Source organism: Hyla sarda, chromosome 9 (assembly GCF_029499605.1).
Source record: "Hyla sarda isolate aHylSar1 chromosome 9, aHylSar1.hap1, whole genome shotgun sequence".
In the NCBI taxonomy this organism is placed as follows: Eukaryota; Metazoa; Chordata; class Amphibia; order Anura; family Hylidae; genus Hyla; species Hyla sarda.
This window is the reverse complement of record NC_079197.1, coordinates 98,402,393-98,546,571: the sequence shown is the minus strand read 5'-3', so window position 1 is coordinate 98,546,571 and position 144,179 is coordinate 98,402,393. Positions and strand designations below refer to the sequence as shown.

The following is a 144,179-nucleotide window of genomic DNA, read 5'->3' as shown; positions in this document are numbered from 1 at the left end:
TCCGTCGGTTAGCTAACCGACCAATCGCAGGGGGGGGGGGGGGGGGCGGTTGCTTCCTCCCGCCCTGCCCGGCCCCTGGAAGTCCGGAGAGGACGGGAAGAAGACCGCAGGACGCAACGGGGGCACAGGGGAGTGCTGGGGACCGGCCCCGGTACTTACCTCGTCCCTGAAAATCCGCATCCCAGCGATGATGACGGCGGCGGCGGCGACAGGTGAGGTCCTCTTCAGTTGCGGTCGGGCCCTTTACAGCAATGCACGTCGCCATAAAGCGACATGCATTGCTGTATTGGGACCCTGTATACTACAACTCCCAGCATGCCAAGACAGCGCTTGGCGTCTGAGCATGCTGGGAGTTGCAGTTTTGCAACATCTGGAGGTCCACAGTTTTGGGACCACTGTGCCCTTCCAGATGTTGCAAAACTACAACTCTCAGCTTGCCAAGACTTCCAGGCATGCTGGGAGTTGTAGTTCTGTAACATCTGGCCTTTCAGATGTTGCAAAACTACAACTCCCAGCTTGTCTGGACAGTCTTGGCTTGCTGGGAGTTGTAGTTTTGCAAAAGCTGAAGCACACTGGTTGCAAAACAGTTAAGTAACAAACTCTCAGTGTTTTGCAACCAGTGGAGATCCAGCTTATGCATCACTACAACCCCCAGCATGCACGGACAGCCAAAGGGCATGCTGGAAGTTGTAGTTTTGCAACAAGGTACATTCACATGGGCAGGGGTTACAGTCACAGTATCCTGCTGCAAGTTTGAGTTGCAGCAAATTTTGTGCGGCAGCTCAAACTCCAGTGGGAAACTCGCTGTGATCCCCCGCCCGTGTGACTGTACCCTAAAAACACTACACTACACTAACACAAAATAAAATAAAAAGTAAAAAACACTACATATACACATACCCCTACACAGCCCCCCTCCCCTCCCCAGTAAAAATGAAAAACGTCTGGTATGCCACTGTTTCCAAAACGGAGCCTCCAGCTGTTACAAAACAACAACTCCCAGTATTATCGGACAGCCGTTGACTGTCCAGGCATGCTGGGAGTCTTGCAACAGCTAGAGGCACCCTGTTTGGGAATCACTGGCGTAGAAAATCCCTATGTCCACCCCTATGCAAATCCCTAATTTAGGCCTCAAATGCGCATGGCGCTCTCACTTCGGAGCCCTGTCGTATTTCAAGGCAACAGTTTAGGGCCACATATGGGGTATCGCTGTACTCAGAAGAGATGGGGTTACACATTTTGGGGGGTCTTTTCTTCTATTAACCCTTACAAAATGTGAAATTTGGGGGGAAACACACATTTTAGTGAAAAAAAATAAAAACATTTTTACATATGCAAAAGTCGTGAAACCCCTGTGGGGTATTAAGGCTCGCTTAATAATAATAATAATAATTTTATTTATGTAGCGCCTACAGATTCCGCAGCGCTTCCAATTATGGGGTACAAACAAAGACAAGTATCAGACATAATATTACACAATAACTATTCAAACAAGAGGTGTGGGGATATATTGAAGATATGTTGAGGCCAATTAGCGAATGTTATAGACTTGTCTGAAGAGATGTGTTTTCAGGCCACGTTTGAAATTATGGATGTTGTTGTTGAGTCTGAGGGATTGAGGGATAGCATTCCAGAGAACCGGTGCAGCACGAGTGAAGTCTTGGAGACGGGAGTGAGAAGTTCGGATTATAGAAGATGTTAGTGTGAGATCATTAGCAGATCGGAGAGAACGTGTAGGATGGTAGACAGAGAGGAGAGAGGAGATGTAGGGAGGTGCAGCATTGGGGAGAGCTTTGTGTGTGAGACTGAGGATTTTTTACTGTATTCTGGACTGAATTGGTAACCAGTGTAGTGACTGGCACAGGGAGGAGGCGTCGGTGTAGCGGCTGTAGAGGAAGATGAGTCTGGCTGCGGCATTAAGGATGGACTGGAGAGGAGAGAGTTTGGAGAAAGGAAGGCCTATTAGTAAAGAGTTACAGTAGTCGAGGCGGGAGTGAATCAAAGCAATAATGAGAGTTTTAGCAGTTTCAGTAGTGAGAAACGGGCGGATTCTGGAAATGTTTTTGAGATGCAGGTGACAAGAACGTGAAAGGGACTGAATTTGGGGAGTGAAAGACAGACCAGGGTCAAGTATAACTCCAAGACAGCGAGCCTGCTGCCTGGGAGTTATGGTAGTACCACATACGGAGATGGAAATGTCAGGGTTAGGTACAGTATCAGTTGATGAAAAAACAAGAAGTTCTGTTTTCAAAAGATTTAGTTTTAGATATAAAGAGGACATGATGTCTGAGACAGCAGAGAGACAGTCACTAGTATTCTGTAGGAGTGCAGGGGTGATGTTGGAGGAAGAGGTATAGAGTTGGGTGTCATCTGCATAGAGGTGGTACTGGAAACCAAATCTACTGATTGTTTTTCCAATGGGGGATGTGTAGAGTGAAAAGAGTAGAGGACCCAGGACCGATCCCTGGGGAACCCCGACAGCAAGGGGAAGAGGAGAAGAAGTAGAGCCAGAAAACGCTAAAGGAGCGGCCAGAGAGATAGGAGGAAAACCAGGCGAGAGCAGAGTCCTTGAGACTGATGGAGCGGAGACTACTGAGGAGGAGTTGATGTTCCACGGTGTCAAAAGCCGCAGACAGGTCCAAGAGAATCAGTAAAGAGAAATTGCCATTTGATTTGGCCGTCAGAAGATTGTTAGTGACTTTGGTTAGGGCCGTTTCAGTGGAGTGAAGGGAGCGGAAACCAGACTGTAAGGGGTCAAGGAGAGAGTTCTCGGAGAGATAGCGGATAAGGCGGGAGTAGACCAAGCGTTCCAGAAGTTTGAAGATAAAGGGGAGATTTGACACGAGTCAATAGTTGGCTGCACAGGACGGGTCCAGAGATGGTTTTTTCTATAGTGGGGTTATGATAGAGTGTTTGAAAGAGGAGGAAAGACCCCAGAAGAGAGGGAGAGGTTAAAGATTTTAGTTAGGTGACAGCTGATAGCAGGAGAGAGAGACTGGATGAGGTGTGAAGGCATGGGGTCAATAGAGCAGGTAGTGGGGCGGGCGGAGGAGAGGAGCCTTGAAACCTCATCCTCCGTTACAGGCTCAAAAACTGAGAGTGATGAAGAGGAGACGTGGCTGGGACTTGGATCAGAACTTTTAAGGGACTGGGAGAGGATTTAATCACGAATGTCATCGATTTTAGCTTAATTCCTTGTTACGTTCCTCAAGGGGTCTAGTTTCCAAAATCGTATGCCATGTGTTTATTTTTATTTTTTTGCTGTCCTGGCACCATAGGGGCTTCTTAAATGCGACATGCCCCCACAGCAAAATTTTCTCTCAAAAAGCCAAATATTACTCCTTCTCTTCTGAGCATTGTAGTTCGCACCCAGTGCATTTCAGGTCAACTTATGGCATTACAAATTTTGTGGGGACTTTTCTGCTATTAACCCTTGCAAAAATGGGAAATTTGGGGGGAAACACACATTTTAGTGGGAATTTTTTTTTTTTTTTTTACATATGCAAAAGTTGTGAAACACCTGTGGGGTATTAAGGCTCACTTAATTCCTTGTTACGTTCCTCAAGGGGTCTAGTTTCCAAAATAGTATGCCATTTGTTTTTCTGTTTTTTTGGTGTTCTGGCACCATAGGGGCTTCCTAAATGCAACATGCCCCCCAAAAAGCATTTCCCAAAAACGTACTCTCCAAAATCCCCTTGTCGCTCCTTCCCTTCTGAGCCCTCTACTGCGCCCGCCGAACACTTTACATAGACATATGAGGTATGTGCTTACTCGAGAGAAATTGGGCTACAAATCTAAGTATAAATTTTCTCCTTTTACCCCTTGTAAAAATTCAAAAATTGGGTCTACAAGAACATGTGAGTGTAAAAAATGAAGATTGTGAATTTTCTCCTTCACTTTGCTGCTATTCCTGTGAAACACCTAAAGGGTTAAAATGCTGACTGAATGTCATTTTGAATACTTTGAGGGGTGCAGTTTTTATAATGTTGTCATTTGTGGGGTATTTCTAATATGAAGACCCTTCAAATCAACTTCAAACCTGAACTGGTCCCTGAAAAAAAGCGAGTTTCAAAATGTTGTGAAAAATTGGAAAATTGCTGTTGAACTTTGAAGCCCTCTGGTGTCTTCCAAAAGTAAAAACTCGTCGATTTTATGATGCAGTCATAAAGTAGATATATTTTATATGTAAATAAAAAAAAAAATATTTGGTGTATCCATTTTCCTTACAAGCAGAAAGCTTCAAAGTTAGAAAAATGCAAAATTTTCAAATGTTTCATCAAATTTTGGGATTTTTCACCAAGAAAGGATGCAAGTTACCACAAAATGTTACCACTATGTTAAAGTAGAATATGTCACGAAAAAACTCTCTCGAAATCAGAATGATAAGTAAAAGCATTTCAGAGTTGTTAATGTTTAAAGTGACAGTGGTCAGAATTGCAAAAAACGCTCTGATCCTAAGGTGTAAAATGGCCTGGTCCTTAAGGGGTTAAAGGCCACAAAATGCCCTCAGGGCTCAATATTGAATGGCTTCTCAAACACATGCTTCCTTCAACAAACCAAAGTGATGCCTGGGCCCTACCAGACAGATCAAGAGGATGCCTGAGTCTTACTATCTGTACCACTTTCAACCACTTTTTATTTGTCTTCTTAACTCTGTATTAAAAGTACAAAATAAGTCATTAATTTTGCTAAATCAGAGACCATTGCTGCCAGGAAAAGGTGTGTTCAGAAAATAGTCACTTATGTAAAAACTGCCACCCCAGCTTTGCCTCACCAACAACTAGGGGGCACATTTATTCTAAGGCCGGCTTCAGAGTTTAAAAAGCACTGTCCTATAAAAATTACCTAGGAGACATATCATCCCATTGGGCCATGTCAAATACCTGTCTCACAAGCAGCCAGCACCTGGCTCTGTACAGATGAGGGGAAAGAACTGAAATAACTGTTTACATATGGGCAACTCTGCCTTTTGGAAACCATTCTAGCTTGACTGATAACAATTAGTCATGTTAACAACAATGAAGCCATATTTACAAAAGTACTTTTTGTTATACTCAAACATGTTTTTAGACTCTAAAGGCACAAAGTCCAAAAACAATAAATGGGTCCTTGCATCATTGTAAAACAGATCAATAAACATTATGAAATATCCTGTCAGTGAAGACCCTAATCCCAAGAGAATGTCTTTTTAAAGTACTAAATATGGAGCAATGGCATGCAGTGGGAAAACAAGGGTATGCATTTATAATGTTTTCCCAACATGGCCTGAACGGTAGTTCCATTGCCAGAAGTATCAGAATGTTCTTTACTACTAAAGGAGTCAACATTGATGGCCTAAATTTGCATATTCCACCAATGTATGGTCAGGGGGGGGGGGGTGTTGAAGCCCCAGGAACCCCACTTATCAGAAGAAGACAGACACCTTACTACCCTAATTTCTCCTACCAATCACATATTGATGGCCTATCCTATGCCTATGTTGTGTTGTACAGTCCTAAAGTCCCCTCAGGTAGAGTCCCTCAAGTCCACAGGGCTCTCCTGCAGGGTCCCCCTTGGTCACTATTATGGTATTCTAGTGTATATTAATTATGTACATTTATTATAAGTATTGTACAGTGAATATAAGCTATGTACTAAGGTTATTAGGATGTTTAGACTGTATAGGATCTTCCTAAGGTCCTGGGATATGTCATGTGATATGTGATCACCTGATACCCAGAGTTCCAGGGGAACAGGTAACCCCAGGCAACCAGCTACCAATGGGCTTTAGTCCAGCCCCCTGATATATATGGGGCTGTAGTCTCCACACTAGTTTTCTTTACTTCCTGCTCTATTCCTGGACACTAAAGCAAGTACAAGTCCTTAACAAGTTCAGTCCTGTACAGCTAGGCCAAAGCCTACAAGTCTGCAGTCACATCTAATCTGTAAGTCTTCTATGTTTACAAGTCTCTACTGTCCCTACCAAAGTCATAACAGTAGCACAGTGGCCTGCATCATCATTATTATCATTACAAGTCCAAGCAAGCCTGAGAGGTTCCATGTGTACCGGTCACCTCTGTGGAAGTTGGCTCTCTGTAAAGACTGTTATATTGCCTTCTTTAGTAAAGTTCCAGTTGCATCAAAACCTGCTTTGGACTAATCTATGCCGTTTTGGGTTGTTTGTCAGCAGTGCCCCACACCATACAACCACATCCTGGCGTCACGAACACTATGGGTTAACAACATCTTGCCCCAGGGGTTAATACCATCTGATCCCACCACTCAGTCTGCTACACCCGTGGACTCGCCATACACCGGTGGTTTACCACACCTACAACTGGAGATGAGCACATTTTTAAAAAAATTCTATTTGGCCAGTTCGAAGAATTTTCCCAAAATATTTGTTTTGGTCCGAATTTATTTTTGGTCACTTTGTATACCATAAACAAATATGTAAGAAGCAATCAAAAAGTCCCATCAAAACAAAAATGGTACCAATCACGACGCAATAAATGAGCCCTCGTTTCCGTGTATATCCCCGTACACGGAAAAATTAAAAGGTTTTAGGGGTCAGAATGTGACAATAGTTATCCATTTTTTTTGCTGGTTTTCACGTAAATTTTGTGGTGAAATGATTGATGTAATTAAAAAGTACAAATGGTGGTGCAAAAAAGTAAGCCCTTATATGGGTCTGTAAGCGTAAAATTGAAAGTGTTATGATTTTTAGAAGGTGATGAGGAAAAAATGAAAATGCAAAAATGGAAAAAACCTGCATCCTTATCCCCTTAACCCCTTAAGGACCAGGGGTTTTTCCGTTTTGCATTTTCATTTTTTAGCTTAAAAAATCATGACTCGCTTTTTGTTCATTTTTTCATGATATAAAATTTGACCAAAAATACACTATTTTGGACAGCGCGTACGCCATTGACTGTGCGGTTTAATTAACGATTATAATTTGGACATTTCTGCACACGGCGATACTACATATGATTATTTTTCTTTACACTGGTTTTTTTTTTATGGGAAAAGGGGGCTGATTCAAACTTTTGTTAGGGAAGGGGTTATTCACTTTTTTTCACTTTTTTTTTTTTGCAATCTTATAGCTCCCTTAGGGGGGCTATAACACTGCACACACTGATCTTTTACATTGATCAAGGGTTTCTCATAGGAATCCATTGATCAATGATTATGCCGCTTGACTGTTCATGCCTGGATCTCAGGCAGTGACCAGTCATTCGGCGATTAGACACCAGGAGGCAAGGTAAGGGACCCTCCTGCTGTTTCTCAGCATTTTGGGATGCCACAATTTTGCCGCGGGCATCCCGAACAGCCCCCTGAGCTAACCGGCAATGATTTACTTTCCCTTTAGATGTGGCGTTCAACTTTGAACTTGGAATGAAGGAAAACGAATAAAATCCAAAATTTTTATTCAAGCCATTAAAAGGTAAGTGAACAAAAGAGGGGGAATAAAATCATAGCAGAAACGCCGACGCGTTTCGGACTATATAGTCCTTAATCATGGCATGTCACAGTGGGCTACTGTTACGTCGAGCGCTCCGGGTCCCCGCTCCTCCCCGAAGTGCTCGCAACATCCTCGCATTTTCAGCGCCCGGTCAGACCTGCTGACCGGGTGCGCTGCAATACCTCTCTCAGCCGGGATGCGATTCGCGATGCGGGAGGCGCCCGCTCGCGATGCGCATCCCGGTTCCCGTACCTGACTCGCTCTCCGTCGGTCTTGTCCCGGCGCGCGCGGCCCCGCTCCTTAGGGCGCGCGCGCCGGGTCTCTGCAATTTAAAGGGCCACTGTGCCACTGATTGGCGCAACTGGCTTAATTAGTGTGTTCACCTGTGCACTCCCTATTTATACTTCACTTCCCCTGCACTCCCTCGCCGGATCTTGTTGCCATTGTGCCAGTGAAAGCGTTTCCTTGTGTGTTCCTAGCCTGTGTTCCAGACCTCCTGCCCCTGACTACGATCCTTGCTGCCTGCCCTGACCTTCTGCTACGTCCGACCTTGCTCTTGTCTACTCCCTTGTACTGCGCCTATCTTCAGCAGTCAGAGAGGTTGAGCCGTTGCTGGTGGATACAACCTGGTTGCTACCGCCGCTGCAAGACCATCCCGCTTTGCGGCGGGCTCTGGTGAATACCAGTAGCAACTTAGAACCGGTCCACCAGCACGGTCCACGCCAATCCCTCTCTGGCACAGAGGATCCACCTCCAGCCAGCCGAATCGTCACAGCTACATGCCTCCTATATATACCATGGGTAAATACCCACTGGATTAAACAGTTAGTTGAGGAATGCCTACTCGTGCTGGAGGTTTCGGAAGTGGGATCGTGACGTAATTTATTGGGTACACCTGTGGGAAGGCTGGAAAGAATTAACCAGCTCAGTGCTACACAGTGGAATATCGCATAGCAACCGTCACATCTCTATCATATAATGAAACACTCGTCACGATATGTGTGCATCTGACCTGCGGCACATCCACCTGTACCAGAAAAGAGAAAAAATCTACATAAAAAGATTAGCGGTATAAGTGTAAGTAATAAGTGGAACGGCTGGTGAATGAAAAAACCGCAAGGTCTGAATGTAGCCATGACCTATATGACAGCAACAGGGTATATGGGAGAAAAACGGATATATGAGACAAAATAAATGGGAAAAATCACAATAATGATAATAATGAAGAACTGAAATGAGGGTTTAGACAAAAAATATATAAAGTAAATGCGTAAAACCAAAGAATGCAAAGAATAATGCAAAAAATGAATAACCACAACGTGAAAAGTATATGCTAGATATATGTATATATATATATATCTCCAATATAAATTTAGCATGTCTATATATAGTTTGAGGAATAGAAAAAGCGCAAAAAAACGCATGAAAAACGTATGAACCAAAACATGCCTAAAATTGTAAACTGACTAGTAAAAATAATATAGGTCCTGACGATAATTAAGACTTAATAATAATCTCAAGATCCAAAATGCTTCACGCATTAAAACTTTATGATACCAATCTCCACCTCGCTTAGGACGTGACACTTTTTCTATGCCCATAATGGATATGCATGTGCTGTCCCCTTGATGGACTTCCATAATATGTCTAGATAGACCTGACATGCCTCTTCCTATAGTGGTGGTTGCATGGAGATGTTCGTATATACGGCATTTCAGTTTTCTGGTAGTACAACCAATGTACTGGAGGTTACAAATTGTACATATAGCTGAATAGATGATATGTGTTGAATTGCAGTTTATGAATGAGGATATATGGTAGGATTGTTTGGTTGCTGTGGATATGAAAGTATCTGATTTGTGCATAAGAGGGCATAGACTACTATTTTACTATTCTACTTCTATTCTATCTATTTTGGGAACATTTATAATTTCCTATTAAATGGAGCCATGTGTGACTTTCAGTACATCGTATTGTGGAATAATCACTGGGACATAATCTATTAGAAAAGGTACAACCTCTTTTTGCTACACATTTGACACCTTTTTGTAGAATTTGAGACAAGATTTGATTTTCATGAAGAACAGGAAGGTGTTTAAAAATAATATTTTTGATATCATTGAATTCTGTGGAGTATGCTGTAGAAAAAACAGAAAAATTGTGTTTTATAGAAGGGTTTTCCTTCTGTTGTAAAGAATTCTGAGATGATAAATAATTGGCTCTTGGTCGTGCAGTGACTATACTTTCTGCTCTATTCAGGATACGAGGAGGATAACCTCTTCTAAATAATCTTTGTTTTATGTCAGTACATGAGTGTGAAAAAGAATCCTCGTTAGATGGTGCACGTCTTGCCCTTACAAATTCTCCCACCGGGAGATTATTAACCACATGTTTGGGGTGCCGTGCGCTATTAGCCATGGGTCTCGGCCATTGTTAGAGGCCAGGCCCGAACCGCTATGACGCGGGGCCATGCCGTGGCCCCACATTATAGAACGGGAACGTACTCATGACATATGTTTTTAATATATCACTCAGTACCTAATCCTGACCATGTAGATCAAATTTTTATGTGTCTAGCACCTTTATTTAATTTTTAATTACACTTTTAATTTAGCTCACTAGTCTGAATTCCTTTCAAAGGGAGGGGCGTGGCCTCACTGCGCATGTCTCCGCCCCCTCCCTCCGTATGCTGTCTGCTCACATCTCCCCTAGCATTAGCAAAACTACAACTCTGAGCTTGTCCTCACTGATAGTAGCGGGACACAAGATGACAGTAGGAGGTTTTTTCCTCCAGCTGTGAGCCCTGCCCAGCTGTCAATCAAGGAAGTGTGTCCATGACGCATAGACACTGCAGGACTAGTATGTGTCCAAGCAGGCCAGTGGCAGTTGTTTGACTGGCTTTTTCAGTATGAAATACTGAAAATTTTCTGATGAAAGCAATTGCAAAGCCTATTGGTTATACATGCTTTACAACATATCAACAGTTTTTGTATCTGACAGTGCCCATTTATGGACCAGAGCTTTTTTTGCACATCTGACCACTGTCACTTTAAGCATTAGTAACTCTGGGATGCTTTAACTTTTCAGTCTGATTCCAAGATAATTTTTTCATGACATATTCTACTTTATGTTAGTGGTACATTTTAGTCGATACTTCCATAATTTCTTGGTGAAAAATTCCAAAATGTGATGAAAAAATTAAAAATTTTACATTTTTCTAACTCTGAAGCTCTCTGCTTGTAAGGAAAATAGACATTCCAAATAAATTATATATTGATTCACATATACAATGATACAATGTGTCTACTTTATGTTTGCATAATAAAGTTGACATGTTTTGTCATTTGGAAGACATCAGTGGGCTTCAAAGTTCAGCAGCAATTTCACATTTTTCACAAAATTTTCAAAATTGGACGATTTTTGTGGGCCAATTTTAGCGAAATTTTAGAATAAAATTTTTAAGATTCATTTATAAATGTTTAGATATTGCAAAAAAAAATTTGAAAAACTTCTTGAAAAATGAATGCATACATTTTTTATACAATCTTTTAGCAATTTTGGTGAAATATTCAATTGCCATAAAAACTATTCAATTTCCATAATAATATAAATCAATATAAATCATCATTCAGATATACACAGTATTTATATACATATGCACTTCATAGCTACTTTTATATAAATATCTGAATTTTTTCTCATTTACACCTTGTTCTTGTACCATTGAATGTAGTTTACCAACTTTTATATATATATATATATATATATATATATATATATATATATATATATATATATATATATATATATAGTAGCAAATAGGCAGCAGCAACTCCATAAAGTGCAAAAAAAGTGGATTTTATTCACACAACGTGAGGCGACATTTCGGTTTGCTCACCAAACCATTTTCAAGCAACAAATGACATAGCCAGTGGGTTTTTATGGTCATGCAGGACCAATACAATCATTAAATAATTAAGTGCAAAAACATTATTATAAAACATCAGCTTAAATATTATGTGCAGAAAAGTGCCTAGTGCTATAGAGTAAGGAATATACATGTATATCCAGTGCACGTATATATTAAAATATTAGGTTTATGTCTATAAAAAGTATATTCCTATTAATTATATGACAAGTGCAATTGTGACATCATACATGTGTTTTCAGATGGGCGGGGGGATAGATACACTCACCATTGTTGCTATGTTCACTGTATTCCATGCGGACGCCGGAGTTCGGCGTTTCAGGTACGGGGCAGCCGAGACCGGAAATGACATCACACTGGGAAGTCATGTGAACTAGTTGCTAAGTTACGCGTATACAATATTTTGCGCATGCGTGTTGTGCAAAACAGAAGCTCGGGCGCCATCTAGCAGAAGGGCAACTGCAATTTGTAGCCATACAGCAATCTCCTACGTACTTGCAATCAGCACAGGGCTATTCAGTGGTGGGGCAAATGAATGACGCACACACTGTAGCCACTCCAGGCAAATTCGGGGTGTTGCCATAGGCAACCACACCCGAATGCATACGGTGCCATGCAGTACTACTTGGAGAAGTATAGCTAATATATATGAGGCACCATGAATTCTACTACAGTACACGCAACTAGAATATTAAATGACATGCAATAGATAGAACTGCAGGAAACAGTGTTATTGAATAGGTGAGCGATCTTCCCATCCGCATATCCATCTGTAATAATGAAAAAAAGAAAAGAAAGTTGTTAAAAATATAAAGATATAAAAAAATAATAAGAAAAAATCAAACATATACAGAGACCCATGTCACAGAATTTTTTATGCATTATAGATTTCATGAGTGATTTTAAAATCTACGTTCAAGCCATTGGGTTTAATCGTATTCAATTCATAAATCCACCACAGCTCTCGTTTTTTGAGAGCTGCAGTGCGATTGCCACCCCTCTTCAGTGGAGGAACATGGTCAATAATGCAAAAAGTTAAGTCTTTTTCACAGTGCCCTGCCTCAATAAAGTGGCTGGGTACAGGTAAATCTGTTCTCCTCTTTCTTATAGAGTACCGGTGTTGGTTTAATCTAGTTTTTACACTTAGGGTCGTTTCGCCTACATATAGCAGGTTGCAGAGACATTTCAATATATAGATCACAAAATCCGTATCACAAGTTAGATAGAAGTTAATTTTATATTTTTTGGTAGTGTCAGGGTATCTAAATTCCGTCATTTTCGTCATGTAAGAACAATTAACTGTCACGATGCCGGCTGGCAGGTAGTGGATCCTCTGTGCCAGAGAGGGATTGGCGTGGACCGTGCTAGTGGATCGGTTCTAAGTCACTACTGGTTTTCACCAGAGCCCGCCGCAAAGCGGGATGGTCTTGCTGCGGCGGTAGTGACCAGGTCGTATCCACTAGCAACGGCTCAACCTCTCTGACTGCTGAAGATAGGCGCGGTACAAGGGAGTAGACAGAAGCAAGGTCGGACGTAGCAGAAGGTCGGGGCAGGCAGCAAGGATCGTAGTCGGGGGCAACGGCAGGAGGTCTGGAACACAGGCTAGGAACACACAAGGAAACGCTTTCACTGGCACAATGGCAACAAGATCCGGCGAGGGAGTGAAGGGGAAGTGAGGTATAAATAGGGAGTGCACAGGTGAACATACTAATTGGAACCACTGCGCCAATCAGCGGCGCAGTGGCCCTTTAAATCGCAGAGACCCGGCGCGCGCGCGCCCTAGGGAGCGGGGCCGCGCGCGCCGGGACAGGACAGACGGAGAGCGAGTCAGGTACGGGAGCCGGGATGCGCATCGCGAGCGGGCGCTACCCGCATCGCGAATCGCATCCCGGCTGGAGACGGTATCGCAGCGCACCGGGTCAGTGGAGCTGCCCGGAGCGCTGCGGTAGCGAGAGAGAAGCGAGCGCTCCGGGGAGGAGCGGGGACCCGGAGCGCTCGGCGTAACAGTACCCCCCCCCTTGGGTCTCCCCCTCTTCTTAGAGCCTGAGAACCTGAGGAGCAGACTTTTGTCTAGGATGTTGTCCTCAGGTTCCCAGGATCTCTCTTCAGGTCCACAGCCCTCCCAATCCACCAAAAAGAACCTTTTTCCTCTGACCGTCTTGGAGGCCAGTATCTCTTTCACTGAGAAGACGTCAGAAGAACCGGAGACAGGAGTGGGAGAAACTATCTTGGGAGAGAAACGGTTGATGATGAGTGGTTTAAGAAGAGAGACATGAAAGGCATTAGGAATACGGAGAGAAGGAGGAAGAAGAAGTTTGTAAGAGACAGGATTAATTTGGCACAAGACTTTGAAAGGACCAAGATAGCGTGGACCCAGTTTGTAACTGGGGACACGAAAGCGGACATATTTAGCGGAGAGCCATACCTTGTCTCCGGGAGCAAAAATGGGGGGAGCTCTTCTTTTCTTATCGGCAAACTTTTTCATGCGAGATGAAGCCTGTAAAAGAGAATCTTGGGTCTCTTTCCATATGGTGGAAAGATCACGAGTCACTTCATCTACAGCGGGCAAACCAGAGGGCAAGGGAGTAGGGAGGGGGGGAAGAGGGTGACGGCCGTACACCACAAAAAATGGGGATTTGGAGGAAGATTCAGAGACTCTAAAGTTATACGAGAATTCGGCCCATGGTAGAAGATCTGCCCAATCATCCTGGCGGGAGGAAACAAAATGTCGTAAATAATCACCCAAGACCTGGTTAATTCTTTCTACTTGTCCATTGGATTGAGGATGATATGCAGAAGAAAAGTTTAATTTAATCTTGAGTTGTTTACAGAGAGCCCTCCAGAATTTTGACACGAATTGGACGCCTCTATCCGAGACTATCTGTGTGGGCAACCCGTGAAGACGAAAAATGTGTACAAAAAATTGTTTAGCCAACTGAGGCGCTGAAGGAAGACCAGGAAGAGGGATGAAATGTGCCATCTTGGAGAATCGATCAACGACCACCCAAACAACAGTGTTGCCACGGGATGGGGGTAGGTCTGTAATAAAATCCATACCAATCAGAGACCAAGGCTGTTCGGGGACAGGCAGAGGATGAAGAAAACCAGCGGGCTTCTGGCGAGGAATCTTATCCCGGGCACAGACAGTGCAGGCTCGCACAAAGTCCACGACATCCGTCTCCAGAGTCGGCCACCAATAGAAGCGAGAGATGAGTTGCACAGATTTCTTGATGCCTGCATGACCTGCGAGATGGGAGGAGTGACCCCATTTGAGGATTCCGAGGCGTTGGCGTGGAGAGACGAAGGTCTTTCCTGGAGGAGTTTGCCTGATGGAGGCTGGAGAAGTGGAAATCAGGCAGTCAGGAGGAATGATGTGTTGCGGAGAGAGTTCAACTTCCGAGGCATCCGAGGAACGAGAGAGAGCATCGGCCCTAATGTTCTTATCGGCAGGCCGAAAGTGAATTTCAAAATTAAATCGGGCAAAGAACAGAGACCACCTGGCCTGGCGAGGATTCAGCCGTTGGGCAGACTGGAGATAGGAGAGGTTCTTGTGATCGGTGTAAATAATAACTGGAAATCTTGATCCCTCCAGCAGATGCCTCCATTCCTCAAGTGCTAATTTAATGGCTAGAAGCTCTCGATCCCCGATGGAGTAGTTCCTCTCCGCCGGAGAGAAGGTCCTAGAAAAAAAACCACAAGTAACAGCATGCCCGGAAGAATTTTTTTGTAGAAGGACCGCTCCAGCTCCTACAGAGGAGGCATCAACCTCCAATAGGAAGGGTTTAGATGGGTCAGGTCTGGAGAGCACGGGAGCCGAAGAAAAGGCAGACTTGAGCCGTTTAAAGGCGTCTTCTGCTTGAGGAGGCCAAGACTTGGGATTGGCATTTTTTTTGGTTAAAGCCACGATAGGGGCCACAACGGTAGAAAAATGTGGAATAAATTGCCTGTAATAATTGGCGAACCCCAAAAAACGTTGGATAGCACGGAGTCCGGAGGGGCGTGGCCAATCTAAGACGGCAGAGAGTTTGTCTGGATCCATTTGTAGTCCCTGGCCAGAGACCAAGTATCCTAGGAAAGGAAGAGATTGGCATTCAAACAGACATTTCTCTATCTTGGCATAAAGTTGATTGTCACGAAGTCTCTGAAGAACCATACGGACATGCTGGCGGTGTTCTTCTAGATTGGCAGAAAAAATCAGGATATCGTCCAGATATACAACAACACAGGAGTATAAGAGATCACGAAAAATTTCATTAACAAAGTCTTGGAAGACGGCAGGGGCGTTGCACAGGCCAAAGGGCATGACCAGATACTCAAAGTGTCCATCTCTAGTGTTAAATGCCGTTTTCCATTCATCCCCCTCTCTGATGCGGATGAGATTATAAGCACCTCTTAAGTCCAGTTTGGTAAAGATGTGGGCACCTTGGAGGCGATCAAAGAGTTCAGAGATGAGGGGTAGGGGGTAGCGGTTCTTTACCGTGATTTTATTAAGACCGCGGTAGTCAATGCAAGGACGTAGAGAGCCATCTTTTTTGGACACAAAGAAAAATCCGGCTCCGGCAGGAGAGGAGGATTTACGGATAAAGCCTTTTTTTAAATTTTCCTGGATGTACTCCGACATAGCAAGAGTCTCTGGGGCGGACAGAGGATAGATTCTGCCCCGGGGTGGAGTAGTGCCCGGGAGGAGGTCAATAGGACAATCATAAGGCCTGTGAGGAGGTAGAGTCTCAGCTTGTTTTTTGCAAAAAACATCCGCAAAGTCCATATAGGCCTTAGGAAGACCGGTTACAGGGGGAACCACAGAGTCACGGCAAGGGGTACTGGGAACCGGTTTTAGGCAGTCCTTGAAACAAGAGGGCCCCCAACTCTTGATCTCCCCAGTGGACCAATCCAGGGTTGGGAAATGGAGTTGAAGCCAGGGTAGTCCAAGGAGGATTTCGGAAGTGCAATTGGGGAGGACCAAAAATTCAATCTTCTCGTGATGAGGTCCGATGCACATTAGAAGGGGCTCCGTGCGGAAACGTATGGTACAGTCCAATCTTTCATTGTTTACACAATTGATGTAGAGGGGTCTGGCGAGACTGGTCACTGGGATGTTGAACCTGTTGACGAGAGAGGCCAAAATAAAATTTCCTGCAGATCCGGAATCCAAGAAGGCCATAGTAGAGAAGGAGAAGGCAGAGGCAGATATCTGTACAGGCACAGTAAGACGTGGAGAAGCAGAGTAGACATCAAGGACTGTCTCACGTTTGTGCGGAGTCAGCGTACGTCTTTCCAGGCGGGGAGGACGGATAGGACAATCCTTCAGGAAGTGTTCGGTACTGGCACAGTACAGGCAGAGATTCTCCATGCGGCGTCGTGTCCTCTCTTGAGGTGTCAGGCGAGACCGGTCGACCTGCATAGCCTCCACGGCGGGAGGCACAGGAACGGATTGCAGGGGACCAGAGGAGAGAGGAGCCGGGGAGAAAAAACGCCTTGTGCGAACAAAGTCCATATCCTGGCGGAGCTCCTGACGCCTTTCGGAAAAACGCATGTCAATGCGAGTGGCAAGATGGATGAGTTCATGTAGGTTAGCAGGGATTTCTCGTGCGGCCAGAACATCTTTAATGTTGCTGGATAGGCCTTTTTTAAAGGTCGCGCAGAGGGCCTCATTATTCCAGGATAATTCTGAAGCAAGAGTGCGGAATTGTACGGCGTACTCGCCAACGGAAGAATTACCCTGGACCAGGTTCAACAGGGCAGTCTCAGCAGAAGAGGCTCGGGCAGGTTCCTCAAAGACACTTCGAATTTCCGAGAAGAAGGAGTGTATAGAGGCAGTGACGGGGTCATTGCGGTCCCAGAGCGGTGTGGCCCATGACAGAGCTTTTCCAGACAGAAGGCTGACTACGAAAGCCACCTTAGACCTTTCAGTAGGAAACTGGTCCGACATCATCTCCAAGTGCAGGGAACATTGGGAAAGAAAGCCACGGCAGAATTTAGAGTCCCCATCAAATTTATCCGGCAAGGATAGTCGTAGACCAGAAGCGGCCACTCGCTGCGGAGGAGGTGCAGGAGCTGGCGGAGGAGATGATTGCTGAAGCTGTGGTAGTAGCTGCTGTAGCATCACGGTCAGTTGAGACAGCTGTTGGCCTTGTTGCGCTATCTGTTGTGACTGCTGGGCGACCACCGTGGTGAGGTCGGCGACAACTGGCAGAGGAACTTCAGCGGGATCCATGGCCGGATCTACTGTCACGATGCCGGCTGGCAGGTAGTGGATCCTCTGTGCCAGAGAGGGATTGGCGTGGACCGTGCTAGTGGATCGGTTCTAAGTCACTACTGGTTTTCACCAGAGCCCGCCGCAAAGCGGGATGGTCTTGCTGCAGCGGTAGTGACCAGGTCGTATCCACTAGCAACGGCTCAACCTCTCTGACTGCTGAAGATAGGCGCGGTACAAGGGAGTAGACAGAAGCAAGGTCGGACGTAGCAGAAGGTCGGGGCAGGCAGCAAGGATCGTAGTCGGGGGCAACGGCAGGAGGTCTGGAACACAGGCTAGGAACACACAAGGAAACGCTTTCACTGGCACAATGGCAACAAGATCCGGCGAGGGAGTGAAGGGGAAGTGAGGTATAAATAGGGAGTGCACAGGTGAACATACTAATTGGAACCACTGCGCCAATCAGCGGCGCAGTGGCCCTTTAAATCGCAGAGACCCGGCGCGCGCGCGCCCTAGGGAGCGGGGCCGCGCGCGCCGGGACAGGACAGACGGAGAGCGAGTCAGGTACGGGAGCCGGGATGCGCATCGCGAGCGGGCGCTACCCGCATCGCGAATCGCATCCCGGCTGGAGACGGTATCGCAGCGCACCGGGTCAGTGGAGCTGCCCGGAGCGCTGCGGTAGCGAGAGAGAAGCGAGCGCTCCGGGGAGGAGCGGGGACCCGGAGCGCTCGGCGTAACATTAACGCAAGTGAGGCAAGGGAAAGATCCCCTTTTCACTGTTGTTAATGATCTCTGTGTGGATTTTTTTAAAGAGACATCGGCTTTTACAATTTTATCTCGTAGATTAGGTGTCCTTCTAAAAGACATTAAGAGGGGGTTATTAAATTCAGGAATGTTCTGATGACAATTCCTAAGGACATGCCAGTGTTTTCTCATTATAGCCGTGATTTTATTAGATGCCTCTAATAAAATCACGGCTATAATGAGAAAACACTGGCATGTCCTCAGGAATTGTCATCAGAACATTCCTGAATTTAATAACCCCCCCTTAATGTCTTTTAGAAGGACACTTAATCTACGAGATAAAATTGTAAAAGCCGATGTCTCTTTAAAAAAATCCACACAGAGATCATTAACAACAGTGAAAAGGGGATCTTTCCCTTGCCTCACTTGCGTTAATTGTTCTTACATGACGAAAATGACGGAATTTAGACACCCTGACACTACCAAAAAATATAAAATTAACTTCTATCTAACTTGTGATACGGATTTTGTGATCTATATATTGAAATGTCCCTGCAACCTGCTATATGTAGGCGAAACGACCCGAAGTGTAAAAACTAGATTAAACCAACACCGGTACTCTATAAGAAAGAGGAGAACAGATTTACCTGTACCCAGCCACTTTATTGAGGCAGGGCACTGTGAAAAAGACTTAACTTTTTGCATTATTGACCATGTTCCTCCACTGAAGAGGGGTGGCAATCGCACTGCAGCTCTCAAAAAACGAGAGCTGTGGTGGATTTATGAATTGAATACGATTAAACCCAATGGCTTGAACGTAGATTTTAAAATCACTCATGAAATCTATAATGCATAAAAAATTCTGTGACATGGGTCTCTGTATATGTTTGATTTTTTCTTATTATTTTTTTATATCTTTATATTTTTAACAACTTTCTTTTCTTTTTTTCATTATTACAGATGGATATGCGGATGGGAAGATCGCTCACCTATTCAATAACACTGTTTCCTGCAGTTCTATCTATTGCATGTCATTTAATATTCTAGTTGCGTGTACTGTAGTAGAATTCATGGTGCCTCATATATATTAGCTATACTTCTCCAAGTAGTACTGCATGGCACCGTATGCATTCGGGTGTGGTTGCCTATGGCAACACCCCGAATTTGTCTGGAGTGGCTACAGTGTGTGCGTCATTCATTTGCCCCACCACTGAATAGCCCTGTGCCGATTGCAAGTACGTAGGAGATTGCTGTATGGCTACAAATTGCAGTTGCCCTTCTGCTAGATGGCGCCCGAGCTTCTGTTTTGCACAACACGCATGCGCAAGATATTGTATATGCGTAACTTAGCAACTAGTTCACATGACTTCCCAGTGTGATGTCATTTCCGGTCTCGGCCGCCCCGTACCGGAAACGCCGAACTCCGGCGTCCGCATGGAATACAGTGAACATAGCAACAATGGTGAGTGTATCTATCCCCCCGCCCATCTGAAAACACATGTAAGATGTCACAATTACACTTGTCGTATAATTAATAGGAATATACTTTTTATAGACATAAACCTAATGTTTTAATATATACGTGCACTGGATATACATGTATATTCCTTACTCTATAGCACTAGGCACTTTTCTGCACATAATATTTAAGCTGATGTTTTATAATAATGTTTTTGCACTTAATTATTTAATGATTGTATTGGTCCTGCGTGACCATAAAAACCCACTGGCTATGTCATTTGTTGCTTGAAAATGGTTTGGTGAGCAAACCGAAACGTCGCCTCACGTTGTGTGAATAAAATCCACTTTTTTTGCACTTTATGGAGTTGCTGCTGCCTATTTGCTACTATTCTATGGATCCCTGAACCTGGGCCCTACGCTGACGGCAACCGTGCACCTTATATTGGGGATGTGCTGCTCTCCTTCTGCTTTTATATATATATATATATATATATATATATCCAACAAAAAATGGCGCAGCACTCCAACGAAATTTCCAAAAAAACTGTGAGTTTATTCACCACATGTTACCAACAGCAACGTTTCAGCTCAACACTAGAGCCTTTTTCAAGCATAGTGACAATCATCAAGTAAGGGGATTTTATACCCAATCACAAATCAATTCCAATATAATCAATAAACATCAATAAAGTGCAAAATATCAAAATTACATACATACAGTGTAATACAAAGTGCATATACAGTTTTTAATTTAAGAGTACTCATAAGTACATAAGGTGTATAGTGCTTATACAGACAAAATTTTAAAAACAGAGCTTGAAAATTCATATTGCAATATAATTGAGCTTCAATATTTATCAATATCACCTGTAAAAATATTCATTTGTGCCATGTGTGTGAGGAGAAGACTTACATGCTCCATAGCTGTCATGGCGCCGTCGGCTTGTGGCAAATCGCCGTGCGCATGCGCCAAATCCTGTGTTCACATGACACAGTCACGTCAGCATCTAGTCACATGACTCGTCTCTTAGGAAACCGCTGACGCCAACTGGCATCAGCGTCTTTCCCAAGATGTGTGAAGGAGACTTGTTTACATCATGTGACTTATTGTCTGGATACCAATGACGCTTGTAATTAGTTAGTGCTCAACTAGAGTTGCTATCACTACCTAAACCAAACAAAGATTTCAGTTCACTGGCTAGGCGCACAAGCTGACTGCAACATTTTATTTACACCAATGATTATTATATTAATCAACACTATATTTAATAAATCCCAAATTAACAACCATTAATAGGGGGTCTCCAAGTATGTGCACCACCGTCTCTCATTATACGGATATTATAATGAAATTAATCAAAATTAAATTTAAAAAAAAAAGAAAAATAAGAAAAAATATTTTATAAATAAACAAAAACATTTTTTTTATAAAAAAAAAAAAATTATTTTACAAACATTGAAAATAAAAATAAACATAAAAGTATGTATAAAAATAAAGAAAAAAAGAAAAAATAACAATGAAAAAATAAAAAAAATAAAAAATAAAAAAATATATAAATAAAGATAAAAATAATATAAATAATAAAAATAAAGCAAATTTTTTAAAAAAGAATATCAATAAAACCAAACAATTAATAAAGATTAAATTAAATATAAACATAAATATAGGGATCTTGCCTGTATCGTGGTACTGGTCTGGGCATATGTGTCTAAACCTCCCTGGTTTGTAGGACCATGTTTGCATCCCCCGTGTTTGAATACCACGTCTGATGTCACAAATGTACACCTCAGCAGGATTGCAACCAACTACAGCCTAAATGGGAGTACGCTCGCTTTCCAGCAGCGCCAGCAGACATTAGCATCACATACCCATCCCTATTATGTGCACACAGGATAGGCTTCATTTCCCAAAGCATAAAAAAACTCAAAAAAACGTTTTTAAATAAATGAACTTTCTCCATATTAAAGAGACGGTCATGGACCAATTAGTGACCTCCAAACTATTATAGCATTTGTAAAAAAAATATATATATATATATATATATATATATATATATATAATTACCACCCCCTATCAATAATCTTATAAGAAAAATATCCAAAATTAGCCTGTGCCCCCAATGCCAGTGACTCAAATCGTATTACATTAATACATTAATCTTTTATTAATTTCAGTGTTGTGTAAAATTACAGCCAAAATCCAGAAAAGCTTTGGAGCGTACAAGTCATCTCCCTTCTCAACCACTTGGCACACCAGACCAATCTGAAAAAATTAAAAATACAAAACAGAATCAAAAACTTAAAACAGACAATTGTCACATATTATGCATCCGTCAAGACAAATCTAAATACTCGGTCTCTATCTTTCGATAGAGACCGTTTTCGACCATTTGTTTTTGAGTCCAAGTCATATATTCGTGACACAAGTGATTTCTTGCTTAAAATACGCGGGGTGGCGGTATCTGAGGACACTATTTTAGTGTCCGTGGATATTGCCAGCCTCTATACATCTATCAGCCACGAGAGAGGTATGGCTGCTATTCAAAAGGTCTTATCCACCTCGACTTACTCCATGGCGGCCCAGGACTTTATGCTGCAACTTTTGTTACTTATTTTGACAAATAATTATTTTGTGTTTGAAGAAAAATTTTTCTTGCAGCGGGTCGGGACCGCCATGGGGTCTAATGTCGCGCCCATGTACGCTAATTTGTTTGTAGCCACCATGGAGGAGGACGTCATCTATCCCTCCCCCCATTATGAAAATTGTGGGGGTTGGTGGCGATTTATAGATGACGTCTTCCTCCTATGGAATGGCACAAACACAGAATTGGATGATTTTTTAGATTTTTTGAATAAAATTGATCCCAATATCCAATTTACTATGACACGGTCTGTGGAAAACATCAGCTTTTTAGACGTCATGGTCTATAAACGGGGAAACTCTTTAAGTACCCAGTTATATACCAAACCTACTGATAAGAATACTTTGGTACATTATCGTAGTTGCCACCCTAGGCGAATGATCGAATCCTTGCCCTACAGCCAAATGCTGAGGGTGAGGAGGGTGGTTGATGACGATAGTTGTTTGAAAACAACATTGGACAAAATGGCAGATGATTTCCGAATGCGTGGTTACCCGAATAACGTTATTGAAGGACATAGAGAGACGGTTGAGACCATTGATAGAGAGACTACACTTAAAACGAAACCTAGAAAGACAAATAAAAGGATTCCATTTACATCAGAATATTGCACACATAGTGGCTCCATTGCACACATATTGAATAAGTATTGGTATATCATGAAAAACAGTTACAATGACATTGAGGAATTTAAGGTTAATCCTTTAATGTCATATAAGAGAGGTCCAAGTTTGAGAGATAAATTGGTCAAGACGCAGGTACATACCACCATGGACACAGGTCAGACTTACCTTACTAGTAGGAGATTGGGATCCTTTCCCTGTCTGTCGTGTGTAAATTGCAGACAGATGGTGAAGGGTACCAATTTTGTTCATCCCAAGACTAAATATGAATATAAACTGAAATACTTTTTGACATGTGATTCTACATGGGTTATTTATGTGTTAATTTGCCCATGTGATTTTCTATATGTGGGACAAACAACATGGAGTCTAAAGACTAGAATCAACAACCACAGATACAGCATTAGACGCAAAAAAATTAGATCTGCCCGTTTCAAAGCATTTTAGTGACAAAGGTCATGGCGAGAAAGATCTCCGCTTTTTGGCTATTGACCATGTACCCATTCCTAAACGTGGGGGTGATAGATTATCTATATTATGCAAGAGAGAATTATGGTGGATTCATAGATTAAACTTCCTGCGGCCTAATGGCTTAAATGTAGAATTCAATGCTGTACAGGGTTGTTGATTCTCCCATTTGAACTGACCGAGTATTTAGATTTGTCTTGACGGATGCATAATATGTGACAATTGTCTGTTTTAAGTTTTTGATTCTGTTTTGTATATTTTTTTTTTCAGATTGGTCTGGTGTGCCAAGTGGTTGAGAAGGGAGATGACTTGTACGCTCCAAAGCTTTTCTGGATATTGGCTGTAATTTTACACAACACTGAATGAATAAAATGTATTAATGTAATACGATTTGAGTCACTGGCATTGGGGGCACAGGCTAATTTTGGATATTTTTCTTATAAGATTATTGATAGGAGGTGGTAATTATATATATATATTTTTTTACAAATGTTATAATAGTTTGGAGGTCACTAATTGGTCCATGACCGTCTCTTTAATATGGAGAAAGTTTATTTATTTAAAAAAGTTTTTTTGAGTTTTTTTATGCTTTGGGAAATGAAGCCTATCCTGTGTGCACATAATAGGGATGGGTATGTGATGCTAATGTCTGCTGGTGCTGCTGGAAAGCAAGCGTACTCCCATTTAGGCTGTAGTTGGTTGCAATTCTGCTGAGGTGTACATTTGTGACATCAGACGTGGTATTGCACCAGTGACGGTAGTGGGCACTCTCTTAACAGAGGGATGCAAACACGGTCCTACAAACCAGGGAGGTTTAGACACATATGCCCGGACCAGTACCACGATACAGGCAAGATCCCTATATTCATGTTTATATTTAATTTAATCTTTATTAATTGTTTGGTTTTATTGATATTCTTTTTTAAAAAAATTGCTTTATTTTTATTATTTATATTATTTTTATCTTTATTTATATATTTTTAAATTTTTTTTATTTTTTCATTGTTATTTTTACTTTTTTCTTTATTTTTATACATACTTTTTATGTTTATTTTTTTTTCAATGTTTGTAAAATAATTTTTTTAATTAAATATACTGTGTTGATTAATATAATAATCGTTGGTGTAAATAAAATGTTGTAGTCAGCTTGTGCGCCTAGCCAGTGAACTGAAATCTTTGTTTGGTTTAGGTAGTGATAGCAACTCTAGTTGAGCACTAACTAATTACAAGCGTCATTGGTATCCAGACAATAAGTCACATGATGTAAACAAGTCTCCTTCACACATCTTGGGAAAGACGCTGATGCCAGTTGGTGTCAGCGGTTTCCTAAGAGACGAGTCATGTGACTAGATGCTAACGTGACTATGTCATGTGAACACGGGATTTGGCGCATGCGCACGGCGATTTGCCACAAGCCGACGGCGCCATGACAGCTATGGAGCATGTAAGTCTTCTCACACACATGGCACAAATGAATATTTTTACAGGTGATATTGATAAATATTGAAGCTCAATTATATTGCAATATGAATTTTCAAGCGCTGTTTTTAAAATTTTGTCTGTATAAGCACTATACACCTTATGTACTTATGAGTACTCTTAAATTAAAAACTGTATATGCACTTTGTATTACACTGTATGTATGTAATTTTGATATTTTGCACTTTATTGATGTTTATTGATTATATTGGAATTGATTTGTGATTGGGTATAAAATCCCCTTACTTGATGATTGTCACTATGCTTGAAAAAGGCTCTAGTGTTGAGCTGAAACGTTGCTGTTGGTAACATGTGGTGAATAAACTCACAGTTTTTTTGGAAATTTCGTTGGAGTGCTGCGCCATTTTTTGTTGGATATCTTAAGGGGTCCCGATCAGACCTAGGACGCTTGGCACCTACATGCATTGTTTTGGAAGTGCTGCAACCACTCTGGTATTTATATATATATATATATATTTTTTTTTTTTTTTTTTTTACCTTTATTCTCATGTTGACAAATTGTTATTCCGTAAAACTTTATCACCTTTTTTTTCTACCTTTATTCTCTTACTGACAAATTTTTGTTCCATTGAACTTTATCAAACTGGATGTGACGCTTCCCTAAAGAGGAGGAGTTAAGGGTATAAATATCCTCGAAAATCACCCTTACACACAATATCTAGCTGCTGAAGAAAGGGCCTATGGGGAGTGCTATTGACACGCTCTACAATGTACCATCTACATGCCTGTATAACTGTTACCTACCAATACAGCTACCAACATTGGATAGAGATTTTGCATTATTCCATACTCCCAAACAGGAGACTCGTTACCTCACCTGGATATCCACAACACCAAGAACTTTATCTGACAGAGTGCAAAATACTTTATATTGCGCAGGAATTTGATCCAGGTTATTTTATATTTTATTCTATTCTTATTTTATTCATATTTAGTGTGTGGCCACATTTTTATCATCTACTACATGCAACTTTTATTATATGTTTTATTAATGTTTTATTAATTAGTGGGTAAATAGTTTGAAGGACTTATAAGGGATTACATACAGGAATACATAGGGGATAACTGTATTATAAGTGATAGCCAGCATGGGTTTACTAAGGAGAGAAGTTGTCAAACCAATCTAATTTGCTTTTATGAAGAGGTGAGTAGAAGCCTTGACAGAGGAATGGCTGTGGATATAGTGTTTCTGGATTTTGCTAAAGCATTTGATACTGTCCCTCATAGACGTCTGACAGGTAAGTTAAGGTCTTTGGGTTTGGAAATTTTAGTTTGTAACTTGATTGAACACTGGCTTATGGATCGTACCCAGAGAGTGGTGGTCAATGATTCGTACTCTGATTGGTCCCCGGTTATTAGTGGTGTACCCCAAGGTTCAGTACTGGAACTGCTGTTGTTTAATTTATTTATCAATGATATAGAAGATGGTATTAACAGCTCTGTTTCTATCTTTGCAGATGACACCAAGCTTTGTAGCACGGTACAGTCTATAGAGGATGTCCATAAGTTACAAGATGACTTGGATAGACTAAGTGTCTGGGCATCCACTTGGCAAATGAGGTTCAATGTGGATAAATGTAAAGTTATGCATCTGGGTACTAATAACCTGCATGCGTCGTATGTCTTAGGGGGGATTAAACTGTCAGAGTCACTGGTAGAGAAGGATCTGGGTGTACTTGTAGATCACAGACTACAGAATAGCATGCAATGTCAGGCTGCTGCTTCCAAAGCCGGCAGGATATTGTCATGTATAAAAAGAGGCATGGACTCAAGGGACAGGGACATAATACTCCCCCTTTATAAAGCATTGGTACGGCCTCACCTGGAATATGCTGTTCAGTTTTGGGCACCTGTCCATAAAAGGGACACTGCGGAGTTGGAAAGGGTGCAGAGACGCGCGACTAAACTAATATGGGGCATGGAACATCTTAGCTATGAGGAGCGATTAAAAGGAGTTACAATTGTTTAGTCTTGAGAAGAGACGTTTAAGGGGGGATATGATAAACGTATATAAGTATATTAATGGCCCATACAAAAAATATGGAGAAAAACTGTTCCAGGTTAAACCCCCCCAAAGGACGAGGGGGCACTCCCTCCGTCTGGAGAAGAAAAAGTTTAGTCTCAAGGGGCGACACGCCTTCTTTACCGTGTGGACTGTGAATTTATGGAACGGTCTACCTCAGGAACTGGTCACAGCTAGAACAATTTGCAGCTTTAAAACAGGATTAGATACATTCCTGGAACAAAATAACATTAATGCTTATGAAGAAATATAAAATCTCATCCCTTCCCCAATATCGCGCCACACCCCTACCCCTTAATTCCCTGGTTGAACTTGATGGACATATGTCTTTTTTCGACCGTACTAACTATGTAACTATGTAACTATGTAACTAATGTACAGCCTTTTTTTGCCGCCACATTGTATATTATTCATTTTCGCTATCTTGTGTCCATGTTGACTCACAAGGGGTAAAAGGAGAAAATTTATACTTATATTTGTAGCCCAATTTCTCTCGAGTAAGCACATACCTCATATGTCTATGTAAAGTGTTCGGCGGGCGCAGTAGAGGGCTCAGAAGGGAAGGAGCGACAATGTGATTTTGGAGAGTGAGTTTTTCTGAAATGGTTTTGGGGGGGCATGTCACATTTAGGAAGCCCCTATGGTGCCAGAACAGCAAAAAAAAATTAAAAAAAACACACGGCAAACAATTTTGGAAACTACACCCCTCAAGGAACGTAACAAGGGGTCCAGTGAGCCTTAACACCCCACAGGTGTAAAGTCAGATGTGTAAATGGAAAAACATTTTTTTTTTACTAAAGTGCAGTTTTCCCCCCAAATGTACCATTTTTACAAAGGATAATGGGAGAAAATGCCCCCAAAATTTGTAACCCCATCTCTTCTGAGTTTGGAAATATCCCATGTTAGGACGTAAAATGCTCTGCAGACGAACTACAATGCTCTGAAGAGAAGGAGTCACATTTGGCTTTTGGAAAGCAAATTATGCTGAAATGGTTTTTGGGAGGCATGTCGCATTTAGGAAGCCCCTATGGTGCTAGAACAGCAAAAGAAAACACATGGCCTACAATTTTGGAAACTACAACCCTCAAGGAAAGTAACAAGGGGTACAGTGAGCCTTATCACCTCACAGGTGTTTGACGACTTTTTATTAAAGTCGGATGTGTAAATTGAAAAAAAAAATTTTTCACTAAAATGCTTGTTTTCCCCCCAATTTTACATTTTCACAAGGGGTAATAGGAGAAAATGCCCCTCAAAATGTGTAACCCCATTTCTTCTGACTATTGAAATACCCCATATGTGGACGTCAAGTGCTCTGCTGGGGCACTACAATGCTCAGAAGAGGAGGAGCGCCATTGAGCTTTTGTAGGAGCCATGTGCATTTACAAAGCCCCCCATGGTGCCAGGACAGTGGACTCCCCCACATTATAACTCCATTTTGGAAATGACACCCCTCACAGAATTTAATAAGGGGTGCAGTGAGCATTTACACCCCATTGGCATTTGACAGATCTTTTGAACAGTGGGCTGTGCAAATTAAAAAAATGTTTTTTCATTTTCACGGACCACTGTTCCAAAATCTCTCAGACATTTGTGGGGTTTAAATGTTCACTGTACCCCTTATTACATTCCATGAGGGGTGTAGTTTCCAAAATGGGTCACATGTGGGGGGGTTCCACTATTCTGGCACTATGGGGGCTTTGTAAACCCACGTGGCCTTCAATTCTGGACAATGGCGCTCCTTCTCTTCTGAGCATTTTAGTTCGCCCGCAGAGCACTTTACATCCGCATATGGGGTATGTTCTTACTCAGAAGAAATGGGGTTACAAATTTTGGGTGGCTTTTTTCCTATTTTCCCTTGTGAAACGAAAAATTTAGGGTAACACCAGCATTTTTGTGAAAACATATATATTTTTTTCATTTTCCCATCCAACTTTAATGAAAATTCTTCAAGCACCAGTGGGGTGTTAAGGCTCACTATATCACTTGTTACATTCCGTGAGGGGTGTATTTTCCAAAATGGGGTCACATGTGGGTATTTATTGTTTTGCGTTTATGTCAGAACCGCTGTAAAATCAGGCTGTAGATGGCAGCTGTCAGGATCCGGGTACTGTGAGGATACTGGTGGTGGATCCTCTGTGTCAGTGGGGTGATGACATGGGCCGTACCAGGGGAACGGAGTCTAAGGGGTTACTGGTATTCACCAGAGCCCGCCGCAAATCAGGATGGACTTGCTGCGGCAGGTAACCCCCAAGTCGTTCCACCCGATAGCGACTCAACCCCGACTGACGGCTGAGATAGGCGGGGTACAAGGGATTAGGCAAAAGCAAGGTCGGACGTAGCACAAGGTCAGGGCAGGCAGCAAGGATCGTAGTCAGGGGCAACGGCAGAAGGTCTGGAACACTGGCTTGGGACATACAAGGAATGCTTTCACTGGCACAATGGCAACAAGATCCGGCAATACTGGGAAGGGGAAGTGAGGTAATATAGGCTAGGGCACAGGTGAAGTTACTAATTGGGCCAGGTGCCAATCAGCGGCGCACTGGCCCTTTAAATCGCAGAGAGCCGGTGCGCACGTGCCCTAGGGAGCGGGGCCGCGCGCGCCGGGACTGGTCAAACGGGGAACAGGTTGGGTAAGCAGACTGGGATGCGAACCGCGAGCGGGCGCGTCCCGCATCGCGGGTCGCATCCCCGCCAGAGACACTAGCGCAGCGCTCCCGGTCAGCGGGTCTGACCAGGACGCTGCGACAAGGTAAACGCTGCGAGCGCTCCGTGGAGGAGCGGGGACCCGGAGCGCTCGGCGTAACAGCAGCAGCAAGAGGAGACCATAACAGTGGCTGAATGACACAGCCTGAAGGTGGAGGAAGCATGAGTAGACCATTTAGTGGCTGAATGGCACAGCCTGGAGTTGGCGGCATCATGAGGAGACCATATAGTGGCTGAATGACACAGCCTGGAGTTGGGGGCAGCAAGAGGAGACCATATAGTGGCTGAATGACAATGGGACAATGGTACAATACACATGATTTGTCTCTAATTACAATATAACTACCAAGGCAATTTAGACAAAACCAAAGGACAGACAATATATGTAGAGCATCTTCCCTTTTGGGAGGGGGAAACACGCAGCTTATGGGGCAATGTCTCCAAAACAACAACTATACAAAAACAAATCTGGAACTCAGAGTGGACAAGACTATTCTTAGAGAGAAAATATATTAACTCTTTACTTTTTCTCTGGGGGAAGGTAGTGTTATAAATACACCTTGGCCTCTGTGTAACACATAGTGAAACATTGTTTAACTCTAAATATATAATGTTTCATCTGTATTACCATATTATAGGTGCCAATGCAACCATCAGCATGTAGCGACTGCGATGTAGGGAATTAAACTGCCGGAACTACACTTGCCTCTATTCCCTGCAGTTGCAGATTGGAGCCAATATTGACAGAGGGAGCCCTCTCTTTCTTTCATATGCTCTACATGGCATGGTCTCTATTGACTGCAGCATGTAAAGGGTTACATTTCTGGAAACTGACTCATCTCCATTCTCTGCAGTTGCAGCAGGGTCTCGGCTGTGCATTAAAGACAGGCTCCTGCTGCTTAATTGCTGTGTCACAGTGGTAGTGCCTCAAAAATCAAGCCTGAACTTTTCACTCTGGTTTGTTTAGTCACTATTAATGTAGGTGTCTTAGTAATATATAATATGCCAGCATTAGTGAACTGTCCTGTGAGATGGTATGTAATATTCTTTTTGCCAATCTCATACACTAACTATCCATAGAAGGTTTAATCCTATTCTAACATGTGTGGTTAACCTCTTCCCTCCCCAGGACGTATGGGTATGTCCTGGGAAGGGGGAGCAGCCACGGAGTGGGATTGTGACACCATCCCGCTCCGTACCACGTGGTCCCCGGCTGGAATCAACAGCCAGGGGCCGCAGCTAATAGTCTGCAGCACCGATCGTCACTGCGAGACTATTAACCCTTTACATTCTGTGATTAAAGCTGATTAAGGGCCATTGAGGCTGAAACGTGATAGAAACAACTTTTTTGGTATTCATATTTTTCATCTGAAAAATAATAAAGGAATATTGCTTTTACCAGTATACCTATGTGCTAGATTGTTCTTTTTGGTTTCTGTGACTTGTTCCCAGGTGGTTTTATCACCATGATTCCACATCACCATGACAATGGATGATAGTCCATTGTAATAATAGAGCCTGGCCCTGATTCAACCAGCCTGTGATTCGGGCAGCATGAAACGGATGACAGGTTGCCTTTAAAGGAAAACAGTCATCTGTTCACTCACACTAAACCCACGCTGGGTTATAGAATGGGTGAACAGGAGAGGGGTTAATGGGTTAAATACGTACCTGCAGCCTGGAGATCTGTCCCTATTAAGATCTTCTTCCATCTTCAGTGAATTGCGTGCTGGAGGCAGGCCCACCGGATCTATATGAATATTCATTGCCGCGGGTTATGTGAGCGTGTGCCGACTGAGCGCTCACGAGACCCGCGAATATTCAAATTGAGCTGGCGGGTCCACCTCCAGCACGCAATTCACTGAAGATGGAAGAAGATATTCGCAAGGACAGATCTCCGGGCTGCAGGTATGTATTTAACCCATTAACCCCTCATTGGTCTCCTGTTCACCCACATTGTAACCCTGTGTATTGGGTTTAGTGTGGGTGAACAGATGACCATTTTCCTTTAAAGGGGACAAAATACACAAATGTCATATACTCTATAGATACTCCTCTGAATTCGTGCTCTTTGAAATATTTATACATGCAGTTTACCAGGAATACAAACTAACATCATATCATGACATAATATTGTATACTTTGACTAGGTAAACCCTTTTGGCTTTGAAGATCCGGAGATTATGGCAATCATGAAAATATCAGATTTTCTCAAATTGCTCTCTATTCACAATGGGATAAAATTTGTCTCTAGACTGCAAGCTATAACCTGTTAGAGAATAGTCTGCAGACTGCTAGGAACCTGCAGGAGCTTCATGCTCTGGCATCAGATAGTTGTTATTCAGCTAGTGAGAATAAATTAGGAAACAACCTACTTTGGTTCATCATTGTACTTACAGTATTTGTATAACAGCTTTGTTTTGTTGTACTATCATAGGCTGCAAGTAGCAATCCCCTGAACACTTCTATTACGTCTCTTTACCTGTCTAAGGCAATAGCAGAGGATGAAGCTTTCCTGTTCTCTGCACTGTATCTATAACCATATACAAAAGATAAAAAACCTCATAAAACATTTTATCTGAGGAGACGTGTAAGATTTCCACTATGTGCAACATACTGATTCTCAGAGGTCTCTTAGAACATCTGCAGCCATAAGCTTTATGTATTCAGCAGGAGAAAGAGCAGCTAATGTCTACTTTATATCATTCATTTTAGTGACCACCATGAGGTACAATGTAACAATAGTTAACAAGTGAACAGCTGGATCTTAAGTAGAGATGAGCTAATCTTTAAAATTCCTCCTCTCCACTGACTTTTCTAAATCCGGTATGGTGCTTGGTTTTACTACCCAGGACAAAATAGACAGATTTTTGCTTTCCCCTCCAAGTCCATTTTATGAGACCTGGGCCTTTTTACCTTTTGACTTGTTAGTAGTACAATCCTTCAGAAACAGCTATGGTTGGGCCCTAACTGCTAAACAACAATGGACAGTCACATAAATGTAAGTCCTTGTGCCCAGGTACTTAACACACCAGGACATACATTTACGTCTTAAGTGGCATTCCAACTATCGAGTGCCAAAGGTACGCTCTCTTTATAGCCAGCAGGTCCCGACTATCAGGTGATGCCCGCCATTAACCCTTAAATGCCGTGATCAATGCAGATCATGGCATCTAAAGTAATTGGGGTACTTGGATACACTGACCAGGATCCGATAAGTAAAAATTGCAGCCGGAGATCTCCTCACTTGCTCTGTGCTGCTCCAGGGATCTTCTTGTATTATCTGCCCAAAGAGTCAGGCTATACAAGTAGATTACATATATTACTGATCAATGCTATGCTTATGCATATAAAAATTAAAAATATATAGTAAAAAAAAAACTTAAAAAAAATGTCCTTCCCCCAATAAAAATGTTAATTACCCACTTTATTATTTCATAATTAAAATTTTTTTATTTTTTTTATAAATAAACATATTTAGTATTGCTTCATGCATTAATGTCCAAACTCGCGCTGGTGGTCTGCAGCAAGGCCAGCTACCACCTGTCCCAGCACCCCCAATGCTCTGAGTGTCCACTTGAAAAGGGAGGGACTGCAGTATCAGCAACTTGGACAGGAGCACATTCAGATTCTGTGCCGCTGGATAAGTGGGCGCATAAAGCTATAAGTGGCTGCAGTGAAAAAGCTCGCACTTGGATCTTAAAATCAAGCTGGCAGTCCTCTGCAAGACGAGCTACCTCCTGTTACAGCCGCTGCCCCCCGACTGTGAAAGTGCGAATGTTTCATTTAATCACAAATGAATCAAAAAAGCACAAACCGGGCACTGCTTGCTGGCAGAAAAGTGGATATAAATGGAATGTTTTTGTGGCAGTGGGGGTGGGATGTGGTAATATATAAACTCCAACGTGGTGCTGCACGTACAGTAAAGATAAATGCGCAATCCAATAAAGAAGAAAGAAACAGAGCACACACCTGTATGACTTGTTGTGTAGATTTATTTTCATAAAAAAACGGTAGGCTTGAACATCCCGACACCCCTAGACCAAGCAGAGCTGGAACGGCATGAGCTTCACACCTGGACGACAACGGTATTTCACGCTTAGAGGCGTTTCCTCAGGGACCTGTTTGTTATTGTTCCAACCTGTTTCATTGGATTCTTGTGGTAATTTCACAGGTAATATATGACGTTGACGACCAAAGGGCCTCAGTCTTGAAAAGATTACATTGATTTTTTTTTTCTAATTTTGATTAGATTCCCAAGTTAAATGTCCCAGGTACTCGAAGCGTTTACTTTGAACTAATACTGTATTACCAGAAAACCCAATCTAACAAGGAGTCACATGGTGGCACAATGACAGAGCCTAGAAGTGGCAGCAGCCCAATGAGACCATAGGGCCTCACAATTGAAAAGATTAATGATATTTATTAAAATTTTAATTGAAGATTTAAAATAGATTACAATTATAAAAGTTTAATTTAAAGGGGTACTCCCCCCCTAGACATCTTAACCCCCTATCCAAAGGACCCCCGGGATCTCGGCTGCAGCACCCTGCTGTCATTACTGCACAGAGCTAACTCGCTCCGTGCGTAATGACGGGTGATACAGGAGCCGGAGCATTGTGACATCATGGCTCCGCTCCCTCGTGATGTCACGGCCTGCCCCCATAATGAAAGTCTAAGGGAGGGGGCGTGACAGCCTCCCATAGACTTGTATTGAGGGGGCGGGCCGTGACATCATGAGGGGTGGAGCCATGACATCATGATGCTCCACCCCCTGCAACAGGACCCCTTTGGATAGGGGATAAGATGTCTAGAGGCGGAGTACCCCTTTAAGGTGCCAACAGCATTAGGAGACCATGTGGTGGCACAATGACCCAGCCTGTAGGTGGCGGCAGCAAGAGGAGACCATATAGTGGCACAATGACCCATCCTGGAGGTGGCAGCCTGTGCTCCACTGTTCCCCTCCCCCTCCTCCTCCAGTTCAGCCCCCACAGGGTTCATGTGGCCTCGAGATGTAGGCGCCACGTCTCCCGTGCCCTGATCAGCCATCGTTTCCAACACGTGTTGTAGGATATGAAGCAGTGGAATGATGGCGTTCATCCCGTAATCCTGACAAATAATGTGGCGTCCTCAAAGGGCCTGAGCAAGCGGCAGGTGTAACGTATGAGCTGCCACTAGTTGACATTGAAGTTACACAGGGGAGTCCCCATATCCGCTTGGATTATCAACAAATCCGTGATGGCTTTTCTCTGTTCGTATAGTCGGTCCAACATATGGAGAGTGGAATTCCAATGTGTGGAAACATCGCAAATCAGACTATGTTGGGGGATGCCGTTCTGACGCTGTAGCTCAAGGAGGGTGTGCTTTGCGGTTTACGAGTGGCTGAAGTGCATGCAAAGTTTCCTTCCCATTGTTAGGATGTCTTGCAAATGGGGGGAACACTTCAATAATCACTTGACAGCGAGATTGAACATGTGTGCCATGCAGGGCACATGGCTCTGGCTTCCTTGACGCAGCGCAGACGAGATGTTCTTCCCATTGTCAGTCACCATGGTTCCCATTTCCAGTTTTTGTGGAGTAAGCCAAGATTCGATTTTTTGATGAATGATTTTAACAGTTCCTCCCATGTGTGACTCCATTCGCTCAGGCAAACCATGTGCAGAACAACCTGACACCGCTGTGCCCTGCACACATGGTATGCCGTAGGGGCACTGAGACTTGTTGGTGCAGTGGAGGCTGAGGACATGGTGGAGGATGAGGAGGTGGAGTCGCACACACTGCTGCTGGACCAACAGCCTGAGAGCGTGGAGGTGGAAGCGGTGTGACCTGTCCAAGTTGCTGTTGTGCCTCTGCAGGAACCACATTCCCCCAGTGGGCCATAAAGGACATGTATTGTCCATGACCATAGTTACAGCTCCACACATCAGCACTGCAATGCACTTTGGTACTCTTAGGTAGAATGGGGTGGTGGGTATTAATATCAGTACCCGGTGATGAAGGTGGGTGAAAGAAGGAGAACTTGACATCAGATGTGTAGCATCAGGCGGGTGACAGGATCAGAATAGTAGTTGAGACAGGTAGGCAGAAGAAAACGGTCTCTTTTGGCAAAGTGTTAGTGTGCACAAGTAAGTATTGAGGATATGCATCAGCTAAAACTTAAAGGGGTATTCCAGGCAAAAACTTTTTTTTATATATCAACTGGCTCGGGAAAGTTAAAAAGATTTGTAAATTACTTCTATTAAAAAATCTTAATCCTTCCAATAGTTATTAGCTTCTGAAGTTGAGTTGCTGTTTTCTGTCTAACTTCTTTCTGATGACTCACGTCCCGGGAGCTGTCCAGCTCCTATGGGGATATTCTCCCATCATGCAAGGGATATTCTCCCATCATGCACAGCTCCCATGATGTGACATCATCATTGAGCAGTTAGACAGAAAACATCAGAAGCTAATAACTATTGGAAGGATTAAGATTTTTTAATAGAAGAAATTTACAAATCTCTTTAACTTTCCGGAGCCAGTTGATATATAAAAAAAAGTTTTTGCCTGGAATACCCCTTTAACTTTTCTTAGGATAAAATATATAGACCCAAAAATGTTTTGAAATCTAACAAAAGGAAAGGTCTGCAAAAAACATCATGTGCCGCCTACACCACCAAGTATTGATGTGATGCAAAGACCTCTAAAAGATGGAAGGGAACAACGTCTGGTCCATTGTAACAGGTGGGGGTAAAAACTTCCCCTGTAATGACCTACTCTCACACTATTAATTCCCTTCATGGCAAGTGTTACTCGCCCTAAAAAAGGCAGTCCCACACAGGAACCTCTCCCTATTTCCCCCTAAAAACACTGCCATTTCCCAGGGTTTTTAGCTGGAAATAGGGAGAGGTTCCTGTATGGGGCCGCCCTTTTTAGGACGAGTAACACTTACCTCCAAAAGGTGGAAGGGAGCAACATATTGTCTATTGTAGCAGGTGGGAGGAAAAACCCCCAGTAAGGCCCTACTCTCACCCTATTAATTCCCTTTTTGGCAAGTGTTACTCGCCCTAAAAAGGGCAGCCCCACACAGGAACCTCTCCTTATTTCCAACTTAAAACCCTGGGAAATGGCAGTGTTTTTAGATGAAAATCGGCAAACTAGGCCAAAATTAGTTTTTCAGAAAAAATTAATAAAATAAGTACACCACGTAGGTGTACGTACTGTTTATACTTGAGTTTATGAGAGCTGGACAATACGCTCTGCATATGTACGCACCTATGTACGCACAGGTTACACTTATGAAAGGACAATAAGCTCCGCTACCTAACCTGTATTAGGCACTGTAATCAGGTGACTATGGCTTTTCTTGCTCACCCTAACTGGCCCCGGTTAGCTTTATAGTTGTTGTACAACCAGCTGCAGCAGTACAGAATCGCTGTGTAGTAGAACCGAGTACAGTTTTATTAGGCACTAATAGCAGGTGACAATGGCTTTTACTGCTCTGCCTAACTGGCTCCTTTAAGCTTTAGAGTTGCTGTACACCCCACTGCAGCAGTGGAGTCGATGTCTATTACACCCAAAAGTGTACTTTCTCTCACTCTCTGTCAGTGCTTTTATACAGTGATTTGGGCTTGTGGTGAATCGCTGCTGTGAAGCTGTTTTTCTGTGCAACGCACAAAATGCTCTCTCTCTCCCTACAGTGAAACACTCTCTTTGAAATAAAATGCTGATGTGACTGGCCGCAAGATGGCTGCCAATAATATAGGGCTGTGACATCACAGGAGTGACTGGCTGCTGATAGGCTGCATCCTGCATGTGATTCAGTGTCATCCTCCCTACCCGCCTTGCCGCCTTCCCAGAGTTCCTTGCCCCATGTCCTCACATGTGGATCTGCCATTTTAGATGCTCTGGAGTCTGCACTAAATGGAGTTTAATTAAGCGATTTGTGCGAATCGTGGCGATATTCGGATTAGTTGTGAAGCGAATTTTTCCTGAAATTATTAAAGTATTCGAATTTGTCAGATTCGATTTGCTCATCCCTAGCAGTAATAGAAAAAGCATGTAAACATGGGTATCATTTTAACCATATTAACCCACAGAATAAAAGGAATTGTCAGCTTTACCGGAAAGTTATTGCGTAAAAACTGAACCCTCCAAAAGTTGCAAAATTGCGGTTTACCTACAAAATAATATTTTTTGGTTGCACCATACATTTTAGGGTAAAAAGTTACAAAGTACTATTGGTAACACAAAAAAACAAGCTGTGGATGGTCTGTGGATGGAAAAATAAAAGAGTTATGGCTCTTAGAAGGTCAGGAGAAAAAAACGAAAATGCAAAAAATAAGCTGGCTGTGTCCTTAAGGGGTTAAAGTGTTGAATGTTTACTTTTTCATTGTATGCACAGATTACATTGTACATAGTAATATTCCTGCTATATGTACAGAAGAGCCGTATTACATACTTAACACATGGCATTTGTTATATCTTTACTTAACACAGCAGTATTCATAAGTTCTCAGAATTTAGCCAATGAATGACCATCCCAGGTCAATTTTAGAGCTTAAATTAGTTTTTACAACTGTTTCTGCAGCTCAGAAAACCTTCTGACAGTTTTGATTGTGTCATTCTCAGCTTGGTGGTCTCTACAGCTTTAAAGAAGACATTTATTATGCTGATATATTTTGTATGTAAGATTAAATATTAAAACTAGTTAATCTGTTCACTATGGTTAATTACCATAAGACCTCCCCTCCAGAAAACATGTGCTGCTGATGGGGCTACGAGAAAACATATAAACTATCTTCCTTTACGGCCACCAGCAGCACAGTAATGGGTATTTAGCAAGTACAATCCCCATTAATAAAATTCAAGACAAAGCTAGCAAAGGCTGTTTTAGTGGTCAACAAAGAATCAATTCTATAGTGTAAAAAAAAAAAAAACAGTTCTTGGAGTGGACCGAGTAGTAGATTGGTAGATCTGCTCCAAGCAAACTGAACTTCAGTCCGCCACTTACTATGGGCAGGGCCGGCGTTAGGGGGGGGGGGGGGGCACCCAGGCAATTGCCAGCTGCTCAGTAGGGGGGGGCAACTGTTTTAAAGTGTCCGCAGCGCCGGCTGCTTGTTAAAGATAAGCAGACCGGCCGCGCTCACTTTAAAACGGCGGGGTTGCGGGCTGTGTGAATAATATGACGAGTGACGTGTCCTGCTGGGTCCTCTATGCGGCGTCAGGGACATCACTCCTCATTTCCTGCAGCGTCGGTGTAGTGAAAAAAACTGTATCGTGAAGCGTTCTGTGTCCGGCTGCAGGAAATGAGGAGTGACGTCCCTGACGCAGCATAGAGGAACCGGCAGGAGACGTCACTTGTCATATTATCCCCACAGCCCACAAGACCCGCCACATTACCTGAGCCTGCGGAGCGCGGCCAGGTAAGGAATTGTGAAAAATAGAAAAAGTAAGGGGGGGGGGGGGGGAGAGGGGAACTATACTGCCAACCTAATGTGGGGGAACATACTGCCAACCTAATGGGGGGGAGGACTGCAACCTAATGTGGGTGGAACATACTGCCAACCTAATAGGGGGGGGAACTGCAACCTAATGGGGGGGGGGGAACATACTGCCAACCTAATGGGGGGGAACTATACTGCCAGCCTAATGTGGGTGAACATACTGCACCTAATGTGGGGAAACTATACTGCCTACCTAATGAGGGGGAACATGCTGCCAACCTAGTGGGGGGGGGGGGCCGCAACCTAATGTGGGGGAACATACTGCCTACCTAATGGGGGGGACTGCAACCTAATGTGGGGGAACATACTGCACCTAATGTGGGGAAACTATACTGCCTACCTAATGGGGGGGGAACATACTGCCAACCTAATGGGGGAGAACTGCAACCTAACATGGGGGAACATACTGCCTACCTAATGTGGGGGAACATACTGCCTACCTAATGTGGGGTAACACATTGCCAACCTAATGTGGGGGGAACTATACTGCCAACCTAATGTGGGGGGAACTATACTGCCAACTTAATGTGGGGAACTATACTGCCTATCTAATGTGGGGGGAACTATACTGCCAACCTAATGTGGGGGGAACTATACTGCCAACCTAATGTGGGGGAACTATACTGCCTATCTAATGTGGGGGAACTATACTGCCAACCTATTGTAGGGGAACTATACAAAAATATAAAATTGTACCATTCTGATCCCTATAACTCCTTTATGTTTCTGTATATGGGGATGCATGAGGGTCATTTTTTGCGCTGTGATTTGTAGTTTTTATTTGTACCCTTTTTGTTTTGGTGGGACTTTTCAATTTCTTTTTTAGATATTTTTATGGTATTTGAAGTGACCAAAAATGTGCAAATCTGGTTAGTGCACTATAACGACTTTCGGGGCCCCTCTTTTGATTTTGCCTAGGGCCACGCTAAGCCTAAAACCGGTCCTGACTATGGGGGTTATCACAGGTTGATGCACTCACAGCCATATTGGATTGTTTAGAAGCCTTTTTGCCCTTGCTCCTTTCCGTATAGAGCACTAGAATGTTATTTGACTCCCGAAGGACTCTTAGCAGGTAAATTGTTACATATCTGACAATGTCCAACTTGGCTACGCCTGATACCTCTTCTGAGTATAGATTGGAGGAAATAACAGGCAGGGTTGTCCCCTGGTTAAGGTTTAAAAGTGACATACTTTGGAGTAAATTAGGCAAGTAGTCTAAGAAGGACCGTATCTGGGAGTAAGTGTATGTATATCTCCCTAACTCACTTAGCAAAGGGAGATTCAACAAAACCTGTGCAGAGGAAAAGTTGACCAGTTGCCCCAAGCAACCAATCAGATTGCTTCTTTCATTTGTATAAGGGTCTCTGAAAAATAAAAGAAGCGATCTGATTGGTTGCTATCGTCAACTGATCAACTTCACCTTTGCACAGGATTTAATAAATCTCACCCATTGTCTTTATAACAAGGCATCTTAGTGGAACCTCCTCCAAATGTTTAGAAGAATTAAAGCATGGAAATTTCAGACCTAAGAAGAAGTCTAAGTAACTTTCAGGTATAGCTATCACGCCCCCTCCCGTCGGCTTGCATTGAGGGGCGGAGCGTGATGTCACATGGGGGCGGAGGCGTGACGTCACACGCCACCGGCCCTGTAGTCGCCCGTAATCAAACTCGGAGCGAACACGCTCCGGGGACTGATTACAAACGGGGTGCCGCGTGCATGATCTCGGGCCTCCCCAGCTGCGGGACTCCCGCGATCAGGCATCTTATCCCTTATCCTTTGGATAGAGGAGAAGATGTGTAAGCACCGGAGAACCCCTTTAACACTTTGTTGTTAGGAAATCCCTTCGCTTTTAAAGGGACTGGTTATCATCAATGCCATCAACTCAAATGATCCCAGATTGTGGTTAAGCTGAATGTTCTGGACCACCAGGTTCTGCATGAGTAGAAGCCACCAACATCTCCCTTGACCTATGAACTTGCATTTGGAGAACAAGAATCTTTCAGACCAAAAACCGTATGCAATTACCAAGGACTGATCCTGTTTGACCTTCATCAATACTCTTGGTTTCGTGGAGTCAGTGAAAATATGTAGGCCAGTTGTAATCTCTACCCACCGTGCATGATGTAAGGGTACGTAATGGTGTGTTAAGTACCAGGGCACATTGATGTCCATTTACGCCATGTGTCCTCTAGGGGTTAAAGAGGAAACCTTAAAACTTTAATTGTATTATCATTAAATAGGGTGATTTAGGGTGATCATACTTTTCATAGTTTCTTGATACACCCTTCTATTACTGAGATATGAGGGTTTATAGTTTGTCTGAAAGTTCAAGGAATCAGATGGGCATGACCTTAATTTTAATTATTTTAATGAATAACAGGTGATGGGCGTGATTATACAGTCAGGGGGTGGGTATTAGGCATACATACGCCATTCAATGTACAACACTTATACCCCCTGACTGTATAATCCCACTTATCTACTGAATTTGATCACCTTTTATTATTAAATAGTTTTTTAGGATGCCATATGATAAAAAATCTGAAATTTCAGACTTTTTTTTAGCCCGTTCATTGTACGGAATCATTAAAATTACAATTTAATAGCTTGGACATTTCTGCACAAGGTGATACTAAATATGTTAATTAATTAATTTTTTTGCACTTTTTTTTGTAAAATGGGAAACAGAGCTGATTTAATTATATATTAGGGGAGAGGTTTATTCACATTAAAAAGAATAATTATTTTTTTATTTATCTTTTTTAAGAAATCTTTGATTGCTGTTACTGTTCGGTGCTATGCATTAGCATAGCACTGATCAGTAATATTGGTAATGTACTTGTACAGTCCTCGTCTGTGGACAGACTATACAACAAGATCCACAGAGCAGCACAGAGCAGGTAAGCAGAGCTCCAGTTACAATTCTCACTCATCGGACCCCTGCAATCGTGTTGTGGTTGGTCCAATGAGTGATTGTTAGTAACCCAACTGTTTTAGATGCTGTGATTAGTATTGATCATAGCATCTGAAGAGTTAATGATGGGCATCAACATGAAAAGATGTTTGGAATCTCACTACCCAAGGCAGTCTTCTGGGCAAGTAAGTGAAGAAGCCAGGCAGACCATGGCAGACAGAGGTATTTTGGGGCAATGTTCCCTTTAAGCCTTTCTTGTGTTAGGTAAGGCTCATTTCACACTGCTTTAAAGGGGTACTCCGGTGGAAAACTTTCTTTTTTTTTTAAATCAAATGGTGCCAGAAAGTTAAATAGATTTGTAAATTACTTCTATTAATAAATCTTAACCTCTTAAGGACCCAGCCATTTTACACCTTAGGACCCGGCCATTTTTTGAACATCTGACCACTGTCACTTTAAACATTAATAACTTTGGAAAGCTTTTAGTTATCATTCTGATTCTGAGATTGTTTTTTGTGACATATTCTACTTTAACATAGTGGTAAAAAAAATTTGTAACTTGCATCCTTTCTTGGTGAAAAATTTGAAAATTTTATGAAAAATTTGAAAATTTTGCATTTTTCTAACTTTGAAGCTCTCTGTTTGTAAGGAATATGGATATTCAAAATATTTTAAAAAAAATTTCACATATACAATATGTCTACTTTATGTTTGCATCATAAAATTGACAAGTTTTTACTTTTGGAAGACACCAGAGGGCTTCAAAGTTCAGCAGCAATTTTCCAATTTTTCACAAAATTTTCAAACTCACTATTTTTCAGGGACCAGTTCAGGTTTGAAGTGGATTTGAAGGGTCTTCATCTTAGAAATACCCCACAAATGACCCCATTATAAAAACTTCACCCCCCAAAGTATACAAAATGATATTCGGTCAGCCTTTTAACCCTTTAGGTGTTTCACAGGAATAGCAGGAATGTGAAGGAGAAAATTCACAATCTTCATTTTTTACACTCGCATGTTCTTGTAGACCCAATTTTTGAATTTTTACGAGGGGTAAAAGGAGAAAATGTATACTTATATTTGTAGCCCAATTTCTCTCGAGTAAGCACATACCTCATATGTCTATGTAAAGTGTTCGGTGGGCGCAGTAGAGGGCTCAGAACCGAAGGAGTGACAAGGGGATTTTGGAGAGTACGTTTTTCTGATGTGGTTTTTGGGGGGCATGTTGCATTTAGGAAGCCCCTATGGTGCCAGAACAGCAAAAAAAAAAAAACACATGCCATACCATTTTGGAAACAAGACCCCTTGAGGAACGTAACAAGGAATAAAGTGAGCCTTAATACCCCACATGTGTTTCACGACTTTTGCATATGTAAAAAAATAAAATAAAATTTCACTAAAATGTGTGATTCCCCCCAAATTTCACATTTTTGCAAGGGTTAATAGCAGAAAATACCCCCCAAAATTTGTAACCCCATCTCTTCTGAGTATGGAGGTACCCCATAAGATGACCTGAAGTGCACTACGAGCGAACTACAATGCTCAGAAGAGAAGGAGTCATATTTGGATTTTTGAGAGCAAATTTGGCTCGGGGGTATGTCACATTTAGGAAGCCCCTATGGTGCCAGGACAGCAAAAAATACCCACATGGCATACCATTTTGAAAACTAGACCCCTTGAGGAACGTAACAAGGAATAAAGTGAGCCTTAATACCCCACACGGGTTTCACGACTTTTGCATACGTAAAAAAAAAAAAATGTCATTAAAATGGGTGTTTCCCCCCAAATTTCACATTTTTGCAAGGGTTAATAGCAAAAAATACCCCCCAAAATTTGAAACCCCATCTCTTCTGAGTATGGAGGTACCCCATAAGATGACCTGAAGTGCACTACGAGCGAACTATAATGCTCAGAAGAGAAGGAGTCATATTTGGCTTTTTGAGAGCAAATTTTGCTCGGGGGCACTTCGCATTTAGGAAGCCCCTATGGTGCCAGGACAGCAAAATAACCCCCACATGGCATACCATTTTGGAAACTAGACCCCTTTAGCATTTACCCCCCACTGGTGTCTGTCAGATCTTTGGAACAGTGGTCTGTACATCATTTTTAATTTGCACAGCCCACTGTTCCAAAGATCTGTCAGACACCTGTGGGGTGTAAATTCTCACTGCACCCCTCATTACATTCCGTGAGGGGTGTAGTTTCCGAAATGGGGTTACATGTGGGGTTTAGTTTTTTTTGCGTTTGTCAAAACCGCTGTAACAATCAGCCACCCCTGTGCAAATCACCTCAAATGTACATGGTGCACTCTCCCTTCTGGGCCTTGTTGTGCGCCCCCAGAGCACTTTGCGCTCACATATGGGGTATCTCCGTAGTCGGGAGAAATTGCTTTACAAATTTTGGGGGTCTTTTTTCCCTTTTACCTCTTGTCAAAATGAAAAGTATAGGGCAACACCAGCATGTTAGTGTAAAAAATTTATTTTTTTACACTAACATGCAGGTGTAGACCCCAACTTCACATTTTCATAAGGGGTGAAAGGAGAAAAAGCCCCCCAAAATTTGTAAGGCAATTTCTCCCGAGTACGGCGATACCCCATATGTGACCCTAAACTGTTGCCTTGAAATACGACAGGGCTCCAAAGTGAGAGCGCCATGCGCATTTGAGGCCTGAATTAGGGATTTGCATAGGGGTGGACATAGGGGTATTCTACGCCAGTGATTCCCAAACAGGGTGCCTACAGCTGTTGCAAAACTCCCAGCATGCTTGGACAGTCAACGGCTGTCCAGCAATACTGGGAGTTGTTGTTTTGCAACAGCTGGAGGCTCCATTTTGGAAGCAGTGGCGTACCAGACGTTTTTCATTTTTATTGGGGAGGGGGGCTGTGTAGGGGTATGTGTATATGTAGTGTTTTTTACTTTTTATTTTATTTTGTGTTAGTGTAGTGTAGTGTTTTTAGGGTACAGTCACACGGGCGGGGATTACAGCGAGTTTGAGCTGCCGCGCAAAATTTGCTGCATCGCAAACTTGCAGCCTGATACTCACTGTAAGCCCCCTGCCCATGTGAATGTATCCTGTACATTCACAGGGGGGGACCTCCAGCTGTTGCAAAACTACATCTCCCAGCATGTACAGTATATCAGTGCATGCTGGTAGTTATAGTTTTGCAACAGCTGGAGGCACACGGGTTGGGAAACACTGAGTTAGGAAACAGACAATGTTTCCCAACCAGTGTGCCTCCAGTTGTTGCAAAACCACAACTCTCAGCATTCTCAAGCATGCTGGGAGTAGTAGTTCGGCAACATCTTTAGAGCCAGATGTTGCCGAGCTACAACTCCCAGCATGCTTGGAGTTGTAGTTTTGCAACATCTGGAGGACTACAGTTTGCAGACCACTAATACAGTGGTTCTCAATCTGTGCCCTTCCAGATGTTGCAAAACTACAACTCCCAGTATGCCAAAACTGTCCAGGCATGCTGGGAGTTATAGTTCTGCAACATCTGAAGGGCCAGATGTTACAGAACTTCAACTCCCAGCATGCCTGGACAGTAAGGGCATGCTGAGGATGTGTAGTTTTGCAACATCTGGAAGGGCACAGTGGTCTCCAAACTGTGGACCTCCAGATGTTGCAAAACTGCAACTCCCAGCATGCCCAGACGCCAAGGGCTGTCTGGGCATGCTGGGAGTTGTAGTTTACAGGGTCCCAATACAGCAATGCATGTCGCTTTACGGCGACGTGCATCGCTGTAAAGGGCCCGACAGCGGCTGAAGATCAACTCACCTGTCGCCGCCGCCGCTGTCTTCATCGTCTGGATCCGGGTCTTCAGGGACAAGGTAAGTACCGGGGCCGGTCCCCAGCACTCCCCCGTCCCCCGCCGCGTCCTCCGGTCTTCCCCCCGTCCTCTCCGGACTTTCAGGGGGCGGGCAGGACGGGAGGAAGTAACCGCCCCCCCTCCTGCAATTGGTCGGTTAACTAACCGACAGATCGCAGGGTATAGGAGGAGGTGGCAGGCTTGCCACCTCGCTCCTATACGTTAGCATGGTCCTGGCTGTCTGTGACAGCCGGGATCATGCGAAATTACCGGGCGGTCGGGTCCCAGAGACCCGATCAGCCCGGTATCGCCGCAGATCGCAAGGGCGATTTCCCTTGCGATTTGCGGCGATCGCCGACATGGGGGGCCTACATGAAGGATTTCAGCAGGCATCCAGTTCCGATCTCTGCCCGGCGCGCGGCCCAGGGTGTGAGGGCGTATCCATACGCCCTGGGTCCTTAAGAGGTTAATCCTTCCAGTACTTATTAGCTACTGAATACTACAGAAGAAATTATTTTCTTTTTGGAACACAGAGCTCCCTGCTGACATCATGAGCACAGTGCTCTCTGCTGACATCTCAGTCCATTTTAGGAACTGACCAGAGCAGTATATGTTTGCTAAGGAGATTTTCTCCTACTCTGGGCAGTTCCTAAAATGGACAGAGACATCAGCAGAGAGCACTGTGCTCATGATTCAGCAGAGAGCTCTGTGTTACAAAAAGAAAATAATTTCTTCTATAGTATTCATTAGCTAATAAGTACTGGAAGGATTAAGATTTTTTAATAGAAGTAATTTACAAATCTGTTGAACTTTCTGCCACCAGTTGATTTAAAAACAAAAAAAAAAAGTTTTCCACCGGAGTGCCCCTTTAACCCCTTAAGGACCCAGCCAATTTTCCCTGTAGGACACGGCCATTTTTTGCACATCTGACCACTGTCACTTTAAATATTAAATATTAATAACTCTGGGATGCTTTACCTTTCATTTTGATTCCGAGATAGTTTTTTCGTGACATATTCTACTTTATGTTAGTGGTAAAATTTTGTCAAAATTCCAAAATTTGATGAAAAAATTGAAAATTTAGCATTTTTTTTAACTTTGAAGCTCTCTGCTTATAAGGAAAATGAATATTCCAAATAAATTATATATTGATTCACATATACAACATGTCTACTTTATGAATGCATCATAAAGTTGACATGTTTTTACTTTTGGAAGACATCAGAGGGCTTCAGCAGCAATTTTCCAATTTTTCACAAAATTTTCAAAATCGAAATTTTTCAGGGACCAGTTCTGTTTTGAAGTGGATTCGAAGGGTCTTAATATTAGAAATACACCACAAATGACCCCATTATAAAAACTACACCCCTCAAAGTATTCAAAATTATATTCAAAATGTTTGTTAACCCTTTAGGTGTTTCACAGGAATAGCAGCAAAGTGAAGGAGAAAATTCAAAATCTTCATTTTTTAAACTGGCATGTTCTTGTAGACCCAGTTTTTGAATTTTTACAAGGGGTAAAAGGAGAGAAATCTTCCTAAAATGTGTAACCCAATTTCTCTCGAGTAAGGAAATACCTCATATGTGTATGTTAAGTGTTCGGCGGGAATGAGCAACAGTGGGATTTTGGAGAGTTTTTCTGAAATAGTTTTTGGGGGGCATGTCACATTTAGGAAGCCCCTATGGTGCCAGAACAGCAAAAAAACAAAAAACAAATGGCATACCATTTTGGAAACTAGACCTCAAGGCACGTAACAAGGGGTCCAGTGAGTCTTAACACCACACAGGTGTTTCACAACTTTTTGTTAAAGTTGGATGTGTAAATGATTTTTTTTTTTCACTAAAATGTTAGTTTTCCCCCAAATTTTAAATTTTTACAAGGGTTAATAGGAAAGAATGCCCCCCAAAATTTGTTACCCCATCTCTTCTGAGTATGAAAATACCTCATGTGTGCACGTCAAGTGCTCTGTTGGTGCACTACAATGCTCCGAAGAGAAGGAGTCACATTTGGCTTTTGCAAAGTAAATTTTGCTGAAATGGTTTTTTGGGGGGAGGTCCCATTTAGGAAGCCCCTATGGTGCCAGAACAGCAAAAAAAAAAACACGTGGCATACTATTTTGGAAACTACACCCCTCAAGGAACGTAACAAGGGGTACAGTGAGCCTTAACACCCCACAGGTGGTTGACGACTTTTCGTTAAAGCAGGACGTGTAAATTATTATTATTTTTTTTCACTAAAATGCTGGTTTTCCCCCAAAATTTAAATTTTTACAAGGGGTAATAGGAGAAAATGACCCCCAAAATATGTAACCCCATCTCTTCTGAGTATGGAAATACCTCATATGTGCACGTCAAGTGCTCTGTTGGCGTACTACAATGCTCAAAAGAGAAGGAGTAACATTAGGCTTTTGCAAAGTAAATTTTGCTGAAATGTTTTTTTTGGGGGAGGTCCCATTTAGGAAGCCCCTATGGTGCCAGGACAGCAAAAAAAAAAAACTCACATGGCATACTATTTTGGAAACTACACCCCTCAAGGAACGTAACAAGGTACAGTGAGCCTTAACACCCCACAGGTGTTTGACGACTTTGGATGTGTAAATGTTTTTTTATTCTTATTTTCCACTAAAATGTAGTTTTTTCCCAAAATTTTACATTTTTACAAGGGGTAATAAGAGAAATGCCCCCCAAAATGTGTAACCCCATCTTTTCCAAGTATAGAAATACCCCATGTGTGGACGTCAAGTGCACTGCGGGCGGACTACAATGCTCAGAAGAGGAGGAGTCACATTTGCAAATTTTGCTGAAATGGGGGGGCATATCGCATTTCGGAAGCCCCTATGGTGCCAGGATAGCAAAAAAAAAAAACACATGGCATACTATTTTAGAAACTACACCCCTCAAGGAACGTAACAAGGGGTACAATGAGCTTTAACACCCCACAGGTGTTTGATAAATATTCATGAAGTGGGATGTGAAAATGAAAAATTTTATTTTTTTACACTAAATTGCTGGGGTACCCCAAATTTTTCATTTTCACAAGTGGTAAAAGGAGAAAATTTCATTGTAAATGTGTAAATACGTTTCTTATGAGTAAGGACATACCTCATATCTTGGCGTAAACAGCATGCACACCGGTCTCAGAGGTGCCGGAGATCAGTCAGGGTCCTTGAGCTTTTACTTAAAGCTATTACTTGAGCTATTACTTAAAGTATTTTCTACTGTGTTGCACCAGGCCCTGGAGTCTGAAACCCAATGGGCCCTCTGCCATATAAGAAGACACAAGTATTAGAAATGACAAATAGTAAATGGGTGCCCCATTGTTGGGGTCCTAGAGTGTCTAGTTGTAGTCAGGAAATTAGATACAACAGGTGTTTACATTTGTGGTAAAAGGTACAGAGAAAAAGGCAAGAACTGTGTACATTATACCAAGAAACTGGAGATGTTGAATCTACACTGCTCAAAAAAATAAAAGGGAACACTAAGATAACACATCCTAGATCTGATTGAATGAACTAATTGTATGAAATACTTTTGTCTTTACATAGTTGAATGTGCTGACAACAAAATCACACAAAAATGATCAATGGCAATCAAATGTATTAACCCATGGAGGTCTGGATATGGAGTCCCAGACTACATCAAAGTGGGAAACCACACTACAGGCTGATCCAACTTTAATGTAATGTCCTTAAAACAAGTCAAAATGAGGCTCAGTAGTGTGTGTGTGGCCTCCATGTTCCCGTATGACCTCCCTACAATGCCTGGGCCTGCTCCTGATGAGGTGGCAGATGGTCTCCTGAGGGATGTCCTCCCAGACCTGGACTAAAGCATCCTGGACTGGACAGTTTGTGGTGCAACATAGCGTTGGTGGATGGAGCAAGACATGATGTCCTAGATGTGCTCAATCGGATTCAGGTCTGGGGAACAGGCGGGCCCGTGAGTGCTGTGCAGCCCCCAAAAAATACCACCCCACACCATTACTGACCCACCAACAAACCGGTCATGCTGGAGGATGTTGCAGGCAGCAGAACGTTCTTCACGGCGTCTCCAGACTCTGTCATGTCTGTGACATGTGCTCAGTGTGATCTTGCTTTCATCTGTGATGAGGACGTTGGGCCTTCATACCACCCTCATGGAGTCTGTTTCTGACCATTTGAGTGGACACATGCACATTTGTGCTGGAGGTTATTTTGCAGGGCTCTGGCAGTACTCCTCCTTGCACAAAGGCGGAGGCAGCGGTCCTACTGCTGGGTTGTTGCCCTCCTACGGCCTACTCTACATCTCTGATTTACTGGCCTGTCTTCTGGTAGTGCCCCCATTCTCTGGACACTATGCTGACAGACACAGCAAACCTTCTTGTCACAGCTCGCATTGATGTGCCACCCTGGATGAGCTGCACTACCTGAGCCACTTGTGTGGGTTGTAGACCCTGTCTCATGCTACCACTAGAGTGAAAGCACCGCCAGCATTCAAAAGTGACCAAAACATCAGCCAGGAAGCATAGGAACTGAGAAGTGGTCTGTGGTCACCACCTGCAGAACCACTGCTTTATTGGGGGTGTCTTGCTAATTGCCTATAATTTCCACCTGTTGTCTGTTCCATTTGCACAACAGCATGTGAAATTGATTGTCAATCAATGTTGCTTCCTGAGTGGACAGTGTGATTTCACAGAAGTGTCATTGACTTGGAGTTACATTGTGTTGTTTAAGTGTTCCCTTTATTTTTTTTGAGCAGTGTACTTGGAATGAGTCCCTGGGGAAATTGTAATCCACTGGGAATCGGAATACATTGGAAACACTAAGCAACTGGTAGCGGCAGTCCCTGGGAAGGAAATGAAAATTTTAAGTGCACGTAGTGTAGGAAGTATTCTGGCCTGCACAGAACAGGATTTGCACATCCAGTTTTTGGTGCAGCTTTGGAGAAGATGCAAGAAATAACAAAATATAATAATAAAGATGGAGAAGATGCAAGAAATAACAAAAGAAATAATAAAAATAACATGTAAATATGCATTCAAAAAAGTGCAGGATGATCACAGCTACATTTGATGCCTCACACATATTCCTACTGCGGTCACTTAGAATGGAGAACATAGCTTATGTTTCTCTGTTGGAATTTAGCCTTTCTGCCTGTGCGGGGGAAGTGTTTACAAAAAAATAAAATAAAAAAATGATGACAGAAGTGGTTGTCATGAAGAGGCCAAGCATCACACAGCTTGAATCTGTCACAGGGTATGCAGACTCCAAAAATTCCAGATTGTCACAGAACCTGGATCACAAAAACACGGAGGGAAAAGGAGGGGGGGGAGGGCTGATATGTAGACAATTTATGAAGCATCTGAAAACATACAAGTCCCTTTAGTGTGTTTTGAAAAGGATTTGCTCCATTCAGATGTTTCTTATTACTGTATATTAGTAAAACTGGTGGAACTGTGAGTAAACAAATAAGACATTTGGAAAAATAGTCATATTATTTGTAAATTACTTCTATTATAAAATCTTAACGCTTCCAGTATTCACAGCTGCTGCAAGCTCCAGAGGAAGTTGTGTAGTTATTTACAGTCTGGTCACAGTGCTCTCTGCTGACACCTCTGTCGGAGTCACGAACTGTCCAGAGTAGGAGCAAATCCCCATAACAAACCTCTCCTGCTCTGGACAATTCCTGACATGGACAGAGGTGTCAGCAGAGAGCAGTGTGGACAGAGAGAAAATAACAACTCCACTTCCTCTGGAACACACAGCAGTTGATAAGTACTGTAAGGATTAAGATTTTTTAATAGAAGTCATTTACAAATCTGTTTTACTTTCTGGCACCAGTTGATTTGAAATTCACAGGAGTACCCCTTTAACTCCTTGGGGACCTAGCCCATTTTCACCTCAAGGACCAGAGCATTTTTCGCACACCTAACCACTGTCACTTTAAGGATTAATAACTCTGGAATGCTTTTACTTATGAATTTGATTCCGAGATTGTTTTGCCGTGACATATTCTACTTTAACATAATGGAAAATTTTTGTCGACACTTGCATCATTTCTTGGTGGAGAATTCCAAAATTTCATGAAAAATTTTAACATTTTGGAAGACATCAGAGGGCTTCAAAGTTCAGCAGCAATTTTCACATTTTTCACAAAACTTTCAAAATCAGAATTTGTCAGGGACCAGTTAAGTTTTGAAGAGGATTTGAGGAGCCTTCATATTAGAAATAACCCATAAATTACCCCATTATGAAAACTGCACCCCTCAAAGTATTCAAAATGACATTCAGAAAGTTTGTTAACCCTTTAAGTGTTTCACAGGAATAGCAGCAAAGTGAAGGAGAAAATTCAAAATCTCAATTTTTTACACTAACATGTTCTTGTAGACCCAGTTTTTGAATTTTTACAAGGGGTAAAAGGAGAAAAAGCCCCCAAAACGTGTAACCCAATTTCTCTCGAGTAAGGAAATACCTCATATGTGAACGTAAAGTGCTCTGTGGGTGCATAGAGGGCTCATAAGGGAAGGAGTGACAATGGGATTTTGGAAAATGAATTTTGCTGAAATGGTTTTGTGGGGGCATGTCGTATTTAGGAAGCCCGTATGGTGCCATAACAGCAAAACAAAAAACAAAAACACATGGCATACTGTTTTGGAAACTACACCCCTCATGGCATGTAACAAGGGGTCCATTGAGCATTAACACCTCACAGGTGTTTGATGACCTTTCGGTAAAATCGGATGTATAAATGAAAAAAAAAATTTTCACTAAACTGCATTTTTTTCCCATATTTACAATTTTTACAAGAGGTAATAGGAGAAAATGCCCTACAAAATTTGTAACCCCATTTCTTCTGAGTATCGAAATACCCCATGTGTGTACGTCAAGTGCGCTGAGGACGCACTACAATGCTCAGAAGAGAAGGAGTCACATTTGGTTTTTGGGGGGCATGTCGCATTTAGGTGCCAGAACAGCAAAAAAAGTCCCACATGGAAACTATTTGGGAAACAACACCCCTCAAGGCACGTAACAAGGGGTACAGTGAGCCTTTACACCACACATGTATTTGACAAATTTCCATTAAAGTTGGTCATGAAATTGAAGAATTAGATTTTTTTTCACTAAAATGCGGGTGTTACCCCAAATTTTTCATTTTAACAAGGGGTAATAGGAGAAAAAGCCTCCCAGAATTTTAATCCTGTTTCTTCTGAGTATGGGAATACCCCATATGTGAATGTAAAGTGCTCTGCGGGCAAACTACAATGTTCAGAAGCGGAGTGCCATTGGGCTTTTGGAGAGAGAATTTGCTTGGAATGGAAATCGGGGGCCATGTGCATTTACAAAGCCTCCATGGTGCCATAACAGTGGACCCCCCCCCCCACATGTGACCCCATTTTGGAAACTACACCCCTCTCGGAATGTAATAAGGGGTGCACTGAGCATTTACATCCCACTGGCTTTTGAAAGATCTTTGGAACAATGGGCTGTGCAAATGCAAAATAAAATTTAAGCTGTTTAAAAAATCTGTCAGACACCTGAGGGGTGTAAAAGCTCACTGCACCCCTTATTACATTCCATGAGGGGTGTAGTTTCCAAAATGGGGTCACATGTGGTCTACTGTTCTGGCACCATGGGGGCTTTGTGAATGCACATGGCCTTCAATTCCAGACACGTTCTCTCTCCACAAGCCCAATGGTGCTCCTTTTCTTCTGTGCATGGGGTATTTATATGCTCAAAATAAATGGGGTTACAAATTTGGGGGGGGGGGCTTTTTTCCTATTATCCCTTGTGAAAATGAAATATTTGGGATAACACCAGCATTTTAGTGAAAGAAAAATAAAAAATCATTTTTACATCCAACTTTAAAGAAAATTCTTCATACACCTGTGGGATGTTCAGGCTCACTATACCCCTTTTTATGTTCTGTGAAGGGTGTAGTTTCCCAAATGGGGTCACATGTGGGTGTTTTTTTTTTCTTTTTTTGCGTTTATGTCAGAACCGCTGTAAAATCAGCCAGAAATGTGCAAATCACCTCAAGTGTACATAGTGCGTTCTCACTCCTGAGCCTTGTTGTGCGCTCGCAAAGCTGTCCGGCAATGCTGGGAGCTGTCGTTTTGCAACAGCTGCCGTACAAGAGGTTTTTCATTTTCATTGGGGGGAAAGGGGGGGGGGGGTACAGTGTAAGGGTGTATATGTAGTGTTTTACCCTTTATTTTGTGTTAGTGTTGTGTAGTGTTTTTAGGGTACATTCGCACTGGCGGGGGTTTACAGCGAGTTTCCCACTGAGTGTATGAGCTGTGGCGGAAAATTTGACACAACTCAAACTTGAAGCAGGAAACTCACTGTTAACCCCCACCCATGTGATTGTACACTGTACATTGACATGGCTAGGGGGGGGCAAACCTCCAACAGTTGCAAAACTACAACTTCCAGCATGCACTGACAGATCGTGCATGCTGGGAGTTGTACTTTTGCAACAGCTGAAGGCATACTGGTTGGAAAACCTTGTGCCTCCAGCTGTTGAAAAACTACAACTCGCAGCATGCACTGATCGCCGATGGGCATGCTGGGAGTTGTAGTTATGCAACAGCTGGAGGCACGCACCTACAATTCCCTGCATGCTGAGCCATTTGCTGTTCATGCATGCTGGGAGCTGTAGTTTTGCAAGATTTAAAGGGCCATAGTTTAAAGACCGCACAGTGATCTCCAAACTGTGGCCCTCCAAATGTTGCAAAACTACAAATCCCAGCATGCCCAGACAGCAAACTACTGTGGGGGCATGCTGGGAGTTGTAGTTTTGCAAGATCTAGAGGGCCACAGTTTAGAGACCACTGCATAATGGTCTCCAAACTGGCCCTCCAGATGTTGCTAGGCTACCAACTACTCACCTCCTGGTTCCTGCAGCAGGATCACTGCCCACCACACCAGCAGGTAAGAGACCTCCACCACCGCTGACATCACAGTTCCCCCGCACTGCCCGGACTACTGTGGGTATGCAGAGCGGGGGAACTGAATGTTAAACCCCCCCCCCCCCACACACACACCCTATCTGCTATTGGTTGGTTGCTTCTGACTGACCAATAGCCACCTCACTCCTATCCCTTCAGGGGGATCAGGGCTGTCTTGGACAGCCCCGATCACGCTTATTTTCGGGATCACCAGGTCACAGGGTCACCGGAGACCCGTATGACTTGGAATCACCGCAGATCGCTGGTCTGAATTGACGGGAGCTGCGTCTCCAGTTTTGGAAACCTCCAGGTTTCCGGGACTGGGGACGTGACATTACACCACGCCCCTCCATTCCTGTCTATGGGAGGGGGCGTGATGGCCATCACGCCCCCTCCCATAGACATGAATGGAGGGGGTCGTGGCGTGACGTCACCATCCTCCGGAGGTTTCCGAAACTGAAGATTCAGCACCTGCATAGAATGCAGGTGCTGCAGGGAGATTGCGGGGGGTCCCTGCGGCAGCCCCCCCCCGCGATCAGACATATTATCCCCTATCCTTTGGATAGGGTATAAGATGTTTTTGCCCGGTATACCCCTTTAACACTTCATCTACATAATGCCAAAAAGCTTTAATGTTTCTCAAAAATGGATTATTGGAACTGACATTTTTGTGAACTTTGGGAAGTAGACACAATCTTGGTTTAGATACATGGAGGGGTGAAAAAGGCGCTCTGCTGTTCAAAAACATTATTAGTAGGATCACTTTTTAGTTTGATATACATTTTTTCATTTCCCAGCTGGCGATGAGCTTCACTATCATACTGATGTGCGGACCATACCACTACTCCTCCTCCTTTGACGGCCCGTGAAATCTTCAAGTCAGGACGGGTAGCTAACCATCGTATAGCCTCATGTTCTCAGTTAGATTATCTTTACCTTCTGGGTAGACAAGGGCTTTCATATCTCTTAACCCCTTAAGGACGCGTGACCCTGTTTTAAACACCGGGACCGGGCGTAGGGCGTACAGGTACACCCTACATCCTTAAGAGGTTAATACTGACTTATAGAAGATGTTGTTATAGCAGGATTACATGTGGACGGTCTCCCTGCTTGAAAACAAGATAGTTCCACACAGCTAGTTTGACTGAGATTTGGTATTTTGGGCTCTTCTTCAGCCAATAATGCAAAATGTCTGATACATTCTTGCTCGGTAAACGTCAGGTCCTTAACGGAACAAAAACCGAGTGGTCCAATGGTACAAGGAGACCCACTCTCATGACTAGTAGAAGTGGTTTGGGGATGTACAGCAAAAAATGTTTTGTAGATTTACTTTCCTGATTGCTTTTAAAAAAAAATCTGCCTCAAAAGTTCCTAAATCAAATTGCTCCATTACTCCATAATTAAGGCCTTTGGACAGTAAATGAATAACATTATCGGGGAGGACTACATCTGTGATCACAATGTATTGCTCCTCTACTTTTTCCAAGAGACTCCTTTCCGTATTTGTACATATTTTCCTCTTGGCTTTTCTCTCCCTTCCTCCGCACCTGTCCGCCTCCAAAAGGGGTATCTGATTTGAGCTATTGTGTTTAGATGTTTGTCGAGTGGCTTCATCCGAGGTGCTGGTATCGGTTTCCATTGTCTAATAGTCTTGGCTTCTACGTTTTCTATAAGAGCGCCTTCTCATATTTCTGTTATTATTTTTATTATTAGTAATTTTCTGCTTATTCCATGTGAAAACCTCTGAGTCGTAATCACGTTTGTCACTTAAGAATTTATCTCTCTTCAGCTCTTTTATTTCTGCCTGTAAGGTTGTCATCTTCTTCTCTAAATTCTTAAGAAAAGTAGTGTGTTGAATGTCAGATAATCTTGTGCACAATTCCATCTTAGTGCGGCATAATTCTTCTGTTGTCTTAGTGTAGTCTAACTGACTCTGTTGTAATACGAGATCCACTAAAACCATAGCGTGTGCTTTATGCGCCTCAGACCATTTCGTTTTCAAGCTCCTTTCCATCACCATTTTGCATTATACTAGTTCCCATCCAAAACAAGTCAATGACTCTATCCCATATAGCCAGTTTTTTAGGCTTAAAAGAAAACAACAGTGATCCCAACATATATAAACAAGCGTATAATTTCTCTCTGAAGAAAAGGGGTTATCCTGCCGACATTATTCAGAAGGCCTACACTAAAGTTTTGAAAGTTCCCAGAGATGGGCTCATTCATGACTCCAAGAAAAGGATTCATAACGTTGCACAGGAAAAACATTTTGCATTTGCTTTCAAAAATAGCCCTATGAATTCCATGGTGAAGACAGTAATTAATAACAATTGGCACATTATTGAAAGCGACAGTGACTTGTCAGCAGTATCCACAAGGAAATCTATCATCCCATACAATAGGAATAAATCATACTTAACTGCTTAACAACAATTCCAGGAAAATGGAAAAACATAAGAAAAATTGGTTTGCCAGTGCCATCCCTAAGGGGAACAAAAAATGCCCTCAGTGTAAATATAATATTGGCATAGATTCTATTAGACTAGGGCACACATTAGTTTCTGTCAGTGACCTTATTACTTGCCACACTACCGATGTAGAGTACTTTATTATGTGCAGCTGCCTGCGTTTTTAAATTGGTAAAACTGTTAGACAGCCTAGGATCAGGGTACGAGAGCACCTACACTCCATCAAAACTGGAAATGGAGCTCCCCAGTTCATACAGCAAATGAGAGAGGTGCATAATGGCCAGGTAGAAGGAGTAAAATTTGGAGGTCTTGAAGTGATCAGACATATTAATTCCACTTTAGCTCATCATACCAGGTTATTACGAGTGTAGGCTATGTGGATTATGTGCCTTGATGTGCAGGGAACGCTCAGGTTTAATGACAGGGTTGATATGTCCCCGTTTTTGTAGTATTACATTACTATGCATTAGTTATATGAGTAAAGATAGGCTTCACTTTTGCTTACGTTATATTTATTTTAGTTTTTTCTGCTCACCTGTTGCGGTCACATGACTGGTCAATTGACGCTCACCTTGATTTAAACGCACAGCACACTGACATAAGAAGTGCATTACCGGTGATTGCCTCTGAGCGCCCATGCATACCTGCAGTCTTGGTCCCCCCGGCGTTTCCATATGGGAGCTTCGAGTCCTGTACCTTGCGGTGAGTGCAGGTGTTTTCTATTGTCTGCTATACATTACATATACTAAGGCTATCTTCTGCCTCATATCCTAGCACCACCGGAGGCTCTATTGTGGATTGTCAATATCTGCTGTGCTGCTATTCCTATCCGGTCTAAGAGTTAACCCCCCATCTACTGAGTGACTAGTGGTGCTATCCCTGTTCCTTTCTTTGCACACCAGCTGCATATATATGTTACATTGCAGGAAGGGGTTAAAGGGGACAAGTCTGCTACTTATATTATACAGTCTGTTCCCTTACGCTGTGTACATGTCTCAACTTTAAAACCTGCTTCCAGATATGTAAGAAAGCACCACAAAGTTATGCTTGACAAACATGTTAAAGACATGAATGACTAAAGTTGTGACCTACTTAATAGGTGGAGTTCAAGATACCAGAAAATCTTTGCCCACAGGCTTCTGGGATGTATACTTCTAGCAATAAAATCAATAAATAATGTTATTTTTATTAAATAGACTCTCTGTGCATCTGCACGTTGAAAGCTTTGCAAACAGTAGTCTTTAAAGGGAACCATTCAGCTTCCTTATGCGACATAAACCCTTCCCAGTACCTTACAGCTGTGTGGCACAGCATTAAGACAATGTGCCCATAAGTCTCCTGCGACACAACATTTTCATGTGACATGGGGGCAGAGCTGCAGCGGCATGTATTCACGCTGCCTCTGACCTCCTCTAAGACACTCAGACATGATTGTTGTGATGTTGGGCTTTGCATGAAGTTTAACCCCTTAAGGACCAGGCCATTTTACACCTTAAGGACCAGAGCGTTTTTTGCAATTCTGACCACTATCATTTTAAACATTAATAACTCTGGAATGCTTTTAGTTATCATTCTGATTCCGAGATTGTTTTTTCGTGACATATTCTACTTTAACTTAGTGGTAAAATTTTATGGTAACTTGCATCCTTTCTTGGTGAAAAATCCCAAAATTTGATGAAAAAAATGAAAATTTTGCATTGAAGCTCTCTGTTTGTAAGGAAAATGGATATTCCAAATATATTTTTTTGGGGTTCACATATACAATATGTCTACTTTATGTTTACATCATAAAATTTATGAGTTTTTACTTTTGGAAGACACCAGAGGGCTTCAAAGTTCAGCAGCAATTTTCCGATTTTTCACAAAATTTTCAAACTCGCTATTTTTCAGGGACCAGTTCAGGTTTGAAGTGGATTTGAAGGGTCTTCATATTAGAAATACCCCATAAAAGACCCCATTATAAAAACTACACCCCCCAAAGTATTCAAAATGACATTCAATAAGTGTTTTAACCCTTTAGGTGTTTCACAGGAATAGCCTCAAAGTGAAGGAGAAAATTCAAAATCTTCATTTTTTACACTCGCATGTTCTTGTAGACCCAATTTTTAAATTTTTGCAAGGGGTAAAAAGGAGAAAATTTTTACTTGTATTTGAAACCCAATTTCTCTCGAGTAAGCACATACCTCATATGTCTATGTTGATTGTTCGGCGGGCGCAGTAGAGGGCTCAGAAGGGAAGGAGCGACAAATGGTTTTGGGGGGGCATGCCGCATTTAGAAAGCCCCTATGGTGCCAGGACAGCAAAAAAAAACACATGGCATACCATTTTGGAAACTAGACCCCTCAGGGAACGTAACAAGGGGTAAAGTGACCCTTAATACCCTACAGGTGATTCACGACTTTTGCATATGTAAAAAAAATATATATATTTTTTACCTAAAATGCTTGGTTTCCCAAAAATTTTACATTTTTAAAAAGGGTAATAGCAGAAAATACCCCCCAAAATTTGAAGCCCAATTTCTCCCGATACAGAAAACACCTCGTATGGGGGTGAAAAGTGCTCTGCTGGCGCACTACAGGTCTCAGAAGAGAAGGAGTCACATTTGGCTTTTTTGAAGGAAATTTTGCTCTGGGGGCATGCCGCATTTAGGAAGCCCCTATGGTGCCAGAACAGCAAAAAAAAACACATGGCATACCATTTTGGAAACTAGACCCCTCGGGGAACGTAACAAGGGGTAATGTGAACCTTAATGCCCTACAGGTGTTTCACGACTTTTGCATATGTAAAAAAATATATATTTTTTTTTACCTAAAATGCTTGTTTTCCCAAAAATTTTACATTTTTAAAAAGGGTAATAGCAGAAAATACCCCCCAAAATTTGTTAGGCAATTTCTCCCGAGTACGGCGATACCCCATATGTGACCCTAAACTGTTGCCTTGAAATACGATAGGGCTCCAAAGTGAGAGCGCCATGCGCATTTGAGGCCTAAATTAGGGACTTGCATAGGGGTGGACATAGGGGTATTCTACGCCAGTGATTCCCAAACAGGGTGCCTCCAGCTGTTGTAAAACTCCCAGCATGCCTAGACAGTGAACGGATATCTGGCAATACTGGGAGTAGTTGTTTTGCAACAGCTGGAGGCTCCGTTTTGGGAACAGTGGCGTACCAGACGTTTTTCATTTTTATTGGGGAGGGGAGGGGGGCTGTGTAGGGGTATGTGTATATGTAGTGTTTTTTAACTTTTTATTTTATTTTGTGTTAGTGTAGTGTAGTGTTTTTAGGGTACAGTCGCACGGGCGGGGGGGTTCACAGTAGTTTCTCGCTGGCAGTTTGAGCTGCGGCAGAAATTTTGCCGCTCCTCAAACTTGCAGCCCGATACTTACTGTAATCCTCCGCCCATGTGAGTGTACCCTGTACATTCACATTGGGGGGGGGGGAACATCCAGCTGTTGCAAAACTACAACTTCCAGCATGTATGGTCTATCAGTGCATGCTGGGAGTTGTAGTTTTGCAACAGCTGGAGGCACACTGGTTGTGAAACACCGAGTTTGGTAACAAACTCAGTGTTTTGCAACCAGTGTGCCTTCAGCTGTTGCAAAAGCTACAACCCCCAGCATGTACGGACAGCAGAAGGGCATGCTGGGTCTTGTAGTTATGCAACAGCTGGAGGCATACTACTTTGGCTGGGGATGCTGGGGATTGTAGTTATGCAACAGCTGGAGACACACTGGTTTGCTACATAACTCAGTGTGCCTTCAGCTGTTGCAAAACTACAACTCTCAGCAGTCACCGACATCCAACGGGCATGCTGGGAGTTGTAGTTATGCAACCACCAGATGCACCACTACAACTCCCAGCATGCACTTTAGCTGATTTTGCAAGCTGGGAGTTGTAGTTACACAACAGCTGAAGGTACACTTTTCCATAGAAAGAATGTGCCTCCAGCTGTTGCAAAACTACAAGTCCCAGCATGCCCATAAGGGAATGCTGGGAGTTGTGGTGGTCTGCCTCCTCCTGTTGCATAACTACAGCTCCCAGCATGCCCTTTTTGCATGCTGGGAGCTGTTGCTAAGCAACAGCAGGAGGCTGTCACTCATCTCCAACGATCCTCGCCGCACAGGTCAGTCCCTCGTCGTCGCCGCCGCTCCTGGGGCCCCGATCCCAACAGGGGCGCCGGGGATCGGGGTCCCCAGCACCCGGGGTGCACGTCCCGCACCCGCTCACGTCCTCCGGAAGAGGGGCGGAGCGGGTTGCGGGAGTGACACCCGCAGCAGGCACCCTGATTGGTCGGCCGGCCAACGAATCAGGGCGATCGTGAGGTGGCACCAGTGCCACCTCACCCCTGCAGGCTCTGGCTGTTCGGGGCCGTCTCTGACGGCCCCGATCAGCCAATAATTCCGGGTCACCGGTTCACTGGAGACCCGATTGACCCGGAATCCGCCGCAGATCGCTGGACTAAATTGTCCAGCGATCTGCGGCCATCGCCGACATGGGGGGTCATCATGACCCCCCTGGGCGATATGCCCCGATGCCTGCTGAACGATTTCAGCAGGCATCGGGGACCGGCTCCGCTCCAGATGGTTGCGGGGGGGCGGTAAAACACATGACGTTCTCATACGTCATGTGTCCTTAAGGACTCGGAAATGGAGACGTATGAGAACGTCATGTGTCCTTAAGGGGTTAAAATACTCAGGGTGTAAATAAATCCTACAAAGTCCCACCTCCTCAAGTAAGCACATTTACAGGCTCAACTGAGGGTTTCCGTTCACCATTTGAATGATTTAGAAGACATTGGGGTTTATTTACTAAGAGTGAAGTGTAGTTTTCTTTGTGGGTTTTGATTTCCAACAGCTATTTTCCTAAGGTATTTACTAAGGTTTCCCTACATTTTGCACTTTTCCCTACATTTTGCTTTTTTTTTACAACTGTTCTGATCTGTCGGGTTTTTCCCAGCTCAAATCCACCACATTTTCTGTGGAAACCTTAGTAAATATGTTGGGATTTTTCAAAACTGTCGGGACCACACCCCTTTTGTGAAGGCCACACCCGCTTTATCCAGTGACCACCCCCCTTGTTCACAAAACCTATAGATAAATTCAGCCCTACATTTGATTGCACCACACATATGACCAGCTTGTCCAAATCTACACTACAGATTAATAGAACAGATAAATAGAAAATATAAACTGCATCTAGAGAATATAAGATATTATTAATGAGATGTTCATGTCTGAATATAACCTGACACAGTTCAGCCATCTTTGGTCTCATTGCACCAGAGGAGTAAAACTTCGATCAGCAGCCACTGTCATTGGTAATTTCGCATGCTGGATTTATCACAAGCAGACTCCATGGGACATCAAGTCTACACTAAATTTATCTGCAGCTTTCTTAAACGCAGCTTGAGCTTTCATCTTGACCTTTCTGGTCTTGCAGAATTGACATCAGAAACATATTATGTTTTTTTGCTATGGATCTGTCCAAGACAGGAAGGAGAGACAGTAGAATATTTAAAAATGTGCTAGAAAATGTTTACTATAATTATTAATAATGGTAAAATGTATTCAAACACAACAATTTTAGGACTTGTTTACGCTGAGTTACCTTCTATTCATACATGTACGTCAACAGATCCATCCACTTCTGTAAGGTTTGATATGTGTCATTTGCACTTTGTTTACTGCATAGGTACATATGTTTCCATTTTGGTCTGTGGGAGTGAATGAGGGTTTGATTGTTTCCTACAATGACAGTACCTAATAGTCCATTTTTACAAGAAAATCATTTTAGTCTAACATACCCAGACCAACCCATTCCAATCCAAGTCCAACCCATGTCCTCGTGTGTTGACTGACCCTGTTGTACTGACAGCCACTAGATAAAGGGGACATAGACTAGGCTTACCTGGGCTCATGACAGGCAAGCAAAATGCCCTCCTGGGCACCTGAGCCTAATTTGCATAATAGCAAAAAAAAAGCTTATATCATGCTGATGGAACAGACTATTGAAATAAAAAGGTATGCCTGGAATCCTGATGACTTGCCCAATCTATCCATGGGTATATCTACACCCCTATTTTCCTGCTCACAGATCAACTTCAAATCTGAATACGGTCAACTTTTACTAACTGATAAAAACTGAGCCAACAGATTAAACAAATTGACTGACATTAATGGCATAGTACTAGACCTAGAGATTAGACGACCTTATTCCACAGCCTCTTCAAAGGGATACTCCGGCCCTAATACATCTTATCCCCTATCCACTCGGAGCCTCCAGCGCTGCGGAGAGCTCACAAAGGTGGGTGCACAATGACAGATTGCGGGGAACCGCAGCGGTGGGACCCCTGTGATCATACATCTTATCCCCTATCTTTTAGATAGAAGATAAAATATATTAGGGCTGGAGTGCCCCTTTAACTCCTTAATGACTCAGCGATTTTTCATTTTTGCTTTTTTCATCCTCACCATAACGGTTTAAATTTTTTATGTACAGACCCATATGAGGGCTTGTTTTTGGTACCACTAATTGTAATTTACTGTATAATGACATTACTCACTTTACTACAAAATCCAGTGTGACTGGAAAAAAAATATTTGTAGGGTACAATTGAAAACAAAAACGCCATTTTGCTAATTCTGGATTTCTATGCAGTGCACTTTTAAGCAAAAATGAGACCCATATGATTACAACAATTCCCAATTTATATAGATTTTGCTTTATTTTACTGCTTTAAAATTTCCTTTTACTTTTTGTAAGAAAATAAGCATGATTAATATTGTCCTATTCTGACCCCTATAAAACTTTTATTTATTTATTTTTTGTATACAGAGCTGTATGAAGGCTCATTTTTTGCTCAGTGGTCTGTAGTTTTTATTGATACCATTTTTGTTTTGATGGGACTTTTTGATCGCTTTTTATGAATTTTTTCTTGCATATGAAGTGACCAAAAATCTGCAATTTGGGACTTTGGTATTTTTTTACATTTATGCCATTAATCTTGTGGTTTAACCCCTTAAGGACCGAGCCCTTTTTCACCTTAAGGACCAGAGCGTTTTTTGCAATTCTGACCACTGTCCCTTTAAACATTAATAACTCTGGAATGCTTTTAGTTATCATTCTAATTCCGAGATTGTTTTTTCGTGACATATTCTACTTTAACTTAGTGGTAAAATTTTATGGTAACTTGCATCCTTTCTTGGTGAAAAATCCCCAAATTTGATGAAAAAAATGAAAATTTTGCATTTTTCTAACTTTGAAGCTCTCTGCTTGTAAGGAAAATAGATATTCAAAATAATTTTTTTGGGGGTTCACATATACAATATGTCTACTTTATGTTTGCATCATAAAATTTATGAGTTTTTACTTTTGGAAGACACCAGAGGGCTTCAAAGTTCAGCAGCAATTTTGAAATTTTTCACCAAATTTTCAAACTCGCTATTTTTCATGGACCAGTTCAGGTTTGAAGTGGATTTGAAGGGTCTTCATATTAGAAATACCCCATAAAAGACCCCATTATAAAAACTACACCCCCCAAAGTATTCAAAATGACATTCAGTAAGTGTATTAACCCTTTAGGTGTTTCACAGGAATAGCAGCAAAGTGAAGGAGAAAATTCAAAATCTTCGATTTTTACACTCGCATCTTCTTGTAGACCCAATTTTTGAATTTTTGCAAGGGGTAAAAAGGAGAAAATTTTTACTTGTATTTGAAACACAATTTCTCTCGAGTAAGCACATACCTCATATGTCTATGTTAATTGTTCGGCGGGCGCAGTGGAGGGCTCAGAAGGGAAGGAGCGACAAATGGTTTTTGGGGGGCATGTCACCTTTAGGAAGCCCCTATGGTGCCAGGACAGCAAAAAAACACACATGGCATACCATTTTGGAAACTAGACCCCCCAGGGAACGTAACAAGGGGTAAAGTGAACCTTAATACCCCACAGGTGTTTCACGACTTTTGCATATGTAAAAGAAATTTTTTTTTTTTACCTAAAATGCTTGATTTCCCAAAAATTTTACATTTTTAAAAAGTGTAATAGCAGAAAATACCCCCCAAAATTTGAAGCCCAATTTCTCCCGATTCAGAAAACACCCCATATGGTGGTGAAAATTGCTCTGCTGGCGCACTACAGGTCTCAGGAGAGAAGGAGTCACATTTGGCTTTTTGAAAGCAAATTTTGCTCTGGGGGCATGCCGCATTTAGGAAGCCCCTATGGTGCCAGAACAGCAAAAAAACACACATGGCATACCATTTTGGAAACTAGACCCCTCAGGGAACGTAACAAGGGGTAAAGTGAACCTTAATACCCCACAGGTGTTTCACGACTTTTGCATATGTAAAAAAAAATAATTTTTTTTACCTAAAATGCTTGGTTTCCCAAAAATTTTACATTTTTAAAAAGTGTAATAGCAGAAAATACCCCCCAAAATTTGAAGCCCAATTTCTCCCGATTCAGAAAACACCCCATATGGGGGTGAAAATTGCTCTGCTGGCGCACTACAGGTCTCAGAAGAGAAGGAGTCACATTTGGCTTTTTGAAAGCAAATTTTGCTCTGGGGGCATGCCGCATTTAGGAAGCCCCTATGGTGCCAGGACAGCAAAAAAAAAAACACAAGGCATACCATTTTGGAAACTAGACCCCTCGGGGAACGTAACAAGGGGTAATGTGAACCTTTATACCCCACAGGTGTTTCATGACTTTTGTATATGTAAAAAAAAATATTATTTTATTTTACCTAAAATGCTTGTTTTCCCAAAAATTTTACATTTTTAAAAAGGGTAATAGCAGAAAATATCCCCCAAAATTTGAAGCCCAATTTCTCCCGAGTACGGCGATACCCCATATGGGTCCCTAAACTGTTGCCTTGAAATACGACAGGGCTCCAAAGTGAGAGCGCCATGCGCATTTGAGGCCTAAATTAGGGATTGCATAGGGGTGGACATAGGGGAATTCTACGCCAGTGATTCCCAAACAGGGTGCCTCCAGCTGTTGTAAAACTCCCAGCATGCCTGGACAGTCAGTGGCTATCTGGCAATACTGGGAGTAGTTGTTTTGCAACAGCTGGAGGCTCCGTTCTGGAAACAGTGGCGTACCAGACGTTTTTATTGGGGAGGGGAGGGGGGCTGTGTAGGGGTATGTGTATATGTAGTGTTTTTTACTTTTTATTTTATTTTGTGGTAGTGTAGTGTAGTGTTTTTAGGGTACAGCCGCACGGGCGGGGGTTCACAGTAGTTTCTCGCTGTCAGTTTGAGCAGCGGCAGAAAATTTGCTGCAGCTCAAACTTGCAGCCGGATACTTACTGTAATCCTCCGCCCATGTGAGTGTACCCTGTACGTTCACATTGGGGGGGGGGGGACATCCAGCTGTTGCAAAACTACAACTCCCAGCATCGACGGTCTATCAGTGCATGCTGGGAGTTGTAGTTTTGCAACCGCTGGAGGCTCTGTTTTGGAAACAGTGACGTACCAGACGTTTTTCATTTTTATTGGGGAGGGGGGCTGTGTAGGGGTATGTGTATATGTAGTGTTTTTTACTTTTTATTTTATTGTGTGTTAGTGTAGTGTAGTGTTTTTAGGGTACAGTCACACGGGCGGGGGGTTCACAGTAGTTTCTCGCTGGCAGTTTGAGCAGCGGCAGAAAATTTGCTGCAACTCAAACTTGCAGCCGGATACTTACTGTAATCCTCCGCCCATGTGAGTGTACCCTGTACGTTCACATTGGGGGGGGGGGAACATCCAGCTGTTGCAAAACTACAACTCCCAGCATGTACGGTCTATCAGTGCATGCTGGGAGTTGTAGTTTTGCAACATCTGGAGACACACAGGTTGTGAAACACCGAGTTTGGTAACAAACTCAGTGTTTTACAACCAGTGTGCCTTCAGCTGTTGCAAAAGCTACAACCCCCAGCATGTACGGACAGCGGAAGGGCATGCAACAGCCGGAGGCATACTACATTGGCTGGGGATGCTGGGGATTGTAGTTATGCAACAGCTGGAGACACACTGGTTTACTACTTAACTCAGTGTGCCTTCAGCTGTTGCAAAACTACAACTCTCAGCAGTCACCGACAGCCAACGGGCATGCTGGGAGTTGTAGTTATGCAACCACCAGATGCACCACTACAACTCCCAGCATGCACTTTAGCTGATTGTGCAAGCTGGGAGTTGTAGTTACACAACAGCTGAAGGTACACTTTTCCATAGAAAGAATGTGCCTCCAGCTGTTGCAAAACTACAAGTCCCAGCATGCCCATAAGGGCATGCTGGGAGTTGTGGTGGTCTGCCTCCTGCTGTTGCATAACTACAGCTCCCAGCATGCCCTTGTTGCATGCTGGGAGCTGTTGCTAAGCAACAGCAGGAGGCTGTCACTCACCTCCAACGATCCTCGCCGCACAGGTCAGTCCCTCGCCGCCGCCGTCGCTCCTGGGGCCCCGATCCCAACAGGGACGTCGGGGATCGGGGTCTCCAGCACCCGGGGTCGTCTTCCCGCACCCGCTCACGTCCTCCGGAAGAGGGGCGGAGCGGGTTGCGGGAGTGACACCCGCAGCAGGCGCCCTGATTGGTCTGCCGGTAATCCGGCCGACGAATCAGGGCGATCGTGAGGTGGCACCAGTACCACCTCACTCCTGAAGGCTCTGGCTGTTCGGGGCCGTCTCTGACGGCCCCGATCAGCCAGTAATTCCGGGTCATCGGGTCACTGGAGACCCGATTGACCCGGAATCCGCCGCAGATCGCTGGACTGAATTGTCCAGCAATCTGCGGCAATCGCCGACATGGGGGGACATAATGACCCCCCTGGGCGATATGCCGGGATGCCTGCTGAACGATTTCAGCAGGCATCCGGCCCCGGCTCCCCTCCGGCTAGCGGTGGGGGCCGGAAATGCTCAGGGCGTATCCATACGCCCTCGGTCCTTAAGGACGTGGAAACGGGGGCGTATGGATACGCCCTATGTCCTTAAGGGGTTAATTAATGTTATATTTTGATAGTTAGGACATTTCCATAAACCACACATGTTTATATTTATTTTTGTTTACTTTATTGTATTTGAAAAATGAGAAAAGGGGGAGGGATTTAAACTTTTATTAGGTATGGGGCTAATTTACATTTATTTAAATCATTTTCATAATTTTTTTGTCTCCATAGAGGATGTTTTCCTGCAATATTTCAATTGCATACACTGAACAATGCTTTACCATAGCATAGCATTAATCACTGTTTTTGGTGCTCCACTTGTACAAGCTGCTGAGGCTGCATGAATGGAGAGCTGATTAGATAGAATAAACCATGGCAGGGGACCTCTGTTGTTCCTCCCTGCTAATCGAGACCAACGATTTCAGCACAGTGGTCTTGGTCAGCTTCCCTGAACAACTGCCAACTGGTTTTTAATTTCAGACGGAACTTTGATCACGGCATCTAAAGGGTTAATGTCGACTATCAGCTAGACAGACCAAACAAGTGCATGTTCATATCCATCATACACTCCTTGTTTTTCATTATGAAGATTTTTTAAGATTGATTTTTAATTACTCCGGATGCTGGACGGCATTCTTTGATTTCTGAATGCAATTGTGTGCCTGTGGAAAAGCTATACAGAGCTCTGTGCGCGAGGGATAAACAAAGGATCTGGCAGAAAAGTGAGTAGACTAAATCTGTTTATAGAATAACTAGGAATTAGGAGGAGCTTAGGAGATATATTTTATATGAAAATATAAATACATAAGGAGAAGAAAAAGATAAAATTTTAGGTAAAATCATCAGAGATATGCATGATGTTATAGCCCAGTTACTAGAAAATACTTCCTTAACTAGTTAAGGACCCATGGCGTACAGGTACGCCCTGACACCCTGGTACTTAAGGTGACCCGGAAGATAAGGTAGATCAGGGTTGTCCAAGACACCCATGATCCCCCTGAAGGGATAGTAGTGAGGTGGCAGGGGTGCCACCCCTCCTATCACTGCTATTGGTTGTAAAGAAGCGACGACCAATAGCAGATCGGGAGCATTAACTTTCAGTTCCCCCGTTTTGCCCACCCACAGTAGACTGGGCAGAATGGGGAAACCTACAGGGACTGGCGCCAAAGTCCACTTACCCATCAGCGGCGGCGATGATCGGCGGCAGTGTTCAGCGGCAGCAGAGGACGGCGAAGAGGCTCCCTGGATCCTACAGAAAACGGTGAGTTGCCTAGCAACATCTGGAGGGCTACAGTTTGGAGACCACTATACAGTGGTCTCTAAACTGTAGCCCTCCAGATGTTGCAAAACTACAACTCCCAGCATGCCCAGACAGCTGTTTTGGCATGCTGGGATTTGCAGTTTTGCAACAGCTGGAGGGCTACAGTTTGGAGATCACTGTGCAGTGATCTCTAAACTGTAGCCCTCTAGATCTTGCAAAACCACAACTCCTAGCATGCCCACACAGCAGTTTGTTTTCTGGGCATGCTGGGATTTGTAGTTTTGCAACATCTGGAGGGCCACAGCTTGTGGATCACTGTGCACTGGTCTCTAAACTGTAGCCCTCCAGATGTTGCAAAACTGCAAATTTCAGCATGCCCAAACAGCATGTATAACTACATCTCCCAGCATGCCCTTCGGCGATCAGTACATGCTGGGAGTTGTAGTTTTGCATCAGCTGGAGGTACACTGGTTGGAAAATAATGAGTTAGGTAATAGAACCTAACTGAAGGTTTTCACACCGGTGTGCCTCCTGCTATTGCAAAAATACAACTCCCAGCATGCACGGTCTGTCAGTATATGCTGGGAGTGGTAGTTTTGAAACAGCTGGAGGCTTCCCCCCAATGTGAATGTACAGGGTGCATTCAGACAGGTGGGTTTACAGTAAGTTTCCTGCTTGAAGATTGAGCTGCGGCTAATTTTTCGTAAACTCACCGTAAATCCCCACCAGTGTGAATGTACCCTAAAAACACTACACTACACTACAGTAAAACATAATAAAGGGTAAAACACTACATATACACCCCCTTACTCTGTCTCCCCCCCCCCCAATAAAAATGAAAAACGTATCGTATGGAAGTGTTTCCAAAACGGAGCCCACAGCTGTTGCAAAACAACAACTCCCAGCATTTCCGGACAGCCACTGACTGTCCAGGCATGCTGGGAGTTTAGCAACAGCTTTAGGCCCCCTGTTTGGGAATCACTGGTGTAGAATACCCCTATGTCCATCCCTATGCAATCCTTAATTTAGTCCTCAAATGCGCGTGGTATTTCAAGGAAACAGTTTAGGGCCACATATGGGGTATTTCCGTACTCGGGAGAAATTGCACTACAATTTTTGGGGGGCTTTTTCTCCTTTTACCCCTTATGAAAAGAAAAAGTTGGGGGCTACACCAGCCTGTTAGTGTAAAAACATTTAAATGTTTACACTAACATGCTGGTGTTGCCCCATACTTTTTATTTTCACATGTCTAAAAAGGAAAAAGAGACCCCCAAAATTTGTAACGCAATTTCTCCTGAGTACGGAAATACCCCATATGTGGTCGTAAAATGCTCTGTGGGCGCGCAACAAGGCTCAGGAGTGAGAGCGCACTATATATATTTGAGGCCTAAATTGGTGATTTGCACAGGGGTGGCTGATTTTACAGCGGTTCTGACATAAATGCAAAAAAATAAATACCCACATGTGACCCCATTTTGGAAACTACACCCATCACGGAACATAACAAGGGATATAGTGAGCCTTAACACCCCTCATGGAATGTAACAAGGGGTATTGTGAGCCTTAACACCCCACAGGTGTTTGAAGAATTTTTATTAAAGTTAGATGGGGAAAAAAAAAATTCACTAAAATGCTGGTGGTACCTTAAATTTTTCATTTTCACAAGGGAAAATAGGAAAAAAGCCCCCCAAAATTTGCAACCCCATTTCTTCTGAGTAAGAACATACCCCATATGTGGATGTAAAGTGCTCTGTGGGCGAACTACAATGCTCAGAAGAGAAGGAGCATCATTGGGCTTTAGAAGAAAAAATTAGTCCAGAATTGAAGGCCACGTGTGTTTACAAAGCCCCCATAGTGCCAAAAGAATGACCCTTCCACATGTGATCCATTTTAGAAACTACACCCCTCATATAATGTAATGAGGGGTACAGTGAGCATTTAAACCCCACAGGTGTCTGACAGATTTTTTGAAAAAAATGCATTTTTCATTTGCACAGCCCACTATTCCAAAGATCTGTCAAATGCCAGTGGGGTGTAAATGCTCACTGCACCCCTTGTTACATTCTTTGAGGGGTGTAGTTTCCAAAATGGGGTCATATGTGGGGGGTCCACAGTTCTGGTACTACGGGGGGCTTTTCAAATGCACATGGCCCTGACTTCCATTCCAAATCCTCTCTTCAATTCTCTCTTCAAAAGCTCAATGGCGCTCCTCCACTTCTGAACATTTTAGTGCGCCAGCAGAGCACTTGACATCCACACATGGGGTATTTCCATACTCAGAAGAGATGGGGTTACAAATATTCTGAGGCATTTTCTCATAATACCCCTTGTAAAAATGTAAAATTTGGGGGAAAACTAACATTTTAGTGAAAAAAAAAATAATTTACACATCCAACTTTAACAAAAAGTTGTTAAACACCTGTGGGGTGTTAAATCTCACTGTACCCCTTGTTACATTCCTTGAGGGCTGTAGTTTCCAAAATAATATGCCATGGCTTTTATTTTATTTATTTTTTTTGCTGTTCTGGCACCATAGGGGCTTTTTAAATGTGATATACCCCCCAAAAACCATTTAAGAAATAATTCACTCTCCAAAATCCCACTGTCGGTCCTTCCCTTCTGAGCCCTCTAGTGCACCCACAGAGCACTTGACATACACATATGAGGTATTTCCTTACACGAGAAAAATTGGGTTACACATTTTAGGAAGATTTCTCTCCTTTTATCCCTTGTAAAAATAAAAAAACTGGGTCTACAAGAACATGCCAGTGTAAAAAATGAAGATATTGAATTTTCTTCTTCAATTTGCTGCTATTCCTGTGAAACACCTAAAGGGTTAATAAACCTTTTGAATGTCATTTTTAATACTTTGAGGGGTGCAGTTTTTATAATGGGGACATTTATGGGGTATTTCTAATAAGAAGACCCTTCAAATCCACTTCAAAATTGAACAGGTCCCTGAAAAATTTTGATTTTTAAAATTTTGTGAAAAATTGCTGCTATATATGAAGCCCTCTGATGTCTTCCATAAAGTAGACATATTGTATATGTGAATCAATATATAATTTATTTGGAATATCCATTTTTCTTATAAGCAGAGAGCTTCAAAGTAAAAAAAAAAAATGAATTCAAAATTTTCAATTTTTTTCATCACCAAGAAATGATGCAAGTATTGACAACATTTTACCACTAACATAAAGTAGAATATGTCACTAAAAAACTATCTCGGAATCAGAATGAAAAGTAAAAGCATCCCAGAGTTATTAATGCTTAAAGTGACAGTGGTCAGATGTGCAAAAAATGGCCGGGTCCTACAGTGAAAATTGACTTGGTCCTAAAGGGGTTAACCATAGCCGTATGTGGGGCATATTAATGTGATCATTCACACATATATTCACACATATATTGTAGTAGAAGAATGATGGATGAGGAGACCATAGAGCGGCTAAATGACACAGCGTGGTGTGGCGGCAGCATGAGGAGACCATATAGTGGCTGAATGACATAACGTGGAGGTGTTGGCAGCATGAGGAGACCATATAGTGGCTGAATGACACAGCGTGGAGGTGTTGGCAGCATGAGAAGACCATATAGTAGCTGAATGACACAGCGTGGAGGTGTTGGCAACATGAGGAGACCATATAGTGGCTGAATGAAAAAGTTAGATGTGACTGAAGCATGAGGAGACCAAATAGTGGCTGAATGACACAGCGTGGAGTTGGCATCAGGATGAGGAGACACTAGGGCTTCACAATACCTAAGATGAAAAGACGGATTTTTAAATTTAAATTGAAGATTTATGGTAGCTAGTGCTACCATAAAAACATTTTAGGCCCAGACCAGGCCCAGCAGCATCAGTAAACCATATATTGGCTGAATGACATAGCCTGGAGTTAGCTGAAGCATCAGAAGACCATATAGTGTCTGAATGGCACAGCCTGGAGTTGGCTGAAGCATCAGTAAACTATATATTGGATGAATGGCACAGCCTGGAGCTGGCTGAAGCATGAGGAGACCATATAGTGTCTGAATGGCACAGTCTGGAGTTGACAGAAGCATGAGGAGACCATTGAAATTTAAGATTTTGAAATTGAAATTTTCACTCCCAAGTTTTAGTGTCCCGAGCTCCGGCGTGTGGGTACAAAGGACCAAATTTAGCCACATGTCACATGACAGCACAATGACAGAGCCTGGAGGTGGCATCAGTATGAGGAGACATATAGTGGCTGAATGACTGCCTGACGTTTGTGGCAGTATGAAGAGACCATATAATAGCTGAATGGCACAGCCTGGAGTTGGCTGAAGCATTAGGATACCCTATAGTGGTTGAATGAGGCATCCTGGAGGTGGCAGCTGCATCAGGAGTCCTGAAAGTGACCCTAATGCAGAGGAATTTCTGAAACTGGGGACCAGCACCTTAATGATGTTTTGCAGTATTTATGGCAGCACAATGAGAGAGCCTGGAGGTGGTAGCATCAGCATGATGACACCAGAGCAGCACAATTAGAGAGCCTGGAGGTGGCAGCATCAGCATGAAGAGACCATAGAGCAACACAATTAGAGAGCCTGGAGGTGGCAGCATCAACATGAGGAGAGCATATGGTGGCACAATGACAGTGCCTGGAGGTGCTAGCATCAGCATGAGGAAGCCATATGGTGTCACAATGACAGAGTATGGAGGCGGTAGCATCAGCATGAGGAGACCATAGAGCAGCACAATGAGAGAGCCTGGAGGTCGCAGCATCAGCATGAGGAGACCAAAGAGCATCACAATTAGAGAGCTTGGAAGTGGCAGCATCAGTATGAGGAGACCATATGGTGGCACAATGACAGAGCGTGGAGGAGGTAGCATTAACATGAGGAGACCATAGAGCAGCACAATGACCGAGCCCTGAGGTGGCAGCAGCAGCATGAGGGCCATGCCAAGTGAGGGTTGAGCCTGAGGAACCCACCAACTGTTGACTGGGTGTATCGGATGTCACTTAGGATGAAGTGGATGACTGAGTGAACCGATTAATCGTTGCTGCTGGGTTGCTGGTCAAGACATGACTGCTAGCTGACACCGGGAGCTCAGACCTCTCGCTGCGACTCCAGCTGCTACACGCCCCTACTCTGCTGTGACCTCTGCATGCGCCTGATGAATTTAGGCCTCTGCCACTCCTCTGTGCACATTGCCTGAGGAAGTGCCCTGTACGGGCAAGAAACACGTTGCGATTGTGTTTTGAATAAACCATATGACGTAACCCCTGCATTACGGACTCTTCTTCTACTGTGCTGTGCCGGACTAAGGATCCAATTTTACATCTGCCATTTTTTCCACTCCTCTGTGCAGGTCCTGGCACTACTCTGCCTGACATACTTATTGCGTATATCAGGCAAGTACAATACGCTTCACTACGCTTAAAACTACTATTAGCTGTCTTTTCACAGTATATAGACCCTTGACAGATTAACAGGTACAAAATAGTACACTACTTAGATGTATGTATGTGGTATGCACTTATGAGGGCAGAGAAACTCACTACAGTAAATTTTAAAAAGTATGTGAGTACAACACCAGCCGGTGTGTACTTTTGCCTGTCCTTTCTCAGTATGTATGGACTGCTGGGTATTATACTGTCTACAGACTAGTATAACCAGCAGATGATTTGCTGTGGAACAAGGACACAGAATTCTGCTGAAAAATTATTCCTCCTCCACTGCTAAGGTTTTCCATGCTGAGAGTAGTAGTTCTACCTAAAAAATGTAAAACAAAAAGTGAAAAACACACACACAATACATTTTTATTATTGTTGGCTAAATTTTTAGTGCTTTACCCGCCCACATAAATTGATCCCTGTTTAAAAATCAATAAACATTTCGTAATAGAAAAGATAAATTTCGTTAGATACAATTTTTCAATCACTTCTGTATCTTTTTTATTATTTTTTTTTTAGGGTACCCTACGAAATTTTTATGAAAAAGGAATCTCCATAATTATTTTGGATTGCTAAAGTCCAAAAAAGAAAAAAAACACCTGCAAAAACGCAAAATTTAAAACCAACATGGCGTTTTTTCTTGGCGTTTTTGCTCTCCCATAGACTTCTATGGGAGGAAAACGCCACGATTTCAGGGCAAAAAACATCAAACTAGGTTTTGTCGGTCGTTTTGAAATTGCTGAAAAACGCCAAAAAGATGAAAAAAACCACCAAACTGTAAAACGCCAAGTGAATCTGGCATTTTGCAGTTTACTATTGACTTGCAGCTAAAATCTGGACGCAGCGTTTTTTCACTGAAAAAACGCTGTGCAGGAAAATTGGCGTTTTTTATGGTGTTTTTGCAAAAAAAAACTTCAGTGGAGTTCCAGCCTTAAGGAGAGAAAATGCTCATTTCCAGGGAGTAGTAAATACCTGGTATGAATGTCCTGTCGGATTTCTGTGCTGCCGCGTATGTGAAAAGGGGAAAAAATGTTCTCTGGGGTTACACATACATTGATTACAGTTTAATACATTCATTTATGCCATTGGGTTGAAGACAGTGCATCTTGAATATCCAAAAATGTAGGCCCGTTGCCAAAATCCGCTAAGGGGCACCAACACATCCTGGTAGTCCTGGACTATGCGACTCAGGATCCCAAGGCACTACCTTGACATACCTCGGCCAAACTCATAGCTAAGGAGCTAATGGAGATGTTTTCACAAGTGGGCTTACCTAAAGAGGTGTTGACTGACCAGGGCACCTCGTTTATGTCAGAGGTAATGAACAAGCTCAGTTACTGCAGGTAAAACAGCTACGGACTTCCGTTTACCACCCGCAGACAGACGGCCTGATAGAAAGGTTTAATCAAACATTAAAAAATATGTTAAAGCGGGTGGTGGCTAGAGATGGGAAGAATTGGGATCTTTTGCTGCCCTATCTCATGTTTGCAGAGCGAGAAGCGCCCCAGGCCTCTACTGGGTTCTCGCCCTATAAACTACTGTTCGGCAGACATCTGCGTGGTCTGTTAGACATAGCCAAAGAGGTGTGGGAACAACAGCCCACGCCGCACAAAAGTGTGGTTGAGTATGTCACTCAGTTGCAAGAGCGGATGAAAACAGTGTTGCCCGTAGTTAGGGAACATATGGAGGCAGCACAGCGAGCCCAGAGTAGAGTCTATAATCCATATAGGGTAAGAAGAGACTAAATACCTGGGGTATGTCATTGGGCGTGGCGTTGTCAAACACCAGGTAAACAAAATAGAGGCCATCCGGAATTGGCTACAACCTGTCCTTACCCGACAGGTGAAGTAGTTTCTGGGAATTGTGAGTTACTATATGAGATTCATCCCCCATTTTGCTACGGTGTCTGTGCCCTTAACAGACCTCCTGAAGGGACTCAAGTCTGTAATGGTGCATTGGAATGAACAGGCAGAGCAGGCTGATGCCTCTGAGGTAGGTCTCTATGCTGTATTCTCCCAGGAAGTAAACGGGGAAGAGCATCCCATTGTCTTTCTCAGTCGCAAACTGACCCCGGCCGACACCAGTTATAGTATAGTGGAGAGAGAGTGACTGGCCATTAAGTGGGCACTCCAGTTTCTCCACTATTATCTGTTGGGGAGGAAGTTTCGTCTCATGACGGATCATCCCGCCCTTAAGTGGATGTGCCAAGCCAAGGACAAAAATGTCAGTGTCACCAGGTGGTTTTTGTCCTTGCAGAATTTCAAGTTTAGGGTTGAACACAGGGTGATGCCCTATCACAAGCCCACTGTTGCACAAGTGTTCACCCCCTCAGAGTTGAACAAAGGGGGGTATGTGAGAAGGGGAAGGGCATTGTGGTTGATGATCGGTATGTGTCACCAAGGCTCCTGGCCTTGGTGAAGAAAGAGACAATAATTGTCCAGTGTCTGTGCTGCGATGCAAACTGACACTTTTGCTGTAGTGTGGCTGGAAAGCCAATCTGGGACAGCTCTTTCTGGGAATGGTTAAGTGTTGGGTGGGGGGCCATTCCCCACAATCCAGGCTGCCTTTTGTTGGCCTTAAAGGCTGGCTGTTCCACAGCTGAGGGGGATTTGCATGTTGCAGCTCACACTGCCAGAGAGCTGAGTTTTGAGATCTTCCTTGTGGAGTGTGGAAGCTGGTGAGCAGAGTGCCTGGAGGCTTGGAAAAGACTTGCTTGATTCCGCATGGCATGGACTTAGGTGTGTTACTTTTTCTTTGATCTGCATTTAAGACTGTTTGCTGTTTGCAAGTGTGAACAAAACACTGAACTTTGATTTGAAAAGTTCTGTTTTCGTGCCTCTATACTGCAACCGCACCTGTCTGCAAGAGCGAGTTATCACAAACCATAAATATAATAAATCTATAGATAAATACAATTATACAGTAAGTACTAGAAAAAAATATATATATATATCCCTCATCTCACCCACTCCCTCTGACCCTGCCTAGTTGCCTATCCACCCTAAACAGAAGATCAACAACCACGGTTACGGTCCCTTCCTAAATAAAATAAACTACAAAACAGACACAGGTCAGGATACAGTCAGGAAGCACACAAACTAACAGAAGGAATACTAAACAAACACACACAATTAGTCAAAGGTGCCAAAGTCGCAAATACTAGAGAAGAGTCAGGAAACCAAGCCAGAAAGTCACAAATACCAGGAAAACGGAGTACAAGGTAAATACGTTAGCTACAGGAGGAAACCTCTTTCGCAGGCAAGGTATGAGAGCAAGCTTCAGACTTAACCCCTTAAGGACCAAGGACGTACCGGTACATCCTTGGTCCTGCTCCCGTGATATAACGCGGGGTTACACGATAACCCCGCATCATATCACGGCGGGCCCGGCGTCATAGTGAAGCCGGGACCTGCCGCTAATAGCGGCTAAAAGCGAAAGTGAAACCATGCCGGTTAACTCAGTGGGCTGTTCGGGATAGCCGCGGCGAAATCGCGGCATCCCGAACAGCTTACAGGACAGCGGGAGGGCCCCTACCTGCCTCCTCGCTGTCCGATCGCCGAATGACTGCTCAGTGCCTGAGATCCAGGCATGAGCAGTCATGCGGCAGAATAATCGATCACTGGTTTCCTATGAGAAACCAGTGATCAATGATAAAGATCAGTGTGTGCAGTGTTATAGGTCCCTATGGGAGCTATAACACTGCAAAAAAAAAGTGGAAAAAAAGTGAATGAATATCATTTAAACCCTTAACCTATTAAAAGTTTGAATCACCCCCATTTTCCCATAAAAAAAAACCACAGTGTAAATAAAAATAAACATATATGGTATCACCGCGTGCGTAAATGTCCGAATTATAAAAAAATATCATTAATTAAACCGCTCGGTCAATGGCGTGCGCGCAAAAAAATTCCAAAGTCCAAAATAGTGCATTTTTGGTCACTTTTTATATCATTAAAAAATATATAAAAAGCGATAAATAAGTCCTATCAATGCAAAAAGGGTACCGTTAAAAACTTCAGATCACGGCGCAAAAAATGAGCCCTCATACCGCCCCATACACGGAAAAATAAAAAAGTTATAGGGGTCAGAAGATGACAATTTTAAACGTATTAATTTTCCTGCATGTAGTTATGATTTTTTCCAGAAGGACGACAAAATCAAACCTATATAAGTAGGTTATCATTTTAATCGTATGGACCTACAGAATAAAGATAAGGTGTCATTTTTACCGAAAAATGTACTACGTAGAAACGGAAGCCCCCAAAAGTTACAAAACGGCGGGTTTTTTTTCAATTTTGTCGCACAATGATTTTTTTCCGTTTCACCGTAGATTTTTGGGCAAAATGACTGACGTCATTACAAAGTAGAATTGGTGGCTCAAAAAATAAGCAATCATATGGATTTTTAGGTGCAAAATTGAAAGAGTTAGCAAAAAACGAAAATGCAAAAATGGAAAAAAAAACCGGTCCTTAAGGGGTTAAATAGGCAGCCAGACAGGTGCTCTCATCAAGGTCAGCTGACCAGTCAGACAACTAAATAAACAAAAGAAACATCAGAACCGATTAACCCTACGGGTTTTGACAGTAACTCTAGCTGATCTCTAAAGATTCTTTGTTGCAGATGGTAGAAACATTCAGAAATTCAACCACCACTGTAACACTCCAGCAATCTGGGCTTAGAGTAGCCAGAAGGAAGTATTTCTTCAGTAAAGACACATGAAAACCCACTTGAAGTTTGCAATAAGCATCTAAAGGACTTCCAGACTGTGAGACACAAGATTGTCTGGTCTAATGAAACCAATATTAAACTTTTTGTCTTTAAATATAAGAATCATATCTGGAGGAAACAGACACTGCTCATCACCTGCCCAAAACATAATAAAGCATGTGGCGGCATGACCATACTCGTGAGGTTTTTGCAGTGGGTAAGACAGGAGACTGGTCATTTTTGAGAAAAAAAAGCTAAATTAGCAAAGTACAGAGATATTCGTAATGAGAACCTAGTCCAGAGTGCTCCATTTCTCAGACTTGGCAGACGGTTAACCTTCCAACATGACAATGACCCTAAGCATGCAGCAAAGACAACACAGAAGTGGCTTAGGGACAACTCTGTGAATATCCTTGGTTGGTCCAGCCAGAGCCTTGACTTGAACCCAATCAACATGGAGTGACCTGAAAATGGCTTTCACCTACGGTCCTCATTCAACCTGACAGTGCTTGAGTGGATCTGCAGAGAAGAATGGCAGAATATCCTCAAATCCAGGTGTGCAAACCTTGTGGCAACTTACCCAAGTAGACTTGAGGCTGTAATATCTGCTAACGGTGCTTAAACCAAGTACTCAGTAAAGGATCTGAATAGTTAAGTCAATGCAGTATTTTAGTTTTTAGTTTATTGAGTGCAGAATTGGGGAAAACTTAATTAAAGAGTACCTGTCATGTACTCATCTGTCCCTGACATTTCCTTACTCTAATTCTGCTTTTTTTTTTTTCTAAAGCCCCTTTTCCTACCTTTTGCAATCCCTTGTTAGTTGCTCAGTTTGCTGCCCTCTGTTGAGAGAGGAAGAGGGAGTGGCCCTTCAGGCGTGATGTCAGCTGAAGCCTGGCTGGGCTCTCTTCCGCCCTTCTGCGACCAGCTTGTAATCAGGATTCGGCTTGTAATCTGGTAAGCGGGGATTTGGGGTTGCTGTCAGGCGCTGCGATCCTTCTGCTCTGCTGTCATCCTGCGTGTAATAACAGGGGTGCGGGGGTGCTGTCAGACGCTCCAAAATCAATGACATGTAGGGAGACCCCTAGTGCTCAGTTTTTAAAAGTAAAAAAAGATAAATTTTTGTTAATCACATGGTATTAGAAAGTTGTTTCTAATACATTGATTAACAAAATATAAAAAAATTTTTTGGTGACAGGTACGCTTTAACAAAATGTGAAAAAGTAAAAAGGTCTGTAGGCTTACTGAACGCACTGTAAGTTTTCTTTCCCTAATAACATAGTAACTTCAATGCAATATTTGTTGTCACTATTGTCTAAATTTTGTTTCCCTAATGCTACGAGTAGCCTCATATGTTGTAGCTGTATTGTGGAAGGATACAAAAAAAGATGGTTGCAGCAGCACTCTTGGTCAAAAAATGGAGGTTCTTAGTGCATTCTGGAAGAACTCCATCTAGCTTCCTAGATGCTTGTTCCTAAAACATATTGGGAGGGGAGAAGAAGAATATTATGGGATATTAAAGTCAAATCTTAAACTTTATATTTTACAAAACTGGTTCTTTAAAAAATCATCTAAATTGCCAATATACTCAATATCTCTCTTAAATTTTATTCAGCAGTTTTGGAATCATTGGAACATGAATAACCAGATTGCGTACGCTTCTGTGGTACTTGACAGCTTCGTTTTTCCTTGACACAAAATATACTGTACTTAGCAGACATACAATTATCATCTGCTCTGAAGAGCTCAGTCATTTCATAATAGCACATGGTGGCAGATTAACACTGCCTTTGTTGTTTGTATCAGAAGGGACAGCAATCTGTTTTCCACCTCTCATGAAAAAGAAAAAAAAAAAACAAGACAATGACTTGAAATGTCACACCCCATTAAGTATTCCATTAACGAGAAAATATACCTTTAAGCATGAAATGGTAATATTACAAAATAGCATCATTTCTTTTAAAAGGCATATTGCATTCTGAAGAACACACAGATTGGCAGGAAAACATTGACATTGGAGTGAGAGTTGCGCACAGGTCCTATCCTGCTAAATAGTATACATGCCCTCTATTCATTGGCCATCAAATACTTGTCTTGGCAACTAAAATAACCTAAAATTGGCTTAAACGTTTCCCTGTCATTGAGAAAAAACTTTTGACTTGCCAAAGAAACATGTCAAAAATATTGTTGGTCAGGGTCTCAGTACTGAGGCCACCACCAATTCAGACAATGAGCAGGGAGAAGCACATTGTAGCACTCTTCACTACCCAGCTTGCAGTGGTCGGAGATAGCTGAGAGCTGAGGAGTAAAGCCTACTACTGCATGGGTCTCCCCTCACATTCTCCTGATCAGTAGGGGTCTCAGCAATGATACCTCTTCTATTCAAAACTTTCATGTCTCTGTGACATCTCAAAAGTTTTTTGAGATGTTATTTAAGTTTGCTGTTGATCTTTATAAACTACACTGCCATGAAAATATTCATTATTGGTAACAGGATCTGTAGATGTAACACCACCATACATATAGTGAAAGGTTCTTGTTCAGTCTCCAATACCCTCTCAGGTGGAAGTGGGATGTACAGTGTACAGTAGGATGACTGTACACTACAGTAGTGAGTGGTAGAGACCCTGAGTCACATGGGAGCAAAGCTCAGCCAAGAACTCAGTTTTCCCAGAAGCAAAGGCCTCCCTCCATCTGGGGGCCGCTATCCCAGTTCTTCTATCCTCGTGCGCAGAGCTGGGTCGACACGCCCCTCCTCTATGCAAGCGGCAGAGATACACTAGCACTGTACTCATGTATCTGGTGCTCCCATAAAGAATTCATGGAGGGAGCACGTTGACCCTACTCCATGCACAAGTAGAGCTGGGGTACCATTCAAGAGATCACTGGGGTTCCAGAGGTTGAGCAGACACTTATCCCTTGTCCTGTACATAGGTAAGTAGATAGGTAAATAAGTACTGGAGTACCCCTTTAAGTCATTTCATACAGTGAAGAATAAAAATGAGCTATAAAATAATATGTTATTCCGATGCCTTCAGCTGCGGTATGCTTACCACATTCAGTTTGAAACTCAGTATCTCGTTTATCCTGAATTTTATGTCCCCACTTCTTTAATGAAAGGCAGCCCTAAGAGCATAATGTTCTTCATTTATGGTGGCTTTCTTTCCTATCACCAAGATGCTGTCATGGCACCATGAAGATCAAAGTGAGAGCCCACCATAACCAGTACCCTCTATAAGGATGTTTGGTGGAGATTATCTCTGTCACAAAGAAGATTACCCCCTAGATACTCCAAAGGAGCATCTCAATTATATATTATACTGCACAATCTTGTTTTATTTCTTTTTAGTTTAACATTGTTGTTAAATTGATTTCGATTTACACTGCCTAGTTCCATGCCTGAACCTGCATTCTTGGTTTTGTCATATATATATATATATATATATATATAATTTTATTTATTTATTAATGTGCATAAAGAAGCCAAGGAAAGATGGAAAAATCTCCAAAAGGCATCAAATTACAGATTAGACATTCTTATAATATGTCAACAAAAGTTCAATTTTATTTCCATCATTTACACTTTTATAATAACAGAAAACAAAAAATGGTGTCTGAAAAAGTTTGGGCACCCTGCAGAGTTAATATCTTGTACTGCCCCCTTTGGCAGGTATCACAGCTTGTAAACTCTTTTTGTAGCCAGCCAAGAGTCTTTCAATTCTTGTTTGAGGTATCTTTGCCCATTTTTCCTTACAAAAGTCTTCCAGTTCTTTGAGATTTCTGGGCTGTCTGTCACGCACTGCTCATTTAAGGTCTATCCATAGAATTTCAATTATGTTGAGGTCAGGAGATTGTGAAGGCCATGGCAAAACCTTCAGTTTACGCCCCGTGGAATTCGAGGTGTGTTTCAAATCATTATCCATTTGTAGAAGCCATCCTCTCTTTAACTTCAGCTTTTTCACAGATGGCATCAAGTTAGCATCCAAAATTTGCTGAAATTTTATTGAATCCATTTTTCCTTCTGCTCGTGAGATGTTCCCTGTGCCACTGGCTGCAATACAACCCCAAAGCATGATTGATCCACCCCCATGCTTAACAGTTGGACAGAGGTTCTTTTCATTAAATTCTGTTCCCCTTCTTCTCCAAACTTACCTTTGCTCATTCATTCCAAAAAGTTTAATTTTAACCTCATCGGTCCACAGAACTTGTTTCCAAAATGCATCAGGCTTGTCTATATGTTCATTTGCAAAGTTCAAACGCTGATTTTTGTGGTGAGGATGTAGAAGAGGTTTTCTTCTGATGACTCTTCCATGAAGACCATATTTGTACAAGTATCTCTTTATAGTGGAATAGTGTACCACAACTCCAGTGTCTGCCAGGTTTTTCTGGAGGGATTGTGCAGTCAAACGTGGGTTTTGAATTGTTTTTCTCACAATCCTGCGAGCTGTTCTGTCTGATATTTTTCTTGGTCTTCCAGATCTTGCTTTAACTTCCACTGTTCCTGATGACTGCCATTTCTTAATTACATTCCGAACAGAGGATATTTACATCTGAAAATGTTTTGCTATCTTCTTATAGCCTTCTCCAGCTTTGTGAACGTCAACTGTTTTCAGTTTCAGATTTCTAGACAACTGCTTAGAAAAACCCATGGTGCTTATTGTTGGGGTAAGGTTGGGGTTGGGGTAAGGTAAGGTCAAGGGCATTTAAAACCTTTGAGATTGACATCACCTGGTCTTCCCAGATGATGATTGAGAACAATCCATGACACTGGCAGGTCTCAGCTTTGCAAAGGGGGCAGTGCATGCTATAAATTCAGCAGGGTGCCCAAACTTTTGCAGATGCCATTTTTTTTTTTGTTTTCTGTAATTTTGAAAGTGTAAATGATGGAAATAAAATCTAACTTTTGATGACATATTATAACAATGTCTAATCTGTAATTTGATGCCTTTTGGAGATTTTTCCATCTTTCCTTGGCTTCTTTATGCACATTAATACAAATGTTTACCTGGAGTGCACAAACTTTTAATCCCCACTGTATATATATATATATATATATATATATATAGATACATACATGTGTGTGAAGCCTATTGGCTGTATTTGTGTGAGGGGCGGACGTGTCTCCACTCTCCACATGTCCAGGCGGGCATCAAGTAGTTGTAGGTAGGGGAAGGGTATATAACACCACTGCTCCTACGGGAGGGGCAAACGTGACATTTGCGGACATTGCCGTGCCTGGCAGGGAGTACAGAATTTGAATCTCCCGCCATTATTTGGAGCTACGGCAGTCTACTGCTACCGAAGCTTCGCTGTTCCGGCGGTGGTAATGTATAGGGCGATTGCTGGCATAATAGGTACGGCACGAGGGACGGGGGTTCCGGGAGGCAGAGGCTACATGCAGTGTCTGTCAGCCAGAGCCCCACAGCATCAGCGTTAGTTACACCGTGAGGAACTGCAGATGGAGCACAGCCCGGCTGCGGTGGTTCTGTCTGAGGCAGCGGTTTACAAGGCACCATCAGATTACCTCCACCGCGCTTGCGTGTTTGTGAATATGAGCTATACTTCCTTGGCTGTCGGTAGTTGTCAACCTCTGTGCGCAGGGGTAATAGTACTGTCTATGGGTATGTAATGCGGCCGGGCCGTATGTGGTAAGGTGTGCTGTATGAGCCTCTCGTGTCAGGCTACTAGCTGTTGTATAATCAGATCGCATGGTGCACAACCTACATCGCGGGGCAGCTCCTATCTAATTTTGGTGTCCCATTGTCAAATAACGTGTACATGTTACATTTGGGGGTCTTTATTAACTGGTGTATGAATATATTGTAATATCTGAGTTGTTTTACTGTGAATACTGTATCCTCACATTTGCCTTACAAACTCCCCCCCTGCTCAGCAACTACACTTAACCTGCCCACCTCTCATATACATATCAATGTATTCACAAGCGCTGCAGTTACCTGGCGTTATGCTCATGATCTGGGCTTTCCGCACCACTATGCTTTCTTAGCCTCACCCCCCGTTACAAGATTGGATGAATTCTACCACTTTACCACGTTGTTTACACTATGCAGTCATACGCAGCATTTACTGTACACAGGTTTTAGCTTCATTAGTAGTCATACGGTCATGTCCACGTATGGTTCGTAGATAGGTCACATACAGACGTCGATGCTGTAAATTAAAGGCGTATACTCCTGATGGTCCACCACTTCCATACATTTGACAGTACACTCGCACTAAGATGGCCGTCACCTCCGCATGTGCTAGACGTCTGGGTAACCACGCACATGTCTCCCAGTTGTACTACATGTCTTCTGGTTCAGCGGAAGTTCCGTACATCAATTATTTTACAGTGGAGTCTACATGTATCAGCAATCCTAAAGCGCATAATGTGCGCCACCAAGTCAGCCTCACTCATTGCTAGGATCCGACCAGCTCACTACGCAACCATCAGTTACTTCACATGGTACAGTTCGTGTCAAGGGCACGCGCCCCTATGCTGTTATACTGGAGTTCGTTTCCGGCAGGTGATAGATCACACAAGTTACTGTAGTAGTTGCACCACATGGTGATTACTAGGTCAAAAATACCAGTCACTTTTCAGCACGGCACCTTGACATCCGATAATCAGCCTCTACCTTTTAATTTTTGTGTCGAAGTACACGCACCATGTTACTGGTACAGATACGTCTCCACCAAATAACTTCGGGTGTGTACCCGTTAACTGCCTCATCTGTAGAGGGATAGTCTGCCTCATCTGCATAGTTGTTACTGACACACCTTCAGAGCAACAACATCATGACACATAGAGGGTTGCTACCCGTTATGCCTGCCACGACTGCAGGGGGTGGCACCTTGCAGGTTATTGTCACTGACACATCTTCAGAGCAATAACAGTTCGACACATAGGGGGTTGTTTACCTGTTATGCCTGCCACATCTGCAGGGGAGGCACCACAGAGGTTGTTGTTACTGACTCATCTTCAGAGCAATAACGTTTCAACACATAGATGGTTGTTTACCCGTTATGCCTGCCACATCTACAGGGGGAGACAACACGCTGGTTATTGTTACCGACACTTCTTCAGAGCAATAACATTTCAATACACAAGTGGTTGTTTACCCGTTACGCCTGCCATGTCTGCAGGGGGAGGCACCACGTAGGTTATTCTTACTGACACACCTTCAGGGCAATAACATCATGATTTATAGCCTGTTTCAACCCCATTATACCTGCCACGTCTGCAGGGGGATACACCACGCAGGTTATTGTTACTGGCACGTCTTCAGAGCAATAACATTACGACACACAGGTGGTTGTTTTACCCGGTATGCATGCCACGTCTGCAGGGGGAAGCACCATGCAGGCATGCAGGTTATTGTTACTGACACATCCACAGAGCAATAACCTCTCGATTCGTAGGCTGTTGTATACCCGTTCTACCCTCCACATCTGCAGGGGAAGGTATTGGGCAATTGTGATTACTGAAACATCTTCCGAGCAACTACATTACAACACATAGGCGGTTGTTTACTCTTCATACCTGCCACGACTACAGGAGGATACACTGTATAGTTATTGTCACGGACACATTTTCACAGAAATAATTTCATAACACACAGGTGGTTGCACAGAAATATAATAAATAAATAAAATAAAAAGAGCATCAGGTCCATAGCCACAATGGTTACGTAAGATCTAACACATCATTAGGCATGATGGTACGCAAGATCTGTTTAGTCTACAAGCATGATGATTCACGTACAGAACTCTCACGTCTATGGGTATGTTGGTTACGCAAAGACCGGTCATGTCTACAGGCATGATAGTGAGGATCGGATCGCTAAATTGCAGCGGGACATCACTCCTAAGATCACTGAGTGGGTAGCTTGTCAGTTGAAGGTATGGTTTAGTCAGGCAAGTTGCTTATTCGAGGGTTGATTGATTTACAGAAGATATGGCGCCACAAGGTTATCATCACCAGGTCTGTCAGATAGCATGTTGTGTGTCACTTTCTAACAGTTTATTTTTGCCACCTAACAGCAGGGAACGGATAGTTTCATACGATGCCTGACAGGTATCTATGGGTTTCCCTCTGACCACATTGTCATAGGCTTTTATTGCAGCATATAATACTCACAAATACATAAAGGGAGAGGGAAGGAGAGGGGGTGCAAAGGCAACAAGCTCCTTTTCAAGAAGTGCTTCTTTCGGCCATATAACCTTCTTTGTGACTGCTTTACAGATATACAGGTGAGTGAGACAGATAATCAATCACCAGTGATACACCCTTACATGTGATGTCTGACGTCTCAGATGGGTGTTCCCTGAGGCATATTGCAAGATCCGTTCTCTCGTTTAACCCTAGATGGCCCGTCGCATTGGTTCGAATGATCCAATGTGTTTCATTTTCCAGTGGTGTTACTGCCTTTATTTGTCACCAGCTATTGTGTCCAGCTATTTCCTTTGCATCACATCAATAATGCAAACCCTTTTAGAAATCTTGCTCCAGCTCTCAGAAGAACTTAAAGACACCCCTTAAGCTCCCTCAGGTAGCAGATAGCCTTCCTCCAAGTTTCATTCCTCCATGGCTGTGATACACTGATTAAATAATACCCCAGAAGAAAAAGAAAGAGGCAAAACCCCATGGTTGGGCCAGAAGTGTTTGGCATGCCACAACTGAGATGTTTATTCTTTTATTTCTGTGCTATTTTTGAAACAAGATTAAGCTGTGAGAAGTGTTTGGAAAATGTGCTAGATGGATGTTTTGCTGATGATCGATTTGGAGCCACAGCCCCCAGCAAGCCTTCCTCTGCAAGTGATTCACTATGCTCTTCAGCTTGTTCAGGAGAAATTATATGAACGTAATGGATGTATGACATCTGTGAGATCGTCCTGAAAGGCGTAAAGCATATTATAATTGACTTTCATAATTATATGTTCTGATGATTACTTTTATACACTGTGATAATTACAAGGCATGAGCATTTCACATTAATATAATACCATAAAACAGAGACTGAATAACACAGCCGTTCTTTGACTGAATCCCATCATACAGTAAGGGAATAATAGCGCCCCAATGTTGCTGAATAAATCCACTTATCATTTTCTAACCATATATTCTATATGATTACGCTGTCCACTAGTCTTATACTGACTTTACATACACCCCAGTTCCAGCCCCCCCCCCCCCCGCGATCTCTTTGCCAGCACACTGGCATTCCGATATTTATGTTCCGAACACCAGCTTCGGTTGGATGTGTTCATGACATCACATCATGCCCCCTCCATTCATGTCTATGGGAGGAGGTGTGACGTGAATGGAGGGAGCCTGGAATGAGCTTGGCATGACGTCATGAACACGGCCACCTGAAGTCGGTGCCAGGGTGTCGCCCAGAGATTAAAGGGGGTGGGCTGGAAACTGGAGAGAAAGTTCCTGAACAGTGGATCACCTAGAATATTGTGGGGACCAGTACATAAGAAGTGCTTTTTCAAGGGACCCTTGTCAAGACCCAGAGGAGCAGATGGTGAGCTGAAAGATTAAACTGTTTGCTACTTTGGAGTAATGGGATAAGGCTATGTTTACACAATGGAAATACTGTGCGGAATTTCACATTAAAATTCCACATGGACATTCCGCAGCAGCAGTCCCACTGATTTCAATGGGATTTCCTGCACTGTGCATGCAGCAGAATTTCTGCAACATGCCTATTCTTTCTATGGAGCCCACGTGGAAATGCACTGTCATCTATGAGACGGCGCATTTCTGTGCTGTTCTAGCACCGGGATGTTCTGCCACTTTCAGCTGTAGGGGGGATGTCAGCACAGAAATTTTCCATGTGGACATTCACCTGTCTAAACATAGCCTGAGTTCCTCAGCTAGTTTAGGAAGCTCTTGTCAGTCCTAAGAGGAGTCAACTCTGGGAGGTTTGCATAGGCTGTGAGAAATGTCTAGCCCTTACAGAAGAAAAAGTAGTTGTGAGAAACTTCATCACTGAATAAAGCTATAGCTACACTTTTGTTCACTGATAAATTTGGTCTACTCAGTATAGGAAAGCAATGACTTACCTGTCAGTGGTACACTGAAAGGCTATGTACTTTATAGTATTAGCTACACAGCTATACAGTCCTGGAGCCTTTGTCAGGCCTCCGGCTGCTCTGGCAACTATCAGCATCCTATGATCACCATCACTGTATGCTGATGGTATCAGAGGAAGCTTTCTCCCTCTATCATATCCTTTACATGTTGTGATCCCTGATGGCCGCGGCATGTGAAGGGCTAAACTGTAAACTGACTTGTCTTTTTTCTGGATTGTACAATATATTTTTGCTAAAAGACAGAGCTTGAACAAATATTTGCAGAATGTTGCCACTGTGCTGGTGCAGGGAATAATAAATTACCCCTCAAATGTTGATAGGACAACATGAACAAAGGTGAGCAGACCCTGTAGCAATGCTGTCTCCCAAAGTGATACTATACCCATGGAGCATGCACACGTCTGTCTTTCTATTGCAATCTGTATTCAAGAATAGTCTTGAACAAAGCTGTGATGTTACGAGCAGTGAGACCTGCAATACCTCACAGTAACCATGATTCTGTCTCACCAATGACAAGGAAGCACAGAAGGCATGCTTAGTGCATTGCCCTACAATATGTTGATTCTGTCTATAAAAGGGTTAAAGAAATAATGAACTATTTTAGAACAGGTGGCTCAGAAATAATACATTCCCGGCATCATCAGGCAGTAGGCAACCAAGACTGAATTACCCAATTTACTCATATTCAACTGACTAGCCGGCAGAACTCGTTTCAATGGACTTATGAATTGCAGGTGGGGCCTGCAAAGATCTGAGGCTGAGAGATAAGCAGGTGATCATGGGAAAACTCTAAAATCAGATCATTTGCCTGAGGTGGTTTTTACAAAGCCAAAATTTCTTATTTATATAATTTCTGTTCTGGATGGAAACAACTGCACCTGCTGCACAATGCAGAGGAGAGCCAGACACAATGGCAGAAGCAGACTCAGGCAGTCACATCCAGGCAGGGAGGGAGGATGCTTTACTGACATGTTTTCATAAGAAGCCGGAGAACAGTAACTGTATATATGAATAATAACTATAGCATATATTGTCATTGTTGCCATATCCTTATATATTGAGATGCTACATTTTCAAACTTTAAGCTCATTCTAGGTGAACCCACTCGAATACTGCATATATTTTAGGAAACTACATGTACGGTGATTCCCTCATATAATGTGAACACAAAGCCTGTATAACAGTACGTGGTCCTTCAGTTCTATGTGTACATGTGTTGTGTTATAGCATACTGTCTGAATTTGTGTAAGAAGAGAATGCTTTTCCATATAAAATCAGTGACACATGGAGGCAATGTATGGGCCACAGCAGTCTATGGGCAGAACATTACAGATGTAGCCATCTGCCTGGAGCCTGTTCTCTCCCACCAATGGAATTTCAATAGCAGATTTTAAGCAGCTATTTATGGCAGTCTGTATTCTATGTGTAGCAACCTATGCTATTGATAAGATGATACTAATATGTAGTTTCAAATATATATATTTATTTTTTTAAACCTGCATTATTGTTAGTTTTACCCTTAATGGTCTTATTCACACGTACAGTGTTCTGCGCAGATTTGAGATTGAGCAGATTTCAATGTAAACTGAACACAGCTTAAAATCATGTGCATCAAATCTGCGCAGAATACTGTACGTGTGAATAGGCCCTAAGAGTGGTGACAAGATTATTTCAGTGTTCTCACTCTGAGATTCCCCCCCCCCCCATGGTGCTTAACTATTTCTCATTCTCTCCATTTCAGGGGTAAGACCAGAGCAGGGCTGCTTGCCAGTAGTGCCCACACAGGCCCTTCCTTTCCCTTGTTTGGCCAGTCAAAGCAGAGCACAGCACCTTCTCCTCATTGCTATGTCATGACATAGTGCTAGTAAGTGTGCACAAGACTGAACAAGTTGGCACTGTGCTGGTAAATAATTTATGGTACACTACCATAGATCAGTTCTACATAATAACATAGTTTGGAAGGTTGAAAAAAATACAAGAGTTCAACCTAAAACCCTTCAGTGTTGATCCAGGGAAAGCCAACCCCTGCCCCCATGAGGCTAATGCGAAATGGCTTATGACTCCAATATGACAATCAGAATGAATATTTCAGTGTGGATCCTCTGGAAGAGGCAGACAGCACCACAAATTGGAGGCACACAGACTATATTTTATATATCTCTTTCTCTCTTCTTCACACTTTTGCTAAAACCCTCCTACACTTGTTGTTTCATCTTTGTCTCTCTGTTACTAGAAGTAGACTGAGCCAAACAAAAAAACTGTGAACAACAGATTGCAGGGAAGTGAGAAATCTAGGAGTTAATACTTTACAGCTTTTTTTTCTGGGGTAAGGAGTAATTTTTGTTAAATTAAAGAGGTTGTCCGGTGGAAAATAACTTATCTCCTATCCATATAATAGAGGATACATTTCTTATTGCAGGGTGTCCGACCTTTGGGACCCCCAGAGATCTCCAGAATGGGGCCTCGTAGCTCAGAGAGAGTGCATGCTGCAGACAACAAGCATGCCATTCATTTCTATGGGCGTACTTAAGATACCCAAGTGTCTTCTGCAGCACCTGCTCTCTTTGAGAGCTGGGGGCCCTGTTCCTTGTTCTGGTGATCTCGGGGGTCCCAACAGTCAGCCCTCTGACCCACTATCATACACTTATCCTCTATCATGTGGATAGAGAATAATTAGTTTTTCACCGGACAACCCCTTTAAGTAGCTTACAAACATGTTTGGAATCCCATATCCTGTAAGACAGCAACTAATTGTCAGCTATATTCCCTAATACACATGTCATTTCACTTTCATCCATACCTATCATGGACAAATGCTTATTTTATATTGCTATTCATTTCCTTTATTACTTTTTCATTACATGATATTATAAAGAGAAGGCAAATGTTTCCTAATGTTATGGATAAATGCAGCAAGATGATTTTATGGTTCCTTCCACAATTATGTTTATTAGTAGTATTATTAGATCTTATTGATATAACATAGATAATTGCTATATACTCTGTCCCCAACTGACCTCTGGCATTAACACACATGATGTTACTCCAACTTAAGAGCTGTAGTGGAGTAAGGTCTATAGAACAATAGCTGACATTCATTAACCTACAGAATTGCAGTGACCTTCAGTGTCTATAGACCTTTGCTGGCAGATTCTTATTGCACATTCGCCTGTCCGTCCACAAGCTGTCTTATATACTCAGATATGATGGAGACTGCAGATACCTGATGCAAACGAAACAAAAGGATAATATAAGCATTTACGCAGGAAAATAAGACTATGTATGTGTTATTTGCGAGATGATTTCTTTTTTTTTTCTCTCCCTCTCTTCTCCTCCTCCACCAGCACTGCCTCCACCTCCTCCTCTCTGTTCCCTCAATGCTCCTGAGCATCCCTGGCTCCTAATGAGGTGGAGCTAATACTGGCAGATTTCTCTTCTAAGACCATAGAAAAGTGAACTTATTCAAAGCAATCTCTACTCTAGCAGACAAGAGTCTGGGCTATTCACATCTCTAGTCAATTGGAAGGAAATACTTGGACCATAAGAAGCCATACACAAAGAGGAGACCTGCAAGGGTTGGGAGGTGGATCACACAAGAAGAAACAGTGCTGGCAATATTTAACATAGGAACAATTCATGTCCAGTTATCCGGGAGCAAAAGTTATTTGGCATCATGACATTGGAAATAATGACTATACTGGGAATCTACAACGATGTAGAGAAGGGACATCAGGTCAACCTATCGCATTCTAAAAGGTAAGTATAAGCACTAGTAGTATATTGTATAAGTGCATTCCATGTACTGCGCTGCAGATTATGTTCCTGCATGCTGTGTTTACAATTATTCTGTCCATCGTTGCAGTAGAGCAGAATTGTGTATCAGATTTTATCATGCATTTGATACCTTTAACAGAATAGTGATAGCAGAACTTTAATAGTCATCTGTATGGCCCAGGTACAATCTTAATATGTCCATAAATCTATGAACTACCCATTAAATAAATAATAGAATTTTAATACTAGCTGCACAAAATGCATTGAATAAAAGTATTGTCAAAATATTTGACTGTGATATAGAATTGAAAAAAAAGTCACATTTAATAAACAGATCTAAGTTTAGTGTATTCGCTGTCTAAGATATTTCACACCTGCAAGAATAGGGTAAGCCTGTGAATTCTAACATATGGTAAAGGTGAGATTACACCCAAAGATGTTCATGTCTTAACATACACTTCTTGTATTCTAATAAACTTCCTACGGAGTGTGATCTTCAGTCTGTAATATTAGCTGCTCTATTCTGTAGAAAGATCGGTCAATGTCCTCTCATTTGGAATATTGGATGTTTCCTTTAAGCACACGTCATAAACCATCCTCGAACTATATACAGTGGTCCCTCAACATATGATGATAATCCGTTCCAAATGAACCCTCGTTTGTTGAAGCCATCGTATGTTGAGGGATCTGTGCAATGTAAAGTATAGGACAGTGGTCTCTGACCTGCGGACCTCCAGATGTTGCAAAACTACAACTCCCAGCATGCCCGGACAGCCGTTGGCTGTCCGGGCATGCTGGGAGTTGTAGTTTTGCAACATCTGGAGGTTCGCAGGTTGAAGACCACTGGTATTGGAGGTTATACTCACGTGTCCCCGCCGCTCCGGACCGTCACCGCTGTCCTGGATGTCGCCCTCCATCGCTGTCGCCGCGTCCCCGGGGGGTCTCCGACGCTCCGGGAAGGTCTCTGCTGCCCAGGATCCTCGCTCTCCGTCGCGGCCATCACGTCGCTGCGCACGCCGCTCCTATTGGATGACAGGACGGCATGCGCGACGACGTTATGACAACGAAGGAGAGCGCCGGCGATGCAGGGAATCCCGAGGTGTACGCTACGGAGCCCCGAGGACAGGTGAGTGATCGTCAGCGGACCACACGGGGCACCGTAAACGGCTATCCGGTGGCAGCTGAAGCAGTCTGCGCTGCCGGATAGCTGTTTATGCGATGGCCCCGACATACAAAAGCATCGTATGTTGATGCTGCCTGCAACATGCGATGGCCTCTGAGAGGCCATCGTATGTTGAAATGATCGTATGTCGGGGCCATCGTAGGTCGGGGGGTCACTGTATAGAATTGTGGTTAGTGTGTGGTAAGGGATAGGTTGTCTTGCCTGTTCCGTCCCATGTTCTGGGCACCAGAATCATAGCTATCAGGACAGGAACACTTCTGTTAAGAGGGTCATTGACCTCTATGAGTAGCAGATGTCTAGCACATAATAACTAGATATCTATGATACTGCACTATAATTTACTGGAAATGCAACTAATAGGACACAAGACATTGCAGAGGAATAGAATAAATGTAAATGTATACAGTATATAGAAATTGATAAATTATTTCACGTGTTGTTTAGTGTATAAATCCTCTGTATATGAAATGGAGTAGAACCTAATTATAGAGCTATTTAAAGTAATAATAAAATAATGAATAATAAAATATGAAACAAAAACTAGCAATAGGGTCCTGCCTTACATAGCATATGCTGGCTTTATAGTGTGGCAGCTGCTTGATAACCGAGCCTTCTCTAACACTATTGTGTTATGCACTGGAGAGATCTTGGGTGTTTAATCATCAGCTAAATCTGACAGCGAGAAATTCTAGAGGGCATGAAGAACAGAGACTCTCATAATTCAGAGGTAGCTTGTACAAGTTAACCTGATTTATGGGTGATGGCATATTAAGGCATACAAATGCTGCCAGCCTGTCAAATGCTTTATTAGATGTCAGCATTTTATTAACTTGTATAGGAAAGTTGTGCAACTGGAAATATGATTTTTATATAATAATGATAATAAACTCAGGATATTAGTAAAATGATTTCAATACAGGATTAAAATTTTCATACAGGTGTGGAGTTTGCAGATACAGTTTAACAGCTATTCACTTTAACGGTAGGGTCCCGTATGCCGTATTTTGCTGCTGTGTATTTTCCTACCCATTTAAGTCAATGGGTAGCAACATACGGCACGTGTGACCCTACCTTTAGGAAATAAAATGATTGCTTTGCACATACAGAGACATGTTGTTTCTGCTTTTTCCAGGCAGGTACCAATTCCCCAAATATCTGTAAAATTGCTGTCTGTAAAGAAACATAGAAACATAGACTGTGTCGGCAGATAAGAACCATTTGGCCCATCTAGTCTGCCTAATAATCTGAATCCTATGAATAGTCCCTGGCCCTATCTTATATAGCCTTATGCCTATCTCTATCTTATATAAAGGATAGCATTATGCCTATCCCATGCACGCTTAAACTCATTCATTGTATTTGCAGCTATAAATTCTGCAGGAAGGCTATTCCATGCATCCACTACTCTCTCAGTAAAATAATACTTCCTGATATTACTGCAGAAACCTTTGCCCCTCTAATTTAAAACAATGTCCGCTTGTGGTAGTTTTTCTTCTTTTAAAAACTCTCCTCCTTTACCGTGTTAATTCCCTTTATGTATTTAAAAGTCTCTATCATATCACCTACATACCACCTAAAGCCTGTACTCTGCTGAAAGACTTGTAGATATAGGGAGATATTAGGGTCCACACTACATTTGAAGATACGGTCACCGGACCCGGCTGGGGGGAGTGAAAACATGTCGCTCCTGTATCCTAGCCAGACCCGGCCTGTATCCCATTCCTTTGAATGAGCCGACCAGAGTCAGATAGTGACTCCGGTTGGCAAATTTTTGCCCCGTATCCGGTTTTGTGACCGGACCTAAAACCGTGGTATACCGTGGTTTTAAGTCCAGCCACAAAACCAAATAGGGGGCAAAAATTAGCTGACCAGAGTCCCTATCTGACTCTAGTCGGCTCATTCAAATAAAGGAGATACGGGATGGGTCTGGCTGGGATAAGGGAGCACCCGGTTTTCACTTCCCCCAGCTGGATCCGGTGACCATATCTTCAAAACGTAGCGTGAACCCACCCTTACACAGCTTGCTTCTTCTGATCAGTCAACAGGACAACCATTGGGAGTTTTAGATGTGCAGTATTCATGCAGGACTACAGGTGATCTGTCCTCTACAATGAGCTGAGGGAACGTTTATAGTGGAAAATGTAAATGCATTACAGGGGTATCCTCGTCTTGTAGCCTAAAGACAGGATATGCCATCTCTTTATGATCAATTAATTACTGACTTTAGGGACTAACCTCCACAGTCCTTTCTTGCACAGTGGAGCTTCTGGCACAGTGATGCTACTGGATTTTAAGACCTGTTGGTCCTCTCTGCTCCTCCCTCACTGTACAAGGAACTGTAACTGACCGGAACTAAAATGTAACCGTTCTTTACTTCCCCTGCTCAGTAGGTGTTTGGGGCAGGAAAAGACTGCTTACTAGCCATAACGTTTATTTATTTTCAAGCTTGATGGGTGTCCCAGAGGTCAAAACCTCACCAAAAGTAAAGTGATGACATAGCCTAGCAATATGATGTTACTTTATAAGATAGGAATAACCCTTCAAAAAATGTTTTTTTTTTTTTTTCGTATTAAGTGTTTATTAACATTTTCAAGAAAGTACAGTCACACAACCGTCAGAGAAATGTCAGATAACAACTGGCAGAGCGGTCACATGGCAAATAATCAACAATGAGGTTGGGGAGAGTCCACTCTGGGTTCAAAATTGTTTTATTCCAATGCACCTATGAAAGGACTGTGTCAGATTCCCTGCAGTAGTGAAATCTAGAGAGAGGGAGGAAGGCGCCTCATGTGCGGGATCAGCAGATCTTGTTAGTGGGGATAGGGGACGGTAATTCCCAAACCGCTTACCAGAGTTGGTTGTGCGCCCACACACAACAAGGTAAAATGCAGAAGAAATGTAAAAGAAGGTCCACTGCAGCCCTCCTGGGTAGAAGTAAAATCAAAACCGAATGACCATGGATTCAGGAGTTTGTCTGGCGCAGAGAGGAACCATCAGGAAGCCAAGTAAAATCAATGGATTTATTAAATGCAACGCGTTTCGCTACGCATGCGCAGCTTCATCAGGCATTCCTTCATGCCTGATGAAGCTGCGCATGCGCAGCGAAACGCGTTGCATTTAATAAATCCATTGATTTTACTTGGCTTCCTGATGGTTCCTCTCTGCGCCAGACAAACTCCTGAATCCATGGTCATTCAGTTTTGATTTCCTGCAGTAGTGATATCAATACACACCAGTGCATTGGTAGGTTGTTCCAAAAGCTTGGTGGATAATAACTATGTGCTTAAATAGTTTCTATGGATACAACAATAATTTGATATTAAAACTTCACAAACAGCAGGTCTTCCAGACTGAACTATCTGTCTTCTAGAACCTAGGCTATCAACCTTTGAACAAGCACCCTAGAGGATACATGCCATGCCTCTAGGGGGAATTTACACTGTGCTCATGCAGTGCTTTTCATAAGCAACACAGTATGTCATCATAGCGTTGAGAGTAATTTACTTTAATAGGAAGTACGTTACTTAAAGGGGTACTCCGTTGGTAATGTGGTTTTTCCCTCTGCCAGATCTCATGCACGTTTGCCTTACCCTGCAATATTGTTGGGGTCCTGGTCATCCGTGATTGTATTGTGCTTCCCTTTTTGCTCTGTTTGTTGTTTTGCTTTCCCTCTCCATCTTCCTGTTTTGCCCGGCAGGGGAACTATAGTTCCCAGGAGGTCATGTGGCAGTTATCATTGCTTTTTTTCCCCTCCTTTTCCATGCCCTTCCTCTGCCATTAGTCTCTGTCTTTTGTGCTGCTTAGAATATGTTGTTCTGCCCCTTGTTCGTCCTTCTGGTGGCATCTTTGTATTTGAACCTTTTCTGTGAAACTTGCTGGCATCTTATGCCGCCCTGCACTGGCCATTAGCTGACACTGCACTGTTGTACGCAACATGTAAGGCTTCAGCCAATACACAGAGACGCTGCGAGGGCTGCACCCCTAAAAGGAGTAGCTAAACAACTAGAATGAATATTCAAGAGGAGGGTTTGACCAGAATCGGAGCATAGGGAAAGGCAAGGACAGCGTCATGCACACCCACACACACTTCATGAACACAACATGGCCGCAAAAGGAGCAAGAAATGTGTTCGCCAGCAAAGGAGAACCCGAAAAACTACACAACATCCTGCCAGAACTAAAGGTAAGTTTTTCCCCAAACAGCTAGCGCTAAGCTCTGCCACACTAGGATGTTCAGATAACACATAGGACCGGGGCACATTGTCCCGAAACTTGCACAGCAAGGGGTACTCCGGTGCTAAGACATCTTATCCCCTATCCAAGTGTTGGCAATTGTTACTCGCTCTAAAAAAGGAATCCACACACAGGGACCTCTCTCTATTTCCCCCCTAAAAACCCTGGGAAATAGCATGGTTTGTAGGTAGAAATAGGGAGAGGTTCCTGTGTGGGGCCGGCCTTTTAAGGGCGAGTAACAATTGCCTCCAAAAGGTGGAAGGGAACAACATATGGTCCCATTGTAACAGGTGGGGGTAAAAACTTTGCCTTTAGGGCCCTACTCTCTCCCTATTAATTGCCTTCTTGGCAAGTGTTACTTGCCCTAAAAAGGGTGGCCCTAGACAGGAACCTCTCCCTATTTCCACCTAAAAACCCTGCTATTTCCCAGGGTTTTTAGGTGGAAATAGTATGTGGGGCTCAATATGTGGAGATCAATAGGGCAGTCATAAGGCCTGTGAGGGGGCAAAGTCTCTGCTTGTTTTTTGCAAAAAACATCAGCATAGTCCAAATAGGCCTTGGGGAGACCTGGTATAGGAGGAGCCATAGGGGTTTGACTGGCAGGACTGGGAGCAGACGTGAGGCATTTTTTGTGGCAAGAAGCACCCCAGTTCTTGATTTCCCCGGTGGTCCAGTCAAGGGTAGGGGAATGGCATTGGAGCCAAGGCAGACCGAGAAGAATTTCAGAAGTGCAGTTAGAGAGGACCAGAAATTAAATTTTTTCGTGATGAGGTCCAATGCACATTAACAGGGGTTCTGTGCGGTAACGCACAGTACAGTCCAATCTTTCTCCATTAACTGAAGCGATGTAGAGAGGTCTGGTGAGACTGGTCACTGGGATGTTGAACCTGTTAACGAAAGAGGCCAAAATAAAATTTCCTGCAGATCCAGAATCCAAGAAGGCCACAGCTGAGAAGGAGGAGTTAGAATAAGAAATCCGCACAGGCACAGTAAGACGTGGAGAAGCAGAGTTCACACCTAGAGCTGTCTCACCTTTGTGCGGAATCGGAGTGCGTCTTTCCTGACGTGGAGGACGGATAGGACAATCCTTCAGGAAGTGTTCGGTACTGGCACAGTACAGGCATAGGTTCTCATTGCGGCGGCGTGTCCTCTCTTGTGGTGTCAGGCGAGACCGGTCTACTTGCATAGCCTCCACGGCAGAAGGCACAGGAACAGATTACAGCGGACCAGAGAAGAGAGGAGCCGGGGAGAGAAACCGCCTAGTGCGAACAAAGTCCATATCCTGACGGAGCTCCTGGCGTCTTTCGGAAAAGCGCATGTCAATACGGGTGGCCAAATGAATAAGTTCATGCAGGTTGGCAGGGATTTCTCGTGCGGCCAGCACATCTTTGATGTTACTGGATAGGCCTTTTTTGAAGGTCGCGCAGAGGGCCTCGTTATTCCAAGATAATTCAGAGGCGAGGGTACGAAATTGGATGGCGTACTCGCCTACAGAAGAATTACCCTGGACCAGGTTCAACAGGGCAGTCTCGGCAGAAGAAGCTCAGGCTGGTTCCTCGAAGACACTTCGAACCTCAGCGAAGAAGGACTGTTCAGTGGCAGTGACAGGATCATTGCGGTCCCAGAGCGGTGTGGCCCATCTTCGACCGTTCAGTTGGAAATTGGTCCGACATCATCTCCAAATGCAGGGAACATTGTGAGAGAAAACCACGGCAAAGTCTAGAGTCCCCATCAAATTAGTCCGGCAAAGATAAGCGGAGGCTGGATGCGGCCACTCGCTGCGGACGAGGTGCAGGAGCTGGCGGAGGAGATGGTTGCTGAAGCTGTGGTAGAAGCTGCTGTAGCATAACAGTCAGTTGAGACAGCTGATGGCCTTGTTGCACAATCTGTTGCGACTGCTGGGCGACCACCGTGGTAAGGTCAGCGACAACTGGCCGCGGGACCTCAGCGGGATCCATGGCCGGATCTACTGTCAGGATTCGGCAGGCTGGAGGTGGATCCTCTGTGTCAGAGAAGGATTGGCGTGGAACGTACCGGTGGACCGGTTCTAAGTTGCTACTGGTATTCACCAGAGCCCCCCAAAAAGCCGGATGGTCTTGCAGCGGCGGTAGCAACCAGGTCGTATCCACCGGTAACGGCTCAACCTCTCTGACTGCTGAGATAGGCATGGTACAAGGGATTAGGCAAGAGCAAGGTCGGACGTAGCAGAAGGTCAGGGCAGGCAGCAAGGATCGTAGTCAGGGGCAACGGCAAGAGGTCTGGAACACTGGCTTAGGACATACAAGGAATGCTTTCACTGGCACAATAGTAACAAGATCCGGCAAGGAAGGGAAGGGGAAGTGAGGTTATATAGGGAAGTGCACAGGTGAATACACTAATTAGGACCAGGCGCCAATCAGCGGCGCACTGGCCCTTTAAATTGCAGAGAGCCGGCGCGCGCGCGCCCTAGGGAGCGGGGCCGCGCACGCCGGGACAGTACAGACGGGGAACGAGTCTGGTAAGCGGGCCGGTATGCGAATCGCGAGCTGGCGCGTCCCACATCACGGATCGCATCCCGGCTAGGGACATTGTCGCAGCGCTCCCGGTCAGCGGGTCTGACCGGGGCGCTGCAAACAGGAAAACGCTGCGAGCGCTCCGGGGAGGAGCGGGGACCCGGAGCGCTCGGCGTAACACAATGTATCTCACATGAGTGAGTCCACCCCTCACATTTCTGTAAAGATTTTTTTAATATCTTTTTATGTGACAACACTGAAGAAATGACATTCTGCTACAATGTAAAGTAGTGAGTGCACAGCCTGTATAACAGAGTTTAATGTTGTGTCCCCTCTCAAACAAAAGTGAGAACACACAAGTGGAAATGTTCACACTGGGCCCAAAGATTCAATATTTTGTTCAGCCACTATTATTTTCCAGCACTGTCTTAAAGGGGTATTCCTGCTTTAGACAATTTATCCCCTATCCAAAGGACAAAAATCTACAACAAAATTTTTTACCCAAAAATCTACAACAAAATAGAAAAAAAATCATTGTGCGACAAAATTGAAGAAAAAACACCATTTTGTTACTTTTGGGGGCTTCCGTTTCTACACAGTACATTTTCGGTAAACATGACACCTTAACTTTATTCTCTAGGTCCATACGATTAAAATGATACCCTACTTATATAGGTTTGATTTTTTCGTACTTCTGAAAGAAATCATAACTACATGCAGGAAAATGTATACGTTTTAAAATTGTCATCTTCTGACCCCTATAACTTTTTAATTTTTTTGCATACAGGATGGTATGAGGGCTCATTTTTTGCGCCGTAATCTGACGTTTTTAGCAGTACCATTTTTGTATTGATCAGACTTTATGATCATGATTTTTATTCATTTTTTCATGATATAAAAGGTGACCAAAGATACGCTATTTTGGACTTTGGAATTCTTTTGGGTGTACGCCATTGACCATGTGGTTTAATTAACAATATATTTTTATAATTCGGACATTTCTGCACATGGCGATACTATATATGTTTATTTTTATTTTGATTTATACAGGTTTTTTATGAGAAAAGGGAGTGATTCAAACTTTTATTAGGGAAGGGGTTAAATGATCTTTATTAACTTTTTTCCACTTTTTTTTGCAATGTTATAGCTCCCATAGGGGGCTATCACACTGCACACACTGATCTTTTACATTGATCAATGGTTCCTCATAGGAAACCATTGATCGATGATTCTGCTGATTGACTGCTCATGCCTGGATCTCAGAACTGAGCAGTCATACGACGATCGGACACCAGGAGGCAGGTAAGGAGACCCACCTTGTGTCCTACAGCTGTTCGTGACACCACGATTTCCCCGCGGTGGTCCCGAACAGCTCCCTGAGCTAGCCTGGGGTAGTTTAGTTTCCATTAGATGCATCTAAACGGTCAATAGAGTGTGGCACCGTGATCAGTGCCGCACGCTATTAGCCACGGGTCCCAGCCGTTGTTAGAGGCCGGGCCCGACCCACTATGAAGCGGCCCTGCATTATAGAAAGGGAAAGGACCCAGGACGTACAGGTACTTCCTTGGTCCTTAATAGGTTAAGAGTCCATCAAGTTCAACCTATAACCCTATTGTGTTGATCCTGAAAAAGGGGAAAAAAAAGCTATGGAGGCAAATGCATCCATACCTCCATACCCCATGTGGAAAAACTGTATTCCCTACTAACAGAATAAACCCCTGGATTGATTGCCTTTTTTTTTTTCAAGAAAGATTCAGGCTGCTCCCGAACTTGTTTATTGAGTTATCAGAAAATCATGTGGCAGAGAGTTCCATAGTCTCACTATAATAACAGTAAAGAATACTCATCTTTGAGGATGGAAGACGTCCGCTTGTCATAGTTACCGACCTAGATATACAAAGAGCCCTCTGTACTGTCCATTCATATATTTTTACATTATGAATCATGATCAAATTGCCCCTAAGATGTTTTTTTTCCAAACTAAATAACCCCAAGCTTGATAATCCTGTAATCCTCCCATACTATTAATAACCTTGGTTACCCTCCTCTGCTTCCACACCAGTTCAGCCATGGTCTTCCTATTTACATGTGCTCAAAATTGGACACAGTACATGTGTTTGTTGGACTATATATTTTACCCTAGTATCAGCATCCTCATTTTACGTTCTTTCCTTTTATGTTGCACAGTATTAACCCCTTAAGGACTCAGCCCTTTTATGCAATTCTGACCACTCTCACTTTATGCATTAATAATTCTGAGATGCTTTTACCTTTTATTCTGATTCTGAGATTGTTTTTTTTGTGAAATATTCTACTTAATAATACTGGTAAATTTTTGTCATTACTTGCATCCTTTCATGGTTAAAAATCCCAAAATTTGATGAAAATTTTTAAAGTTTAGAATTTTTCTAACTTATAAACTTTCTGCATTTAAAAAAAATGAACATTCCAAATAAATTATATATTGATTCACAAATACAATATGTCTACTTTATGTTGGCATCATAAAATTGACATGTTTTTACTTTTTGAAGACATTAGGGAGCTTCTAAGTATAGAAGTAATTTCAAAATGTTCACGAAAAATTTTAAATATGAATTTTTCAGGGACCTTTTCTGTGAGAAATACCCATAAATAACCCCATTATAGAAACTGAACCTCTCAAAGCATTCAAAATGACATTCAGAAAGTTTGTTAACCCTTTAGGTGTTTCACAGGAATAGCAGCAAAGTGAAGGAGAAAATTCTAAATCTTAATTTTTTTACACTCGCATGTTCTTGTAGAGCCATTTTTTTTATTTTTACAAGGGGCAAAAGGAGAGAAATCCCCTAAAATTTGTAACCCAATTTCTTTTGAGTAAGGAAATACCTCATATGTAGATGTAAAGTGCTCTGTGGGTGCACTAGAGGGCTCAGAAGGGAAGGAGCGACAATGGGATTTTGGAGAGTGAATTTTGCTGAAGTGGTTTTTGGGCAGCATGTTGCATTTGGGAAGCCCCTATGGTGCCATAACAGCAAAAAAAAAAAAAAAAAAGCACATGGCATACTAATTTGGAAACTACATCCCTCAAGGAACGTAACACAAGGGGTACAGTGAGCCTTAGCACCCCACATGTTTTTGATGACTTTTAGTTAAAGTGTAAATGGAAAACAAAATCATTTTTTTCCCCAAATTGTTTCAAGGGGTAATAGGAGAAAATGCCCCCCAAAATTTGTAACCCCATTTCTTCTGAGTATGGAAATACCCCATGTGTGGATGTCATGTGCTCTGCTGGTGCACTACAATGCTCAGAATGGAAGGAGTCACATTTGGCTTTTGGAAAGCAAATTTTGCTGAAATGCTGAATGTCGCATTTAGGAAGCCCCTATGGTGCCAGAACAGTAAAAAAAACAAAAACAAAAAAAAACACACATGGCATACTTTTTTGGAAACTCAAGGAATGTAACAAGGGGTATAGTGAGCCTTAACACCCCACAGGTGTTTGATGACTTTTTGTTAAAGTCAGATGTGTAAATGAATTTTTTTTGCACTAAAATGCTGGGTTTTCCCCAAATTTAAAATTTTTATAAGGGGTAATAGGAGAAAATGCCCCCCAAAATTTGTAACCCCATCTCTTCTGAGTATGGAAATACCCCATGTGTGGATGTAAAGTGCTCTGCAGGCGGACTACAATACTCAGAAGAGAAGGAGCGTCATTGCGCTTTTGGATAGAGAATTTGTTTGGAATGGAAGTTGGGGGCAATGTGCATTTACAAAGCCCCCCATAGTGCCAGAACAGTGGACCCCCAAACATGTGACCCCATTTTGGAAACTACACCCCTCACAGAATTTAATAAGGATTGCAGTGAGCATTTACACCCCAATGGCGATTGGCAGATCTTTGGAACAGTAGGCTGTGCTAATGAAAAATTACATTTTTCATTTTCATAGACCACTGTTCCAAAAAATATGTCAGACACCTGTGGGGTGTAAATGCTCACTGCACCCCTTATTACATTCCATTAGGGGTGTAGTTTCCAAAATGGGGTCACATGTGGGGTGGGGTCTATTGTTCTGGAACCATGGGGGCTTTGCAAACACACGTGGCCTTCAATTCTGGACAAATTTTCTCTCCAAAAGCCCAATGGCCCTTCTCTTCTGAGCATTGTAGTGCACCAACAGAGCCCTTAACATCCACATATGGGGTATTAATATACTCAGAAGAAATGGTGATACACATTTTGGGGGTCTTTTTTCCCAATTTTCCCTTTTAGTGAGAAAAATTTTTTTTTTCATTTTCCCATCCAACTTTAGCGAAAATTGTCAAACACCTGTGGGTTGTTAAGGCTCACTATACCTTTTGTTACAGTCCGTGAGGGGTGTAGTTTCCAAAATGGGGTCACACGTGGGTATTTATTTTTTTGTGTTTATGTCAGAACCGCTGTAAAATCAGCCACCCCAGTGCAAATCACAAATTTAGGCCTCAAATGTACATGGCACGCTCTCACTTCTGAGCCCTATTTTGCGCCCGCAGAGTATTTTACACCCACATATGGGGTATTTTCGTATATGCGTTAGAAATTTTGGGGGTCTTTTTTTCCTTTTAGCTCTTGTGAAAATGAAAAATATGGGGCAACACCAGCATGTTAGTGTAAAAAATTAATTCTTTTTACAATAACATGCAAGTGTAGACCTCAACTTTACCTTTTCATAAGGGGTAAAAGGAGAAAAAGCCCCGCAAATTTGTTAGACAATTTCTCCCGAGTATGGAAATACCCCATGTGACATTAAATTGTTGCCTTGAAATACGACAGGGCTCCGAAGTGAGAGAGCGCCATGCACATTTGAGGCCTACATTAGGGATTTGCATGGGGACGGACCCAGATGCAAGAATTACACTTGCCTCTGATACCAAAATTACCCTAAAGCAGTGTTTCCCAAACAGGGTTCCTCTAGCTGTTGCAAAACTCCCAGCCTGTCAGGACAGTCAATGGCTGTCCGGCAATACTGGGAGTTGTCATTTTGCAACAGCTGGAGGCTCCGTTTTGGAAACAATGCCGCACCAGATGTTTTTCATTTTTATTGGGCGGGTAACTGTGTAGGGGTTTATGTATATGTAGTGTTTTACTTTTTCTTTTGTGTCGGTGTAGTGTAGTGTAGTGTTTTTAGGGTCCATTTACACTGGCGGAGGTTTACTGCGAGTTTCCCGCTGGGAGTTTGAGCTGCAGTGGAGAATTTGCTGCATCTCAAACTTGCAGCGAGAAACTCACTGTAAACCCGCCTGTGTGAATGTACCCTGTACATTCACATGGGGGGGGGGGGGCAAACCTCCAGCTGTTGCAAAACTACAACTCCCAGCATGCCCTTTCGCTGTCGCGCATGCTGGGAGTTGTATGTATGCAACAGCTGGAGGCACACTGGTTGCAAAACACTGAGAGTTTGTTACTTACCTCAGTGTTTCACAACCAGTGTGCCTCCAGCTGTTGCAAAACTACAACTCCCAGCATGTATAGTCTATCAGTGCATGGGAGTTGTAGTTTGCAACAGCGTGAGGGACACTGGTTGCGAAACACTGATTAAGGTAACAAACTCAGTGTTTTGCAACCAGTGTGCCTTCAGCTGTTGGAAAAAGCTACAACTCTCAGCTTGCAGTGACATGCTAGGACTTGCAGCTATGCAACAGCCGGAGGCATACTATTAAAACTCCCAGCATGCCCTTTGGTTGCCCTTGCATGCTGGGGGTTGTAGTTATGCAACAACTGGAGGCACACTGGTTGGGAAACACTGAGTTATGTAACAAACTCAGTGTTTTGCAACCAGTGTGTCAGCTGTTGCAAAACTACAACTCTCAGCATGCACTTAGAGCCGAAGGGCATGCTGGGATTTGTAGTTATGCAACAGCTGGAGGCACACTACTGCAACTCCCAGCATGCCCTTTGGCTGTCTGTGCATGCTGGGGGTTGTGCTTGTGCAACAGCTGGAGGCACAAAAATGTGCCTCCAGCTGTTGCATAACTACAACCCCCCAGCATGCACAAACTACCAAATAGCATGCTGGGAGTTGTAGTTGTGCCTTCTGCTGTTGCATAACAACAACTCCCAGCATGCCCTTGTGTGCATGCTGGGAGTTGTTGCTTAGCAACAGCAGGAGGCCATTACCTCCTGCTGCTGCGCAATGAAGATCCGCCTGCCATCACCTCTGCTGCTGGGGCCCATATCCCGCCACCGATGCAAGGGATCGGGGGCCCCAGCCTGAGGTGAGGACTCGCAGCACCCGTTCTCTCCCTCCAGAACAGGGGCGGAGCGGGTGCCGTTAGGGACACCCCCACTGCAGGCGTCCTGATTCGTCAGCCGAAGAATCCGGACAATCGTGAGATGGCACCTCACTCCTGCTGCTAAGGGATGATAGGTGCCATCTCGGGCGACACCTATCATCCTTTTTTTCCGGGTCACCGGGGCCGAGTTGCCACAAATCGCTGATCTGAATTGATTGGTGATTTGCGGCGATCGCCGACATGGAGGGGTCTCAGGACCCCCCCAGGCGTTTTTACGGGATGCCTGCTGAATGATTTCAGCAGGCATCCCGGTCCGGTCCCCGCCCGGTGAGCGGTGGGGACCGGAAATGCTCAGGGGTGTACAGGTACGCCATGAGTCCTTAAGGATGCAGGGCATATGCATACGCCCTGCGTCCCCAAGAGGATAAATAACTTACCAAAGTATACGCACTTCCACACAACATCCACAGCTGCACCCTGGTCCATTCTTTAACTGACCTCCTCATAGAAGCTGATAAGATTAGTCTGACAGGACCGATCTATCATAAACCAATGCTATTATTGTGTTATAAGGTTATGTTCATTAAGACACTCCAGAAAAGCATCTCACAGAAAATCCTCAAATATTTTACTCACAATAGATGTTAAATTTGCAGGCCCTTTTTGACCGCTTTTTAAATATTGGTACCACATCAGCTAAGCACCAGTCCTGTAAAACAATCACATTATAAAATCTTCAAAGAGATCTTAAACAGATTGGTAAATTACTTCTATTTAAACATTGTAATCCGTCCAGTACTTATTGTAAGCTGCTGTATGCTCCAGAGGAAGTTCTTTTCGAATTTATTTTCTGTCTGACCACAGTGCTCTCTGCTGGCACCTCTGTCCATTTCACAAACTGTCCAGAGCAGGAGAGGTTTGCTATGGAGATTTGATCCTGCTCTGGACAGTTCCTGACATAGACAGAGGTGTCAGCAAAGAGCACTGTTGGCAGACAGAAAATAACTTCCTGTGAAGCATACAGCAGCCGATAAGTACTGGAGGGGTTAAGATTTGTAAATAGAAGTCATTTACAAATCTGCTTAACTTTCTGCGTAACAGTTGATTGTTAAAAAATTGTTTCCACCAGAGTAACCCTGTAAGTATAGGGAATAGGGGTCTGTCCAGTTCCTGCAGAACTCCAGGATGGATGTTATCTGGGCCTGGTGATTTGTGTGTTTTTAATGTTTATAAGGAGGCGCCACAATTCTTGTTGGGTTAAACAAGTGAGTTATCCTGGAGAATTTACATGATCCTTTCTTATGTCATCTGACAGTAAGTTTTTCTATGTAAATACATTAGAGAAGATGAGGCAGAACCACTTCAGCAAACATTCAAACTTGTGCAAGCATGGGAATGGCGCTATTATTTGCAAAAGGGATTAGGAACAGATTGCATTTTGGTGCCTGAATGAATGGAGGAATAACTAGGAACACACAGATTATGTTGGGGTAGCCAAGCATGCCTTGCAGCTAGCAACAAGATTACATGATCCCAGGTTAGCCAATCATTGCTTGCATTATGTGATATATAGCTCCCATGCTAATCAGGAGACAGAATAGGTAGGTTTAATGCACTGCATTGCAGCAACCATCTTGAACGGAAAGCTGAGAAAAAGAGCAAAGAGGGACGTCTGATGTCAGAAAGCCATACAAATTCAATAGAAAGCAAGCTGAGCAAAGCATGGAGCAGAGGGCTGACCTTAGTGATCTCTCATCTGCATTGCTGTGTCCAATTGGTGCACAACTAATCCCAGAAGTTTGATTGCAGAACAAGCCGATAAGAGCTATGACACTACAATACAAAGCAAGCTGTGCAAAGCATTGTGCAGTGGGCTAACCTCACACAGTGACCTCCTGTGACCTGCATTACTGTGCCCAGTTGGTGCACGACAAATACCAGTATTGAAACTGTGGTAAAAGCCCATAAAATCATATTGCAATACCTAGCAAGTTGAGCAAAGCAGTGTGCTGACCTGTATTTTAGCATAAATATGCATTAAAAGCATTGAGAGTAAACATGGAATAGGCATCTAAGGCAAAGGTTGGCAGAGTAAGTGGTAGAGGAAAGAGAACACCTGCCATATCCCCTGGCAGTAAGCATCTTGGTGGCAATAACAGCTCTGTGGGCACCACCCACCTAGTACATTTAACAGCAGCAGTCCAGTGCCTCGTGGTAGTAGCAGCAGCAGCAGCAGCAAGGAAAAGTAGTCACTGACTTCCAGGGTTTCTGTGGCTTTGGAGGATAATACAGCCTTTGTAGACTTGTTGACTTATTCTTGGTCATCTCATGAGGAGGAGGAGTCAGACCATATAATGTGGAGTCAGTGGATTCCTCATCGTTCAGTTACATGGCACAGTGAAAATGTCTGTCCATCATGTTCCATCATGTCTTTTTTTTTTTTTGCTTTCCTCCCCCTAGTGCTAAGCAGAAGGATACCATTAGCCATGAGGAGATGTCATCTCAGCCAGCCTTTGGAGTGTGTTGCAGAGGGTGTTGGAAGCTGTGGAGCAAAGCACTAGTGGGACATTTGGTAGTAGGCGTGGTGGATATGCTGAGAGGGAGCAAGGAGCCCATGATCAGACATCAGAAGTTCATGCTGTGAGGAGCAGCGGGGACGAGAAGTAAGAGATTGATAATGACTATGTAGTGTTGGACAGGACATAGTGACGAGGTGAAGAGAAGGTGATGTGTTCAGAGCAGGAGGGTAGTAGCATTGTCAGTGAAAAAAAGCATAGCTGAAGTAGGGCCTGCTGGCCTGAATAGCTCAGTTGATGGCAACACCGCTACAAAGGCTTGAGAAAAAAAAAACTTCCAGAGTCAGTTGGTGGTGTTCCGATATTCTGCCATGTGTAAATTATTTTCTACCTTATCAGATGCAGAAAATGTGACACTGTGTCATCTAAACATGAAGTTAGCTGTGACTGGGGTATGAGAAAAGAATTTGTGTCTTTACGTAGGCAAATGGAGCGGCATCACAAGGCCGCGGGGGATAGTCAAGATGCCCCACAATATAAAAAAAAAAGTCTTACCCTGCTGCTGCTCCTCCAGATCCCTCTCATATCATCTCAGTCAGGCCTTGTCCATAGGCAGATCATTCTTTTCTTGTCCTCATCACTATGTTCTCCTCCTCTATTCCATTTATATTTTGAGGAATCAGTGTCATACAGACAACAGAATTCACTCAGTCACCCTGTTGTAGTGTGCCTTAATTTACACCTGGTGGTGCAGGCACTACCATGCCATTTTGTTGACAACACAGTCTTTTGGCAACTAATGAAGTGTGCCGAGCCCAGGTGGCACATACCTAGTTGCCAATATTTTGCCATAAAAGCCAACCACGCTTTGCACAATCATGTGACATAGCGAGTGGGCCACTCCATGCAGTTGTCGGTCTGCAGACCAGTGCATGTCACAGGAGATACTTGGATTAGTTGTTATAGCTAGGGCCAATACATGTCTTTTACAAGGCCAGGTAATAGTAGTGACACCTCCACGCTTGTGCTGATCCAGTTCAACTTCTGACACTTGTCTATTCTTCTCCTTCTCATCCGGGTCCTCCTCCAAAGATATCTTTCACACACACCCCGCCCCCACAGGGAAAAGCATAGCTTACATTCCTCCTGCACCCTCATTTCATTGATGCAAAATCAAGTGCTGCCACATTGTATATGCAACACAATGTGGCAGCACTTGATTTTGCATGCCTGCTATGCCTGGGCGACAAAAGCCACACAGCAAAGGAGTTGCGGGCGTCTTCAGCAGGATGCTTCACATTGGCAATCTAATAGTAATCTGAGATTGGGAAGTGTTATCATAACGGCACAAACATCATGGCTGTTCTACCTCTAGGTGGCATCACACACTCTCCCTGTATGGTACATATGCTAAATCTTGTTCTTAAGGGGTTAAACTGTGCCCTTTCTTTGACAGACAACATGAGCCAAGACCCCATGGACTTCTGGGTCACCAAATTAAACCATTAGCCATAACTTGCCCAGTTTTCCATGGGTGTTCTGTCTTGTCCACCCTCCAAAGCAGCATCAGAGAGAGTGTTCAATGCAGCTAGTGGTGTTATCCCTTAACTAACAATTCTGTCTGCCAGCTATGTGGGAAAACTCATGTTTGTTAAAATGAATCAAGCATGGATCAGTAAGGAATTTAAAACGCTGTGCCAGATGCCACTGATTACCATTATCCCTGCTGTCCTGTCCGCTGGTTACTACAAATCCAACCAGTCCACCACTGTCTGCCTGCTAAAACACCTTCCATCAGTCTACCACTGCTTGCTGCCTTCTGGCTCCTATAACTACCACCAGTCCACCACTGCCTGCTGTTTGCTGGATACTACAACAATCAATAGTCCACCACTGCGTGCGGTACTGTTCTGTGACTACTACAACCAGTCCAGCATACAGGAGCTGGTTAAAAGGTGAAAACAAGGGGAGTACATAGTTTTTGCTCCCAAGTTTGTCCCAAAGCCAAATCAGTACATGGCACAGCAGGTCTACACCCATCAGGGTGTTAAAAAAATGTAGATGAATTCATAATGTATTTTTGTTTTTCCAGTATTTTATTTTGTTGCTATTCTATCTTACTGTTCAAATAAACCTACAATTTAAAATATAGAATGATCATCTCTTTGTCAGTGACAATATCAGCAGGAGATCAAATCATGTTTTCCTTCAGTCTTCTGGTTGGGCACAATATTACTGTTAAGGATCACAATAAGGAAAGTAATATTACTGCACGTGACACCAAGATATTGTTACTGTTTAGGGCTCTAGAGTTGCTGAAAAGATGAGGGTGGTGCTGGAAAGGTTAAAAGCTTAGGATGTTTGTCTGGCAAAGCTAGGACTGAAAAAAGTCTTAGCCAAATGGACTAAAAAATGAAAGAGAATAATTTCAAGAAGATATCACCTGTAGTCACTGTAGTTTGCAGAACACCTGAATTGATCATCTTAGGAGAACACATCAGTCAGTTTTATTCCTTTTTAACTCAATTCATATTTTCCAAGTCTATTCATTGGTATCCTACTGTTATCCTACAGGGGTTGCTCTCAGATGACTGGAATATTTCCTTAATTATCTCCCACCATTTTACTAATCAGCAATTGCAGTTTTTGACTGATTCTCTATAGACACTTAAAAATGTTTACTGCTAAATTATAATATCAGAAATTTAACAGCAGGCTAATTTTTTATCGCCATACAAATATGCATATTGTTCTTTACATGGATTCACTCCACTTAATATACAAATGATAGAAAGTTCCCAAGGGATTGTCTGCTTTCATTTTGTTATATACAGTAAGCCCCTCCATAATAAGATGATCACAGTCAATCCCCAGTGATAAGCTGCAATTTGTGCAGGAAGCTAACAGCAACTATTCAACTCCTCTGCAGCGCCACCACAGGGGAAATAAAGCATTGCACAATTCAATTTAAATGAATTGGCTGCAAAGTTGGGCTACATTCTCCAGAGTAAAGATCAACCAATAACCATTGCTTCTTTAGTTAATCACAAATTAAAATCTTGGTCATTCCTTTATAACACAATTAAATGGAACCTGCTACTAGTTTTATGCTATCCGAACCAATAACACCGCAAGACAGGGACAGATTCCCTTATTACAACCATTTTTTATTCTCTCTGAATGGAATTTGGAGTCACCAGAGAGGTCCCAGCCTGCTTGTGTCTGCCATGCCAGGCTTGATTAATAGATCTCCTTAGATCTCTTTGTATCTTTGCTGCTTTGCATTTCCTTTCTTTCCAGAATTCCTGTTGGAATGCTAATAGCCTAACAAATTTCTAAACACCATTATGGTGTTCTCCTCAAGAAGAAATTTGACCCCTTTTCCCCATGTCAACAGGCCTCTCTCAAGCCTAGTCAGCACACCCTGCCCTGTACTGATGAAGGGCAATGACGCAAAACAGCTGTCTGCAGATGGGTACTTTCTCTTACTAGAGAGACTTCTGGCTTGGCATGAATTCTCATTTGGTCTCTTAAACTCTATATTTGGAGTAAAACACTGACGTTAAAGGGGTAATCTGCCCATGCAGCACCTGGAATTCACAGAGATTGCTGCGGGGGGTGCCAGAGGCTGGCCCCCCGCGATCAGACATCTTATCCCCATCCTTTGGATGTCTATGGGCAGAATACCCCTTTAAGGAAGAGTTACTGAAAAAGATATATTTATGAATAGGGAGAAATCTATTGATTAAGCTGACTGGAGATGCCCAAGTTCCACTTATGAAAAAGTTTACTTAATTAAGGAAGGTTGTAATAAGGGAGCCCTTGCCTGTTTCACACTGCCCGTAGTTTGGACAGCAAGAAGCTAATGCTTTAAGGCCATAGTCACACAATGTATTAAATTAATTTAAACAAAAAATATATATTTTTAATGCAAAAACTTTGGAAAAATAGCCAATTTTTCCCAGCTGTGTTTTAAAGGAGATCTGTAGTGCTCCGAACTTATCCCCTATCCAAAGGATAGGGGATAAGTTATAGATTGCGGGGGTCCGAGCATTGGGGCCCCCCGCGATCTCCTGTAAGTGGCCGCAGCAATGTACAGGAAAGGGAGCGTTCTGTCCCCACATGACGCGGCAGCTGGCACGCCCCTCCATGTATCTTTATGGGATTCATGGAGGGGTGTGTTGGCTGCCGCGTCATGAGGGGACGGAACGCCCCCTTTCCTGTACATTGCCATGGCCCTGTACAGGAGATTGCGGGGGGCCCCAGCACCCTTCGGATAGGGGATAAGTTCACAGCACCACAGATCTCCTTTAATGAAAATCAGCCACATTTTTTAAAGCTGAAAATACTAACCATGAACATTGTGCGAACATGGCCCAACAATGGCACATTGTAGATGTCATGTAAACAGATGCTACATCAATCAGATGACTTTTTAAAATTGTTCACTGAAGTAAAATTTGCTAAATTCTACCAGACAAGGTTGCCCTTTATCCCCATGCTGTACATTCTAAGCATGGATCACCCGATGAACGCGATTAGGAATAACCCAGATATTAAGGGGCTGAACCTCCTGCAAGGGGTCCACAAATGCTCAGCCTTTGCGGATGGCTTGTTTGTCTACTTATCATCTCCCCATATTTCCTGCCTGCCTTTTTTTCCACAATTAGGGACTATTACAGTACTATAGCAATTACAAGATTAATGTTGATAAAAGTGTTGCTCTTAATGTTGGTTTACCCTCTCCCATCCTTGAGCAAATAGGTGTGAATTTCTCTTTCGCTTGGGATCCTCGCTCAATAAAATATTTGGAGGTCAGAGTGCCATCCAATCTTTAGGAAATCTATGTTTTGAATTGTCCTCTTTTTTTCTTCAAGACTTCTCCTGGATAGGACATATAAATATTTTTAAAATGAACATATTATCTAGACTACTTACCTCTTTCACCAATACTTACCTACCTTGCTCTTTCTTCATTTCTCTTTACATTGCCTTTTCTTCTTTCCTTGGTCCTGAAAGCCTCCTCGTACAGTTAGATGGATCTTATTAGACGACTGTTAGGTTTGCCTGATTGAAGCTCCTATTATCTAGCCTCAGTGTTGGCCAGACTTCTTTATGGGTTTTATGCATATAGTATTAAACCATGGGTGAGTCCTTGATTCTGCGCTGCTCTTTTACTGCTTTTCCTTGGTCGCCTGTATCAGCACTTCCATCTATGTCCACTATACTCTCACCTGTAGACCAATCTTTAAGGTCTATGGCCGGCGTTTATCATTGTAGGTGTAAGTGAAGCATTTTTCTACACCTTTTTTTGTGTGGTGATAATGTGTAAGAGCATCATATTTATTAAATGGTCACAGAGCATTTGATAAATTTTGTGCAGGTCACATTTTCTGAAATTTCTCTCTTCACATTCACCAAAAAGCTTAGCTAAGTCAGGGCTGGTGTAGTTTTAGAGACTTTTCAGTGGTTTGCGCCTTTTTGCGCCTTTTCACAAATAGGCGCAGTTCATAAAACCCTTGAATATCATGTGTATTGCCAACATCAGTGGATTGCAACTCCAAATCAGCAGAAATGTGTAAACCAAAAGGTGCCTTTTTTGCTCCTTTTCTAGACACAAAAAACTGTCTGAAGACAATGATAAATGTCAGCCAATATGTAAAACTTATCTTTCTAAATCCCCCTTGCTTCCTAAAAATGGCCCTCTTACCTCGCCCTTTGGAAAACTGCAGTTTTCTCCAGGTCTAGGACAGTCCATGTTCTGACCTACTCCACCCAATACTCTACGATTTGTATAGATTTAATGCCCTAGCGCTGGTGCTGTGGATCTAAGCTGAGGTGCCATTACTGCTGCTAAAAACTTAATATGGGCCCCTGTATACCATATAACATAAACCAATAAAATCACTATAAAAGTCAACCCTTTATTGGACATGAAAGTATAATGTAGATAACTCATAAAATTAGGAATAATCTAAAAATATTAGTATATACCTGATAACAAGATGTATCTTATGAAGCTGGAAGTGCTGGAGTGTCCTTAGTTTAATATAGTGCAATATCGATCCTTTGTAGTAACGGCTCCTGGAAAATCAATCTTTTAATCCTGAAGTTTTGCTCCTATAGTTCAAACGATGTCCGTTTGGGGGGAAGCAGGAGTCAGCCCTGGCCGGTGGCATTTCTACTGCTGTGCAACCCGCTGCAAGGTTAGCTAGATGGAATTAGCGTGGGTATTGACATCACTATGGTCGTATATGCAGTCCAGAAAATCCTTCCAACACATTTCGGAGACTGGGCAGTCTCGAATCGTCTGGTGATGATTTTTAGAAGGTAATGAGGAAAAAAACAAAAGTTCAAAAACTGAAAAAGCCTCTGTCCTTAAGGTGTTAAGTAACTGAAATGCAGAAAGGACTATTTGGCATGGTCTAAATGATATGATACATGTGACAAGGCTGCTAGAATGCTTCCTATATATATTCTTATTATATTCATTATCTGTCTTATATTCTCTTTAGAAAACCCTGTTCTCATGTCCAATACATGTAATCTCTAAGCATCTAGTGGTTTATTGCATGTGAAGTCATTCTGTGTTATATTAATATTTTAGTGAGGGTAGTCAAATATAGTTACATAGTTACATAGTTAGTATGGTTGAAAAAAGACATACGTCCATCAAGTTCAACCAGGGAATTGAAGGGAAGGGTGTAAGGGGATAAGGGAAAGGGATGTAGTTTTATAATTCTGCATAAGCATTAATGTTATTTTGTTTCAGGAATGTATCTAACCCTGTTTTAAAGCTGTTAATGGTTCCTGCTGTGACCAGTTCCTGAGGTAGACCGTTCCATAAATTCACAATCCTCACGGTAAAGAAGGTGTGTCACCCCTTTAGACTAAACCTTTTCTTCTCCAGACGGAGGGAGTGCCCCCTCGTCCTTTGGGGGGGTTTAACCTGCAACAGTTTTTCTCCATATTTTTTGTATGGGCCATTTATATACTTATATACGTTTATTATATCCCCCCTTAAACGTCTCTTCTCAAGACTAAACAATTGTAACTCCTTTAATCGCTCCTCATAGCTAAGATGTTCCATGCCCCATATTAGTTTAGTCGCGCGTCTTTGCACCCTTTCCAACTCCGCAGTGTCCCTTTTATGAACAGGCGACCAAAACTGAACAGCATGTTCCAGGTGAGGCCGTACCAATGCTTTATAAAGGGGGAGTATTATGTCCCTGTCCCTTGAGTCCATGTCTCTTTTTATACATGACAATATCCTGCCGGCTTTGGAAGCAGCAGCCTGACATTGCATGCTATTCTGTAGTCTGTGATCTACAAGTACACCCAGATCCTTCTCTACCAGTGACTCTGCCAGTTTAATCCCCCCTAAGACATACGATGCATGCAGGTTATTAGTACCCAGATGCATAACTTTACATTTATCCACATTGAACCTCATTTGCCAAGTGGATGCCCAGACACTTAGTCTATCCAAGTCATCTTGTAACCTATACACATCCTCTATAGACTGTACCATGCTACAAAGCTTGGTGTCATCTGCAAAGATAGAAACAGAGCTGTTAATACCATCCTCTATATCATTGATAAATAAATTAAACAACAGCGGGCCCGGTACTGAACCTTGGGGTACACCACTAATTACCCGGGACCAATCAGAGTACAAATCATTGACCACCACTCTCTGGGTACGATCCATGAGCCAGTGTTCAATCCAGTTACAAACTAAAGTTTCCTAGCCCAAAGACCTTAACTTACCTGTCAGACGTCTGTGAGGGACAGTATCAAACGCTTTGGCAAAATCTAGAAACACTATATCCACAGCCATTCCTCTGTCAAGGCTTCTACTCACCTCTTCATAAAATCAAATTAGATTGGTTTGACAACTTCTATCCTTAGTAAATCCATGCCGGCTATCACTTATAATACTATTATCCCCTATGTATTCCTGTATGTAATCCCTTATAAGTCCTTCAAACAATTTACCCACAATGCACGTTAGACTTACCGGTCTATAATTGCCTGGCAAAGACCTAGAGCCCTTCTTGAAGATTGGTACCATATTAGCCTTGCGCCAGTCCCTTGAGACAATACCAGACACCAGAGAATCTCTAAATATCATGAACAAGGGTACAGATATTACTGAATTTACCTCTCTAAGAACTCTTGGGTGTAGTCCATCCGGCCCTGGAGATTTGCTTACATTTATGTCAGGGTCCGGACTAGCGGCTGGTGAAGACACTGGAGGTGGATCCCCTGTACCAGAGAGGCGATGACGCGGGCCGTACTGGGGAATCGGTTCTAAGCAGTTACTGGTGTTCACCAGAGCCCGCCGCAAAGCAGGATGGACTTGCTGCGGCAGTAACTACCAGGTCGTGTTCCCCAGTAGCGACTCGACCTCTCTGGCAGCTGAGACTGGCGCGGTACACAAGGACTAGACAGAGGTGAGGTCAAACATAGCAGAAGGTCAGGGCAGGCAGCGAGGTTCGTAGTCAGGGGCAACAGCAGAAGGTCAAGGTACACAGACTTGGGACACACTATAACACTTTCTCAGGGCACAAGGCAACAAGATCCGGCAAGGACAGGAAGGGGAAGTGGGTTTTTATATGTTTAGAACTGATTGGGCCAGGCACCAATTAGTGGTGCACTGGCCCTTTAAATTTCATAGAGCCGGCGCGCGCGCGCCCTAGAGAGCGGGGCCGCGCGCACTGGGAGGGCAGTGAAGGAGGACGTGGTGGGTGAGAGACACGGGACGCAATCCGAGAGTGGGCATGTCCCGCACCTCGGATCGCGTCCCCTCCGAGAACATGGATGCAGCGCTCGCGGTCAGCGGTGCCGACCGGAGCGCTGCATACAGAAGCACGCCGCGAGCGCTCCGGGGAAGCAGCGGGACCCGGAGCGCTCGGCGTGACAATTTACTTTACCTAACTTACCTTGTACCATCTCTACATTAAGCCAGATCAGTACATTACATGATGTGTTACTAGCACTGACCTGGCCAATGTCAGCTCCTTCTTCCATAGTATATACAGAACTAAAGAACCCATTTAGTAGCTCCGCCTTCTCTTGATCGCCTGTGACAACCTCCCCATTATCATTAAGGGGTCCTACATGCTCTGTCCTTGGTTTTTTTGCATTTCTATATCTAAAAAAATATTTAGAATTAGTTTTGCTTTCTTTGGCCACCTGTCTCTCATTTTTTGCTGTTTTTATTACATTTTTACAGATTTTATTAAGCTCTTTGTACTGTTTAAATGTTATAGCTGACCCATCAGATTTGAATTTTTTTAAGGCTATTTTTTTGTTGTTTATTGCTCTTTTAACATCATTTGTCAGCCATGTAGGATTTAGTTTTAATCGTTTATTTTTGTTCCCCTTTGGTATATATTTAGCTGTATAGTTATTTAGAGTTGATTTAAAGATGTCCCATTTACCTTCTGTATCAGTATTTGAGAACACCTCCCCCCAGTCTATGTCCTGTAGTGCAGCCCTCAGCCCAGGGAAATTTGCCTTTTTAAAGTTATATGTTTTTGCCTTCCCCGTCTGTCTTTGTTTTCTACATTTTAAGTCAAAAGTAACTATATTGTGGTCGCTATTCCCAAGGTTTTCCCGCACAGTTACATTACCAACCAGCTCTGCGTTGTTGGAAATGATCAGATCCAAAAAGGCATCACTTCTTGTTGGGTCCTCCACAAACTGGCCCATAAAATTATCCTGCAATAAATTTAGGAATTTTCTCCCCTTTGTAGTTTTAGCCAGCCCCCGGCCCCAATCTATATCTGGATAGTTAAAATCTCCCATTATTACCACTGTACCTGCCTGGGCGGCCCTCTCTATTTGTTTATACAGCTGACCTTCTATCTCTTCAGTGATATTAGGGGGTCTGTAGATTACACCAAATACTATTTTTTCAGTATTTCCCTCCTTTTGTAATTCTACCCACAGTGATTCCACCTCCTCAGAATCATCACACACTATGGCATCGTTCACACTGACTTTCATACCACTTCTTACATACAGACAGACTCCACCACCTTTTCTGTTCATTCTATCCTTGCGAAACAATGTAAACCCCTGCAGATTGACAGCCCAGTCATGCGAGGAGTCCAGCCATGTCTCAGTGACCCCAACTATATCAATATGTTCCTCCACCATCAAGGCCTCAAGCTCCCCCATTTTATTTGCTAGGCTTCTGGCATTTGTGAACATACACTTTACATTTCCATTAAGTTTTACACATATAGTCTCACTAATGGGATTTTCAGAGTTGTTGGGGTTAATGTTATTTTTTGAGTTATAAGGGCTAATTGTACTATTTAAGTTATTGGGGCTAATGGGATTTTTTGCGTTATTGGGTCTAACGTTGTTATTTAAGTTATTGGGGCTAATATTATTTTTTGAGTTAATGGGGCTTATTGTAGTTATTGAGTTATTGGGGCTAATGGAATTTTTTTAATTATTGGGATTACAAATTTTCGGGCTACATTTATTTTTACGGCTTGTTTGTAATCCATGGATCTCCTTATCCACTGCTCTTAACCTCCCCCTACAGAACTCCTCTCCACCCACCATTATGTCCTGGCCCCTCTCTAACCTATCCATCCCACTGTCTGCTTTCTTTGCTTTATTATCCTCCCCCCACTCACCTAGTTTAAATACTCAGCCACCCCTTCCAGGATTCTCTCCCCCAGCAAATATAACTAATCACTTATAAGAGTTTATTGCCTTAGGCAGCCCTATAATCAGCCATTAGGATAGTGTATACACTCTGGCCCTCATTTACTAACAGGATTCCGACTCTTATTGTTGGGTTTTGCACCTAAATGTGCAAGATAAAATAGCTGATAGAATCTGAATCAAGTGAAAAGTAGAAGTGAAAAAAATAAACTACAAAATAGGCATTGTTTTCGGGAAAAGGGGGGTGTTCCCTATATTTCATCCAAAATCACTCGTCTTTTCTGAAAACTACTCTGAAAATCATGTGAATTTTCTGGGAAGAAAACCTTAAACTTTAAAGCTTATTTAAAGTTTCAGAAAGCGAAGTAAGCAGGCGCTTTAAATCAATGAACTGCAGCGGCTTTTGCAGGTGCAGAAACCTGCCGTCGCTGCCGGCTTCTCTGCCCCTGCCTGTCCTGGGGTCTAGAGCCCTGCTGCCGCCGCTTCTCTCCCCCTGCTATCGGCGCCGCTGCCCCTTCTCTCCCCCTGGCTATCGGGACTCCACACCGGAGGCCAGAAGCAGCGCAGACCCGACCCCGGCAACAGTTAATTATACAACCGGGGATGGGGGTGGCAACGGGGCAGCGGCAACGGTTTTATTACATCTATCTATATGTGTGTATATACACACATACATATATATATATTACATTTATTAACCTCTTAAGGACGCAAGGCGTACCTGTACGCACTGCGCCTGGCCCCGGTATTTAAAACGGGGTCACGCCATGACCCCGCATCATACCAGGTCTGTCCCGGTGGATTATGATAGCCGGGACCCTGGGCTAATAGTTTGCAGCACAGATCGTTGTGCCGCGCGCTATTAACCCTTCAGACGTGGCGATCAAAGTTAGGCTGGGTTCACACCACGTTTTCTTAAATACGGTTCCCGTATACGGTTTGGAGGAGGGGGCGGGGCTTAATCGCGGTGCCCGCACTCAGCCGTATTCGGGAACCGTATTTAATGCAAGTCTATGAGCCGACCGGAGTGAACCGCAGCCTCCGGTCGGCTTCGTTTTCGGCCGTATGCGGTTTCCCGACCGCAGGCAAAAACGTGGTCGACCACGTTTTTGCCTGCGGTCGGGAAACCGCATACGGCCGAAAACGAAGCCGACCGGAGGCTGCGGTTCACTCCGGTCGGCTCATAGACTTGCATTAAATACGGTTCCCGAATAGGGCTGAGTGCGGGCGCCGCGATTAAGCCCCGCCCCCCTCCTCCAAACCGTATACGGGAACCGTATTTAAGAAAACGTGGTGTGAACCCAGCCTTACTTGGCATATTGAATTTTGGTTTGAGGGACATGCCTAGTCACCAGACCTGAATACTATTGACCCTCCATAAGGCATTCCTTGGAACAAGGTCAGAAGTAGATTTCAACCACCTATTTCTGTTATGGTCATCTGTATTATTTGTTATTATATATCACAAAAATTATATAAATGTTGTTTGTGATTTATATTTGTCTATTCCTCAACGTATTTCAGCTGTGTCATATGCAAAAGGGGGTCCTACTCCATTGATGTTATATATGTGAAAAACAACAAGTGGTGATCATGTGATCATATGAGTAGGTTAAATCAGGACACCCTGCTATATTTCACATTATCATTTTGGTCTGTCAGAAGGAATTATGTATGGCATAAGATCTGGAATGATGAATTGACTTGCTTTATTTACACAGTCAGGAGCTAGAAACCAAAGGGCCCTGATGCCAAAAATTGTACTGGGCTCCCTACCCCCTGACGACCAACTTCCCCAATCCTGGACGACCCCCTTACTCGGCCTAAGTCGCACAACGATATCAGTGACTACAGCCCTGATGGGACACACTCAGGAGAATACACAGTGATATAAGTCCCTTACAGAGACGGCAGGACTGGGAAAAAATATAGGCCCGGGACACCCACCAATAACCTTGGTTTTAAGGATAGGGGATATAAGTTTCAGATCGCGGTGGGTCCGACCGCTGGGGCCCCCTGCAATCTCCTGTACGGGGCCCCAGAAGACCGCAGGAAGGGGGCGTGTTGACAACCGCACTAAGTGGTGGCTGACACACCCCCTCAATACAACTCTATGGCAGAACCGGAACGCTGCCTTCGGCAATCTCCAGGTCTGCCATAGCGATGTGTGGAGGTCGACACCCACTATCTGGCCAGCGAACCGAGGCCCTGTACAGGAGATCACGGGGGGCCCCAGCGGTCAGACCCCCCGTGATAAGAAACATGCCCTATCCTTGTAAGTTTTTCAGCACTGTACTACCCCTTTAAGTGGCTCTACAGATGTTGTAAAGCTACAACTCCCATCATGTCTGGAGAGCCTCAGGCATTAGGAAAGTTGCAGTTGTGTAACAGCTGTAGAGCCACAGATTGGGTCAGGAGAATACACAATGATATCACTGACCTGAGTGACGTCTTTACTGTTATCTTTCCTTTTCTTCTTCTTCATCTGGTCCAGGTACCAGGACTTCTTCCAGCTCCATCTTCTCTGCAGAGTCTGACGCCCGGACATTATAGGCTGCTTAATTTGTCAGCAGATCCAAATCCTCTGTATAAAGACAATAATCATTATAATTCATTATAATTTTGCCAAATACTGTACCCCGTGATTAAAATACTGAAAATTACTGTACCCCCTGATTATAATATTGCCACCCACTGTACCTCCTTAATATAATACTGCCAATCACTGTACCCCTGAATATAATACTGCCACCCACTGTACCCCCTGAATATGATATTATCACACACTGTACCCCCTGCATATAATACTGCCGCATACTGTACCCTCTAAATATATTATTGCCACACACTGTACCGTTTGAATATATTACTGCCACACACTGTACCCACTAAATATATTATTGCCACACACTGTACCCTTTGAATATAATACTGCCACCCACTGTACCCACTAAATATATTATTGCCACACACTGTACCCTCTAAATATATTATTGCCACACACCGTACCCCATGAATATAATACTGCCAGACACTGTACCCCTTGAATATAATACTGCCACCCACTGTACCCCCTGAATATAAAATTGCCACATACTGTACCCTAAGAATATAATACTGCCAACCCTTGTACCCCCTGAATATAATACTGCCAACCACCGTACCCTCTAAATATGTCATTGTCACACACCGTACTCCCTGAATATAAAACTGCCTCACACTGTACCCCTTGAATATAATACTGCCAACCACTGTACCCTCTAAATATATTATTGCCACACACTGTAACCCCTCAATATAATACTGCCATAAACCCACCCATCCTTGGTCTCCTCTTCCCTGCACTCCATATCCCCCCACCCCACACTCAGTCTCCTCATTATCCCATTCTTTACATAATCCCATCCTCGCCCCCCCCCTACATCATCACATCCCATCACACCAAGACATCTCCCCCCCCCCCTCCCATCCCGTCCTCGTTCTCCTCATCATTGCAATTCACCGACAACCCAACCTGTCACTTTCGCTGCCGGACATACTGTAGATATAGCGGGAGTAAGAGGCTAGTAAAACGTCAGGGGTTAGGAACAGACATGCGTGCCTATGCGGGACTCGCCAGTTTACGGGTAATGAAAGAAAAGTGCTGGCAGCGGCGGGCCCAGGCTATGAGGCTAGGTCTCTACGCCACAGTGATGATGCCTGAGACTACGTTACCCTTTTATCAACAGGCATTCTACATAATAATAATAATAATAATAATAATAAATGTCTTATTATGATTGGAATCAGACGTGTCTCCTATTGCATAAATGTGGTGCATCCTTCCCATAATTCCCCCTTGCTCATTCTCTTCCTGAAGACAAAACTAGGACTTTCCATTCCAGCTGATATTTACACACTATGACAGGCTTCAACAATGCACATACAGTGCACTGTCATCTTAATATATATTTATATTTTGCTTTGTTGCTCATGTTTGGAGTTCCAGCTTCATATGCAGTCAATAGCTAAGACACAAAGCTTCAAAGAGCTCTTAGCTTTTGATGAGATTGGCTCTGTATTCCCTGTAAACTCTGCCCTCTAATCACACACATACAGTCCCCGGATCCGAGCTGCAACGTGCCCAGAGTCATTGATTTCTCTCACAATCCCCAAGTGACTCCTGAAGTTATTCTGTGAAGAATATTAAATGAGAGCATGGAACAAACACAGCTGCTCGGATCAACGGGAAAGCCAATAGCAAAAGAGACACTAGGAATACAATATATGCTTAGTGGTAGAGAATGCATTGTGGTCTACAAGGATAAAGTGCATCCTTACATTCACTATACAAAGACAATTCAGAAGTAATACTATTACTATTATAATATTGATAAATCCCTTTATAGAATTGTAAAATGTATCAGGATTATCACTTTCATGTAAGACCCAGAATGCAAAGCAGCTACAGTGTTTTACACCAGGTTCACCAAGGATGTAGAATTGCAATAAAAAATGTTGACCAAGCATAAGTTCAGCGATGAGACAAAATAAATTTAGATTTCAAACTCAGTATCAGCCACCAGGTTTACACAAAACTTCCAGGATCCTTTATTTGTCTCGTGCGGTTGTGTGCCAAATTGGGTCACATGATACAACAAAATCTGTCCATACTTAGAACAGGCACACACTACAAACGTGCCTATTTTTACAACAATTCTCTTTTAGCGTATTTTGCGCCATAAATTAACTTACAACATTTGTCCACACACTACTTCAGACAAAGATGCATCAGTTGGAAACCATGTTTGGCCATCATAATGGGGGCCAAACATAATGTGCAATTTAAACCAAATCTTTATCTGTTGATCAGTTGTAAATTGTTCCTTTGTGTCTTTGTGTCTTTTTTAAGCTACAATCATAATTTTGGGGCAACCTTTCCACTTGTAGCATTCTTGGAAATGCTACAATGAATTGATATATAGATGAATGAATTGATATATAGATGAGTGAATTGATATATAGATGTTACCATTTCCATGTCACTCTGAATAGACTGAATAGATAGTATCAGATAGAACTGTAATTTCATTGAAAATGCAAGTTATTAAACTGATATTGGTCATCTTTAAAGGTAATCATCTATCAGTAGCATCGCCCACAGTAACCTATTTATACAGGGGTATAGAGCTGATTGTTTCTACAGGGTAGTGCGGGTGATGCTGACTGATTATATAGGGTATAGTGTGGGTGATGCTGATTGTTTATACAGGAGTATAGTGCTGATTGTTTATACAGGGTATTGTGTGGGTGCTGCTGATTGTTTATATAGGGGTATAGTGCAGATTGTTTATATAGGGTATAGTGTGGGTGATGCAGATTGTTTACATAGGGGTATAGTGCTGATTGTTTATACAGGGTATAGTGTAGGTGATGTTGATAGTTTAAATAGAGGTACACTGTGGGTGATGTTGATTGTTTATATAGGGTATAGTGCTAATTATTTAAATAGGGTATACTGTGGGTGATGCTGATTGTTTATATAGGGTATAGTGCTAATTATTTAAATAGGGTATACTGTGGGTGATGCTGATTGTTTATATAGGGGTATAGTGCTGATTGTTTATATAGGGTATAGTGTGGGTGATGTTGCTTATACAGGGGTATAGTGCTGATTGTTTATATAGGGTATAGTGTGGGTGATGCTGATTGTTTATACAGGAGTATAGTGCTGATTGTTTATTTAGGGTATAGTGTGGATGATGTTGATAGTTTATATAGGGGTACACTGTGGGTGATGCTGACTGTTTATACAGGTATAGTGCTGATTGCTTATATAGGGTATACTGTGGATGATGCTGATTGTTTATATAGGGGTATAGTGCTAATTGTTTATATAGGGTATAGTGTGGGTGATGCTGATTGTTTATATAGGGGTATAGGGCTAATTGTTTATATAGGGTATACTGTGGGTGCGCTGATTGTTTATATAGGGGTATAGCGCTGATTGTTTATGTAGGGTATACTGTGGGTGATGCTGATTGTTTATATAGGGGTATAGTGCTGATTGTTTATATAGGGTATAGTGTGGGTGATGCTGATTGTTTATATAGGGGTATAGGGCTGATTGTTTATATAGGGTATAGTGTGGGTGATGCTGATTGTTTATATAGGGTATAGTGTGGGTGATGCTGATTGTTTATACAGGAGTATAGTGCTGATTGTTTATTTAGGGTATAGTGTGGATGAAGTTGATAGTTTATATAGGGGTACACTGTGGGTGATGCTGACTGTTTATACAGGGTATAATGTGGGTGATGCTGATTGTTTATACAGGTATAGTGCTGATTGCTTATATAGGGTATACTGTGGATGATGCTGATTGTTTATATAGGGGTATAGTGCTAATTGTTTATATAGGGTATAGTGTGGGTGATGCTGATTGTTTATATAGGGGTATAGGGCTAATTGTTTATATACGGTATACTGTGGGTGCGCTGATTGTTTATATAGGGGTATAGTGCTGATTGTTTATGTAGGGTATACTGTGGGTGATGCTGATTGTTTATATAGGGGTATAGTGCTGATTGTTTATATAGGGTATAGTGTGGGTGATGCTGATTGTTTATATAGGGGTATAGGGCTGATTGTTTATGTAGGGTATACTGTTGGTGATGCTGATTGTTTATATAGGGGTATAGTGCTGATTGTTTATATAGGGTATAGTGTGGGTGATGTTGTTTATACAGGGGTATATTGAAGTGCTGATTGCTTATACAGGGTATAGTTTGGGTGATGTTGATTGTTTGTACAGGGTATAGTGCGGGTGATACTGATTGTTTATACAGGGGATAGTTCGGGTGATGTTGATTGTTTATACATAGTATAATGTGAGTGATACTGATTGTTTATACAGGGGATAGTGCGGGTGATGTTGATTGTTTATACATAGTATAATGTGGGTGATACTGATTGCTTATACAGGGGTATACCGTGGGTGATGTTGATTGTTTATACAGGGTATAGTGCAGGTGATGCTGATTGTTTATACAGGAGTATAGTGCTGATTGTTTATATAGGGTATAGTGTTGTTGATGTTGTTTATACAGGGGTATAGTACTGATTGTTTATACAGGGTATAGTGTGGGTCATGCTGATTGTTTATACAGGGGATAGCGTAGGTGATGTTGATTGTTTATACAGGGTATAGTGATTGTTTATACAGGGTATAGTGTGGGCGATGTTGATTGTTTATACAGGGTATAGTGTGGGTCATGCTGATTGTTTATACATGATATAGTGTGGGTGATGTTGATTGTTTATACAGGGGATAGTGCGGGTGATGTTGATTGTTTATAGATGGTATAATGTGGGTGATGTTGATTGTTTATACAAGGGTATACTGTGGATGATCCTGATTGTTTATACAGAGTATAGTGTGGGTGATGCTGATTGTTTATACAGAGTATAGTGTGGGTGATATTGATTGTTTATACAGAGCATAGTGTGGGTGATGCTGATTGTTTATACAGGGTATAGTGTGGGTGATGCTGATTGTTTATACAGAGTATAGTGTGGGTGATGCTGATTGTTTTTACAGAGTATAGTGTGGGTGATGCTGATTGTTTATACAGAGTATAGTGTGGGTGATGTTGATTGTTTTTACAGAGTATAGTGTGGGTGATGCTGATTATTTATACAGAGCATAGTGTGGATGATGCTGATTGTTTTTACAGAGTATAGTGTGGGTGATGCTGATTGTTTATACAGAGTATAGTGTGGGTGATGCTGATTGTTTTTACAGAGTATAGTGTGGGTGATGCTGATTGTTTATACAGAGTATAGTGTGGGTGATGCTGATTGTTTATACAGAGTATAGTGTGGGTGATGCTGATTGTTTATACAGAGTATAGTGTGGGTGATGTTGATTGTTTATACAGAGTATAGTGTGGGTGATGCTGATTGTTTATACAGAGTATAGTGTGGGTGATGCTGATTGTTTATACAGAGTATAGTGTGGGTGATGCTGATTGTTTTTACAGAATATAGTGTGGGTGATGCTGATTGTTTATACAGAGTATAGTGTGGGTGATGTTGATTGTTTATGCAGGGTATAGTGATTGTTTATACAGGGCATAGTGTGGGTGATGCTGATTGTTTATACAGAGTGTAGTGTGGGTGATGCTGATTGTTTATACAGGGCATAGTGTGGGTGATGCTGATTGTTTATACAGAGTATAGTGTGGGTGATGCTGATTGTTTATACAGAGTGTAGTGTGGGTGATGCTGATTGTTTTTACAGGGTATAGTGTGGGTGATGCTGATTGTTTTTACAGGGTATAGTGTGGGTGATGCTGATTGTTTTTACAGGGTATAGTGTGGGTGATGCTGATTGTTTTTACAGGGTATAGTGCTGATTACAATGCACACTTGTGGTCCAGGGCCATATATGACACAGCATGTATCGAAGACGATTAATATTTATTAAGGGGACTGTGTTACAGGGATCAGCTGGGTGGGCAGAATGGTGCAAGAGGCTGGGAATGCCCCCAGTACTACAAGAGAATCATTTGAATATTTTGATATTGATATGACAGATTTCAAGTATGTTTGCTGCATTAGAATCAGCATCACCCACACTATTTCCATTATTTCCCTGTAAATGTCAGGTTAGTGCAGGTGATGCTGCCGGCAGAGTCCTTTAAAGCCAAGTTCACAAAGTGCAGCATCTGATATATAATTTCTAGCCAAACCAAGGATTAATTTGGTCATAAGGCACCCTTTAACACATCAGAATTCAAATTCAATGTATATTTCCACTCCAGAAATCCAAAATTTACACTTAAATTTCTTCTAGGCATCGGTTATAAATTTGCTGCAGATTCACATAAGGATAATGCCCATTGTCATTTAATGGGGCTAATCCCTGTTGGTTCCCTCCCAAATAAGTGACTTGATACTTCTTTTAATGGTACAGACAAAGATCTGAGGGGAATGTTTGGTAACATCATACTATAGTTGTGGAAACTTCTTTTACAATGGTGGCTTGTCGTCACATTTCAGAATCCACCCCTAAATCCCTGTCAAATTTAACAATTGTCATCAAGGCCTTAAAGGCAGCACAATCTCAAGCAAGTGTTGAATAAACTATGTGGATTTTAAGTGAATAAATTCCAATTCACTCGGGACAACGTGCAGTAAAATGTTACAGGGATATCCCTTTGTGAACTTCTTCAAATCCAAAACATTCTTAATAACTACCTCTTTGACTGGAATATTAATCTTCAGCCATCCCTAAAGACCAATTATGTTTGACATTCCAGGAAGGTTTTCTTCTTTTATCTAAGTATCTAAGATTGTTTTCTAAGAAAATAAATACCAACATATAAAAAATATGACTGAGCTGAATACTGTTTAAAACAGGTTTTGGCGTGGACCCTGTCACCTTCTGGGACCTTTTGCACTAGCTCATAGATGTCCTGAACTGGGAACCCCATGCCTTTTTATATCAATGTACTAATAGGGCATTTATGGGAGTTGTCAACCAGATGGCCCCAAATGGTAGTGCTTTGCTAATACGGTTATAGTTCTGAAACAGTTTTCTAGCTAAATGTGAATCAGGGAATGGCTAATAATAGGTACGTCTGATATAATGGAAAGGAATGGCAAAAAGGCATCATTTGGAAGTGAGCAAGTCTTTAGATAAATGAACTGGAGAGAGAAAAGGCAGTGCTGCGACACTAAGGTACAGTGACCCATAGCATTTGGATCTATAACACGCACGTCATGAAGCAGATATAATAGATGCACTGCAAAGCTGCAGACCAGGAAAGATAGTGGATGGAGCTGAGAAAATGAGAAATGAAGTGGACTTGTTAGGAATAATCTACAGCATATCAATAAAGAAAGAGCAAAGAGTTCACGTCACAGCGGGACTGGAACACCTCAAGTGTTAGGTATTTTTATGTCTGGTGTCTCATAGTAATGTATAGTCATCACAAGCAGTTCAAAAAATAATAAATAATGCTTTCAATTTACAATACTGAAAACTTTCCACATCTAAACCCAATACAATATTAATAAAATACAATCTTATAAGAATGGAGAGAGAAATAACTAAGCACATAACAAATGTTTTTTTTTATTTCTGTAATATAGGTCCTTATAGTCATGACTGGTCTAGTGTTTATCAGCCATCCAGTGGATAGGTGACACATATTCAGGCTTGAATACCTCTTTAAAAATAGCAAGAATCTGTGCAAATATGGCTTATTCCTTTGACTAGACGTACCTAGCAGCCATGTGGATGTAGTGTAGCATTTATTCAATACAGTTGGAGGAAAAAAAAAGTATACACCAGACAGACTTACTGCAATCTGTTTCACCTTGTCTTGCAATCAGACTGCTGAAGGTCAGGATTACCAGAACGATAGAGAAAAGCAGACTGCATCCGGAGAAGCTAGAATTCAATTAATGTGTACCTCCAATGTTGTGGCAACCTTCATGAAAAATGACTATAGTGCAGCACTGTGCACAACAGTCATTTTTCTAAATCACTTTCTTATTGAATTTAGCATCAGAATACCTTCACCAAGCGCCTATTCTTCCCTCTCCCCACCACTTATAACTGTGCATTAGGTTCCAGTTCCATATCCATATCACCCATCTCCAGTACGAGACCGAGCATAATGTGATTCTATAACAAACACAATTGCCCACAGCAAAAATTACCTTATAACTCCCCTGAAACAAAACTTATCTTTTACTTAATTACATTAAAGGATGATAGAAAATGTTAAAACCACTAATATTGCTGAGTCTTATGTGTGTATTCAACAATCAATGTGTTAATATTGGGAGTTTATCGAGACTCCACAACCAACTGTTGCATTCCTGAAGATTATCACTGGATTACCAAGCAACACAGAGCTTTAAAAACACAGTCACAGTCCTTCCCCCGACATGTTTTGCTATCAAGAACTTCTTCAGAGGTCTTGGATAATGACATAATTAAGCCTACCATTTAAAACACATAACAGTGTGACCACATGGTTGGTTGTGGAGTCTTGATAAATTCCCAATAATAACACATTGTCTGTTGAATATATACATAAGACTCTGCAATATCTGTCCCTGCTTCACTGTTTCCCATACAGTAAGTTTAATTTGCTGTATACAAAAACATATTAAATTATGCTTTTGTGTATGTTAAAGAAAATTTTATGTTGTAATTTGTTTTTACCATGTAAGGCAATAATAAACAGATTCTAATGTATTTTTCCATCCGTTAACGTATATATATATTTTTTTCTTTACAAGTGTATAAGACGTAATATTAAGTGGAATCTAATAGCAATGTAACTCAGCCTTAGTCAAAATATGTGGTTCCATTCCAAGTATGTATTCGGGGATCACTGTACAATCCACTTTTGGCTTTGACTACAAAATGACCTAATTTTGTTACTAAATTTTACTATATGAACCAGGTCACAAAGAGGCAGTGTCACCTAATATGTCCTATTCATATTATGCAAGTGGGCACTCCATGTTTCCCAAGTGTTTATGGGATTTAACCCCAGACCATGTGCATTACTATATTGGTATGCATTTAGTGAATAGAATAAAGGGGACAATTTAGTAACATCAGTTTTTTTATTGTAAATTGTGAGCGCATAGCTGCTGCACAGTCATTACCTATTATACAGAAGTTACATTCCAGCACATAAAATGTTACTGTAATATTGATTGTATTATTCTTAGCTTGTTAAATGTTCACCCCGATAGAGCCGGAATAATCTAACCTCTTTATAAAATTATTATTAGAAACCACCAATAGCGCTGTATAACAGTTCAAAGCTGCATGGTATGTACAGTTATTCATACACAGACCAATCAATAGTCATATTTCAGATACAGTATAAGTGCTATAACATTTTTTTTATTTTTATTTTTAGATCCATTGTAGTTATTGCAAAAGTAATCCATTTGTTTTTCTTTTTCAGTTCTTTTAAACTAAACAGAAACCTAAGAAAGTCTCCATTTGTCTGACAGAATCTTGTCAAACAGAGACAAATGGACACTTTTAGGCTGGGTTCACACCACTGTTATCTGTTCTGTTGTTGTTCACTATCATAGGGGCAGAACATTGAAAATAATAGTGGTATTAGAGTCCATGTATGCAACGAAAAAAAAACACAATGAAAACAAATGCAAAACACACAAAAAAAACAATGCTAAACACCGTAGATACTAAATATTATATAATAGCATTACTGCTATATTAACTATAAATGTAAAATTTAGGCTGTTTTTGATCAAAAAGTGCCTCCCATCCACCATGTGGAGTTGACCACATTTCGGATAGGATCTGCACATTTGTCTTCATTGTATGACCCTAGGTGCTGACTAGTTTTGTTTTTTGCATTATATGTATGAGGGGAGTGTCAACCCTATTTAGTTGTGCATTACTTCCATTTCACATGGTTGTTTAAATCAGCTGGATCCCACATGCACCCAATTTGCAGGCCTTAAGCCCAAGAGAGGAGTTGCCATGTTAGGGTCCCATGCAAAATGAGGCCACCTCCACATGGTGGAAGAGACACATTTCAATCAAAAAGTGCACTCAGAGTCTTAAATTTATAATTAATATAGTAGTAATGTAATTTTGTCCTAAAATATTCCATATTTAAAGGGGTATTCCAGGAAAAAACTTTTTTATATATATATCAACTGGTTCCAGAAAGTTAGACAGATTTGTAAATTACTTCTATTAAAAAATCTTAATCCTTTCAGTACTTATGAGCTTCTTAAGTTAAGGTTGTTCTTTTCTGTCCAAGTAATCTCTGATGACACGTGTCTCGGGAAACGCCCAGTTTAGAAGCAAATTCCCATAGCAAACCTCTTCTAAACTGGGCGTTTCCCGAGACACGTGTCATCAGAGAGCACTTAGGCAGAAAAGAACAACCTTAACTTCAGAAGCTCATAAGTACTGAAAGGATTAAGATTTTTTAATAGAAGTAATTTGCAAATCTGTTTAACTTTCTGGAGCCAGTTGATATATAAAAAAAAGTTTTTTCCTGGATAACCCCTTTAAGGGGACTTGTGCCTTAACATTTGCAGTGTGCTACTGCAAGTATTATTTTGTATGTAGAAAAATAGAATGTGTCGCAAATAAGAGCCATTTGACCCATCTAGTCTGCCCAATATTTTGAATACTATGCATATTCCCTGACCCTATCTTATATGAAGGATAGCCTTATGTCTATGCCATGCATGCTTAACCCCTTCCCGCAGAATGTCATATATAAACGCCGGGTTGTGCAGTGCGTTCGCGCATCCCGGCGTTTATAAATGACATTCAGTTAACCTGGCGATGCGCAGCATCGCACGGGTTAACTGGCAGAAGTCCCGCTGTTTCCAGCAGGGGACAACTTCTGCTTCACCCCCAGGACCATCAATTGATGGTCCTGGTCAGCGATCACTGTGATTGGTCCCTGTGGACCAATCACAGTGATCTGGGGTGAAAGTTCAGATCCCCCGCACTGCCCGCCCCTGGAAGTCGGGCAGAACAGGGGACGAAGGCTGCAGGGGCTCGCGGGGACCTGCGGCACACGGGGGGAACACGTGGGGACCGGCGGACTTACCTGATCCAGCGGCGGGACCGAGGAGCAGCGCGGGACCGGCCACGTGGACGAGCAGCGACGGGTAAGTATGTGGTCCTCAGAGGCAGCAGTGAAGATCTTCACTTCTGCTTCTAGGAGTCTGAAAACTACAACTCCCAGCATGCCTAGACAGCCTTTGGCTGTCTGGGCATGCTGGGAGTTGTAGTTTTGCAACATCTGGAGGGCCTCAGTTTGGAGACCATTGTATAATGGTCTCCAATCTGTGCTCTTCCAGCTGTTGCAAAACTACAACTCCCAGAATGCACTGACTGTCCAGGCATGCTGGGAGTTTTAGTTCAGCAACATCTGGCCCTTCAGATGTTGCCGAACTACAACTCCCAGCATGCCCTTCAGCTGTCTGGGCATGCTGGGAGTTATAGTTTTGCAACAACTGGAGACACACTGGTTGGGAAACATTGTCTGTTTCTAACTCAGTGTTTCCTAACCTGTGTGCCTCCAGCTGTTGCAAAACTATGACTCCCAGCATGCACTAACAGACCATGCATGCTGGAAGTTGTGGTTTTGCAACAGCTGATGCAAGCACCCCCCCCCCCCCGCCCCGCCACCCCCGTGAATGTACAGGGTACATTCACATGGGCGAGGCTTTTACAGTGGGTTTCTCGCATCTTGAGATGCAGCAAATTTTGCGCTGGGAAACTCGCTGTAATCCCCCGCCCATGTGACTGTACCCTAAAAACACTACACTACACTAACACAAAATAAAATAAAAAGTTAAAAACACTACATATACACATACCCTTACACAGCCCCCCTCCCCCAATAAGATCGTCCGGTACACCACTGTTTCCAAAGCAGAGCCTCCAGCTGTTGAAAAACAACAACTCCCAGTATTGTCGAACAGCCGTTGACTGTCCAGGCATGCTGGGAGTTTTGCAACAGCTGGAGGCACCCTCTTTGGGAATCACTGGCGTAGAATACCCCTATGTCCACCCCTATGCAAATCCCTAATTTAGGCCTCAAATGCACATGGCGCTCTCACTTTGGAGCCCTGTCGTATTTCAGGGCAACAGTTTAGGGCGACATATGGGGTATCGCCGTACTCGGGAGAAATTGCGTTACAAGGTTTGGGGGGCTTTTTCTTCTTTAACCCTTCATGAAAAGGAAATGTTGGGGTCTACACCAGAATGTTAGTGTAAAATTTTTTTATTTTTTACACTAACATGCTGATGTTGCCCTATACTTTACATTTCACAAGAGGTAAAAGGGAAAAAAGCCCCCCAAAATTTGTAACGCAATTTCTCCCGACTACAGAGATACCCCATATGTGAGCGCAAAGTGCTCTGGGGGCGCACAACAAGGCCCAGAAGGGAGAGCGCACCATGTACATTTGAGGTGATTTGCACAGGGGTGGCTGATTGTTACAGCGGTTTTGACAAACGCAAAAAAAAAAAAACCCACATGTGACCCCATTTCGGAAATGACACCCCTCACGGAATGTAATGAGGGGTGCAGTGAGAATTTACCCCCCACAGGTGTCTGACGGATCTTTGGAACAGTGGTCCATGAAAATGAAAACTTGTACAGCCCACTGTTCCAAAGATCTGTCAGACACCAGTAGGGGGCAAATGCTCACTGTACCCCTTGTTACGTTCCTCAAGGGGTCTAGTTTCCAAAATGGTATGCCATGTGTGTTTTTTTTTTGCAGTTCTGGCACCTTAGGGGCTTCCTAAATGCGACATGCTCCCCAAGCAAAATTTGCTCTCAAAAAGCCAAATATGACTTCTTCTCTTCTGAGCATTGTAGTTCGCCCATAGTGCACTTCAGGTCAACTTATGGGGTACCTCCATACTCAGAAGAGATGGGGTTACAAATTTTGGGGAGTATTTTCTGCTATTAACCCTTGCAAAAAGGTGAAATTAGGGGGGAAACACACATTTTAGTGGAAATTTTTTTTTTTTTTTTACATATGCAAAAGTCATGAAACACCTGTGGGGTAATAAGGCTCACTTTATTCCTTATTACATTCCTCAAGGGGTCTAGTTTCCAAAATGGTATGCCATGTGGGTATTTTTTGCTGTTCTGGCACCATAGGGGCTTCCTAAATGCGACATGCCCCCCGAGCAAAATTTGCTCTCAAAAAGCCAAATATGACTCCTTCTCTTCTGAGCATTGTAGTTCACCCATAGTGCACTTCAGGTCAACTTATGGGGTACCTCCATACTCAGAAGAGAAGGGGTTACAAATATTGGGGGGTATTTCCTGCTATTAACCCTTGGAAAAATGTGAAATTTGGGGGGAAACACACATTTTAATGAAAAAAAAATTTTTTTTTTACATATGCAAAAGTCGTGAAACACCTGTGGGGTATTAAGGCTCACTTTATTCCTTGTTACGTACCTCAAGGGGTCTAGTTTCCAAAATGGTATGCCATGTGAGGGTTTTTTGCTGTTCTGGCACCATAAGGGCTTCCTAAATGCAACATGCCCCCAAAAACCATTTCAGAAAAACGTACTCTCCAAAATCCCCTTATCGCTCTTTCCCTTCTGAGCCCTCTACTGCGCCCGCCGAACACTTTACATAGACATATGAGGTATGTGCTTACTCGAGAGAAATTGGGCTACAAATATAAGTATACATTTTCTCCTTTTACCCCTTGTAAAAATTTAAAAATTGGGTCTACAAGAACATGCGAGTGTAAAAAATGAAGATTGTGAATTTTCTCCTTCACTTTGCTTCTATTCCTGTGAAACACCTAAAGGGTTAAAATGATGACTGAATGTCATTTTGAATACTTTTGGGGGTGCAGTTTTTATAATGGGGTCTTTTGTGGGGTATTTCTAATAAGAAGACCCTTCAAATCCACTTCAAACCTGAACTGGTCCCTGAAAAATAGTGAGTTTGAAAATGTTGTGAAAAATTGGAAAATTGCTGCTGAACTTTGAAGCCCTCTGGTGTCTTCCAAAAGTAAAAACTCGTCACTTTTATGATGCAGACATAAAGTAGACATATTGTATATGTGAATAAAACATTTTTTTATTTGTAATATACATTTTCCTTACAAGCAGAGAGCTTCAAAGTTAGAAAAATGCAAAATTTTCAAATTTTTCATCAAATTTTAGGATTTTTCACAAGGAAAGGATGCAAGTTACCACAAAAATGTACCACCATGTTAAAGTAGAATATGTCACGAAAAAACAATCTCGGAATCAGAATGATAACTAAAAGCATTCCAGAGTTATTAATGTTTAAAGTGACAGTGGTCAGATGTGCAAAAAACGCTCTGGTCCTTAAGGCCAAAATGGGCTTGGTCCTGAAGGGGTTAAATACTTCACTGTATAGGCAGATACATTACACTTGTCCCTTTAACTTCATTGGAGCTTATCAGAGTTCCATCATGGTGTCTCTGTGGGGTTGCTAGGGTTGGTGTCCGCCAGTGCGGTAGAAAACCGTACCTGGTGCAAATTCTGGCACACATTCTGGTGAACAACCTGACAAAACATGTCGGGTTTACAATAGTAAATCAAGGCCAATATTTAGCTGCACACAGTGCTATTTTCTCTTGGATTTTGGATGGAATCTGTTCGGATCTATAAATGGATCTGTTTGAACAAAACAAAAAAAATATTAAATATATATTGGAAAAGTGTCACCTGCTCAATATATTATAGAGAAGTGATACTCACACAGAGGGACATTTTTCAATGTTTGCTTATGTATCCTTTTTTTTTAGTAATTTTTTCCTTACTTTTTTTTTGCTTATGTGCGACTTATTTATCAACTGGTTTCAGCCTGTTGATAATTTTCTTTCACGTAAGCAATTTTTCCTTTTTTACTTTGGTAGTAGCTTTTTCTGCTCCATGTTTGAGCTGGAGTAAATTTAGTCCATTTTTAACCCTTTTTTTTGCACAGTTGATAAATACCCGACTAAAGCAAATCCATTTAGAAAAAATTACTACGTAAGCAAGTTTGAATTTTCTTGCTTTTCTTGTTCTTCATTCAAATTGTCGCACGAAAACACACGTATTCGCAGTTGTGACTATTTTGCGACAATTATAGTAAAGAAAACCTGACTAAACCCGTTGATAAATGTCCATCACAGTGATTGTCTGAACAGGCAGGTTATGCAGGGACAATGCATCACAGGATCCAGGAAGAAGTGGTGAGTGTTAGGGATCAGGAGCATTAGAATGACTGTGGGGATCAAGGTAGGGGAGTATCACCCATTTTTTATTCTAATACAATCACCAACCATATAAAAAAAATCCCCAGACAATTCCTTTAACCCCTTAAAAACAAAGAGTATAAATGTATTCTCTCTGCCTACTCCCATTGTATGAAACATGCCTGGTGGGTCCCAGTTTCTGTCAGTAGCCAGGACCGACAGCTAATACCAGACATCGCAAATTTGGATGATATCTGGCATTAACCCTTTAGACGCCACAATCAAATTTTATTGCAGCATCTAAAATGGGGAAAAAAAAATTGCGGGGAGCCAACCAGGATCGCATTGGAAAACGCATTGGCCTGATTAGCAAAGTGGACGGGCAGAGTTCTCGTACCTAGCTCCGTCTTGTCCGATCATCACTCCAGGCAGTCTCAGCAGCCTGTAGTTGTGGAGCTCCCATAACATTGTTCAGTGTATGCAATTGAAATATTGCATGTAATAGTACACTAGTATTACTAAAGTAAAGTGAACAAAATGTCAAAAAAAAATTTAATAAATGTTAATCCCCCCCTCTGACGGTTAATGGCATAGATGTAAAAAAATATATAGAATTCCAGAACTGCACATACTGTGTAGAAATGAAAGCCCCAACATTTTGCAAGGAAAAAAAGTTGAAAAATTGAGATTTATTTATTTATTGTTTTATTTCCCCTTATAAAATTTTTCCTTTTTTTTGTTTCCCTCTCATACAGGTCTGTAGGTGGAAAATTAAAGGGGTATTCCAGGCCAAAACTTTTTTTTATATATCAACTGGCTCTGGAAAGTTAAACAGATTTGTAAATTACTTCTATTAAAAAATCTTAATCCTTCGAATAGTTATTAGCTTCTGAAGTTGAGTTGTTGTTTCCTGTCTAACTGCTCTCTGATGACTCACGTCCCGGGAGCTGTGCAGTTCCTATGGGGATATTCTCCCATCATGCACAGCTTCCGGGACGTGACATCATCATTGAGCAGTTAGACTGAAAACTTCAGAAGCTAATAACTATTGGAAGGATTAAGATTTTTTTTAATAGAAGTAATTTACAAATCTGTTTAACTTTCCGTAGCCAGTTGATACATATATAAAAAAAAAAAAAAAAAAAAAAAAAAAAAAGGTTTTGCCTGAAATACCCCTTTAAAAGTGTTGTGGCTATTAGAAGGTGAGGAGGAGGAGGAAAACGAAAGTGCAAAAATGAAAAATACCTATGTCCTTAAGGGGTTGAAGATGTCTTTATGCAAGCCTTAAAAAAAAAGAGCCTCTGCAACACACAATGCATGGTAGTTAGATAAGTACGCAGATGGGCCCAGATTTATCAAACTGTGTGAGAGAAAAAGTGGAGGGATTTTCCCACAGCAACCAATCACAGCTCAGCTTTCACTTTACCTCTGCTTGTTAGCTGAGCTGTGATTGGTTGCTATGGAAAAATCCCTCCACTTTTTCTCTCACACAGTTTGATAAATCTGGGCCATGGTCTCTTGTTTTGTTATTGTCCCGGGTGTATAGAGCTGCAGCATCACAAACTAGACATATGACATAGTCACTAACCAGCCTTGCTATGAAAGATGCAGGCAGGGTCATCCTAGTATGTCGCCATCACATTTGTCTCTGCCATCCATCTTTTCAGGTGGTAGCAAGAGGCAGTTCAAGATAAATAAAATCTCTTGTATCTCAGAATAATAATATTTGTGATGTTTTGTTCATTACAGAATACCTGTGAAGTAACTAATGAAGAAAGGCTATGCATCATCAGGATTAACTCTTCAATGACCAGAGGGACACCTTGTGACCAAATCTGAATTGTAGCCTTCTAGCTGCAAAAACTGTAACTTTACTAAGATATTAATCATTTCCAGACAAAGACAAAGATATCATGGATTTCCAGGGCTATTTTTCGGAATACAGACAATTTGAAATTGATTTCATTTTAAATTCATTCTTTATCTCAGGAACATGGAAGCAGAAATAATTTATCCATTTCTCTAACTCCATCACTTTGCACAGGAATAGTATAGCCACATCACTGGTGTCGCCACAATTGTATCTCAAGCTATGACTGAAGTCTATTTAAAATTCCGTGGAAACCGAACTATCTACGTCCAGCAGTTCCCAACAGTGGCCACGGAGGCAACTGCTACGACCACCGATAAATATTCCAACCTGTACATGTATGTGGGATTGTTCCTCGGCCTGCTTGCCGTGCTCCTGGTCCTACTGTTCACAATGCTCTTACGTCTCAAACATGTTATCTCCCCCATCACCACCAATACAGAAAGCACAGATGTGCCACAGTTTACCGATGTGGAAATGCAAGGGAGGTCACAAAGTGCCTAATGGACATACCGTAACATAACACCCATGCATTGGAGCGCTGTGAATCACATGACTGCTGGACAGCACTGTTGGGGTTTAGCAAACGCTTTAGTCTTCAATAGAAATATTCTATTCTGTTCACCTTCTGACCAATTCTTTTATAGAATTCAGATTTTAAGATAATATATACTGTGGACATTCCTATGATTTTTATGTATTAAGGAGATCGATACAGCACAATTTTCTATTATTGCAAAGAGCTAAGTTTTCCTTAGTTGCAGATTTGCTTTACCCAATGCTTATGTTGTGGGTAATAAAAGTCACTATCACGTGACTGAATCACAATTTATTTATGACTTATTATACAGAGACATTAGTTCATTTCTTTTTGTCTAGAAATAGAAAGGATTTGCTGAAATGAAACTATTCTAAATGGTCATACATATGATGCATTTCTATGGGTATTGTCCTTATAACTGAAGATATAGCCTGTAACGGTATAACATTGGCACTTGTTAAAATCACAAAAAAATTTAAAAAAAAATAATGCTATTGAAATAGTAACATTGTTACTTGCTATTTAGAGGGGTACTCCGGTGGGGAAAAAAATGTAAAATCAACTGATGCCAGAAAGTTAAACAGATTTATAAATTACAGCTATTTAAAAATCTTAATCCTTCCAGTACTTATCAGCTGCTGTATGCTCCACAGGAAGTTCTTTTATTTATTTATTTTCTGTCTGATCACAGTGCTCTCTGCTGACACCTCTGTCCATGTCAGGAACTGTCCAGAGCAGGAGAGGTTTGCTATGGGGATTTGCTCCTACTCTGGACAGTTCCGGACATGGACAGAGGTGTTAGCAGAGAGCACTGTGATCAGACAGAAAATAAATTAAAACAAATTTAAAAAACTTCCTGTGCAGCATACAGCAGCTGATAAGTACTGTAAGGATTAAGATTTTTAAAAATAAGTAAGTTACAAATATTTTTAACTTTCTGGCACCAGTGGATTTAAAAAATATTTTTCCACTGGAGAATCCCTTTAAGCCTTTTACATGTGTAATCTTGGAGTATATTTTGGAGACATGTCATTATTTTATTTTTTGGGGTCTAAATTCCTCCCGATGAGGGCCAATTTAGGTGATCGGTGCTCATTTACGTAGACTTCACAAGGCTCCATTAATCATGTGTCCAGGCTATACATACAATTGCTGGATGATTAGTGTGACTTCAAACTTAATCATTGACGGACATCATCTCATTTACACAGGGCAATGTGCAGCCAATGATGATGACAGTGTTGGCCGCACACAAGATCCAATCTTGTTTTCTTTTTTGTCAGCTGACCATTGGCCTTTTCACAAGTCCTACGCATGCTCATTCAGCCGATAGTCGCCCCGTGTAAAAGGGCCTTTAGTCATGATAAGCGGAGAACTTCAAGGCTTTTGTTATTAAATATGTCATGGCAGCACATTGTAACCATTGTACAGTGACCCCCCGACCTACGATGGCCCCGACATACGATCATTTCAACATACGATGGCCTCTCAGAGGCATCGCATGTTGAAGGCAGCATCAACATACGATGCTTTTGTATATCGGAGCCATCGCATAAACGGCTATCCGGAAGCGCAGACTGTTTCAGCTGCCACCGGATAGCCATTTACGGTGCTCCGTGTGGTCCGCTGACGATCACTTACCTGTCCTCGGGGGTCCGGCGCGTCCTCTTCGGGATCCTCTGCATCGTCGGCACTCTCCATCGTCGTCATCACGTCGCTGCGCACGCCGTCCAGTCATCCAATAGGAGCGGCGTGCGCAGCGACGTGATGGAGGCGATGGAGAGCGAGGATGCTGGGGAAGCAGAGGCCTTGCCGGAGCGGCAGGGACACCACGGGGACACCTCGGCGACAGCGATGGACGGCGACATCCAGGGCAGCGGTGGCGGTCTGGAGTGGTGGGGACACGTGAGTATAACCTCCAATACCAGTGGTCTTCAACCTGCAGACCTCCAGATGTTGCAAAACTACAACTCCCAGCATGCACGGACAGCCGGTGGCTGTCCGGGCATGCTGGGTGTTGTAGTTTTGCAACATCTGGAGGTCCGCAGGTTGGAGACCACTGTCCTATACTTTACATTGCACGGATCCCTCAACATACGATGGTTTCAACAAATGATGGTCCATTTGGAATGGATTACCATGGTATGTTGAGGGACCACTGTATTACATGAGTACAAGCAAATATGCATCTGTATAGTGCAAAGGTATCCAGACAGAACAGTACATGATCGCTGGCACTTCTATAGGAAAGATTAGGGTAAAGTGCCTTTTCAACTACCCAGTAAACTTGAAACTCCCCCTTCTTCAGAGATAATATCACATTTATTGAGTTAAGGCAGACTAAGAGATATCTATTTGCATATGATACTGTCACATTGATAATCTAATAGATGTAGAGGGGTAAACTAAAGCTCCTGGTCTTTAGGGCAAAATCTACAACAGGGCCCTCAACACATAATAAGCTGACACATCATATAAACTTCTGGCTTCTTAATGTGGGACTTTTTTTTGACTCCCTCATGCTCCAGGGACCATGTGTGATCACCTCATAGAGTTAAGTCACTGGATAGATGCCCTAACTTTATGATGCATACAACAAACGAGAGGGACCAGCGCCCTTTGTGATCCAGCCCTTTCTCCGGAGGTTTGGAGCGGCACACGAGGCTTGGAGCGGCTGCAGGGTCCCGGTTATGGCTTACACGCTATTTCCAATGCTGTACTTTGTTGGTACAACCCACATCGGTGTGCAGTTACCGTCTTGAAAATATTATTTTGGCACCTGACAATATTACACCACGGAGCGCTGTATTTTCTCCTTTAGTGTAGATACTTTATGATGAGCCAACATCTTTTCATCATAAACTTGTTAACACCGAGCAGAGCTTCTATGATTCTCTTGGGAACAAGCATATATTTTTAATACTTTTATAATGGCAGGACAGAGTTTTGTTATAAAATAGCCATTATAGTGTATTTGCTTTTTAATCTTTTGTCCTATCAGTGTCAGAAGGCTATAGATTGGTAATAGCTGGAAATGGTTTAACATGTTTTCAACAATTTTACACTCAATATTCTAACATGCTCACCAAGCATTCACCCAAACGTCATCTGCATTTATCAGCTATAGATGAACCTTGTTCTTCTG

The 144,179-nt window shown here is 42.6% G+C and overlaps 2 long non-coding RNA genes across 2 annotated transcripts; one reads left to right on the top strand and one right to left on the bottom strand.

Moving 5' to 3' along the window:
• Positions 1-62,559: 62,559 nt before the first annotated feature.
• Positions 62,560-93,075, bottom strand: LOC130291235 (uncharacterized). Its single transcript, XR_008847835.1, has 3 exons — positions 92,829-93,075; positions 80,424-81,094; positions 62,560-62,799 (listed from the first exon to the last, which is right to left on the bottom strand). It is a non-coding gene; the product is annotated as an uncharacterized LOC130291235 (long non-coding RNA).
• Positions 91,474-140,703, top strand: LOC130291234 (uncharacterized). The gene is made up of 3 exons (XR_008847834.1): positions 91,474-91,585; positions 93,066-93,477; positions 140,373-140,703. It is a non-coding gene; the product is annotated as an uncharacterized LOC130291234 (long non-coding RNA).
• Positions 140,704-144,179: the final 3,476 nt, after the last annotated feature.